This window comes from Trichomycterus rosablanca, chromosome 14, assembly GCF_030014385.1.
Source record: "Trichomycterus rosablanca isolate fTriRos1 chromosome 14, fTriRos1.hap1, whole genome shotgun sequence".
NCBI classification, from domain to species: Eukaryota; Metazoa; Chordata; class Actinopteri; order Siluriformes; family Trichomycteridae; genus Trichomycterus; species Trichomycterus rosablanca.
Window position 1 is genome coordinate 20898501 of NC_086001.1, and position 144179 is coordinate 21042679.

The 144179-nt window shown below is 38.4% G+C and overlaps 3 protein-coding genes, 6 non-coding genes and 1 pseudogene across 9 annotated transcripts; 3 read left to right on the plus strand and 7 right to left on the minus strand.

The window, feature by feature from the left end:
• Positions 1-1613: 1613 nt before the first annotated feature.
• On the minus strand, positions 1614-75301 carry LOC134326190 (zinc finger protein 271-like; the record flags this gene model as incomplete). The annotated part of the gene is made up of 4 exons (XM_063008382.1): positions 1614-1744; positions 3624-4360; positions 51144-51147; positions 74815-75301. Coding segments are annotated over 4 exons (1359 nt in total), but the record flags the coding sequence as incomplete, so codon positions are not given.
• On the plus strand, positions 29601-46518 carry LOC134326914 (tripartite motif-containing protein 16-like). Its single transcript, XM_063009022.1, has 6 exons — positions 29601-30191; positions 30309-30404; positions 31237-31470; positions 31658-31817; positions 32129-32188; positions 45845-46518. The coding sequence occupies exons 1-6, from the start codon at positions 29601-29603 to the stop codon at positions 46378-46380; spliced, it is 1677 nt and encodes a 558-aa protein (XP_062865092.1). The 3' UTR covers positions 46381-46518.
• On the plus strand, positions 48066-48174 carry LOC134327175 (5S ribosomal RNA; annotated as a pseudogene).
• A 15069-nt stretch (positions 75302-90370) lies between the features above and the next one.
• LOC134326191 (maternal embryonic leucine zipper kinase-like) lies at positions 90371-122482 on the minus strand. The gene is made up of 17 exons (XM_063008383.1): positions 122380-122482; positions 122085-122275; positions 94566-94666; positions 94014-94126; positions 93888-93935; positions 93647-93804; positions 93017-93137; positions 92827-92912; positions 92593-92709; positions 92360-92503; positions 92205-92273; positions 91864-91956; positions 91572-91670; positions 91328-91396; positions 91137-91235; positions 90930-91016; positions 90371-90666 (listed from the first exon to the last, which is right to left on the minus strand). Exons 1-17 carry the CDS (start codon positions 122480-122482, stop codon positions 90646-90648), a joined length of 1719 nt encoding a protein of 572 aa, XP_062864453.1. The 3' UTR covers positions 90371-90645.
• Positions 99456-99527, minus strand: trnaq-cug (transfer RNA glutamine (anticodon CUG)). Its single transcript has one exon. It is a non-coding gene; the product is annotated as a tRNA-Gln (tRNA).
• trnak-cuu (transfer RNA lysine (anticodon CUU)) lies at positions 118209-118281 on the plus strand. The gene has a single exon. It is a non-coding gene; the product is annotated as a tRNA-Lys (tRNA).
• trnai-aau (transfer RNA isoleucine (anticodon AAU)) lies at positions 118766-118839 on the minus strand. Its single transcript has one exon. It is a non-coding gene; the product is annotated as a tRNA-Ile (tRNA).
• An 8543-nt stretch (positions 122483-131025) lies between the features above and the next one.
• Positions 131026-131097, minus strand: trnaq-cug (transfer RNA glutamine (anticodon CUG)). Its single transcript has one exon. It is a non-coding gene; the product is annotated as a tRNA-Gln (tRNA).
• Positions 131098-131456: 359 nt separating this feature from the next.
• On the minus strand, positions 131457-131528 carry trnaq-cug (transfer RNA glutamine (anticodon CUG)). Its single transcript has one exon. It is a non-coding gene; the product is annotated as a tRNA-Gln (tRNA).
• Positions 131529-133735: 2207 nt separating this feature from the next.
• trnaq-cug (transfer RNA glutamine (anticodon CUG)) lies at positions 133736-133807 on the minus strand. Its single transcript has one exon. It is a non-coding gene; the product is annotated as a tRNA-Gln (tRNA).
• Between the last annotated feature and the right edge of the window lie 10372 nt (positions 133808-144179).

Below are 144179 nucleotides of genomic sequence, written 5' to 3' on the forward strand. Positions count from 1 at the left end.
GTACAGAAGATGATTAAGTGAAGCAAATTTACCAGCAAGAACTCCTTGCAAAGTCCCGTTGTTAAGAAAAAGACGTGTCCTCAGTGGGTTCAAATCTGCCAAGGAACGCATTGACTGTTCCAAAGAGAAATGGCTCAACATTTTGTGGACTGGTAAAAGCAAAATTGTTCTTTCTGAGTCTAGTGGCCGTAGACAGTATGTCAGATGACCCCCGATCACTGAATTCAAGCCAAAGTTCACTGTGAAGACAGTAAAGCATGGTGGTACAAAATGATGATATGGGGATGTTTTTCATACCATGGTGTTACGTCTATTTATCACATACGAGGGATCATGGCTCAGTTTAAATATATCAGAATACTTGAGGAGATCATGTTGCCTATTTATCACATACGAGGGATCATGGATCAGTTTAAATATATCAGAATACTTGAGGAGATCATGTTGCCCTATGTCAAAGAAGAAATGTCCTTAAAATGGGTGTTTCAACATGACAATGACCCAAAACATCTTGGTTACAGACAAACAAGATTGAGGTAATTGAGTGGCCAGCCCAATCCCCTGACTTCAATCTCATAGAGAACCTGTGGGCTGACGTCTGAAGAGTTTTTAAAGAAAAATGCTGGCACTGCTATTTTTTTGAACAGCCTAATATTCATTTTTCTTAACTTTCTGTAAAGGATGAACACAAACTGGCTAAATTTTGTTAATGTTTTGAATTAGAATTGAAAGTGGAGTATTTTCAGTGCGTTTGCATTTATAGAAATAAAAGTTATCATAATGATTTTGTGCTTTATTCACTTTTTTAAAACCACTGCTATTTTTTTGAACACTACTGTAAAATGTCAATTCGGTTGAGTTTACACTATATTTAAAGTACAATAAAATAAATAAATAAAATTGTTCTCAAATGCCATTCATACAGTCATGAAGAACATTTACTCTAGTACTCATGGTGTGATTTGGACACATGTTTACTGTAGGAATTTGAAATAATGGCATACCAAACTTATGTAAAATGTCAAATTGGTTGTGTTTACACTATATTTAAAGTCCAATAAAATTAACAAATCAAATTGTTATAAAGTGCCACCCATACAGTCATGAAGAAGACTTACTCTAGTACTTATGGTGAGAGTTTGGGACATTTTTACTGTAGAAATTTAAAATAATGGCATACCAAACTTGAGTGAAGTGTCTATTTGGTAGTGTACAGACCATTTTTTGAAGATCAATATGGAGCTCAAACGCTGCCATAAGTATTTGAATCTGAATTTTATACATTTGAAATATTTCAATCTGAATTTTATACATTTGAAATATTTCAATCTGAATTTTATAAATTTGAAATATTTAATGGCGTAATTTATAAATTTGAATTTTAACAATGCTTTTTTTGTGATTTGAACTTGTGAGGTGGTGAAATTTGCTGTTGAAAAATTTTCATTTCAAAATTACAACTTGCAATTTTCAGATTTTAAAAATTCAGATAAAAAAAATTCAGATCTCACAGATTCAAATCTCAGAAATACGAATTCAAGTTTGAGGTGAAACATCCGGGTTTCCCAGGAAAAGTAAACTTTCCAGAGCGATCGAACGCAGCATTTAACCAATCACAGCGCTGCCTCACCTGCGTTCATGTCTGTGGAGGAGAAATGAATCCCAATGAGGTAAGTGCCACCCCTACATTCATAAAGAAAATTTACTTTTGTATTCTCACAAAGAGGTGGAGAAGAGGTCTCAACTGATAAACATATCAGTTTCATATATCATACATATCAAACATAACTGATCAACCTGCAATTATAGAAATGCCTGATCATTGTGGTGGCAATGTGAACATGTAGCCTAGCAGTTAAGGTACTGGACTAGTAAACCCACTGCAACGTTGCCACTGTTGGACCTTTGAGCATGACCCGTAACCCTCAGTTGCTTAGACTGTATACTGTAAGTTGTCTGAATAAAAGTGTCTGCATATTGCTGAAAATGTAAAATGTATGTGCGGCCATCAACAGCAGTGGGGTACTACTAACATTTCTGGATGGTCTACAAGATGCTTTGATTGGACTTCAGCAGGGGATCCTGAGCTGAGAGAGCACCACCCTGTGTATGTTGTTTGACCAATGTGAGCTTTCACCTTCGTCTAAACGGTAGTGGTTTATCAATATCCTCTGTTTCATAAATGTAAGCCTTCAACCATACTCTCTCTTCCTAAAATCATTTGAGGAATTCTACTCGGCGTACCCAGAAAAATCTGCTCCAGTCAGTGGATGCAGTATGTGATGACATTAAAGTGGATTCTCAAGCCTGGAATCTGCATGGATTTTTTTTTTTTGCATTGTCTAGATAGGGAGAATATTGCCTGTGTTGTAGATGAAGTCCTGTGGCCTGACCGAGCCCAGAGACATGATCCTGTGTCAGAATAAATGATTGACTTTGCAAACTGTATATACAATAAATAAATATCTTGCAGTTTATATACTGTATTTCTTTGTTTGTTATCTAGTATTTAAATATGTAAACACTTTAGTAAATATGTTTTTATGTAAACAAAAAACATTTCAGAATTCCATAAAGATATTTGGTTTTGCTATGATAAAAGCACAGTGTTTTGTATTGTTTTATGTCGTGTGTAATAACTGCTGTGTAGTGTTCATGCATTAGCTGGATTTGTGTGTATTTTGACGACAGTGTTTGGTTTTGAGCAAAGATAAAATAGTTTTGAGTCGATAGTTTGATTTTGCAAGACAAGTCAGAGGTTTTGTAAAAGTAGCTTACATTTTGGGTTTAGTGTTTACTGTTTTGAGAAAAGGAGAGGAGCTTTCAGGAAATGTGTTTTGGCAACTCAGAAAAACTGTAACAGCACAAACTCTGTTGATTAAAATCTAGTACAGACTCTGTTACTATCTGATTCCAGATGCAGATAATGTTTCTCTCCAGTGTGAATGCGCTGGTGTGTTTTAAGTTCACTCATTATTAGAGATGCATGAGTACCGATACTGGTATCGGGTATTAGCCCAATACCACGCTCATTAACTTGTACTCACAAACGAGCCTCCGATACTAAACATCCGATACCGTGTGCCTAGTGCACGTTGCTGCATTCAGTGTGAACTACCTAACAATTCGATCCGTCCGACCGGCTCGCTGAGCGCTCGGCGACCAGATTAGTTTATATTAGAATACACTGGCACACACACGTTATACAGTATTTCTGACCTGATCGTTCTCTACAAAACATAACAACAAAACACCAACATTACAAAAATATTTATTAACCTCCAACTCACTACAGAACAATCCATGCTTTTTGTGTTGCCAAATCCACTCAGATTCATTTATTTTTCCTCTTTGATTTCATCACATCAGCACACAAACACTCTGATCTCTCGCTACTTGTTGACGTGCATTTCTGGACGTGGTATCATTAAACTTCTCAACACTTCTCACGTGTGTTTTTGTTTAAAAAAAAAAAAAACGTTTTTGTGAGACCATTGGTTTCTTTTCAGTGTGACTACTCAAAATAACAAATCAACTGTTCCATTGCACTATTTTACACTAAAAACTACACTATTCCATAATGCTCCAGATTGCATCATTCTAAATTGGTATCAGTATCGGCAAGTACAAAAATACATGTACTTGTTCTTGTACTCGGTTGGAAAAAAATGGTATTGATGCATCCCTACTCATTATATTAAAACTCTTTCCACACTGTGAGCACTGATACGGTTTCTCTCCAGTGTAAATGCGCTGGTGTGTTATGAGTTTACTCTGTATAATAAAACTCTTTCCACACTGTGGGCACTGATATGGTTTCTCTCCAGTGTGAATGCGCTGGTGTAATTTGAGATGACTCTGTCTATTAAAACTCTTCTCACACTGTGAGCACTGATATGGCTTCTCTCCACTGTGAATGCGCTGGTGTATTTTAAGCTCACTCTTTGTATTAAAAGTCGTTCCACACTGTGAGCACTGATACGGTTTCGCTCCACTGTGAATGTGCTGGTGTATTTTAAGCTCACTCTTTCTATTAAAACTCTTTCCACACTGTGAGCACTGATATGGTTTCTCTCCAGTGTGAATGTGCTGGTGTATTTTAAGCTCACTCTTTCTATTAAAACTCTTTCCACACTGTGAGCACTGATACGGTTTCTCTCCAGTGTGAATGCGCTGGTGGACTTTAAGATTACCCTGTGTAATAAAACTCTTTCCACACTGTGAGCACTGATATGGCTTCTCTCCAGTGTGAATGCGCTGGTGTATTTTGAGATCACTCTTTCTATTAAAACTCTTTCCACACTGTGAGCACTGATACGGTTTCTCTCCAGTGTGAATGCGCTGGTGTATTTTCAGATGACTCAGGAACTTGAAGCTCTTCCCACACTGTGAGCAGACGTTTCCTTCTTCCTGTGTGGGACTGAGAGAGGTGTTAATGCTGACAGTACCAGAGGACGTTTGCTGATTACTGGAGCTTCTGGTGGGTGTCAGATCCTCATGTTCAGTCTTAATCTTCACCAGAGTCTCATATTTATCATGGTTGCAGCTCTTGATGTGATTGTGGAGGTGATTTTGGGTTGTAGAGGAACGTGGACACGAGGAGCAGCAGAAATCCTTGTTCAGTTCTGAAGCAGAAAATAATCAAATACATTTATAACATTATAAATAATCAAATACATTTATAACATTATAAATAATCAAATACATTTATAGCATTATAAATAATCAAATACATTTATAACATTATAAATAATCAAATACATTTATAACATTATAAATAATCAAATACATTTATAACATTATAAATAATCAAATGCATTTATAACATTATAAATAATCAAATACATTTATAGCATTATAAATAATCAAATACATTTATAACATTATAAATAATCAAATACATTTATAACATTATAAATAATCAAATACATTTATAACATTATAAATAATCAAATACATTTATAACATTATAAATAATCAAATACATTTATAACATTATAAATAATCAAATACATTTATAACATTATAAATAATCAAATACATTTATAACATTATAAATAATCAAATGCATTTATAACATTATAAATAATCAAATACATTTATAACATTATAAATAATCAAATACATTTATAACATTATAAATAATCAAATACATTTATAACATTATAAATAATCAAATACATTTATAACATTATAAATAATCAAATACATTTATAACATTATCAATAATCAAATACATTTATAACATTATAAATAATCAAATACATTTATAACATTATAAATAATCAAATACATTTATAACATTATAAATAATCAAATACATTTATAACATTATAAATAATCAAATACATTTATAACATTATAAATAATCAAATACATTTATAACATTATAAATAATCAAATACATTTATAACATTATCAATAATCAAATACATTTATAACATTATCAATAATCAAATACATTTATAACATTATCAATAATCAAATACATTTATAACATTATAAATAATCAAATACATTTATAACATTATAAATAATCAAATACATTTATAACATTATAAATAATCAAATACATTTATAACATTATCAATAATGAAATACATTTATAACATTATAAATAATCATATACATTCATAACATTATAAATAATCAAATACATTTATAACATTATAAATAATCAAATACATTTATAACATTATAAATAATCATATACATTTATAACATTATAAATAATAAATACATTTATAACATTATAAATAATAAATACATTTATAACATTATAAATAATAAATACATTTATAACATTATAAATAATCAAATACATTTATAACATTATAAATAATCAAATACATTTATAACATTATAAATAATAAATACATTTATAACATTATAAATAATCAAATACATTTATAACATTATAAATAATCATATACATTTATAACATTATAAATAATCAAATACATTTATAACATTATAAATAATCAAATACATTTATAACATTATAAATCATCAAATACATTTATAACATTATAAATAATCAAATACATTTATAACATTATAAATAATCAAATACACTTATAACATTATAAATAATCAAATACATTTATAACATTATAAATAATCAAATACATTTATAACATTATAAATAATCAAATACATTAATAACATTATAAATAATCAAATACATTTATAACATTATAAATAATCATATACATTTACAACATTACAAATAATCAAATACATTTATAACATTATAAATAATCATATACATTTATAACATTATAAATAATCAAATACATTTATAACATTATAAATAATCATATTCATTTATAACATTATAAATAATCAAATACATTTATAACATTATAAATAATCATATACATTTACAACATTACAAATAATCAAATACATTTATAACATTATAAATAATCAAATACATTTATAACATTATAAATAATCAAATTCATTTATAACATTATAAATAATCATATACATTTATAACATTATAAATAATCATATACATTTATAACATTATAAATAATCAAATACATTTATAACATTATAAATAATCTAATACATTTATAACATTATAAATAATCAAATTCATTTATACCATTATAAATAATCATATACATTTATAACATTATAAATAATCATATACATTTATAACATTATAAATAATCATATACATTTATAACATTATAAATAATCATATACATTTATAACATTATAAATAATCAAATACATTTATAACATTATAAATAATCAAATACATTTATAACATTATAAATAATCATATACATTTATAACATTACAAATAATCAAATACATTTATAACATTATAAATAATCATATACATTTATAACATTATAAATAATCATATACATTTATAACATTACAAATAATCAAATAAATTTATAACATTATAAATAATCAAATACATTTATAATATTATAAATAATCAAATATACAGTGTATCACAAAAGTGAGTACACCCCTCACATTTCTGCAGATATTTAAGTATATCTTTTCATGGGACAACACTGACAAAATGACACTTTGACACAATGAAAAGTAGTCTGTGTGCAGCTTATATAACAGTGTAAATTTATTCTTCTCTCAAAATAACTCAATATACAGCCATTAATGTCTAAACCACCGGCAACAAAAGTGAGTACACCCCTAAGAGACTACACACTACGTTAGTGTTACTAGGTCTCAGGTGTGCATAGGGAGCAGGTGTGTTCAATTTAGTAGTACAGCTCTCACACTCTCTCATACTGGTCACTGAAAGTTCCAACATGGCACCTCATGGCAAAGAACTTTCTGAGGATCTTAAAAGACGAATTGTTGCGCTACATGAAGATGGCCAAGGCTACAAGAAGATTGCCAACACCCTGAAACTGAGCTGCAGCACAGTGGCCAAGATCATCCAGCGTTTTAAAAGAGCAGGGTCCACTCAGAACAGACCTCGCGTTGGTCGTCCAAAGAAGCTGAGTGCACGTGCTCAGCGTCACATCCAACTGCTGTCTTTGAAAGATAGGCGCAGGAGTGCTGTCAGCATTGCTGCAGAGATTGAAAAGGTGGGGGGTCAGCCTGTCAGTGCTCAGACCATACACCGCACACTACATCAAATTGGTCTGCATGGCTGTCACCCCAGAAGGAAGCCTCTTCTGAAGTCTCTACACAAGAAAGCCCGCAAACAGTTTGCTGAAGACATGTCAACAAAGGACATGGATTACTGGAACCATGTCCTATGGTCTGATGAGACCAAGATTAATTTGTTTGGTTCAGATGGTCTCAAGCATGTGTGGCGCAATCAGGTGAGGAGTACAAAGATAAGTGTGTCATGCCTACAGTCAAGCATGGTGGTGGGAATGCCATGGTCTGGGGCTGCATGAGTGCAGCAGGTGTTGGGGAGTTACATTTCATTGAGGGACACATGAACTCCAATATGTACTGTGAAATACTGAAGCAGAGCATGATCCCCTCCCTCCGGAAACTGGGTCGCAGGGCAGTGTTCCAGCATGATAATGACCCCAAACACACCTCTAAGACGACCACTGATTTATTGAAGAGGCTGAGGGTAAAGGTGATGGACTGGCCAAGCATGTCTCCAGACCTAAACCCAATAGAACATCTTTGGGGCATCCTCAAGCGGAAGGTGGAGGAGCGCAAAGTCTCGAATATCCGCCAGCTCCGTGATGTCGTCATGGAGGAGTGGAAAAGCATTCCAGTGGCAACCTGTGAAGCTCTGGTAAACTCCATGCCCAGGAGAGTTAAGGCAGTTCTGGGAAATAATGGTGGCCACACAAAATATTGACACTTCAGGAACTTTCACTAAGGGGTGTACTCACTTTTGTTGCCGGTGGTTTAGACATTAATGGCTGTATATTGAGTTATTTTGAGGGAAGAATAAATTTACACTGTTATATTACACTTTTGTGATACACTGTATTTATAACATTATAAATATTCAAATACATTTATAACATTATAAATAATAAATACATTTATAACATTATAAATAATCAAATACATTTATAACATTATAAATAATAAATACATTTATAACATTATAAATAATAAAGATTGTTAGTAAATGTTAAACTGAGATCTGATGATAAAGTCCTGTACCATGATGCATCATGAATGATTAATTTCTTTAGGTTGTCCACTATGGGAGGCACTCTAGAACTCTCTGCTGGATCTCTTCTCTCTGTGAATTTCTCTATACACAATACTTTCATTTTTCTTCTTGAATTCTATGTGTAATCGATCCCTTCTGTTATGTTTGTTTTGTCATTGTACATCGACCTTGAGTTTGCTGAAAGACGCTATATAAGTTAAACTTATTACTATTATTATTATTGTAGTTTGTGTGGTTCTTAACACCAGATCAGCTGCTGTCTCTATTATCATGGCTGAACAGATTCTCACAAGTTGGGCTCGACATTTTTGTTTATTTGTGTAAATAGAGATTAGAGTCGTTTGCGTGACTGTGAGGGTTTAGTGGTGCTGTTAGTGTTAGTATTAGTGATAGACACAAATAAATTCAATAATAAATGTTATTTTTACTTACTGAGTTCATCTTCATCTTCAGGTTCTTCCTTCTTCACAGGCTTCATCTGGAAACCTCCACACTGTTGGTCCTCTGGGGTGAGGTGTTCCTCAGAGGTGACGTGTTCCACAGGGATTAAAGATCCTTCACCTGAAGTTCATCAATATGTGAAGAAGAAACTCAACAACTGGTGGAAACTGAAGGTTGTGGGTTTAGTTACCACAAATTAATACGACTTAGATTTAATCCAGACTGGAAGTATCAGCACTTCTCCACAGGACAGTACGGTACAGTACAGGTTCTAATCCCACTATCCACATTTTCTTATTATTTCTACTATACTAACCAAACTGTACTGTACTAACATGGCAAATTGCTCCATATTTACTTACAGAAGTAACTTCCATCTTCTTCCTCCTCCTTTTTTATTAGTTTCTCTTGGAATCCTTCATTTTGTAGATCTATGGGGGTGACGTGTCCCTCTTCTGCTGACTGCATTATTAAAAGATCTGACAGACAGACAGACAGATAGACAAATGTACTTTATTCCTTATTAAAGAGAAATCCAGGAAAATTCTTTCAGACTGTTTTAACTGTTAATTTTTTATGCTGTGAGGCTGTAAACAGAGTGAAAATGTTGAAACTATTGTGGGACTGAGCAGCATCAGACAGAAAATACTTCTAATAGAACTTTTTGGGTTGGTTTCACAGACAGGGATTAAGCCTAGTCCTAGACTACACAGCATTTTGAATAGAGATTCTCTATTTAAAGCTACATGTAGTCCTGGACTATAAGCCTTAATCCCTGTCTGGGAAACAACCCTTTGAGTTTGGTGGAAGTGGTTTTGTGGCCCAAAGTGAAATGATGAAGTCTGATGTTCTTTACATCTAGTTTCTCATCCACTCCCAATAACAGTGCTGTACTAATACTTTTAACTTTTACTATAAACCTGTAAAACAACCTGGAAACAAAGCTACAAGAACTCGCTGTTTCTATCAAACATTACAAACTGTAAACAAAGCTGAAAATGTGACGCGTTTATATCAAAATGTTACATTTAATAATGAATAAACTCTGAATCCGTTACAATCGACTGATTCATCGGTTCAATGAATCGGTTCATCAGTACTGAATCATGTGTGATGCTAACAGTTAGCGGAGCAGCTAATAGTTTGTTTAAATAAAACTGGAGTTAAAGCTCCTCAAATCCTCACAGTGATGTTTGATTATGAACTCTAGTTTTATTATGAATTAGAATGTGGTTATAATTAAATACATATTTTACTTACAGATGAGGTTCTACAGTACAAATACAGCAGCTTCTTGTTCTTCTTATGATGTTTAATGGCGGTTGGCAGAACAACTTAAGACGCACCAGCGTCACCAACTGGACTGGAGTTGAACAGCAGCTTAGCAGTAAAACATCTCCATTAGCCCTGTATCTCTCAGCTACAGTGTTGGGGGGAACGCGGTACAGTCACGTGATTACTTTTTATCTGTAACGAAGTCATGTAACGCGTTACAGTTACATATTTGTAATGACATTACAGTTACTGTGATGAGGGATGAGTCGTTCCCGAACGAAAAGATTCTATTGAACGACTCTTTGAAATGAACTAAAAGAATCGAGTCGCTGCTCTAGTATAAGGACAAATATTTAAGGATTAAAATTGTTTAATGATGTTAAATCACACATTCACACCTGTAGAAGCTTAAAAATAACTCTACAAACCAACTACCCTGATAGCACATCTACATCTCAGAGACGCTTATGAGAGCTATCCGAGACCATGTAATAGAGCGCTTATTCATCTGTAATACATCTCCTAAATATCAGGCTTGGATGCTGAAATGGCGTTCAGACGCTGCATTCCAGACTTATGTGTACAGTATAGCTAAAATACAGCGTCTGAATGTAATTGAACGTGTGTGTGTGTGTGTGCACTCCCATCTCATGTACTGCTTTAATAATAATAATAATAATTATAATTATAATAATAGATAATACAGATAATATATCTATAAACAACAGACATTATAATCAGTGGTAGTAACATTCTTATTTATTATTGTTCCTTGACACTCATTGAATTCATGAATCAAATTTTTTATATATGATAAATAAACATTAGAATAATAATCACGATGAACACAAATAACAAAATAAAATTAGCAATTAACTACTAAATAAAATAGAAATGAATGTCTCCTTCCTGGTGCCAAGGCAAGGCAAGGCAAGGCAAGTTTATTTGTATAGCACCTTTCATACACAGTGGCAATTCAAAGTGCTTTACATAAGGAAAAAAAAATTTAATTAAAAGCATTAAAACATTCCTGAGATCTAAAACCTCAGAAAGACTTCTTGCAAACATTTAGTTACAATTAAGACAACATGAAATTTAAACAAGAGAGATAAAAAAAAATTAAGGACATGAAAAATTATAAGAAAATATTGTAAAGTATAACCTACAATTTAGGAAATATGAAATTAAAACAAGAGAGATAAAAAATTAAGAACATGAAAACTAAAAGAAAATATTGTAAAATATACACTACAATTTAGAAGAGCATGAAAAACTAAAGGAAATATGGTAAAATGAGGGTAATAGCAAAAATTTCGAGCTCAATCATAGGCACAAGAAAAAAGAAAAGTTTTTAACCTGGATTTAAAGATTTCTACATTTAAGGAACATCTAATATCTCCTGGCAGTCTGTTCCAGTTATATGCAGCCCAACAGCTAAATGCTGCTTCACCGTGTTTAGTTTGGACTCTGGGTTCAACTAGCTGACCTGAGTCCATGGATCTAAGAGATCTACTGTGTTTATATTCTCTAAACATTTCTGAGATGTATTCTGGGCCGAACCCGTTCAGTGATTTATAGACCAGTAGCAGCACTTTAAATTCTATTCTGTAACTAACCGGAAGCCAGTGTAGAGATTTTAGAACTGGGGTGATGTGCTCAGTTCTCTTCGTCTTAGTTAAAACTCTAGCAGCAGCGTTCTGAATGAGCTGTAACTGTTTAATGGTCTTTTTGGGAAGTCCAGTTAAGAGACCATTACAATAGTCCACCCTACTGGAGATAAAAGCATGGATCAGCTTCTCTAGGTCTTGTTGGCACACTAGACCCTTGATTTTGGCTATATTTCTAAGATGGTAGAAGGCTGTTTTGGTGATGGTTTTAATATGGCTGGTGAATGTGAGATCTGAGTCTATTAGAACGCCAAGATTTCGGACTTGCTCTTTGGTTTTTAGAGCCCGGGAACTGAGGTGTTCACTGACACTGGTCCTCTTTTCTTTGCTGCCAAACACAACAATCTCTGTTTTGTCCTTATTTAACTGTAAAAAAATTTGGCTCATCCAGTTATTGATGTCCTCCAGACACTGACACAGTGAATCTATTGGGCTGTAATCATCTGGTGAGAGAGCCAGATATATCTGTGTGTCATCTGCATAACTATGGTAATCAATGTTGTTAGCCTGTAGCATTTGGCCTAATGGCAGCATATAAAGATTGAACAGAAGAGGTCCGAGAACTGATCCCTGGGGGATTCCACATGTCATAGCCACCCTGTCAGATTCACAGCTGCCAATAGTGACGAAGTAACTCCGGTCTTCTAAATAAGACCTGAACCAATTAAGGACTGTTCCGGAAAGTCCAACACAGTTTTCCAACCTATCCAGCAGTATTCTGTGATCTACAGTGTCAAAGGCAGCACTAAGATCCAGTAAAACCAGAACTGATATTTTACCAGAGTCAGTATTCAGCCGTAGATCATTTAACACTTTTATGAGAGCCGTTTCAGTGCTGTGGTGAGCTCGAAAGCCTGACTGAAATTTGTCAAAATTACCACTGGAATTAAAAAAACTGCTGACTTGATTGTAAACAACTTTCTCAATGATCTTAGCTATGAAAGGAAGATTTGAGATCGGCCTGTAGTTGTTTAACACAGACGCATCCAGAGTTCTCTTTTTTAGGAGTGGCTTAATGGCAGCTGTTTTCAGTGACTTTGGGAAAACGCCTGATGCTAGTGAGCCATTAACTATTTGTTGCAAATCAGTTTTTACAGAGTTAAAAATAGTTTTAAAAAATTCAGATGGCAGCATGTCGAGACAACATGTCGATGATTTAAGATGCTGAACTGTTTGCTCCAGAGTTTTTTGGTCTATTGTATTAAATTGTGACATAATAGTCATGTTATTTTTAGGTGTCTGTAGGGGCAGCATGGTTTCATCGTTTGACTGAGTGGCGTTGATGGTCAGTCTAATAGTTTTGATTTTTTCACAGAAGAAATGAGCAAATTCATTACATTTCTCTGTGGACAGAAGTTCTGGTGTGATCTGTTTTGGAGGATTTGTAAGCTTGTCGACCACGTTGAATAGAGTGCGGGTGTTGTTGATGTTCCTGTTAATAATCTTAGAGAAGTGCAGCTGTCTAGCCCTGCATAACTCCGAGTTAAAACTACAAAGGCTTTGCTTATAGAGATCATAGTGGATTTGAAGTTTAGTTTTCCTCCACTTACGTTCAGCTCTCCTGCATTCTCTTTTCAGAGCTATTACCATCATTGTGTTACGCCATGGTGCTTTCTGTTTGCTCAACGTTTTCATGACTTTTACCGGGACAACCACATCCATGACAGTCAATATTTTCATGTTAAAGTTATCCAGGAGTTCATCAACTGACTCTGCAATTAAAGTTGGTGATATACTGTAGCTATGGCCTCCATAAACCGAGAACTAGTACTTTCATTTATGCACCTTTTCTGAACAGAAACAGAGCTAGTTTGAGCATCTGGAGTGATCAGCATTTCAAAGAAGACACAACAATGATCAGAGAGGGCCAAGTCCTTGACCATAACAGAGGAAATGTTAAGACCTTTAGAAATAACTAGATCCAGAGTGTGCCCTCGAGTATGTGTAGGCCCTTTCACATGTTGCAATAGACCAAACGTGTCAAAAAGTCCAAAAAGTTCTTTGGTGTTATTGTCCTTGTTATTATCTAAGTGGATGTTAAAATCCCCAGTTATGATGAAGAAGCTGTACTCAGTGGAGATAACTGACAGTAGTTCAGTAAATTCATCTATAAAATGTGCAGAGTATCTTGGAGGTTTACAAATGGTTAAAAATAACATTTTGGGAGTACCCTTCAAAATAAAACAGAGGTATTCAAAAGACATAAAATTGCCAAGCACAGTCTCTTTGCACTGGAATACATCTTTAAATAAAGCAGCTACTCCTCCACCTTTCCTACCACTTCGACACACATTCATAGAACTGAAGTTTGCTGGTGCTGTTTCATTAAGAACAGTAGCACTGCTGCCTTCTGCTAACCATGTTTCAGTTAGAAACAGAAAATCTAAACTGTAGGATAGAATTATGTCATTCACTAAAAATGATTTGTTGGCTAGAGATCTAATATTAAGCAGAGCTAGCTTTAAAGGAACCACAGGAGCCCCTGGGGCAGCCCAAGGTTGTCGTGGTACAGGTAAGAGGTTAGACTGGTTGACTTGATATGCTGAATGCGTTCTATTCTTTCTATTTCTAATCAACACAGGAATAGAAAGCATTTCAGGCATACTGGGTCCAAGCTTACTCTCCAAACTGTTGTCAGTATCATATCTGCTATAGCAAGGACCCTGAACACATCACAACGTGTTATCATTGTTTTGTATTCTGAAGCCGCTATCAGTAGCACTCGCTGAACATTCTGAACTCTGTACAGCCAGAAGAGATGAAGTACAAGGCTGCTGCTGACGGTGCTGAAGTGGCCTCAGAGCACGGAGGGAAGGGGGGGAAGGGGAAGGGGTGCCCTGGGCTTTTTGGGTGAAACCTGTGGACTGGCTAAGATGGAGTGTGAGAATTTAGTCCCAACACACACCAGTTTCTCCATTTTCTCTGTGAAATCCATATGTGGAGGTGATGTTGTTGAGAGAGAGAAATTGGAGGATGACTGTGATGTCTCTGCTGTTGACTGCTGTGTCACTGCCTGATGATGAAATTCGTAATAGCTTTCATCAAGAGTCAGAAACTCAGCCTGAGATGTGTTCTCCAGTGATGGGGATTGTATGTTTGATGGTCCTTCATGGTTGAAGGCAGGTGAGGGAGGTTGAGGATGCACGTATTGTGTCGAGTCAGTCCAAGACGCAGATGGGTGGCGAAGAGCAAAATGGAGGTTGTCCTTTAGTGCCTTCACTCCAGTCTTGCTTAGGTGGGTGCCATCTGGGTAAAAAAATTCTCTGCGCCCCCAGAATAGATTAAAATTGTCAATATAATCCACACCTTTCAAACTGCAGGTTCTGCTTAGCCACGTGTTGAGGTTGAGTAGCCGTGAGAACATATTAGATCCTCGGGCTGGGAGAGGTTCACTGATGAACTTCTGAGCAGTCAGCTTCTCAAGTGTATTAAACAGTTCAGTGAAGTTGTTCTTTAAGATTTCTGACTCCTCTCTGCGAATGTCACTTCTGCCCACGTGCAGAATAATTCGGTCGATCGCTCCATGCTGGGAGAGAATGTTGGGAAGTTCCTCATTTAATTCCGAGACAGTCACATTCGGGAGACAGCATGTTAGCATTGATCTGCTGCCTATATTCTTGATGGCAGAGTCACCGACGATCAGAGTTTTCAGCGCGTTCTCTGCGTCAGGCGAGGGCCTCTGCTTAATCAGCCTCGTGTTTTTGCTAGCCCGCTTTGAGACCCCTTTTATAGTTAGCTTCGCTGGTTTTGATTCGTTACCATTACCGCTGGGGGTAACCTCGATCAGATTTCTGAGCGGTTCAAAACGATTCAGCAAAGGGATCGGTTTTTGTTGCGACCCTGCTATTTTCCCACGGGGTGCAATTGTGCTAGCTTTTGGAATAGTTTTAGCTTTCCGAGCCCATGATGAGCAGTCTGGCGTGGAAGACATTAAGACAGCCACCTGCTGCTTTAGTGCTTTTGTTTTTGCTCCAAGTTTGTGCCACCGACTTATTCTCTCACATCGTTCTTTCTGTTCCCCTGTTTTGACTGACTTCTGTCAAGCTTCGAGAAGTCTGTTAAGCTGTCTAGCCTTAGCTTAGCTGGTTGTTCTGTGTTAGATTTTGACTCACCCTCGAGTGATCTGGAACCATTTCTCCTATCCGTTCCAGGTAGGATCGTGAGCATTTTTGTCTCCAGCACAGCGATTTTCCGTAGGAGTCTGTAGCAGTTGGAGCAGCACGAAGAACCCGCTGTAGTGATAGGAGCCATGGTAGTCCTGATAACTGTGCCCGAGTTTAGTCTGACGGCTAGTGGGGTCAGACAGCTTAATTTTGATGAATTAGTGGATGACTTTGCAAGAAAGAAGAGTAGAAAGAAACTTATATAAAATAGATTCTTGTGTTAGGGTTAGTTATTGACAGGTTGTTTAATGTATTAATTTATTTATGTTTTCGGAGGGGGGGTGGGGGGCACGGGGTGGGGCGTGAGGTGGGGGGTCCCTGGGCAACTCTTTGCCCAGGGGCCCAGACTATCCTTAATCCGTCCTTGATTATTATTATTATTATTATTAGTAGTAGTAGTATTTTTAAAGCAGTACATGAGAGGGGAGAGCACACACACACACACACACACACACGTTCAATTACATTCAGACGCTGTATTTTAGCTATACTGTACACATAAATCTGGAATACAGCGTCTGAACGCCATTTCAGCATCCAAGCCTGATATTTAGGAGATGTATTACAGATGAATAAGCGCTCTATTAGATGGTCTCGGATAGCTCTCATAAGCGTCTCTGAGACGCAGGCATGATGACGACAGAGTAAGATTGATCTGGAACGCAGCAGCTGAAGATCTTCCACGATCCACCAGCGACGTATCAGAGACGTATTGCAGATGAGCAAACGCTCTATTAAATACGTATTCCAGACGAACTGGGTTACATCCAACAGACGTCTCTGAGATGTATATGTGCTATCAGGGTAGTCTCGAAAGAGTAGATTCACTAAGTTAATAGTACTCAGCAGTGAGCAGTTTGAAGCTGAAGGAGTCGATTCTTTTTTATAAAGTCAACATTTTATATTTTACACAAAATAATTAAAAGAGTCGGATCACTATCGTTAGCTGTCATTTAAAAATGAATCGCGGGTCAATACAGAGACAAACCATCTCATTTAATACAAAATAGAATCAAATAATGTATAACAGTTTAATGATGCACCATATATACAGTAAAGCAAAACACAAAACCCCTAAACTTGTAAAAAGCTTCACTTAAATAATAATAAAATGTAAAAATACATCAAATCACCTAAATATTATCTACATAACACATACAGCAAAAACATGTGAATGTGGAAGCATGTGTGTGTATTGTGTATGTGTGTGTGTGTGTGCGCATGCTTATGTGATCCATACAGCTGTATGAGAAGTGTATAACATGGATGACCAGGATCAACAAGCCTTAAAATCTTATAACATTAAATAAACAATAAATAAACTCACTGAATATATGAAGTTACATGGATGTTCATTTTCACAATAGCTGATTGCTACAACTTACAATTTCTTAAATAATAATTATTGCAGTAATCTGTCTTTTTCATCATTTTGTTTTTAATATTCTGTGTATAAAGTCAATTTTATGTTCGTCTAGTGGGTCATTCCTAGCATTCGGTGCCATTTGAGTCCCATTGACATAATATGGTATATTTTGTGTAAAAATGGGCTAATACTTATTTCTAAAAGCTTGTTTTACACGATTAACCCCCCTCTACCATAGAAAACAACTATGTGTTCCCAGGATTATTTAATTTGAAATAATCACTCTAATTTTAGCTCAAGTTGGCTAAACTGCCATGTCCCCAATCATGTTTTCTTAAATTCATTCACAAACAAAAGTAATAAAAAATCTAACAAATTCTACATTTTTCATTATTGTTGTATAGCCTTATTTATAATATACCTCACCAAATGTTATTTTTTGTTATTAAAACATGTTTAATACTTAAAGTCTTTAAAATAAGTTGTGTCCCTAAGTCAATTGTCCCCCCTGTTACTGTCATGGAAAATCTGTCTGAACATGCCCCATGACTCTTCCTCTAGTCACATGACTCAGGAAGTAGCATACATTTTTGGAGGAAAATCATCTACAAGAAACAGAGTACGTGTCATTCTTTAATCAATCTTTTTTCAATGTTTTAGAAAGGATCACTAATGTGGTAAATCATAACATGTCCACTATGTTATGCTTATTAATAGTGGAAACTAATAATTTTTTGTGATTTTGAAAATATGGTTAATAAACATATTGAAAATATTTATCTGTGGTCACCATGAACTAGCCTGTTGTTCATCACATGAGCAGTAATGCTGACATTAAGCATAAAATGTCCCTCCTGTTACTGTCCACCCTGTTACTTTTTTGCACAGTAACAGGGTGGACACATAGTAATAAATGTGTAAGATGAATAGGTGTTTCCAGCAAGTATTGGTATTTATTACAAATTTAATATTAATGTATTTGTTATATACTATAGACTAAAGATTAGTTAAATGGGATGCATATATTTGCCAGGGAATGGCACCGCTGTCTGCTGCAGAAAAGCAGAGGCGCTACAGGGAATGCCGTGATGCAGACCCTGAAAAAAGACCCTGTACAGCCAAGCTAGCTTGCTGGGCCCACCTCAGCCCTGTGTTAGACATGGTGAGGGAGAGATACCCTCTGATCAGTCATCTCCATGTCTTCAGTAATGGCCCAGCTACTCAATACAAACAGATAGGCAACTTTTTCCTACTATCAAAAGAGCCTTTCAAGACAGGCTTCAAAGACATCAGCTGGAACTTCTTTGAGGCCAGCCATGGAAATGGGGCTCCATGGTGTTGGGGCTACCCTTAAAAGATCAGCTGACAAAATTACCATAGAGGAGACAGAGACCATGTTTTTCCAGTTCCAAGGAACATGGGCACTTTGCTGGAACTATTCCTGGGAGAAGGAGATGTTGATAGCCTGTGAGAAGGGGTAAGCCCACATTCCATTGAAGAACTATCACAGCCTGAGGTCATCATGAAAGAAAATATTGGGCAGTGGTGCATTGCAACTACAGCAATGAACCCTACCCAGGAATCATCCTAGAAGTTGAAGAAGATGCAGGAGTGAAATGCATGCACAAGAATGGGACAAACAAGTTCTATTGGCCAAGTCCATGAGATGACCAGATTGTATGCCTGATGAAAGAGCAACAACCTTTAATTAAGAGGTCCGTCCAGTTAGAGAAGACGTGTGGAATTTCCTAAAAAATACACCTGAGCTGCTGGGTTGTTACATAACTTACTGTAGCTGAAACATCTATGATATCACTAGACTTAAAAATGTTCCTGATAATTACTTTAGGTGTTCAGAACATTTGATGATTAAAGGCTGGGGGTGAGGGTGGGGGACATGAGTTGCCTTTTTTTAATGAAATGTACTGTTGTTCACTGATATGATGTCCACCCTGTTTCTCCTCTGTCCACCCTGTTACCTTTGTGCTTTTTTAAATATTATTTAAATAAAATCAACAATGAGTATTCATCTTTGTGGTTACATGCAGGGAATGAATCAGTAAAATGAAATCATTTAAAAATTGAGCCAAATTTCTTTAAAATTATTTTTATTCTAAAAGAAATGTATTAAAATTACATTGTGCCTTAAAATACAACATATCTTTTTTTAGATAATGCTTGTTTATTAATACGTTCTTAAAATAAATTTGCAGGATAAATTGAGGGACATTTTAGCTCTTAGAAAATGTAAATATTAAAATAACTGTGCATTTAAAACACTTATTAATAGAGAAGAGAATGTCCTGTAACAGGGGGGACATGCAAAGAATTTGGTCAAAATTATTAGAGTATAATATCCTGAGCTGGACCAATATATATTTCTTATAGTTTAACAAGCCCTCCTTCAGATAAAATAATAAAATCATGAAAAGTTTTGCATTTTTTGATAAGAAGTTACCAAGCTGAAATGGCACCAAATAGTAGGAATGACTCTACTATAAACTAAATGTGGCTATATTAGACTTTTACTGTAACATTTACATGTATAACTTAACAAAAATATATAATGTATTAGGCTAATCAACTTTCAAAACTGTATAAAAGTCCAGAATTTGGCTTAAAAGTCTTAAAATTTCCAGTTTTCCAGAAGTGTATAGAAAGAAAGAAAAAGAAAGATATCCTTTATTTGTCATATATACATATACAGATGTACAGTACAATGAAATTCTTTCTTCGCATATCCCAGCTGGTGTTGGAAGCTGGGGTCAGAGCGCAGGGTCAGCCAACTTACGGCGCCCCTGGAGCAGACAGGGTTAAGGGCCTTGCTCAAGGACCCAACAGTGGCTACATAGCAGAGCCTGGATTTGAACCGCCAATCTTCCGGTTGATAGCCCAAAGCCCTACCCACTAGGCTACCACAGGCCCTATAGCATCTCTACTAGGAAAAAATATCGATTTGAATTAAAGAGCATTGAAAACAATTGCAGGATAAGGCATGACAATAATATGTGTTTGTGTTTTATTTAAAACCAAAATGAATTATCAATGATTTCCTCCGGTAAATCACCGCGGTCACGCCATCTGCACTTTCAAAAAGCTCGGTCGCGCTATCTGCACTTAAAGTTTTACTGCGCGTTTAAACAGTATTTTACGGTAGCCGAAGCGTTAATGAGAGTAGAGCTGCTGTTTACAGATTAATAAACATAATCTACCGTATTCTGATACACGAAATCCACTACATTAAACACAAGCATTTATTCTGTTATTAATGAAATACATTACATATGTTTTTACTGTGAGTAAAGTGTCTATTTGGTTGAATACAGACCCCATTTTGAAGATCAATACCATTACCAAATCAAATTGTTATCAAGTTCCACCCATACTGTCATGAAGAACACTTGATTTAGTACCTATGGTGTGATTTTGGGACATTTGTACAGTAGGAATTTGAAATAATGGCATGGCAAACTTATGTAAAATGTCAATTCGGTTGCGTTTACACTACTTTTAAAGTCAAATAAAATTAACAAATCAAATTGTTATCAAGTTCCACTCATACTGTCATAAAGAACACTTACTCTAGTACTCATGGTGTGATTGTGGGACATTTTTACTGTAGGAATTTGGTAGTGTACAGACCACTCTTTGAAGATCAATAACATTAACAAATCAAATTGTTATCAAGTGCCACCCATACTGTCATGAAGAACCCTTAGTCTAGTACTCATGGTGTGATTTTGGGACATTTTTACAGTGCAAATTTGAAATAATGGCATTGCAAACTTATGTAAAATTTCAATTCGGTTGAGTTTACACTATAATTAAAGTTCAATAAAATTAACAAATCAAATTGTTATCAAGTGCCACGTATAGTATCATGAAGAACACTTACTCTAGTACACATGGTGTAATTTTGGGACATTTTTACTGTAGGAATTTTAAATAATGGCATTGCAAACTTATGTAAAATGTCAATTCGGTTGTGTTTACAATACATTTAAAGTCCAATGAAATTAACAAATCGAATTGTTATCAAGGTCCACCCATACAGTCATGAAGAACACTTACTCTAGGACACATAGTGTGATTTTGGGACAATTTTACTGTAGAAATTTGGAGTAATGTGGTGATAAACTTGAGTAAAGTGTCTGTTTGGTTGTGTACAGACCACTATTTGAAGATCAATAAAATTAACAAATCAAATTATTATCAAGTGCCACCCATACTGTCATGAAGAACACTTACTCCAGTACTCATAGTGTCATTTTGGGAGAATTTTACTGTAGAAATTTGGAGTAATGTCATAACAAACTTGAGTAAAGTGTCTATTTGGTTGTGTACAGACCACTTTTTGAAGATTAATAAAATTAACAAATCAAATTGTTATCAAGTGCCACCTATACTTTCATGAAGAACACTTACTTTAGTACTCATGGTGTCATTTTGGGAGAATTTTACTGTAGAAATTTGGAGTAATGTCATAACAAACTTGAGTAAAGTGTCTATTTGGTTGTGTACAGACCACTTTTTGAAGATTAATAAAATTAACAAATCAAATTGTTATCAAGTGCCACCCATACAGTCATGAAGAACACTTAGTCTAGTACTCATAGTGTGATTTTGTGACATTTTTACTGTGGGAATTTGCAAAATGGCATGGCAAACTTATGTAAAATGTCAATTCGGTTGTGTTTACACTACATTTAAAGTCCAATAAAATTAACAAATCAAAATGTTATCAACTTCCATCCATAGTGTCATGAAGAACACTTACTCTAGTACTCATGGTGTGATTTTGGGACATTTTCACTGTAGAAACTTAAAATAATGGAATGGAAAACTTATGTAAAATGTCAATTCGGTTGTGTTTAGACAATTTTTAAAGTCCAATAAAATGTGCAAATTAAATTATTATTAAATGCAACCCATATAGCTATGAAGAACATATATTTTTGTACTCACCACGTTATTCTGGGACAATTTTACTGTAGAAATTTGCAGTAATGTGATGATAAACTTGTGTAAAGTGTTTATTCGGTATAAGTCCAATAAAATAATGTAATCAAATTGTTATCAAATGGCACTACTATGGTAATAAAGAGTAATTAATTACTCTAGTACACAGGTTGTAATTGTGAGACAATTTAACTGTAGGAATTTGGAGTAATGGAATGGCAAACTTGTAAATGTCTATTCAGTTGTGCTAAGACCATTATTTGAAGATCAATACATTTAGCAAATCAACTCTAATCATGAAGAACACTTACTCTTGTACTATTATTATATTTATGAGACAATTTTACTGTAGGAATTTGGAGTAATTGTCTATTTGGTTGTGTTCAGACCATATTTTAAAGTCTAATAAAATAAGCAAATCAAATTGTTATTGAATTCCACCCCAATGACCATGAAGAACACTTAGTCTAGTACTCATGGTGTGATTTTGGGACAATTTAACTATAGGAATTTAAAATAATGAAATGGCAAACTTATGTAATGTGTCTATTCGGTTGATTTTAAACCACTTTTTGAAGATCAATAAAAAAAGAAAATCAAATGTTTATCAAATGCGACCTCTAGATTCATGAACTACACTTAGTCCAGCACTTATATGTTTTGACTTTGGGATAATTTTACTGTAGAAATTTGATATAATGGGATGGCAAACTTGTAATTAGTAACTGACAATATTACATTAATCCTTGAATGTCAATGGCTTTTTTTTGTTACAAGAATAAATTATTTATTTATTATTTACACACATACTATTTTAAGTAATATATTATTAAAAGCATGTCGTATTAAAATTATTTCATTATTTGTTAATGCTTGATCACCATGTTCAGATAATTAACACTTTGGACCAATTATGCAAATTTGTGATGCCATTATCCAAATTTCAGCAGTAAAATTGTCTTAAAATCACAACATGAGTACTAGAGTAAGTGTTCTTGATGAATGTAAGGGTGGTATTTAATAACAATTTGATTTGCTTATTTTATTGATCTTACTAGAGTAAGTGCTCTTTATGATCATAGTGGTCTCATTTGATAACAATTTGATTTGCTTTTAATTGGATTTCAGAAGGTGGTTTTAACAACACCGAATATACACTTTATGTGGATTTGCCATCCTGTCACTCTAAATTCCTACAGTAAATTGTCTCAATATCACAACATGAATACAAGAGTAAATGTTCTTTATGAATGTAATGGTGGCTTTTAATAATAATTTGATTTGCTTATTTAATTGTACTTCAAAATGTGGTGTTAACACAAAAAGACACTTTACATAGGTTACATAGGTTTGCCATCCGATTTCTCTACAATAAGTGTTCATCGTGGTTCTTTTGGTGTAATTTTACACTTTACATAAGTTTGCCATCACATTAAACCAGATTCCTACAATAAAATAGTCCCAAAAATTTTATTGATCTTCAAAAAAATGGTCTGTACACAACCAAATAGACACTTTACTCAAGTTTGTTATTACATTACTCCAAATTCCTACAGTAAAATTGTCCACAAATCACACCATGAGTACTAGAGTAAGTGTTCTTCATGACTGTATGAGTGGTACTTGATAACAATTTGATTTGTTTATTTTATTGGACTTTAAATATAGTGTAAACACAACCAAATTGACATTTTACAAAAGTTTGTTATGCCATTATTTTAAATTCCTACAGTAAAAATGTCCCAAAATCACACTATGAGTACTAGCGTAAGTGTTCTTCATGACAGTATAGGTGGCACTTGAGAACAATTTGATTTGTTAATGTTATTGATCTTCAAGAAGTGTTTTGTACACAACCAAATAGACACTTTACTCAAGTTCATCACCACACTACTCCAAATTTCTACAGTAAAATTGTCCCAAAATCACACTGTGTACTAGAGTAAGTGTTCTTCATGACAGTATGGGTGGCACTTGATAACAATTTGATTTGTTAATTTTATTGTACTTTAAATGTGGTGTAAACTGAACTGAATTGACATTTTACATAAGTTTGCGATGCCATTATTTCAAATTCCTACAGTAAAAATGTCCCCAAATTACACCATGAGTACTACAGTAAGGGTTCTTCATGATTGTATGGGTGGCACTTGATAACAATTTGATTTATTATTTTTATTGATATTCAAAACGTGGTCTGTACACTACCAAATAAACACTTTACTCAAGTTTGTTATGACATTACTCCAGATTTCTAATGTAAAAATGTCCCAAAATTACACCATGAGTACTAGAGTAAGTGTTCTTCATGACTGTATGGGTGGCACTTGATAACAATTTGATTTGTTATTTTATTGGACTTTAAATATTGTGTAAACTAAACTGAATTGACATTTTACATAAGTTTGCAATGCCATTATTTCAAATTCTTATAGTAAAAATGTCCCAAAATCACACCATGAGTACTAGAGTAAGTGTTCTTCATGAGTCTATTGGTGGCACTTGAGAATAATTTGATTTATTAATTTCATTGGACTTTAAATATTGTGTAAACACAACCGAATTGACACTTTACATAAGTTTGCCATGCCATTATTTCAAATTCCTACAGTAAAAATGTCCCAAAATTACACTGTGTGTACTAGAGTAAGTGTTTTTTATGACTGTATGGATGGAAGTTGATAACAATTTGTTTTGTTAATTTTATTGGACTTTAAATATTGTGTAAACACAACCGAATTGACATTTTAAATAAGTTTGCAATGCCATTATTTCAAATTCCTACAGTAAAAATTTCCCAAAATGACACCATGAGTACTAGAGTAAGTGTTCTTTATGACTGTATGGGTGGAATTTCATAACAATTTGATTTGTTAATTTTATTGATTTTTAAATAGTGGTCTAAACACAACCAAATTGACATTTTAAATAAGTTTGCAATGCCATTATTTCAAATTCCCACAGTAAAAATGTCCCCAAATCACACCATGAGTACTAGAGTAAGTGTTCTTTATGACTGTATGGGTGGCACTTGATAACAATTTGATTTTTTAATTTTATTGGACTTTAAATATTGTGTCAACTAAACTGAATTGACAATTTACATAAGTTTGCCATGCCATTATTTCAAATTCCCACAGTAAAAACGTCCCAAAATCACACTGTGTACTAGAGTAAGTGTTTTTTATGACTGTATGGGTGGCTCTTGATAACAATTTGAATTGTTAATTTTATTGGACTTTAAATATTGTGTAAACTAAACTGAATTGACAATTTACATAAGTTTGCAATGCCATTATTTCAAATTCCCACAGTAAAAATGTCCCCAAATCACACCATGAGTACTAGAGTAAGTGTTCTTTATGACTGTATGGGTGGCACTTGATAACAATTTGATTTTTTAATTTTATTGGACTTTAAATATTGTGTAAACTAAACTGAAGTGACAATTTACATAAGTTTGCCATGCCATTATTTCAAATTCCCACAGTAAAAACGTCCCAAAATCACACTGTGTGTACTAGAGTAAGTGTTTTTTATAACTGTATGGGTGGCTCTTGATAACAATTTGAATTGTTAATTTTATTGTACTTTAAATGTAAACACAACCAAATCGACATTTTTCTTAAGTTTGACATCCCATTATTTCAAATTCCTACAGTAAAATTGTCCCAAAATTACACCATGAGTACTAGAGTAAGTGTTCTTCATGACTGTATGGGTGGCACTTGATAACAATTTGATTTATTAATTTCATTGGACTTTAAATATTGTGTAAACACAACCGAATTGACACTTTACATAAGTTTGCCATGCCATTATTTCAAAATCCCACAGTAAAAATGTCCCCAAATCACACCATGAGTACTAGAGTAAGTGTTTTTTATGACTGTGTGGATGGAAGTTGATAACAATTTGTTTTGTTAATTTTATTGGACTTTAAATATTGTGTAAACACAACCGAATTGACATTTTAAATAAGTTTGCAATGCCATTATTTCAAATTCCTACAGTAAAAATGTCCCAAAATGACACCATGAGTACTAGAGTAAGTGTTTTTTATGACTGTATGGGTGGCTCTTGATAACAATTTGAATTGTTAATTTTATTGTACTTTAAATGTAAACACAACCAAATCGACATTTTTCTTAAGTTTGACATCCCATTATTTCAAATTCCTACAGTAAAAATGTCCCCAAATCACACCATGAGTACTAGAGTAAGTGTTCTTTATGACTGTATGGGTGGCACTTGATAACAATTTGATTTGTTAATTTTATTGGACTTTAAATATTGTGTAAACTAAACTGAATTGACACTTTACATAAGTTTGCAATGCCATTATTTCAAATTCCCACAGTAAAAATGTCCCCAAATCACACCATGAGTACTAGAGTAAGTGTTTTTTATGACTGTATGGGTGGCTCTTGATAACAATTTGAATTGTTAATTTTATTGTACTTTAAATGTAAACACAACCAAATCGACATTTTTCTTAAGTTTGACATCCCATTATTTCAAATTCCTACAGTAAAAATGTCCCCAAATCACACCATGAGTACTAGAGTAAGTGTTCTTTATGACTGTATGGGTGGCACTTGATAACAATTTGATTTGTTAATTTTATTGGACTTTAAATATTGTGTAAACTAAACTGAATTGACACTTTACATAAGTTTGCCATGCCATTATTTCAAATTCCCACTGTAAAAACGTCCCAAAATCACACTGTGTGTACTAGAGTAAGTGTTTTTTATGACTGTATGGGTGGCTCTTGATAACAATTTGAATTGTTAATTTTATTGTACTTTAAATGTAAACACAACCAAATCGACATTTTTCTTAAGTTTGACATCCCATTATTTCAAATTCCTACAGTAAAATTGTCCCAAAATCACACTATGTGTACTAGAGTAAGTGTACTTAATGGCAGTATGGGTGAAACCTGATAAAAATTTGATTAGTTAATTTTATTGATCTTTAAAGAGGGGTCTGTATTCAACCAAATAGACACTTGACTCAAGTTTGTTATCATATTACTGCAAATTCCTACAGTAAAATTGTCCCAAAATCACACCATGATTACTAGAGTAAGTGTTCTTCATGACAGTATGAGTGGAACTTGATAACAATTTAATTTGTTAATTTCATTGTATTTTAAATGTGGTGTAAATTGAACTGAATTGACATTTTACATAAGTTTGTCATGTCATTATTTCAAATTCCTACAGTAAAATTGTCCCAAACTCACACTATGTGTACTACAGTAAGTGTACTTAATGACAGTATGGGTGAAACCTGATAACAATTTGATTTGTTGATTTTATTGATCCTCAAATAGTGGTCTAATCACAACCGAATTGACATTTTACATATGTTTGTTATCCCATTATTTAAAATTATTACAGTAAAATTGTCCCAAAATCACACCATGGGTACTAGACTAAGTGTTCTTTATGACAGTATAGGTGGAACTTGATAACAATTTGATTTGTTAATTTCATTGTATTGATCTTAAAATAGCGGTCTGTACACAAAGAAATACACGCTTTTTTCATAAAAGAGGTCTGAATTTCTAACTTTTTAGATTGCTCTATACATAGATTGTAACACACTTTTGTTTCTGCTACACTTTATGTGCATCAGAGCTCGGTAGTAAAGAATATTAAGCTGTAAAGAGATTATTTCATCTTCGCAGCTGTATTACCGTATAATACGGTTTAGACGCGCAGTAAAAAGCGAAGTGCAGATAGCGTGACCGAGATTTTTTTAAGTGCAGATGCCGTGACCGCGGTAATAAATCAGCGCTCTGTCCAGCGTGTATTTCTGAATTACATTTAGTGTTACCAATTAAAGACGGACCCACCGTGACCCTGACCAGGTGATGAAAAGAAAAAACCTTACGCTGTCATTCCGCCTCTCTCTCTCTCTCTCTCTCTCTCTCTCTCTCTCTCTCTCTCTCTCCTTTAGTTCAGCAGAAGTGAAACTGATCTGATCCTGTTCTGTTCGAGTGCGGATCTGTTCCGTGTCTGTGTTTGTAGTTTTGTTGATAATTGAAGTTGATGAACGCAGGTGAGTTTATACATTTCCACACTTCTGTACATTACTGTGTATTGTTACTTTATGTAGTTCAGATTGTTGATTTGATGTAAACACACTTGTTTTGAACAGAACACTCACGAACTAAACCAGGAAGTCTTGGACATTCGCCTGACATTCGAGTTTCTTTCGGCTCGTTCTCGGCTAATAAACATCCAAAAATGAATGAAACTGCATTAACTGATTCTGCAGCAAACAAGGAACAAACTACAATCAAATATGTTTAAAACGTTTTTTCTGTACATTTTTATTTTTGTAATTTTTTATATTTGTAAATGTGAGCTTCATCTGCGTTGAAATGCTAAGGAAGTGCTAAGGGAGCGTCTAAAAAGTGCATGAAGCCGAGGTGTAGTTATTACCCAGTGGCATGTACCATTCAATACAACTGTATAAAGTCCTACAGTATGGGTACAGTAACAATATATAGTGCCAAAAATTCTAAAAACAATTATTTTAATATAATAAACAATGCAATAGCTACCTAGTGACATGTACCACCCACTACACTTAAATTACAGAAACAAACCCTACAGTATGGGTACAGTAATAAAGAATTAAAAGTACAAATTAACATAATTTTTTCATATAACCAAGGATGTAGTAGTTAACTAGTCACTTGTACTAGTTACTACAACCACATTATAAAAGTCCTACAGCATGGGTACAGTAACGAATCATAAAATGTACTACAGTAAAGGTACAGTAATAACAAAATAAAATATTAACAAAAATTGAAAAACACAAATTTTGATAAGACAAAGGTTGTAGTAGTTAACTAGTCACATGTACTACTTACTACAACAACATTGCAAATTAAAAGTCCCACAGCATGAGTACAGTAGGTCATCAAAAATGTTTAAAAATTAACAAAAATCAAGAAACGTAAACATGAACATAACGCTCACGAACTAAACCAGGAAGTCTGAGCTGCTGTAAATAACTTGCTGTGTTTACTGGTGTTTCTGTTTACTAGTAGAAAAATGTCAGAGTCAAAAAATGTTGTAGCCCAGGATGAGTTCAGCTGTTCAGTCTGTCTGGAAACACTGAAGGATCCAGTAACTACACACTGTGGACACAGTTTCTGTATGGTGTGTATTAATAACTGCTGGGATCAGGAGGATGATAAGGGAACATACAGCTGTCCACAGTGTAGACAAACCTTCACTCCAAGACCTGTTGTAAGGAGAAGCACAATTCTGGCTGGAGTTGTGGAGAAACTGAAGAAAACAGAACTTCAAGCTCCACATCCTGGTCACTGTTCTGCTGGACCTGAAGATGTGGATTGTGATTCCTGCACTGGGAAAAAATCCAAAGCTGTTAAATCCTGTCTGGTGTGTTTGGCCTCTTTCTGTGAAACTCACCTTCAGCCTCACTATGAATCTCCTGCTTATAAAAAGCACAAGGTGGTTAAAGCCTCCAGACGACTCCAGGATCAGATCTGCTCTCAGCATAGTAAACTGCTGGAGGTTTACTGTCGTACTGATCAGCAGTGTATCTGTGTGTTGTGTACCATGGATGATCATAAAGGACATGATACAGTATCAGCTGCAGCAGAAAGAACTGAGAAACAGGTAAAAATATTATACAGCTCTCTTTAACAAGTAACAAGTCATTAGCATTTACACTGACATTGTTTATGTGGTGCTCATACACAATACAAGTAAATTCTGAATTGTTATTCTGTGTAGAAGCAGCTGCTGGAGATCCAGAGAAAATTCCAGAAGAAAATCCAGAACAGAGAGAAGGAACTTTGTGAGCTGATAAACGCTGTGGAATCTCACAAGGTAAGTTTTATAAACAAAAAGCTCTCAGGATCAGTCCGACTCTCCTCCATTAAACCAATCTCCAATTAAAAGGGAGATATTTTATATCTCAGGTAACTTTGCAAGTGATGGAGCATTTTTGTTCATGAATTACAAACAATCTTTAAATTCTGCCTGGTTATTTGGTGATTTATGCTGTACAACAATTCTGAGGTTGTGCTAATAATTATAAGGGTGATAAGATCAGATTAGGACTTTGACTGGGCCGCCCAAGAAGATTTTGATGTTGCTTTGGATCAAGATGCTTAAACATAAATTACTATATAAGATTTCTGGTAAAGACTTGAGAAGATCACTACATTAAATTTCCCAGTCCTGGCCAGGCTGCTGTTTCCTGATACTCAAAAGAATTTCTGTAACAGTATGCTACCACCAGCACATTTTTCAGTATATATGGGGGTTTTAGGGTTTATTAGATTGAATCTACACATATCATTTTGAATTAAGGACATACAGGAGCAGGTGTGTTGTATCGAAAATCTGTGAGGAAATATAACATGCTGATAAATGTAGTAAAAACGAAAGTGTTGATGAACACTGAAGTAGTGTTGGTGGAAGGTAGAAGACTGGAACTTTTTCTTATATTTGGGAAGTAGAAGATCAAATACTGCATCATTTGGACATGTTGATGATGGTAACATTTGCAAGGATATGAAAAATTTTGAAGCCATTTAGCATAATCACCAATCTATGAGTGATTAAAGTCTTAGTCTGGCCAGTAGCTACATATGAATGTGAAGGATGGACAAATATCTGAGTGAGAACCATTTTCTCTTTCTGAATCTTCTAACAGTGTTCTGCACAGACAGCAGTGAAGAACATTGAGAGGATCTGTAATGAACTAATCAACTCAATTAACAGAAGAAGCTCTGAGCTAAAAGATCTGATCAGAGATCGAGAGACAGCAGAAGTAAGTCAAGCTGAAAAAGTCCTGAAACAGGTGGAGCAGCAGATTGTAGAGCTGAAGAGGAAAGATGCTGAACTGGAACAGCTTTCACACACAGAGGATCCCGTCCATTTCCTCCAGGTAACAGCACTAAAATAATTATATTATTGCTGCAGCAGTCAATAAATTACTGTACAGCGGTACCTTGTAAGTTGACGTCCCCTAAACTCAAAATCTTTAAAACTTGATGCTTCATGTCTATCATCCATCATTTGTGATTCATCATCATCTTGTTGTTTCTCTGTGAACATTATCTGTCTGGATGTAGAATTTTCAGTCTCTCTCGGCTCCTGCTGGATCTGCAGAATCAGCCGCCATCACAATTAGTCCTTTCCTCTCATTTGATGATGTTACAAAGTCTGTATCTCAGCTGAGAGAGAAAGTAGAAGAATTCTGGAAAGAGCAGTGTGAGAAGATACCAGATGAAGGTGAGTTCAAGCCCTCAGTGTTCCATTGTCTCCAAAATGCTTCAGTATTCAAACATCAAACAAAACAATCAAATCCACCAACAAGAACATTTTACATCTAATAACATCATTCATTTACTCATTAACCCAGTACTGATCATGGTCACAGTGAGTCCAGGGTTGAATGAAATACACTCACACTTGGTCAGATACTCAGATTTAAGGTCACTTTAGACAAACACTGGGAGAACATGTCAAACTTCTTACTGACAATTTCTAGTGTAAATATGTATTTACTGTGATTAGTGATTGTACTGTTACTCTTTCTGCAGTGAAGAAAGTCCGGATTACTTCACCTCCTGAACCTGAAATCAGAGAAGATTTTCTACAATGTAAGTTTCTCACAAGCACACAAACATACACAGTGCAGTGAAAAAGTATTTGCACCCCCCAGTTATCTGTATTTTTACAGATTTGTCACACTTCAGAGGTCATGAAGTTAAAACAAGTAAAACAATCATTTAAACTGCTGTCTGTATATTTCTGATCCAGGAGATTTTATGAGTCTCAAACAGTCAGTCACAGAAACCACTAAAACACACACACACACACACACCAACACACATTTACGCAGACACACCCTATGACACACATGCTTACACACTCACACACTCCTACACACATTCACACTTACACATACACATCAACAGATACACACACTCTCTTATACATGTGTACAAATGCACACACTGAAACAATTTAAAGAGCTTTATTAGCATGACTGTGTGTTTGTTGTTGGATTGTGTGTTGCTAGTGTGTGTCTGTGTACTGTTTGTGAATGTGTAGTGTTTGTGTACTGTTTATGTATGTCTGTATAGTGTTCATGCATTTGTGTGTGTTTGAGTCGTATTTGTGTGTATGTGTAGTGTATGTGTGTATTTGTGTAGTGTTTGTGTAATGTACAGGGCTCTAGAGTGTGACCAATTTGGTCGCACATGCGACCTAATTTCTCAATGGTGCAACAGAAAAAAATTTGAGGTCGCACCGGTGCGACCAGCCGTTCGAGGGGCAAAAAAATTCTCTGTGACTCTGAAAGTCTCCGGTGCAAAAACAGACACACATTAGGCCCATTTCTAATCATATCTATATGTCTAAACCAATCAGAGATAGTGAAGGGCGGGACCTGCGTCATCAACGGTGGGCGTTACACAGCGAAAGTTAAGAGTAGTAATATCATGGCGGAGTGTGTAGAATATGTGTGAGCATTTGTGCTGCTGTTACAGATGTTGGTTTTTATGTAAAAACATCAATCAAATATCGGTGATTAGAAGACGTGACGTGTTTGTCTCAGTTGTTGTTTTCATTAGTTTATTGACGTGAGAAGAGTTTTGCGCTTCGCTTTCACCGCGACTCTCGACGTAAATAACCGATTTGCTCAGCGCTCAACTCGATAGATAAAACATAATTAAAGTTCCACAACACAAACATCCATCTGTGTGAAATAACCATCAAATCCAGTCTAACAGCTCCACATGTATCTGTGTTTAGCTGGATTTACTTCACGTTAAACGTTGTTCGTTCTGTCCGGGTTACTTTTACCACGTCATATCACACAGTTAATCTTTTTTTTAAGGCACTTTAAAAATATCAGCGGCAAACTGACTCAAAATGTAATAATGTCATGTGATGTAGCCTATGTCAATAATATGCGTCTCGTTACTGCATTAACCATATGTAATATTCTTTTCATTAAATGAGATGTGCAGTTTGAAGCCCTTAAAACACTTGCACTTTTAATTTAGATTTTCTTTTTATTTAATTTATCTTGAGTTTAAATTTCAGCTCAGTGAAGCACTTTAAGCACCAACACTTTTTCAGTAAGTTACCTTTCTTGTAGAATTGTGCTTCAAATAAAGAACTTTATGTTGACCAGATTGTTAGTTAATCATTTACAAGTCAATATTGCCTATATGGACAGCGATAAAAAAAAAAGTGAACCTGTAAAACTGAGGTGTTAAATGCGATGCGGTCGAAAATGTGGGTGCACCTAACTTTTGTGCTGGTGCACCTAAGAAAAAAAGTTAGGCGCACCAGTGCAAAAAGTTAGTCTAGAGCCCTGATGTATGTTTGTTTGTGTGATTGTGTAGTGTCTGTGTTTGTGTAGCATTTGTGTGTGTTTGTGTAGTATTCATGTGTGCTTGAGTAGTTTTTGTGTGTGTAGTGTTTGTGTGATTGTGTAACATTTGTATGTTTGTGTAGTATGTGTGTATGTGTAGTGTCTGTGTGTATTTGTGCAGTGTTTTTTGTGTGTATTTTTGCAGTTTGTGTAATGTATGTATGTGTAGTGTTTGCGTGTGTTTATGCTTTTTGTGTGGTGTTTGTGTAGCGTTTGTGTGTGTATGCCTGTTCAGTTCCTGTGTGTATGTGTAGTGTTTGTATGTGTTTGTGTAGTATTTGTTTGTAGTGTTTGTGTGTGTTTGTGGGATTGTGCAGTGTCTATGCCTGTTCAGTGACTGTGTGTATGTGCAGTGTTTGTATGTGTTTGTGTAGTGTTTGTTTGTATGTGTAGTGTCTGTGTGTATTTGTGTAATGTTTGTGTAATGTATGTGTGTGTTTTGGTTGTCATGTGTGTTTGTGTAGTATTTGTGTGTGTTTGAGTAGTATTTGTGTGTGTGTGTAGTGTCTGTGCTTGTGCAGTGTTTGTGTGTGTTTGTGTAGTGTCACACTCTTACACGCACACACTTAGAAATACATTTAATTACACACACACAAACACACACACACACACACTGTTACGCGTACATAGTTAGCCTTAATAAAAAAAATAGCATAATCGCTGGTACATTAGTAAGTTGCCAGTGTGCTACATAACTTAGTGAAGTGTGAAAATGAGGAGGCAGAAAACCAGATTTATACTCAGCTAAATCAACTTTACTCAGCAGCTCTTTAAATATTAAACAAAGTGTTATAATTACACAACACAAATGTAGAAACTAGAACTTAAAATCCAACAAAACTCCCACTCACAAAGTGAACTGTAGACGGTGCCAAATAAAAGAAATAAGCAAAACAGCTAAACTGCCTAACCAGGCCTAAACTAACAAACACAAAAAAGACAAGGGGTGGCACCCGCCTCTTACCTAGTGGGCTAAACAGAATAATAATATAATACCTACGTGTATGAATGTATTTACTGTGATTAGTGATTGTACTGTTACTCTTTCTGCAGTTACTCTTTCCCAGTTATCTGTATTTTTACATATTTGTCACACGTTACTAGTTCAGATACTACAGCAGCTCAGTTTGGTTATTTCAACAAAGATCTGCTCTTGTTATTTGGAATTGTTGTGTTTTTGTTTTACACATGTGTTTAATCTTTAAATCATGAACTGATGACCAGACGTTCTTCTTTAGTCCTGAAACACTATCACACTACCACCATCATGACTGACTGTTAGTACGATGCTGTTTTAGCGTCATTGCAAGTATAAGAAGTTCATAGAACATTTTCACCACCCAACATTCTCTTGAGGGTCATTAAGGTTCTTATATTGGTAAATGAGAGGCGAGACTTTATGTTCCTCTTAGTTAACAGTGATTTTACCTTGTGACTCTCCCATGGATTAAATTTTTGCTCAGTTTCCTTCTAATACTGGAATCATTAAATCAGATCTAAATTGAGATCAGCAGGTCCTGCAGTTTCCTAAATGTTTGTCTGGGTTCTTGTATGTTTTCCTTGATGAGACATTGATGAGCTCTTGAAGCAATCTTAACAATTCCAAGTGTCATTTGGAGATCATGGCTCTTGCTGTGGTTCGCTGAAGTCCTAAAATCTTAGGATTGGCTTTTTAACTTTTTCCAGACTGATATATTGCAATTACTTTTTTGATCTATTTTGGAATTTGTTTGGACAGAGGTGAAGTGGTTCTGACAGTGATCATGCCTCGGATTAGGGACATTTTGGGTCCTTGCTAAAGACCACTGTTTCATGTACTTTTCTTCTATAGTTATTTAAAATCACCAAGAACTTAAGAGGTCATGAAGTTAAAACAAGTAAAACAATCATTTAAACTGCTGTCTGTATATTTTTGATCCAGGAGATTTTATGAGTCTCAATCATTCAGTCACAGAAACCCACATTTACACAGACACACCCACACACACATGCTTATACACTCTTACACACACTTACACATACACATTAACAGACACACAGTCTCATACATGCGCACACACGTACACACTGAAACACACAATTCAAAGAGCTTTATTAGCATGACTGTGTGTTTGTTGTTGGATTGTGTGTTGCTGGTGTGTGTCTGTGTACTGTTTGTGAATGTGCCATTTGTGGGGTGTCTCTGTATGTCTGTGTAGTGTTTGTGTGTTTGAGTGTTATCTGTGTATTTGTGCTTGTGTTTGTGTATGCCTGTTCAGTGACTGTGTGTATGTGTAGTGTTTGTGTAGCGTCTGTGTGTTTGTGCAGCATTTGTGTGTGTTTGAGTAGTATTTGTATGTGTTTGTGTAATGTTTGTGTAGCCTTTGTGTGTTTGTGTAGCCTTTGTGCGTGTTTGTGTAGCGTTCATGTGTGTGTGAGTAGTATTTGTGTGTATGTATAGTGTTGGTGTGTATTGTCTAGTGTATACTGTTTGTGTAATGTAGCATTTCTCAAAGTGTCCCCCTGTCATCCCAGTCCTTCTGACTGAAATTAAGCACGGAACCAATGTTTTAACGTCGGATTTTGTTTTACGGTGGACAATAAACAAACTGTGTTTTCAGGTCAGTATTCATTCTGACAGAGAGTCTAGAAATTTTAACCTACAATCTGACACTCATATAAATTCAAGGGCCTCTGCTGGACAATTTGGAACTTCCACATATTGTACTGCCACATATTGTACTGCCACAGCCATCAGCCTTTCCCCACATGAAAATATTGAAATCTAAATATGGGTCCAGACTTATTGATGAAAACCTGAAAAAACTGCTTGAGAATCAGCAGCGCCTGTCCAGACTACATAAACCTGACTGACACAATTTAGAGCAAATCATCAGAATAAAGTCATTGTGATTTTTCAGTCACTTGCCCTGTAAAGCTGAATATCAGTACAGGAACTGAAAGCTTTTTTTGAAAAATGATGAGGGGACCATAAAAAGTATATGGTGATCAGTGGTGTATAAAGTCCATACTTGAGTAAAAGTACAAGTATCTTACCAGAAATTTACTTTGATAGAAGTAAAAGTCACCTTTTAGAATATTACTTGAGTAGAAGTCTAAAAGTATCTGATGTTTAATGTACTTAAGTATCAAAAGTAATTTTATATTAAATGTACTTAAGTATTAAAAGTAGAAGTAAAAGTAAATGCTGTTAGTATAAACTGAAGCGGCCATTTTGAAAAATGGAGATTGTTCTTTTAAGCCTGTAAACCACCTTAACAACCTTTTTCTTCCTTCCATCTGAACATGATTTTTGCCAATTCATGATTATAATCATTTTACATTTTCTGCATTTAGCAGACGCTCTTATCCAGAGTGACTTACAGAAGTGCTTCCATAGTAAACATTTCATTTCTCAAGCTTTAGTAAACAACAGTCAAAGAACACAAATCTGCTGAAACCTGTTAAAACCAAAGTGTTTTTTAACCAGCTGTTCACATCACCTATTTGAAATCACATCATTATTTAGTTGTTTTTTTAACCTTATTACTAGCCCTAAATTGTCCTGTTCCAACTTTTTAAGAATGCGTTGTGGGCTTAAAATGCATGTTTATGTATGTTAAAAATTGTAATGAAGTTGACCAGACAAAACACGAAATATTTTGGGTCCATATAAGATGAAAAAAGAGTCGATGTAAATGTAACAAAACACTGCATCTATTTTATTAACTTTTTTAATACTGTCACATTTTTTTATTTAGGTTGTACATTCAAGTCATAGATACTGTATATATCCCAATGACCAAAAACAACAGAATTTTGGCAGAATTAATTTGAAGCAAAATTTTAACAAAACGTGGCACTTTTAGCACTTTAATGATCTGCTTAACCATCAGTTTAAATCGAAATATATGGGTAAAATAAGCTGTATTTAAATAATCTTTTTTGGGCTGTATCTACTCCCTGATTGGCATGTGTTAAACTCAAAAAATATTGGTATTCTTACGTTAAGAAAACACAATTTCTAACTTATGTGTCAACCTGAAGCAGCAGCTGAAAAATCATCCATAATAAGTTGAGTTCTTGTTGAGACTATTAAAGGGTTAAAGGTGTGCATTTTCCTCAGCACCATGAATCTTTCCTCTGTCTGCACTGAAGTAATTACGAACTAATTTAGTGAAACGTTATATTTGTGGTTCAAATGTAATCGAAAATGGTAGCTAGATATCTGAACAATGTTAATGCTAATAATAATAATAATAATAAACAATGATGCTCTGGATTTACTTTGTTAATCATTCTTAACTTACATCAGTGTGTTGGACAGGGAGATTCTGAAATGCCGATAGTTCCGAATCTTTAGGTGAACGATGAGCTTCACTCTGTTTGTTTACACATGCGCAATAATAATAATAATAATAATAATACATTTTATTTATATAGCGCTTTTCAAGATACTCAAAGACGCTTTACATAAGACAAATAATCAAAACAAATACGTACATACACCATACAAATCATAGTACAAAATCAAAATAGTACATCAACATCAAGAATAATTAAGATAAAAACAAAGAGAGCAGCATAAGACAGTTCATTAAAAATTAGCTAAATTATGAGAGAGAACAACAAATATAGAACAATTTCTTAAAATTAGACAGAAACAGGACAGATTTACATGCAATCAGGAAACTGAAAACTTTACAAGTTTTAGGATCTAGGACTTCACATTTCTGTCGTGATCTAAGTATAAAAACTATTAAAAAGAATAGCAAAAATAAAAGCATTTATTTCGTGTTGTTACAAGTTAAATGCCATATTGAATAGATGAGTTTTGAGAAGTGACTTGAATTTGGACAGGTCAGGACAATCTCGTAGGTGTTTGGGGAGAGCATTCCATAAAGATGGAGCAGCTATGGAAAAGGCCCTGTCACCCCAGGTCCGGTGCTTGGTCCTAGAGGGTATGGACAGTAGGTTAGCCTCAGAAGAGCGAAGGCTACGGGAGGGAATGTGCTGATGGAGCAGGTCGGTGAGGTAGGATGGGGCCTGATTATGGAGAGCTTTGTGAGTGAATAGAAGAATTTTGAATTGAATGCGTTGAGCAACGGGAAGCCAATGAAGTTTTTGTAGAACAGGTGTAATATGATCACGGGAGCGAGTATGAGTAAGGAGGCGAGCAGCTGAATTCTGGATATACTGAAGTTTTTTTAGGATTTTGTTAGATGTACCATAAAGGATGCTATTGCAATAATCAATTCTGGATGTAATAAAAGCATGAATCAAGGTTTCGGCGGCAGAAAAGGAGAGTGATGGACGTAGACGTGCTATGTTTTTTAGATGAAAGAAAGCAGTTTTGGTGATGTGATTTACATGGCGGTCAAAAGAGAGGTTGCTATCAAAAATTACACCAAGATTTCGGATGTTAGAAGACGGAGACAAAGTGTCATTATCAATGGTAATTTGAAAATTTTTTGTGGTTTTTGCCAGGGTTGTAGGACCTACGATGATCATATCTGATTTTTCACAGTTTAATTTGAGGAAATTAGCTTTCATCCACAATTTCATTTCAGTGATGCAATTTGTCAGAGTGGAGTGAAGTTCAGTATTAATGGATTTGGAGGAGATGTAAAGCTGAATATCATCAGCATAGCAGTGGAAATGTAAACCATGCCGACGTATGATGTCACCAAGGGGGAGCATATAAAGAATAAACAAAAGGGGACCTAACACTGAGCCTTGGGGAACGCCTTGGGACAGTGGAGCAATGGCAGAACTACAATTGTTGATATTAACAAACTGTTGTCTGTTTACGAGATATGACCTTAACCACAAAAGGGCAGTACCAGTGATGTTGACAGAGGATTCAAGGCGGGACAGAAGAATGGAGTGATTAATGGTGTCAAAAGCTGCAGTAAGATCAAGGAGGACGAGAATATTAATTTGTCCAGAGTCTGAGGAAAGAAGAAGGTCATTTGTGACTTTGAGGAGGGCTGACTCAGTGCTGTGCTGGGGGCGGAAACCAGACTGATGTGTTTAACCACCGATCTAATTTACAAGCGCAGATTCGCCAAACCTGCGTGCAGTCTGTCACACATCTCACATCATTTAGCTTAAAAATTCTTGTCGTTTTATTTTGTAGTAACGAGTAACGAATTTGCATACGGCAAATGTATCGGAGTAAAAGTACACAATTTCTTTAGAAAATGTAGTAAAGTAAAAGTGAAAGTTAACGATATTTTTTATACTCCAGTAAAGTACAGATACTCCAAAAAACTACTTAAGTACTGTAACGAAGTACTATTACTTCGTTACTATACACCACTGATGGTGATGACCTTTAGACTGAAACAGTAGATCTCAAGCCATGAAAGTGTGTAAACCCCTGGTCCAGATATATACAGTGTATCACAAAAGTGAGTACACCCCTCACATTTCTGCAGATATTTAAGTATATCTTTTCATGGGACAACACTGACAAAATGACACTTTGACACAATGAAAAGTAGTCTGTGTGCAGCTTATATAACAGTGTAAATTTATTCTTCCCTCAAAATAACTCAATATACAGCCATTAATGTCTAAACCACCGGCAACAAAAGTGAGTACACCCCTTAGTGAAAGTTCCTGAAGTGTCAATATTTTGTGTGGCCACCATTATTTCCCAGAACTGCCTTAACTCTCCTGGGCATGGAGTTTACCAGAGCTTCACAGGTTGCCACTGGAATGCTTTTCCACTCTTCCATGACGACATCACGGAGCTGGCGGATATTCGAGACTTTGCGCTCCTCCACCTTCCGCTTGAGGATGCCCCAAAGATGTTCTATTGGGTTTAGGTCTGGAGACATGCTTGGCCAGTCCATCACCTTTACCCTCAGCCTCTTCAATAAAGCAGTGGTCGTCTTAGAGGTGTGTTTGGGGTCATTATCATGCTGGAACACTGCCCTGCGACCCAGTTCACCCAGGGAGGGGATCATGTTCTGCTTCAGTATTTCACAGTACATATTGGAGTTCATGTGTCCCTCAATGAAATGTAACTCCCCAACACCTGCTGCACTCATGCAGCCCCAGACCATGGCATTCCCACCACCATGCTTGACTGTAGGCATGACACACTTATCTTTGTACTCCTCACCTGATTGCCGCCACACATGCTTGAGACCATCTGAACCAAACAAATTAATCTTGGTCTCATCAGACCATAGGACATGGTTCCAGTAATCCATGTCCTTTGTTGACATGTCTTCAGCAAACTGTTTGCGGGCTTTCTTGTGTAGAGACTTCAGAAGAGGCTTCCTTCTGGGGTGACAGCCATGCAGACCAATTTGATGTAGTGTGCGGCGTATGGTCTGAGCACTGACAGGCTGACCCCCCACCTTTTCAATCTCTGCAGCAATGCTGACAGCACTCCTGCGCCTATCTTTCAAAGACAGCAGTTGGATGTGACGCTGAGCACATGCACTCAGCTTCTTTGGACGACCAACGCGAGGTCTTTTCTGAGTGGACCCTGCTCTTTAAAAACGCTGGATGATCTTGGCCACTGTTCTGCAGCTCAGTTTCAGGGTGTTGGCAATCTTCTTGTAGCCTTGGCCATCTTCATGTAGCGCAACAATTCGTCTTTTAAGATCCTCAGAGAGTTCTTTGCCATGAGGTGCCATGTTGGAACTTTCAGTGACCAGTATGAGAGAGTGTGAGAGCTGTACTACTAAATTGAACACACCTGCTCCCTATGCACACCTGAGACCTAGTAACACTAACAAATCACATGACATTTTGGAGGGAAAATGACAAGCAGTGCTCAATTTGGACATTTAGGGGTGTAGTCTCTTAGGGGTGTACTCACTTTTGTTGCCGGTGGTTTAGACATTAATGGCTGTATATTGAGTTATTTTGAGGGAAGAATAAATTTACACTGTTATATAAGCTGCACACAGACTACTTTTCATTGTGTCAAAGTGTCATTTTGTCAGTGTTGTCCCATGAAAAGATATACTTAAATATCTGCAGAAATGTGAGGGGTGTACTCACTTTTGTGATACACTGTATATATGTGTGTGTGTGTGTGTGTTTGTGATTATGTAGTGTTTGTGTAGTGTTTCTGTGATTGTTTAGTGTCTGTAGTGTTTGTATGTTTTTGTAATGTATGTGTGTGTTTGTGTAGTGTTTCTGTGATTGTGTAGTGTCTGTTTGTAGTGTTTGTACGTTTTTGTAATGTATGTGTGTGTTTGTGTAGTTTTTCTGTGATTGTGTAGTTTCAGTTTGTAGTGTTTGTATGTTTTTGTAATGTATGTGTGTGTTTGTGTAGTGTTTCTGCGATTGTGTAGTGTCTGTAGTGTTTGTATGTTTTTGTAATGTATATGTGTGTTTGTGTAGTGTTTCTGTGATTGTGTAGTGCTGGAGTGTTTGTATGTTTTTGTAATGTACAGTGTATCACAAAAGTGAGTACACCCCTCACATTTCTGCAAATATTTTATTATATCTTTTCATGGGACAACACTATAGAAATAAAACTTGGATATAACTTAGAGTAGTCAGTGTACAGCTTGTATAGCAGTGTAGATTTACTGTCTTCTGAAAATAACTCAACACACAGCCATTAATGTCTAAATGGCTGGCAACATAAGTGAGTACACCCCACAGTGAACATGTCCAAATTGTGCCCAAAGTGTCAATATTTTGTGTGACCACCATTATTATCCAGCACTGCCTTAACCCTTCTGGGCATGGAATTCACCAGAGCTGCACAGGTTGCTACTGTAATCCTCTTCCACTCCTCCATGATGACATCACGGAGCTGGTGGATGTTAGACACCTTGAACTCCTCCACCTTCCACTTGAGGATGCGCCACAGGTGCTCAATTGGGTTTAGTCCATCACCTTTACCTTCAGCTTCCTCAGCAAGGCAGTTGTCATCTTGGAGGTTGTGTTTGGGGTCGTTATCCTGTTGGAAAACTGCCATGAGGCCCAGTTTTCGAAGGGAGGGGATCATGCTCTGTTTCAGAATGTCACAGTACATGTTGGAATTCATGTTTCCCTCAATGAACTGCAGCTCCCCAGTGCCAGCAACACTCATGCAGCCCAAGACCATGATGCTACCACCACCATGCTTGACTGTAGGCAAGATACAGTTGTCTTGGTACTTCTCACCAGGGCGCCGCCACACATGCTGGACACCATCTGAGCCAAACAAGTTTATCTTGGTCTCGTCAGACCACAGGGCATTCCAGTAATCCATGTTCTTGGACTGCTTGTCTTCAGCAAACTGTTTGCGGGCTTTCTTGTGCGTCAGCTTCCTTTTGGGATGACGACCATGCAGACCGAGTTGATGCAGTGTGCGGCATATGGTCTGAGCACTGACAGGCTGACCTCCCATGTCTTCAACCTCTGCACCAATGCTGGCAGCACTCATGTGTCTATTTTTTAAAGCCAACCTCTGGATATGACGCCGAACACGTGGACTCAACTTCTTTGGTCGATCCTGGCGAAGCCTGTTCCGAGTGGAACCTGTCCTGGAAAACCGCTGTATGACCTTGGCCACCATGCTGTAGCTCAGTTTCAGGGTGTTAGCAATCTTCTTATAGCCCAGGCCATCTTTGTGGAGAGCAACAATTCTATTTCTCACATCCTCAGAGAGTTTTTTGCCATGAGGTGCCATGTTGAATATCCAGTGGCCAGTATGAGAGAATTGTACCCAAAACACCAAATTTAACAGCCCTGCTCCCCATTTACACCTGGGACCTTGACACATGACCAGTGATGATATAGTTACTTTGAAAAAGTAATCTGATTACTGATTACTGATTACTCCTTTAAAAAGTAACTTAGTTACTTTATGGATTACTTGATTTTAAAAGTAACTAAGTTAGATTACAAGTTACTTTATTAGTTATATAATGCGGAATATTTCAAAGATATTCCTTTGCAATACTTTTATCATTTGGCTGCCAACTTGTGTGTACTGATGAGACTCAATTGAATCCCAGAACATGCTAGTGTGAATGCATGGAAAACAAATTTTAATTTTCTTTCAAGAATATGATACAGACTGACCAACACTATTACGCTAAATCAGCATTGAAAATTGACTTTACTTTTAATAGCCTTCTACAATGCTGGAGCTTCTTAAAACAAAAGATTTTCTTTTAAATAGAAGTGTTATTTACCTGCTATTAAATTGTTTTCCAACAAAATCTGCCCAATTTGGCGGATAATCGCCCAATCTGGCAACACTGGAATGCGCAGAGAAGCTGGCGCTTTTACTCGTAGCGCACCACGAATACTACTAAATAGTACTACTTCTGTAATGGTGTAGGTGGTTGACATTTATGTTGAGTGTATTACTGCACTGTTTTGGTGAAGAACTACTCATCTGAGGTGCGCTGCTCCTGCCTGCAGAAATGCTTCCGCAAAAAAATTGCCGGCAAAGCGGTGGTGGGGGGGCCAGAGGGGTGGCCGAAGATTACTTTATGGTGGTCATGGCAACCACTGGCCACCCCCTGGCTCCGCCCCTGCCAAGAAGAAAGCAAAAATATCTTTTCACTAAGGAAAATGACAAAAATAGTAACGCACAGTAACTTGGATAAGTAACTTTAATCTGATTACTGGATTGGAAATAGTAACGCGTTAGATTACTCGTTACTGAAAAATGTGGTCAGATTAGAGTAACGCGTTACTAAGTAACGCGTTACAGACCATCAGTGCACATGACACCAGGGAGGGACAACGACACATTTGGGCACAATTTGTACATGTTCACTGTGGGGTGTACTCACTTATGTTGCCAGCTATTTAGACATTAATGGCTGTGTGTTGAGTTATTTTCAGAAGACAGTAAATCTACACTGCTATACAAGCTGTACACTGACTACTCTAAGTTATATCCAAGTTTCATGTCTTTAGTGTTGTCCCATGAAAAGATATAATGAAATATTTGCAGAAATGTGAGGGGTGTACTCACTTTTGTGATACACTGTATGTGTGTGTTTGTGTAGTGTTTCTGTGATTGTATAGTGTCTGTAGTGTTTGTATGTTTTTGTAATGTATGTGTTTGTGTAGTGTTTCTGTGATTGTGTAGTGTCTGTTTGTAGTGTTTGTATGTTTTTGTAATGTATGTGTGTGTTTGTGTAGTGTTTCTGTGATTGTGTAGTGTCTGTAGTGTTTGTATGTGTTTTTGTAATGTATGTGTGTGTTTGTGTAGTGTTTCTGTGATTGTGTAGTGTCTGTAGTGTTTGTATGTTTTTGTAATGTATGTGTGTGTTTGTGTAGTGTTTCTGTGATTGTGTAGTGTCTGTAGTGTTTGTATGTTTTTGTAATGTATGTGTGTGTTTGTGTAGTGTTTCTGTGATTGTGTAGTGTTTGTATGTGTTTTTGTAATGTATGTGTGTGTTTGTGTAGTGTTTCTGTGATTGTGTAGTGTCTGTAGTGTTTGTATGTTTTTGTAATGTATGTGTGTGTTTGTGTAGTGTTTCTGTGATTGTGTAATGTCTGTAGTGTTTGTATGTTTTTGTAATGTATGTGTGTGTTTGTGTAGTTTTTCTGTGATTGTGTAGTGTCTGTAGTGTTTGTATGTTTTTGTAATGTATGTGTGTGTTTGTGTAGTGTCTGTAGTGTTTGTATGTTTTTGTAATGTATGTGTGTGTTTGTGTAGTGTTTGTTTGTAGTGTTTGTATGTTTTTATAATGTATGTGTGTTTGTGTAGTGTTTCTGTGATTGTGTAGTGTCTGTGCAGTGTCTGTGCAATAATTTTTCACGTGTGTAGTGTTCTTGTGTGTTTAGTGGTGTCTCTGAGTGTCTATATGTCTGTGCAGTGTTTGTGTAGTGTCAAATACTCACATACACACACACTCTCTCTCTTTCTCTTCTATGTTAATTGGTTTATTTTGTGTTTCCTCTCCAGATGTTTGTCGGTTCACACTGGATCCAAACACAGTAAATAAAAACCTCCGTCTGTCTGAGCAGAACAAAGTGGTGACCCGGAGTGAAACAGAACAGTCGTATCCTGATCATCCAGATAGATTTGATGGTTACTCTCAGGTTGTGTGTAGAGAGAGTGTGAGTGGACGCTGTTACTGGGAGGTTGAGTGGAGTGGGAATGATGGGGTTTATATAGCAGTGTCATATAAAAGCATCAGCAGGAAGGGACGTGGTTATGATTGTGGGTTTGGATGGAATGATCAGTCCTGGAGTTTGTTCTGTTCTCCATCCAGATTTTCAATCTGGCACAATAACAAAGAGACTAACATTCCCAGAATGCTGAGTTCCTCTAGAATAGGAGTGTATGTGGATTATGAAGCAGGAACTCTGTCCTTCTACAGCGTCTCTGATACAATGAAGCTCCTCCACAGAGTTCAGACCACGTTCACTCAGCTCCTCTACCCGGGGCTTAGAGTTCATTCAGGATCAAAAGTGAAACTGTCAGATTTAACAGATTAAATGTCAAATTTACATGAAAGTGTAACATTAAACTGTTTGAGTGATTTTAGAATCTGTGAGGCAGTGATACATTTATGAAGATTTTCTTTTTAATAAGGAAACATTTCAAGACATTTAAAAATATATAAAACACAATAAATACAGTGCTGTGAAAAAGTATTTACCCCCTTTCCTAATTTCTTCTTTTCTTAAATATTTATCATCTAAATGGATTCAGATATTAAAACTAAATTAAATAAAAGACAAACGGAATATTTAAAAACATAAAAGAGAACATTTGTGTACATTACAAAATGGTAAATGTGATCATTTTCACCTTTTTTTACAAGCCTATTACAATCCCAAATCAGAAAAATGGAAAATGCAAATAAAATAATGCAAATACTATTAAAAACAATAAAAAACATAACATTCAGTAAACAACAGTCCTACAAGCACAAATATCCACCTGATAAATCACCAGAGACCGGCTGTCCAAAGTGGAAGAACGTCCTCTTGGTTTCCGTAAATGAAGAAATTCGCCCTGAGATTAAGGGTCTCATGCTCTACTGACTGAGCTTGCCGGGCTTAAAGCAGCATGTCAGAACAGACAGCTCATCGGTCAGACCAGGGGGTATTCCAGAAAGCAGGTTAAATGATTAAACCGGGTAAGTTAACTCTTACTAACCTGAGTAATTTGATCTCTGAAAGTAAGAATATCACCCTGTTCTTCTGCCATCTTTAATTCTGGCTTCATTTCACCTAATGAACGTGGCATGACCTTTATAAATGCTTACAATTTTGTTAATGGAAAAAATAAGTAAATAAATAAAAAGAGAACTGCTGTGTAATTTAGTGAATTCTTGAACTGCACATGGCAGAAGACTAAAAGAAATTTAGACCGTGTAGAATAAAAGTATTAGGAAAGTATGAGGTTAAAAGCATCAGCTTTTATTTATTCTTAAAAGAAAAATACATGAACCTCAGTCATCTCACACGAAGATCTGTTCTGCTCAACAACAGTAAAGCTCTCCATCGTTTCTGTATGGCAGGCCCATAACTGAAGTGCTGTCAGTGTAGAATCTGGTATGTGGGTATATGCCCTGCTCATGGACATCGGCTGGTTAGCTCAGTTGGTTAGAGCATGATGCTAATAACGCCAAGGTTGTGGGTTAGATTCCTGTATGGTCCTTACCCACTTTTGGACTTAAACTAACACTAAACTAAGTGAGCCTTTTCTAACTACCAGGTCCTATTAACCTGAAACGTTGTCTCTGACAAGATCTGTGTACTTTGGTCAGTTGAAGTAGTTTTATAAACAATGTCTGAAATTTGAGGAGCTTGATTAGTTTCTAATATGTGTTAAGATAATGAATAAACCGAAACACTTTTTAAACTGTTAATTACTTATTTATCTATTCATAAAATAATAATAAGTAAGAGAGAGTTAAAGGTTCTTCTGTATGAAGTGTTTGTGTGGTTTTGTAGGCAGCAGTGAGCGACTTTTCTGGTACATGGTTAAGAAAAGGTGGATCAGCAGCAGCAGCTGAGTGGTGTGCGTGGTTCTCTGTGTGTTTTGTCACTGTTCCAGGATCTTTTATTTGAAAAGCTGTGTGTAGAACAGAGAAAGTAAAAGATGACACACAGCGGAGTGAAAGGCTGAACGACGGATGTCTATAAGAAGCAGCTTAAATATAGCTTCTCTCGCTTATGGCCACACCACCCTGAGAACACCCGATCTCGGAAGCTAAGCAGGGTCAGGCCTGGTTAGTACTTGGATGGGAGACCGCTTGGGAATACCAGGTGCTGGAAGCTTTTATCCACACACACTCACCTTCACTCCAAACCTCCTGTTACACACTGACCCAGCGGCTTTTTCTTCATCAAAGCAACACAATGAGACAAAGATCAGCTCATACTTTCATTCTTACTACAGTAAAACACATTCAACTGACTTTTAAAGTGAAGTTTAAAATGTTGTACAGACATCGTCGCCATCTAATGGTGCTTGAAATAAATTACAGCTTGTGGCTTGGACACATATTTGTCGTCATTATTATTATTATTTTGTTTTTATAATATATAAAAATTAGAGAGTATTTTTGGCTCTTCTGTCCCAAGTGTTTTTGTAACGTGTTGTAGACCTGCAATGGCGACTGTTTTTGGTAAACAGATAAGAAAAGGCTGAATACAGGTGAAAAGGTGTTATTTGGCAACCCAGCACTGTGTAAATATTGCACTGCAAAAAATGAAATCTTGACAAGGCAGAAAATCTTAAAAATAAACAATAGATCTTGTTTTTTTATTTTAAGATTAACTGACTTGACTAGATTTGCATGTGCAAGATTAATAATCTAGATTTAAGAAACTTTGTCTACAATTGTCTTAATTAGAAAAATTAGCTAATTATACAGACTTCTTACAATGAAACAAGAAACTTTTTCTAGAGAACTGAAAAGCATTGACCCTCTCCACTACGTAAAAAGAAATTCAAGACAATTTTACTTAATTTAAGAATACAATGTGTTCTGAATATTTCTATTTTAAGATTATAAAGCTAAACATCCCCACTCATGTTTCCCTTAATTTGATGACACATTTTTATGTGACTGACAAGAATTCTATTGGTATTTTCGATTTGCTGTTGGGTTTCTTTTAACCAAATGCTCATTACACAAAACACAAATTTCAAAAAATGTGAAGAATTTTTTTTGTTTTATAACACATTTTACAAAAAGTGCAAGTAAATTAAGTACAATAGTGCAAAAAAACAAAGACATATCATTTCTGTACAGTAGTGTTCAAAAAAATAGCAGTGGTTTTAAAAAAGTGAATAAAGCACAAAATCATTATGATAACTTTTATTTCCATAAATGCAAATGCACTGAAAATACTCCACTTTCTATTCTAAATCAAAACATTAACAAAATGTAGCCAGTTTGTGTTCATCCTTTACAGAAAGTTAAGAAAAATTAATATTAGGCTGTTTAAAAAAATAGCAGTGCCAGCATTTTTCTTTAAAAACTCAAAAAATGTATCTATAAACTGAAAAAAATGTTTGAGGTTTCACTTTACTTTAATATTTAACTAATAATAACTAATATTTAGTGGCATAACAATTGTTTCTGAGATCTGTGTTGCATGGAGTCGACCAACTTCTGGCTCCTCTGAACAGGTATTCCAGTCCAGGATGATTAGACTACATTCCACAGTTCTTCTGCAATTTTTGGGTTTTGCCTAAAAAAAAACGTGTTTCAGACGTCAGCCCACAAGTTCTCTATGGGATTGAAGTCAGGGGATTGGGCTGGCAACTCTATTACCTCAATCTTGTTTGTCTGTAACCAGGATGGTTTGGGTCATTGTCATGTTGAAACACCCATTTTAAGGATATTTCTTCTTCAACATAGGCCAACATGATCTCCTCAAGTATTCTGATATATTTAAACTGATCCATGATCCCTCGTATGTGATAAATAGGCGTAACACCATGGTATGATAAACATCCCCATATCATCATTTTGTACCACCGTGCTTTACTACCTTCACAGTGTACTGTGGCTTGAATTCAGTGATTGGGGGTCGTCTGACATACTGTCTACGGCCACTAGACCCAAAAAGAACAATTTTGCTTTCATCAGTCCACAAAATGTTGAGCCATTTCTCTTTGGACCAGTCAATGTGTTCCTTGGCAGATTTGAACCCATTCAGGACGTCTTTATCTTAACAACGGAACTTTGCAAGGAGTTCTTGCTGGTAAATTGGCTTCACTTAATCATCTTCTGTACTCACTGGGAACTTCAGATGTTCCTTGATCTTTCTGGAGGTGATCATTGAGTATTTGCTATTTTGGCTAATCTTCGATCCATTCGAACAGTAGTTCCACGCTTCCTTCTGCGTCTTTCAGGTTTTGGTTGTCACTTCAAGGCATTTGAGATCATTTTAGCTGAGCAGCCTAGAATTTGCTGCACTTCTCTGTATGTTTTTTCCTCCACAATCAACTTTTTAATAAAAGTACGCTGTTCATCAGAACAATGTCTGGAACAACCCATTTCACCCAGTATTTCAGAAGGAAATGCGCTATGACCAACCTGTGCGACATTTGCCCCCCTCCTACCTTAAATAAGTGCCAAAATTGACACCCGTTCCTCTGCAGAATGAATGACTTCACCAATTGAACTCCTCACTGCTATTATTTTGAACAACCCACTTTCAATCAATGCTTCAATTACTCAGAATGAGCAGCATGCATGTTCTAATTGTTGGGTTTGTTTTGTTTTCAATACTCTACTACACTTTCAAGTCAATTTTTTGCTATGTAGAAATATCACTTCTACTAAAAACAGTGATTTATCAGGTTAATGGTGTTGGACTGCTATTTTTTTGAACACCACTGTATATTCTTTTGTACATTATTTATACACATGCACTTTAAACTTTACAGCCATTCTGATTGTGGGTTCATACAGATGAAAAAACTGGGTCAAAAAAACAAAACAAAACAGGCAACAGTTTATCTTCTCTTTCTTTCAAACCTCCCTTGTTCTCTCTACCCAGTGTTTATTTGACTTAAGTGTTAAAGCTACAAATACAGATTACACAACGCCAAATCATTTTAAATAATTCAAATATACTATTAACAAGTAGATAACAAGCCACCGCTAGTGGTGGGTGGATTGATCTAAATATCAATATTATCGATACCAACGTTGGTATTGGTATTGGGTCGATACTAGTGTGATGGGATCGATACTTTAGTTTAACTTTTTCTCTGCAACATTCAGCACGTTTCTCCCGTTTCATCAGAAAGTAGAGACCATGTGTGTACAGACTCGCTCCTCTCACATCTTACAAGAAACAAGAAATCTGAGCTTTAAACAACTGAATTTATTTACAACCCTACTGAGAACAGCTCTTTACAAAAAAATTTATTACAATAATACAACTCATGAGAATTCAGATTAAGCAATTTGATGATGCATCTACCTTAATTATTAATAAGTATCGGATTGATATTAGCGATACTGGCGCTGTATTTACTTGGTATTGGAATCGGATCGAAACCAAATTTTGCAATATCGCACACCACTAGCCACGTCACATGGTAACAGCTTAAACAGTCACTGGTATTGTTGAGCTGTTTTTGTTTAATTATATTACTGTTTTAGAGCTGTAATAAATGCAACACATTTGATCAATTCAAACAGCTAACCAAAACCGTGCTGCCTAATGAAATGAATTGCTCCCTTGTACAACATGAGATGATTCCTCCTCAGTTCCCACCGGAACTTTCTTCCAATCGACATTTCAGTCTTTTTCTGCTGCTAAGTGCTAACCATAAACAACTGAAATGGAGAAACCCTGGATGATATTTCCACCGCAGCACTTACAGGTGAGCTAATAACTTATATTTTCTGTTTGGATGTTGATTTATGTGAGCCAGTATTGTGCTTGTTCAGAGTCTTATCTAGGTTTATTTGCGTTAGCATTGACCTAATTAACTTAGCTAGCTAGCTTAACTTTAAAGTCAGCATTTTTTTTCTTAATTGTTTTCAGGTTTGATAACCAAGTGTAGTTGGACCATAGAAGATACTTTTAAATTAAAATTGCGAGTGGTAACACTGGATTCTTGGATAATGCAATTTATTAGGTAACTGGGTAACAGATCTGCTCCTTACAGTAGGTCCGTGTGTAGTGTCTCAAATCACTCCGTGTTCCCTATATAGTGCACTACACTGTCTGTAGGGGGGGGGGGCGCTAATATGTCATGTCCTACCAAGTGCACTAAATACGGAAGGGGGAGTGATTTGGGACGAAGCCTCACAGAGTAAACATGAGTGCTGCTTTCTGTAAGAGGGAAAAACAACGAAGTTTCATTTAGACTTGAAAAAGATGAAACTTAAAATGAGAGTTTTTAAATGTCAGTGAAGTGAGTTTGAGCTTCTGAACTGTTTTGAAACTGTTCATGTACAAGCGGCTCCACAGAGGGTCACTTCAGCCTGGTAAACGTGGTGTTAGGGACAGGAGAAGAACATTGTGGAGAACAATCTGCTAAAAGTTTAAAGGTAAGGAAGAGGGTAAAAGTGTGGTGATTTATTAGATGCGTTTTGGAGGAATAACTTGTAACCAGAAGTAATAAATCAGGATAAATGAATGATTATTGCAGTAATAATAATACTGCAGTAGAATCATGTCATGGCTCATGTTGTGTTATTGTGGAGCCTGTAGTGATGAACACAAGTAATAATAAGTAGTTTTGTTTTGTTTTTCTGATTGTTTACTTTGCTGCTATAAAGAGCATTTTTAATCAGCTTATGTTTGTGAAATTGTCATTTGATGTATACGAAACAGTATTTTGAAAAACCATTGACTTATTGTAAAGAATACATTTGAATACACAGTTAATATCTGCTGTTTGAATTATTTTAGTCATTCTTGTAACTCATCTCTTAGTATTTTGTTTATTTGTAATGTTGTGTAAATTATACTTTGTTTCGTTTAGAAGGCAGTGTACATAAATGTATATTTATACTTTTTGTAAACTCTTTGTTTTAAATATCTCTTAAATCATATTTTTTTCTCCTTATGGCCCAAATAAATTGTGACAATAGTGATCTCAGTTTTAGATCAGAAATAGAGATTAAATAAAAATTGAGATGCTTCAGTTCTGGTTCTCTAAAATATGTTGTCATGGCTGTTTGTGCTTGTTTACAGGTGATGGATGAGTTGGATGGATGATTCTTTAATCTGGCAATCACAAGTACACCACAGAACTGATGGAAAGCATTCTGTTCAAAAGTTCAGTTCTTTGGAGTCATGAAAAATGTCATGAAGCCACCAGTGACTCTGGATGAAGGTAAATTCAATATAAGTCATTACTCAAAATGTATTCAGCAGTTTGTACCCCTAGAGGCACCAGCTGTCTAAAATATTTTAAAGCATCACTTTATTACTTATAATGAACTTCATTCATGAAAACACATCAATGTAATTTAATATTGTAGTTAGGTTTTTTTGTAATAACTCTTACAATTATATGTAAATACTGTAATATTGTGGCTCAGAATGCATTGTAACCAGCATGCATTGTAATGGGCATCATACACACATCAGTCGTAACATTAACACCACCTTAATCTACACTCATCGTCTATTTTATCAGCTCCACTTATCATACTGGAGTACTTTGTAGTTCTACCATTACAGTCTGTAGTCCATCAGTTTCTCTGCATGCTTTATCCCTCTTCCATCCTGTTCTTCAGGACCCCCAGAGTATCAACACCGAGCAGGTTTTCTTTGGGTGGTGGATTATTCTCAGCACTGCAGTGACACTGATGTGATGGTAGTGTGTTGGTGTGTGTTGCACTGATATGAGTGGATAAGACAGCAGTGCTAATTGAGTTTTTAAGCATCTCAGTTCCACTGCTGAGTCCACCAGCCAACAATGTTCTTTGGGCAGCATCCTGTGACCACTAATGAAGGACTAGTGCATGACCAACACAAACTGCAGCAAGAAATGAGCGAACGTCTCAGACTTTACATCTACAAGGTAGGAGTGTCTGTAGAGTGGACAATGAGTGGACACAATGTTTTAAAAACTCCAGCAGCACTGCTGTGTCTGATCCACTTGTACTAGTTCAACTCATACTAAAACACCACCACCATGTCAGTCACTGCAGTGCTGAGACAATCATTCAGTGAATTAATACCTGCTCTGTGTTGGTCCTGTGGGGGTCCTGACCATTGAAGAACAGGATGGAAGATGGCTAACAAAGTATGCAGAGAAACTGATGGACTACAGTCAGTAATTGTAGAACTAGAAAAGTACTCCAGTATGGTAAGTGGAGCTGATAAAATAGACAATGAGTGTAGATACAAGGAGGTGGTGTTAATGTTATGGTTAATCGATGTAAATAGCTAGCAAACAGTAATTATAAACAATTATTAACATTTATGGCTGAAAGAAGAATATCACAAACATATTTTTGGTTCCCTGGAGCTTAATTTAAGTTTTAAAATCACTAAATTGGCTAATCACTGAACACAAACATTAGATTGTTGTTTGTGAATTGTACTTAGAAGGTTAACCAGATTACAGAGAGACTCTAACAGGAAATGTTACTTAAATGTTTGTTAGAAACTTTGTCTGTTTAAGAGTGTTAAAAAACACAAACAGACAAAACTGTTAGCTTGATGCTACAATACATTCTCATTAAAGATAGAAATTTGCGTTATGCTCGCAGTAAAAACTTGATGAAATAAAAGTGATTTAAAATAATTTCTGGATGAAATACTGCTTTATTAGTGTATGATGTTTTATAGATGTTGAGTGTTAAGTCTTTATTTGCCACTCGACCCTGAAGCAAAACAGTTCATCAGTAATCAGTCAAATATCCCATGTGCTATTTTTATCATCCTCAACAAGCGGTAGTCTGAAGCCCCGTCTAAAGTCATGTCTGTTCATGAGAAATGTTGTGAGCTCTCAGGTTGGTCTAGAACTTTGTACACGTTTGGTGGTGTCTGTTTTATTCTGGGTAGATTTAAAGTCTGGTGGTTTTGGTGGCTGAAGGTAAAATAAATGTGTAATTATTGTAAATCCTGTGGTGTGGCCAGGCATAAATGAAGTGAATTAGATATGACATATTGTAAAAATTCTGGAAGGTGTTGGTTATTATTTAGTATTAAAGTTCTGTATTAATTATACTGGAATATAAATGTTTTATCTGTTTTGTTAAAAGGCCCTGTAAATGCTGAGTTACCATTTAAAATGTGTGTGTTAAAAAGGACCTGAACTTTAAGCAACCTAATCTTCTGAGAAATGAGCTGGAAAATAAGGAAGTACATCCAGGTGTTTCCTGCTCTGACTATGCAGAGAGTGTGAGAGACAGTTGAACAGGAAATCACTAGCCTTGCATCTCTGCTGTGTGTTAGACTCGGTCCTCTGAGCTTAGAGAAACTGAATGTATAGGTGAAGAGGGTTTTGAAATGGTTTTGCATGCAAGTGTTGTGTTCCAGACAGCAGTTGACAGTTGAGGAACACCAAGATGGAGTAACCACAGCACAGATGTTTCCCTGTTCCTCTTTATGAACTGTGAAGCCAACGGCATCAAGATATGACTTTGAGTGGTCAAGAAGAAGACACCACTCACTTCCTCTTTTTTTTAATAAAAAGGCTACACATGCCATAGATAGACACACTTCTGCATGCAGCTGTCTGTGTGCTTGTGTGTCCTGAGCTCAGTAATTACTTTTACCAATTTGTGTTTGAATTCTTAATAAATAGTCATTCTTAACTAATTAGTATTCGTCCTTCTTTCCTGGATAAAATAACAAAAAAAATCAGCAATTTTGGTGACCCTCGACGTGATCTGGGAAAAGGAACCAGGAGTTCTCAGACCTTGAGTTGGAGGAAATTGCACACTTACAAGGCCGGTCAATTAAAAAGGTAAGCAGAAAACCTATTAAAATTGAATTTCTGCATAGGATTATATAGGATAAAGTAGTTGTGAGTGTGTGAATTCTTCTGATTCAGTAAGTGTCTTTAAATTATTGCGTATCATTTTAAGTACAAAATTGTCCTATAGAAATTGGTAAAAGTATTGTAAGGGAATTGAGGATTGACTCTTCCCAAGTGACAATAGAGGATTGATTCCTGTTTTATTATTTCTTAGTATTATAAGGGAATTGAGGATTGACTCTTCCCGAATGGTATTAGAGGATTGACTCGTACCTTAATATTTGTTATTATTTCTGTAAGGGAATCGAGGATTGACTCTTCCCAAGTGGCAGTAGAAAATTGACTCCTGTCATAGACTTTCATCGATATTTTTGTGAGTTTGTCTTGTAGAAATACATGCGTTTTATTTTTTCATTTATTGATTGAAGCAATTAGAATGTGGATTATTGTAATTATTATTCTTTCATTGATTGTTTTTCAAGTGGGAATTTGCTGTGAATGTTTTTAGAATATATGCATATTTTCTGGTGTCTCTGTCTCTAATGATATAGAAGGGTTAATAGAACTGGCCAGAAAATTAGGAATATAAGGGTGGTATAGTATTGTGAACCTAATAGAAGGGTCTCCTTGATTGGACCATTTAAATCTCAATAACTGCCCGCCCTAGTGGTAGAAGCTTGGCCGTTTGGGAGGTAAATTAAGGTCTAACAAGGAGGGACTTGGGTTCTGTTTTCTGGACGGGGTGGTATTAAATTGTATTTGTAATATATTGTTTGAAACTACTGACAAACTTAAATTATGGCAAATTCTACTGAAAAAGAAGTAGATACAGCTGGAAAACTGAAGGCACGTATCCTCAGTAGAATTGAAACTACTAGTATTGCAAAGGTTAGAAAATCCAAAATCAAAAAGGCTGAAAAATTGCTCCTCGAGTGGCAGGATAAAAATTTGTATCCGGCAGACTCAAATCCCGCCCCTACTGGGGAAGACAGAAAGCGTATACTTTCTGTGGAAAAAGGAAATCAAAGCCTCGCTTTAGCTCAGTGGCAAAGGGGAGGAGAACATAGATTTGGTTTATTAAAAAGTGCACTGGACAAAGCCAATGATCGTTTGGCAAGTGCCACTGATTTACTACTACACATGAAGGCCGTCACTGTAAAAATGAATGGCCCCCCTGAGGAGAACATAGACACTGAATCTCCGAAAGTACCATCAATCACACCTACTGTCAGGGCAGAGGATATGCCTACTCCTGAAAAAACAAAGGAAGAAACCTGCCCTGGAAATAATGTTTTTGATCCCTTACTCCCAATAATTCGTAAAATCTATCCAATATTGGCTGAACAAGCGAGACCTCCCGCTTATAACGAAGCAGTTCACTGTTTTGATCAACTACTACCAGGCTTACCGGCCCCCATCTCTCCTATTGTAACTGCTCCTGAGCTAAGCGTACAAGCCCCAGTTTTACAAGTAAATAGTGGTGTATTGGGCGTAGAAGTGGGTGAATTGGATGTAACGTTTAAGGGAGAGACTGATCAACAACGCCAAATTGATGGACTGACCCTGTTGGTTACAGAACAAGCTGCAAACATAGACCGTCTAAAACACATAGTTTTGACTGAGATAGACAGGTCTGGAAGACCAGGCCACCCTGAGTGCAATTACCAATCACCAAATGCAAAATCCACCCCAATATCTGCCATCCATGGCACTAGGCCTGATCCTTTCCCCCAAGACATGCGTCATAGCCCTACAGGCATGCCCGAACACCAAAATATAGACAGAGGACAGCTTAAAAGTTGCACCAGCGACACTGATGACGAAAGTAGCATGTCAAGTGGTGGTAGTGAAGTACCTAACAGACCAGAAGCTCTGGCCTCCCATCATGGTATTCATGAGCGCACTCAAAGTGTAACAATAACAGGAATGGACCTTGTAGTTAAAGGACCTGTTTCCAATTTTGACCATGCCACTGGACCATTGATCGAGCTGGAATTTGACCCTCCAGCTGCGAACACTCGGTCTAAGGCCCAGTCAAATATGAGTGGATAAGACAGCAGTGCTAATTGAGTTTTTAAGCATCTCAGTTCCACTGCTGAGTCCACCAGCCAACAATGTTCTTTGGGCAGCATCCTGTGACCACTAATGAAGGACTAGTGCATGACCAACACAAACTGCAGCAAGAAATGAGCGAACGTCTCAGACTTTACATCTACAAGGTAGGAGTGTCTGTAGAGTGGACAATGAGTGGACACAATGTTTTAAAAACTCCAGCAGCACTGCTGTGTCTGATCCACTTGTACTAGTTCAACTCATACTAAAACACCACCACCATGTCAGTCACTGCAGTGCTGAGACAATCATTCAGTGAATTAATACCTGCTCTGTGTTGGTCCTGTGGGGGTCCTGACCATTGAAGAACAGGATGGAAGATGGCTAACAAAGTATGCAGAGAAACTGATGGACTACAGTCAGTAATTGTAGAACTAGAAAAGTACTCCAGTATGGTAAGTGGAGCTGATAAAATAGACAATGAGTGTAGATACAAGGAGGTGGTGTTAATGTTATGGTTAATCGATGTAAATAGCTAGCAAACAGTAATTATAAACAATTATTAACATTTATGGCTGAAAGAAGAATATCACAAACATATTTTTGGTTCCCTGGAGCTTAATTTAAGTTTTAAAATCACTAAATTGGCTAATCACTGAACACAAACATTAGATTGTTGTTTGTGAATTGTACTTAGAAGGTTAACCAGATTACAGAGAGACTCTAACAGGAAATGTTACTTAAATGTTTGTTAGAAACTTTGTCTGTTTAAGAGTGTTAAAAAACACAAACAGACAAAACTGTTAGCTTGATGCTACAATACATTCTCATTAAAGATAGAAATTTGCGTTATGCTCGCAGTAAAAACTTGATGAAATAAAAGTGATTTAAAATAATTTCTGGATGAAATACTGCTTTATTAGTGTATGATGTTTTATAGATGTTGAGTGTTAAGTCTTTATTTGCCACTCGACCCTGAAGCAAAACAGTTCATCAGTAATCAGTCAAATATCCCATGTGCTATTTTTATCATCCTCAACAAGCGGTAGTCTGAAGCCCCGTCTAAAGTCATGTCTGTTCATGAGAAATGTTGTGAGCTCTCAGGTTGGTCTAGAACTTTGTACACGTTTGGTGGTGTCTGTTTTATTCTGGGTAGATTTAAAGTCTGGTGGTTTTGGTGGCTGAAGGTAAAATAAATGTGTAATTATTGTAAATCCTGTGGTGTGGCCAGGCATAAATGAAGTGAATTAGATATGACATATTGTAAAAATTCTGGAAGGTGTTGGTTATTATTTAGTATTAAAGTTCTGTATTAATTATACTGGAATATAAATGTTTTATCTGTTTTGTTAAAAGGCCCTGTAAATGCTGAGTTACCATTTAAAATGTGTGTGTTAAAAAGGACCTGAACTTTAAGCAACCTAATCTTCTGAGAAATGAGCTGGAAAATAAGGAAGTACATCCAGTTGACAGTTGAGGAACACCAAGATGGAGTAACCACAGCACAGATGTTTCCCTGTTCCTCTTTATGAACTGTGAAGCCAACGGCATCAAGATATGACTTTGAGTGGTCAAGAAGAAGACACCACTCACTTCCTCTTTTTTTTAATAAAAAGGCTACACATGCCATAGATAGACACACTTCTGCATGCAGCTGTCTGTGTGCTTGTGTGTCCTGAGCTCAGTAATTACTTTTACCAATTTGTGTTTGAATTCTTAATAAATAGTCATTCTTAACTAATTAGTATTCGTCCTTCTTTCCTGGATAAAATAACAAAAAAAATCAGCAATTTTGGTGACCCTCGACGTGATCTGGGAAAAGGAACCAGGAGTTCTCAGACCTTGAGTTGGAGGAAATTGCACACTTACAAGGCCGGTCAATTAAAAAGGTAAGCAGAAAACCTATTAAAATTGAATTTCTGCATAGGATTATATAGGATAAAGTAGTTGTGAGTGTGTGAATTCTTCTGATTCAGTAAGTGTCTTTAAATTATTGCGTATCATTTTAAGTACAAAATTGTCCTATAGAAATTGGTAAAAGTATTGTAAGGGAATTGAGGATTGACTCTTCCCAAGTGACAATAGAGGATTGATTCCTGTTTTATTATTTCTTAGTATTATAAGGGAATTGAGGATTGACTCTTCCCGAATGGTATTAGAGGATTGACTCGTACCTTAATATTTGTTATTATTTCTGTAAGGGAATCGAGGATTGACTCTTCCCAAGTGGCAGTAGAAAATTGACTCCTGTCATAGACTTTCATCGATATTTTTGTGAGTTTGTCTTGTAGAAATACATGCGTTTTATTTTTTCATTTATTGATTGAAGCAATTAGAATGTGGATTATTGTAATTATTATTCTTTCATTGATTGTTTTTCAAGTGGGAATTTGCTGTGAATGTTTTTAGAATATATGCATATTTTCTGGTGTCTCTGTCTCTAATGATATAGAAGGGTTAATAGAACTGGCCAGAAAATTAGGAATATAAGGGTGGTATAGTATTGTGAACCTAATAGAAGGGTCTCCTTGATTGGACCATTTAAATCTCAATAACTGCCCGCCCTAGTGGTAGAAGCTTGGCCGTTTGGGAGGTAAATTAAGGTCTAACAAGGAGGGACTTGGGTTCTGTTTTCTGGACGGGGTGGTATTAAATTGTATTTGTAATATATTGTTTGAAACTACTGACAAACTTAAATTATGGCAAATTCTACTGAAAAAGAAGTAGATACAGCTGGAAAACTGAAGGCACGTATCCTCAGTAGAATTGAAACTACTAGTATTGCAAAGGTTAGAAAATCCAAAATCAAAAAGGCTGAAAAATTGCTCCTCGAGTGGCAGGATAAAAATTTGTATCCGGCAGACTCAAATCCCGCCCCTACTGGGGAAGACAGAAAGCGTATACTTTCTGTGGAAAAAGGAAATCAAAGCCTCGCTTTAGCTCAGTGGCAAAGGGGAGGAGAACATAGATTTGGTTTATTAAAAAGTGCACTGGACAAAGCCAATGATCGTTTGGCAAGTGCCACTGATTTACTACTACACATGAAGGCCGTCACTGTAAAAATGAATGGCCCCCCTGAGGAGAACATAGACACTGAATCTCCGAAAGTACCATCAATCACACCTACTGTCAGGGCAGAGGATATGCCTACTCCTGAAAAAACAAAGGAAGAAACCTGCCCTGGAAATAATGTTTTTGATCCCTTACTCCCAATAATTCGTAAAATCTATCCAATATTGGCTGAACAAGCGAGACCTCCCGCTTATAACGAAGCAGTTCACTGTTTTGATCAACTACTACCAGGCTTACCGGCCCCCATCTCTCCTATTGTAACTGCTCCTGAGCTAAGCGTACAAGCCCCAGTTTTACAAGTAAATAGTGGTGTATTGGGCGTAGAAGTGGGTGAATTGGATGTAACGTTTAAGGGAGAGACTGATCAACAACGCCAAATTGATGGACTGACCCTGTTGGTTACAGAACAAGCTGCAAACATAGACCGTCTAAAACACATAGTTTTGACTGAGATAGACAGGTCTGGAAGACCAGGCCACCCTGAGTGCAATTACCAATCACCAAATGCAAAATCCACCCCAATATCTGCCATCCATGGCACTAGGCCTGATCCTTTCCCCCAAGACATGCGTCATAGCCCTACAGGCATGCCCGAACACCAAAATATAGACAGAGGACAGCTTAAAAGTTGCACCAGCGACACTGATGACGAAAGTAGCATGTCAAGTGGTGGTAGTGAAGTACCTAACAGACCAGAAGCTCTGGCCTCCCATCATGGTATTCATGAGCGCACTCAAAGTGTAACAATAACAGGAATGGACCTTGTAGTTAAAGGACCTGTTTCCAATTTTGACCATGCCACTGGACCATTGATCGAGCTGGAATTTGACCCTCCAGCTGCGAACACTCGGTCTAAGGCCCAGTCAAAAATTGGGCAGTTCCCATTGGTTACCACTCACTCCGGGGTTGAATATGTCCCCTGGAGTCACAGGGATATGGAGGGCCTAGTGAATAAATTGCCCCCTTTACATAAGGGTGGACAAAATTGGATTACACAACTTGAAAAGTTCACAGCTGGCGATGCTCTGTGTTTGGGTGATATCAGAGCTCTTCTAGTACGTATTGAAGGAAAACATAAGCTGGCTCAAGTTGAACATTTGTCCAATACTGATAAATTGACATCTGACCAGTCCCTTAATGGCATTAGGAACTCCATGTGGGATTCCATACGTTCCTTGTATCCAACTACTCGAAACTTGACAAATTTATCATCCCTGAAATTAGAGGACTAAGGAGTGCAGAGCAGTGGTTAGAGAACACAGGTGAAAGACATGACAGGACTGACACTACCACATTGTTATACAGGGCACAAGTATTAAGGGGGCTACCTAAAGAATTACAGTCCAAATTAGAGGATGTCATTGACTTGGCTGACATGGAGGATGGAAAATGGACAGCTACTCTGGCCCATTATGTGCGTCGATATAGGGAAGCCCAACAGCAACAAAAGGATGAGTTGGACGTCCTCTCAAGACGTCTGCTTAAACTTGAAGTCGCTGAAAAAGATAAACTTGCTACCCAGGATAAACGAGATAAAAAACAGTTGGTTGCTTTGCAACCCCAAAACCCACCTCCCCAGTATGCCCCTCAATCTCAGCTACAGGCGATAATTCCAGTACAGCCCAGACCTCCGCCTGCAGTAGCTTATCCAACAGCATATCTAACAGGTGCATACCAGCCCACTTACCCGAGTGATCAAAACCAGGGGTATAGGGCCCAACCCAACCGTGGGCGAGGGAGATTTAATGGAAGGCAGCCTAGAAGGGAAAATTATTGTTATACCTGTGGTCAACCAGGCCATTTCTCCAAAAGCTGCCCGATCCAGTACACCCAAATACAACCAGGAATGATGGCTGTTCCCCAGCCAGCACTAGGACGCCAGCAGGCTGCAGGCTTTCCCAATGATCAGCTGCAGGGTGCCCCGACATACGCTGTAACTCAGCCTATTGCTCAAGGTCATGTCCCAAATCCTGGTTTAGCACCTGGAGTGACCTACCAGGCCCCAGTCCTGTCAGAACAGGGTGGGGTCTATGGTGATTCATATTGATGGGGCCCAGGGTATCCAACAGCAGGTGTAAAAGCTTTTGAAAAAGAACCATTGGTCACCTGCCAAGTGGAGGGTCGCCTTGTTCAGTTGTTGGTGGACACTGGTGCCACTGCATCCTGTCTTACGGGTGCAGGGGGCTGGCAACCACCACTGACAGACAAGACTCTTAACACAATCGGATATTCAGGGAAAATTGAAACTCAAAATTACACAAAGCCATTGGTTACTGCTGTTGGGAATCAGACCCTAACTCACTCTTTCCTATTTGCTCCAAAATGCCCTGTCAATTTGTTGGGCCGTGATTTGTTGACTAAAATAGGTGCCACTATTTACTGTACAGATCAAGGCCTGAAATTGTGCTTAGCAGGACATCGTCCTCCCAATACTGCCCAGATTTTGTTCATGTCTAACACCCCGACACCAGACAACCCGATACCTAATGCTACTGTCTATTGGTCCAGACTGTTGACCGATGGGCCGGACACACCACGTCTTTTGCGTACTTATCAGTTTTGGAAGCCTTGGATCCTGTCCATTGGGGCCTACTCCCCTCCCATTGATCCATTACATTGTACCTACAATTATTTACGCTCCCCTGACGAACAATATCAGCAAGCATGGGAGGAGGAAAAGGAGGGTCGCGTAGAACAATTGAAAATAACAGACCTGTATGTAGGAGCAGCTGGAGTGGCCGCATTTGTCTCTTTCAACCCAGACCAACTGATCTGGTTTGTGGAAACTACTGGCCACCCAACTGTTCCCCACATTACACTAGCCATAGGAAAAGGATATGAGGCTAGGTCGTTGGGCCCAATGGTCAAGGAAGCCATGACCACTACATATGTTCCCACTGAAGTAGGTCATTGGACGGCTTTTACTGGAAAATTGACAATCAATCCATTGACAAAGCGGTGTTGGAGGAACAATTGCTGTCCAGACACCATGGTAGAGAACACACCAACCATGAACTGACTGAAAATTACCTAATTAAAGTTCCAGCTCACATTTGGACCATTGAACCATTTGATGTAGGTCTCGTCACTCATCACTCCATTACAGTACGACTAAAACCTGAAGTGTTCCCTGTGTGGAAACCTCAGTATCCTTTGAAACCAGAACAATCTTTAGGTATAAAAGACACCATAGCTGGATTATTGATAGCCGGTGTTCTCAGACATTCTAATTCTGATTGGAACAGCCCGATCCTACCTATCTCCAAAGGAGAAGGAAAAGGATGGCGTATGGTGCATGATTTAAGGGAAATTAATAAAGCTACTGTCACGGAAAATATCCCTGTCCCAGACCCTTACCTGGCTTTGCAAAATCTGACCCCTGAACATTGTTATTTCACTGTTATCGATTTGGCAAATGCATTTTTCTGCCTCCCATTGGCCAGTTCCAGTCAAGACATCTTCTCTTTCAGATATGAGGGGCAGAAGTATACATATAACAGATTGCCACAAGGTTACAAGGACAGTCCAGGTCTGTTCAATAGTGCCCTTAAAGCTGATTTGTCCAGCTTAATTTTACCTGATAATACGGTGTTAGTCCAGTATGTTGACGACTTACTGATAGCAGCCCCTGACGCAGACACCTGTCTAGCAGCCACAGTTTCCTTGCTCACGCTGCTGGCTAACCTTGGATACAAGGTGAAACAGGACAAATTGCAAGTTGCTAGACCAGTGGTGACTTTCTTGGGACGTCAAATTTCGGCCACTGGTCACACTTTGACCGCCACACAACGTCAGTCCATCCTGCATCATGGTAAACCCAGTACAGTTCAGGATCTACTGGCATTCCTAGGGTTAACAGGCTACAGCCGTCATTTCATTTTTGATTATGTGGGTTTGACGCAACCCCTCAGGGATTGCTTGGCCATGGTGGGCCACAGGAACCTTAAAGCAAAACTAATCTGGACCATTGACGCTGAAAGAGCCTTCATTGACTTAAAGCAAGCCTTGGCGCATGCTGAACATTTACAGGCCCCGGACTATGAAAAACCCTTTTTCCTGGATGTTTCTGAAAGGAATGGTATTGTAAATGCCGTTCTCTTTCAGAAAGGGGGGAGGGAAAGTAATAGACAGATTCTCATGTACTACAGCTCAAAACTAGATGTAATGGAACAGGGCCAAACACATTGCACTAGACAAATTGCGGCCTTAGCCAAGGCTGTTGACAAAACTGCTCATTTAGTTATGTGTCACCCTCTAGTGATCAACACAAACCATGGTGTTATTGCCTTTCTTACTTCTACAGCATTCACTCTTTCGCCAACTAGGAAAATGAGGATCAGCGATACGCTGACACAACCACACATTACATTCACACACAAAGATACGGTGAATATGGCAAAACAATTACCGCACACTGATTTGGAACCACATGACTGTGAGTTTGTGGCCCAGAGGGACCTGAGACTCAGGGAAGACCTGGGTAGTGACCCCTTAGAAAATCCTGAAGTGGTACTTTTTTGTGATGGTTGATGTTATAGAGGAGAAGAGGGAAATGTGGCCTCATTTGCTGTAGTCGAACAACAGGGGAAAGGATTTGTCACTAGAATAGCAGAAATCATACCCCAGCCAGCGTCAGCCCAACTTGCCGAAATAGTAGCACTTACAAAAGCTCTAGAAATAGGAAAGGACAAGGTCCTAAACATTTATACAGACTCTGCTTATGCCCACTGCGCAGTCCATGTGGATGGACCGCAGTGGATGAGGAGAGGATTTGTGACCTCTCAAAACACTCCTGTGAAACATGCAGAGGCCCTAAAAGCTTTATTAAGTGCTGCTCTGTTGCCCAAACTAGTAGCGGTAATTAAGTGCAAAGGGCACTCTAAGATAAGTGACTTGGAGGGACTGGGAAACAACGCAGCAGACGCTGCAGCTAAAAAGGCAGGAGGTTACACTGTACAAATGACTGTAAGGGCTGACATAAGAGTACCTGACTTATCACTTGATAACGTGCATGAGATGCAACAGAACAGTGGTGCCTATGAGAAAAACCAGTGGTTAGCAAGGGGAGCAGTAGAAAGGGATGGAATCTGGAGATCATTAGATGGGAGGCTTGTGGCTCCAGCGGAGCTATGCACCCTGCTAATTAGACAAGCTCATGGACCCACCCACGTGGGAGCCAGGCGTACCATGAAAGAAGTGGCATTACACTGGTGGCACCCATATTTGATGGCAATGGTGGAAAACTATGTGGAAGAATGCCCCACTTGTTCAGAATTTAACATCAAGCGACCCTATAAGAGGCCCATGGGACATTTTCCAGTACCAGACGCCCCTTTTAAGGAGATTTGCATTGATTACACAGACATGGGACCTGATAAGGTAGTAAGGGGGTTTAGGTACATTCTGGTAATGGTTGACAGATACACCAGATGGGTGGAAGCAATACCCTCCAGACGAGAGGATGCTAAAACAGTGGTGAAATGGCTCAAGAATGAGCTCATTCCACGCTATGGAGTACCTAAACTGATCAGGTCTGATAATGGCACACATTTCACAAGCAAGCACTTGAGGGAAGTGGAGGAACACTTGGGAATTGTGCACAAGTTTGGAGCTGTTTATCACCCCAGCTCCCAGGGACTAGTGGAAAGGGCAAACCAGACATTAAAAAACAAGATCGCAAAGATCTGTCATGGGGGAAAACTAACATGGGTAGATGCACTACCGCTTGCCCTTATGTCCATGAGATCAGCTGAACGGGAGAAAACGCATTTGTCCCCACATGAGTTGTTAACAGGGAGACGAATGCCAGGGCCCTCTAGGGATAATATTACAGGGCCAGCTTTGGACCTCTGGCAAACAGAGGAAGATGAGTACATGCGGGCTCTAACCAATCTTACTCGAGTTTTGTCTACACAGGTCCAGCGGAGTGAGCCCCCTCCGAAACCACCAGCAGATGACAGCGAGGGTTTGAAATTCAAAACTATCAAGCCTGGCGACTGGGTACGGGTGAAAGTCCACAAGAGAAAGTGGTCTGAGCCCAGGTGGTCGGGTCCGTGGGAAGTCACTGAGGTAACAACCCACACCGTCAAAGTAAAAGGTAAAAAAGGGGCAGTTTGGCACCACCTAACACATTGTGTACCCGCTACAGCACCTTCCCGCTCATTGCAGGAAGTTAGAAAAGATTTGGCAGACAGTGGGACCAAAACTGTAGAATCTGATTCATAAAATGCATAAGTGCATTCCCACTGTCCATTAGAGGGTAGAAGACTGATACCTACCCAGTAATATACACTTCAAACCTGCCGAAGGTACAACTTCTTGAAAAAAAAATGCCTTTTAACCCTCCGTCTGATGTGACCGTCCAAGCTTTTAAGAGACTGGGATGCGCATCCATGAAAATAACAATATGTTTACTGTCCATAATAATTGTTGTTATTCTGTCTATTATTTTCATAGCCACAGCAGAGTACCACAGAAACCAGACTACTCATAGAGCCTATCGCAGTGTGAAAAAAGGTCTCCCAACCATTACATGTACCGAGGGTGTTGATTGTGTCACCCAGTTTGATTTGTGTGCGATCTCAGATTGTTCAGGTTATGTTGAAAATCAGTTAGGATGGCCAGAAAAGTACATATGTAACACTAAGTGTTTGAAGAAGAAAGGGAATGCGGAAGTGAATGTATTGTCGTGCAGTAGTTGGTCTGCAGTGTTGACTAACATAGGTAAAGATTGGGGATACAAAGGTTGGGTAGATATGCAGGAAAAGTCAGGGGATCGAACAGGCGGAAAAGAACTTAGCTCTAGGTTGTCCTTAATGAAAGGCAGCACCCCGCATCCCTGCAGTAAGGGTGCATGTAACCCTTTAACGATGACCCTGAAAAATCCAAAGAAAGGGGACAGCAGGTATTTAATGTTAGGTTCCTATCAGTCGGGTTCGGATAACCTGGGGGTGTTTAAGCTGACAGTGATCCCGAAGCCAAAACCTAAGCGAACCACTGTCATCCCAGACAACAGTAGCGTTGTGACTGGACCTCCCACGGAAACGCCTGTACTGATAAAGACCATAAACATAACTACTATAAAGGACACGTTTGCATTAGAAACTGGATTTGAGGATGAAAATCAGTGGCTAAATTGGATCATGTATACTGCGCGTGCTGCCAATAAATCAAACTGTTATGCTTGCTCCTCAGCTAGGCCACACCTGGGTACTGCACCTTTCCCATTAAATCGACATAATGATCTAGAAGGTCTAAAATGTGTGGTCTCCTTGTTCAGTGGCTCTCCAGGCTATGGGAACTGCACCACTGTGCACTACCTGTTCCCAGAAGTGAAGCAGAGGGTGGTACCCCCAGCATACATGCCCTACAAAGGGAACTATACCTGTTTCGCTAGGAACTCGGGGACCGTTGAGGTGGGTCGGCTGAAGTGGTGTGGAGACACTGTGGACGCCGAAAACAACTCAGACGGGTTCAAGTCCGAGTGGTTCAGCGATCAGAGCGTCTCCCGTGCGGATGTATGGTGGCTGTGTGATCTTAAAGTCTTAAGATCTAAGCTTCCTAAGAAATGGAGGGGGATTTGTGCTTTAGTACAACTAGTGATGTCACTATATGTGCTTCCGCTGGGTGGGGAGCCAGTGGGGAAGGACACGAACACACATGGCCGAGTTAAGCGAACAGTAGCGGGCCCATCAGGCTCTTTTGATCCAAAAGTTTATGTCGATTATATCGGAGTACCCCGGGGGGTCCCTGATGAGTTTAAAGCAAGGGACCAAATTGCAGCTGGATTTGAAAGTTTGTTATTTTGGTGGTCCACTGTTAATAAAAATGTAGATTGGATAAATTACATTTACTATAACCAGCAACGTTTTGTCAATTATACAAGGGATGCAGTCAAAGGAATTCATGAACAACTGGATAAAACTAGCCTAATGGCATGGCAAAATAGGATAGCATTAGATTTCTTATTAGCTGAAAAGGGCGGTGTATGTAAGATGTTTGGGGAACAGTGTTGCACATTTATTCCTAACAATACAGCCCCTGATGGGACAATAACTAGGGCTCTTGAAGGACTGACCTCCTTAAGTAATGAATTAGCTGAAAATAGTGGAATTGAGAATCCGTTTAACACTTGGATGACCAAAATGTTTGGTCAGTACAAAGCCTTATTTTTAAGCATAATGACCTCAATTTGCTGTGCTTTAGCTCTGCTCGTGATGTGTGGCTGTTGTTGTATTCCCTGTATAAGAACTCTCCTCACTAGGTTAATTGAGACCACTCTCTCCAAGGGGGGTGACCCGAGGTCCCAGTTTTTCCAACAATATACTCCCCTGTTAGGACCACAGGATATTGAAGAAGTTGAATTGGGGGAAGTTTGAAGTGGAAGTTTGAAAAATAAAAATAATAATTTTCAGTGTTTTTCCTTATTATTTATCCTAGTGTACTGTTTTGTTGTTTTTTTGTTAACCCTTCTCACTATGTCCAGAATGGTGAGAATAGCAGTTCTGTCTCAACAGCTCAGGTTGCAGGACCTGACCATTTCAAATCAGCTAATGCTCTTCCTTCTCCCGTTCTGTTTTATGTTTCATTCTTATAATTATCCACATATATTATTCTAGCTTAGGTTGTTTTTATTCGGGCTTTTGTTTCATAGTCACTAGGTGCTTCTCAGCCCGGTCTCCGTATAACGGGGAGCTGATAGCACTTTTATTTAGCTTAATCTTTTAATTTTCATTCTGTGTCAGGAAATGTGTGATTCTGTTTATTTGTTTGATTTGTAATTGTCCTAAAGGACAATTAAGGGGGGCTTGTTGGTTATTATTGAGTATTAAAGTTCTGTATTAATTATACTGGAATATAAATGTTTTATCTGTTTTGTTAAAAGGCCCTGTAAATGCTGAGTTACCATTTAAAATGTGTGTGTTAAAAAGGAACTGAACTTTAAGCAACCTAATCTTCTGAGAAATGAGCTGGAAAATAAGGAAGTACATCCAGGTGTTTCCTGCTCTGACTATGCAGAGAGTGTGAGAGACAGTTGAACAGGAAATCACTAGCCTTGCATCTCTGCTGTGTGTTAGACTCGGTCCTCTGAGCTTAGAGAAACTGAATGTATAGGTGAAGAGGGTTTTGAAATGGTTTTGCATGCAAGTGTTGTGTTCCAGACAGCAGTTGACAGTTGAGGAACACCAAGATGGAGTAACCACAGCACAGATGTTTCCCTGTTCCTCTTTATGAACTGTGAAGCCAACGGCATCAAGATATGACTTTGAGTGGTCAAGAAGAAGACACCACTCACTTCCTCTTTTTCTTAATAAAAAGGCTACACATGCCATAGATAGACACACTTCTGCATGCAGCTGTCTGTGTGCTTGTGTGTCCTGAGCTCAGTAATTACTTTTACCAATTTGTGTTTGAATTCTTAATACAGTGTATCACAAAAGTGAGTACACCCCTCACATTTCTGCAGATATTTAAGTATATCTTTTCATGGGACAACACTGACAAAATGACACTTTGACACAATGAAAAGTAGTCTGTGTGCAGCTTATATAACAGTGTAAATTTACTCTTCCCTCAAAATAACTCAATATACAGCCATTAATGTCTAAACCACCGGCAACAAAAGTGAGTACACCCCTAAGAGACTACACCCCTAAATGTCCAAATTGAGCACTGCTTGTCATTTTCCCTCCAAAATGTCATGTGACTCGTTAGTGTTACTAGGTCTCAGGTGTGCATAGGGAGCAGGTGTGTTCAATTTAGTAGTACAGCTCTCACACTCTCTCATACTGGTCACTGAAAGTTCCAACATGGCACCTCATGGCAAAGAACTGTCTGAGGATCTTAAAAGACGAATTGTTGCGCTACATGAAGATGGCCAAGGCTACAAGAAGATTGCCAACACCCTGAAACTGAGCTGCAGCACAGTGGCCATAATCATCAAGCGTTTTAAAAGAGCAGGGTCCACTCAGAACAGACCTCGCGTTGGTCGTCCAAAGAAGCTGAGTGCACGTGTTCAGCGTCACATCCAACTGCTGTCTTTGAAAGATAGGCGCAGGAGTGCTGTCAGCATTGCTGCAGAGATTGAAAAGGTGGGGGGTCAGCCTGTCAGTGCTCAGACCATACGCCGCACACTACATCAAATTGGTCTGCATGGCTGTCACCCCAGAAGGAAGCCTCTTCTGAAGTCTCTACACAAGAAAGCCCGCAAACAGTTTGCTGAAGACATGTCAACAAAGGACATGGATTACTGGAACCATGTCCTATGGTCTGATGAGACCAAGATTAATTTGTTTGGTTCAGATAGTCTCAAGCATGTGTGGTGGCAATCAGGTGAGGAGTACAAAGATAAGTGTGTCATGCCTACAGTCAAGCATGGTGGTGGGAATGCCATGGTCTGGGGCTGCATGAGTGCAGCAGGTGTTGGGGAGTTACATTTCATTGAGGGACACATGAACTCCAATATGTACTGTGAAATACTGAAGCAGAGCATGATCCCCTTCCTCCGGAAACTGGGTCGCAGGGCAGTGTTCCAGCATGATAATGACCCCAAACACACCTCTAAGACGACCACTGCTTTATTGAAGAGGCTGAGGGTAAAGGTGATGGACTGGCCAAGCATGTCTCCAGACCTAAACCCAATAGAACATCGTTGGGGCATCCTCAAGCGGAAGGTGGAGGAGCGCAAAGTCTCGAATATCCGCCAGCTCCGTGATGTCGTCATGGAGGAGTGGAAAAGCATTCCAGTGGCAACCTGTGAAGCTCTGGTAAACTCCATGCCCAGGAGAGTTAAGGCAGTTCTGGGAAATAATGGTGGCCACACAAAATATTGACACTTCAGGAACTTTCACTAAGGGGTGTACTCACTTTTGTTGCCGGTGGTTTAGACATTAATGGCTGTATATTGAGTTATTTTGAGGGAAGAATAAATTTACACTGTTATATAAGCTGCACACAGACTACTTTTCATTGTGTCAAAGTGTCATTTTGTCAGTGTTGTCCCATGAAAAGATATACTTAAATATCTGCAGAAATGTGAGGGGTGTACTCACTTTTGTGATACACTGTAAATAGTCATTCTTAACTAATTAGTATTCGTCCTTCTTTCCTGGATAAAAGAACAAAAAAAATCAGCAAAGGGAAAAAATTGATTTTAAAAGTGATTTCAATTTCAGTAAGACATTGCTTTTCTTTAAATAGTGCTACAGTCCATTGAGATTTTGAACGGCCTTCCAGCACTCTACCCATCAGGAGTTGCACCACCACAGAAACTGGGACAGCCAAGTGAGCCTCTGTTTCATATTCTCATGGTAAGTATTGTCAACTGTTATTTATTTGTTGTTTAGATAGTTCACTAAACTGCTTGCAAAGAAACTTTAAGTTGTCATTTAAATGCTGAATAAAGTTTGTTCTGTTCATGTCTGTGGCGTATAGTGCCTTTGGTTTTTGGTTTTTCAGCCCTCTGAAAACGCTGGTGCTGTTCTTAGTAGATGCCGTCTATCAAGCCCCCTGCTTCTAACTGACCAGGATAACTGCATGATCAGTGTTGGGAAGAACCCAGTGACAACATTCCCCGAAGGCCTGCTGCACGAAGGTGTTCTGTATGTCATGGCGTACTATTACGCGCTGCAAGTCAGGTCCAGATTGAAGACCCTTTTTATTATTTTTTTTTTATGTTTAAAAATAGTATATGAAGACCAAGCAATGTTGTTAATGTTGTAGACGTAGGGACATTGTTATTGGAAAGCCTCTAAGATTGACATGTTTTAATAGAATTCTCAGAAGCGGCCTGAACATGCTTGTTGTGTATTTGGATAAAGCTGCCTTGTTTGCACACTTGTAATGTATTCACATCAAGCTGCCATGATGGCACACTTATTAAAGTTAATAAAATTGATAGCAAAATTCAGATTTTCTGTTGTATTTTTTTCAATAAACGGACTTGGTGTATGATGTTTTAATTTAAGTATAAGGTACATTCCTCTCAGATTGCTAGCAATGCAGTCTTACCAATAGACTTATATGAGAGAAATAGACTAGTATTGAGTCTCTATATTTTTTGTGCATGGAAACTGAATTTTTAATGCTTATGTTATAATTAAAATGCTCTAATTTTCATATTTTCTGACTGGTTTTAAGGCATTTAGTGTGGTGCCAAAACCTATGTATTATTGCTTATTTTTAAGAAGTCTTACTAAGTAACATTTGCGTACCCCATTGGCAGATTTTTTTTTTTGCTTAATATAAGCATTTACATCTCATTTCAATATTTCTTTTGCTGTTTTTATAGATAGTTTTTTAGTGTGTTAATTATAATAATGTGAGGGTTTTTAATTGTTCATTTCTTATTTTGAGAACTATTTTCTGGAGTTGATCTTAATTTAAGCTTTAAAGTGTTAATTTAAGAACATTTTAAAGCCATTTTAGCTAAAAATATGTCCAAGCATTCTAATTTCAAGAATTTTTTTACCAAATAAGGTTTTATGAAAATGCTTAAAACAAGATTAATATGCTAGTTTAGCTGATTATGCTAGTTTTTGAATTATTAATATGAAATTAGAGCAAATGAGTTTTACTCAGATCTAGCCATAATACCTTAAATCAAGTCATTTCTTACTAATTTTAAGATTATACGATAATTGATAGCACAAGATCTTTTTTCTTATTTTAAGAAATCTTGCTGAGATAAATTTTCTCACTATACTGGCAGATAATTTTGCTTGATTTAAGCACCTTTTGTCTTGATTTGTTTTTATTTTTCTTGTTTTCTGAAGGTGATTTTTTGCAGTGTAGCAGCAGTGTGCACATTAAACCATTCACAAAGGGGTCATTAAGTTTGGCAAATTGAAATAATGGCATGTTTGGAGTTGACCAGCAGATAAGAGAGGACTACAGTCAGTCCTAGACGTTCTTCCAAGCAGTTCCTCTAATGTCATGTTTAGTTCTCCAACATGCTTCTCTAACTCTGTTCTTTCTTTCTTAGACCTTTTACAATCTGATCATCTGAGTTTGATTCCTGTGTGTTAGTGTTTACAGAGTCCAGATACAATTTCTCTCCAGTGTGAATGCGCTGGTGTAATTTGAGATGACAATGTTGATTAAAACTCTGAGATCCACACTAAGATCACTGATACGGTTTCTCTCCAGTGTGAGTGCGCTGGTGTATTTTATGGTCACTTTGTATATTAAAGCTTTCCTTACACAAAGCATCGATACGGTTTCTCTACAGTCTGAATGCGCTGGTGTATTAACTCTATTCTGCCACCTTTATACATCCTGCATAAACTGGCAGATAGATAACTCCTCCACCAATCACCACGCTGTAGAAGATGTTTAGTTCAACTCTGTTTAATGGCAAACTGGAAGTAGGTTAAAACTACAAGAAGTAAAAACAACACATTTATAAACTTCAGCACATCAAGACATGAATATCAAATAATATTTAAGTTTAAAGTCCATATGCATATTATTCCAAGTTATGCATTTCAATACTAATAATCCAACATGTGCAAATTCATTTAACTTAATGCATCATGAGCTAACCTGATTCAAGCATGTAATACAAAATCAACTAATACTCTTAATAAACATCAATTAAAACGTCTTAACAAATAAACATACCCACAATGCATCCACAGGCATGAAATGAACTTCACGAGGCTCCACTACATTCTCGTGCACGAATCGCTTCACTTAGCGAACCGCTACTATGAATCATCATCAGTTACCAAACGACTCTTAAACAAACAGTAAACATTTACCACATGAACTGTATTAACAGCACAAACTCTGTTGATTAAAATCTAGTACAGTATCTGATTCCGGATGCAGATAATGTTTTTCTCCAGTGTGAATGTGCTGGTGTATTTTCAGATGACTTTCTCTATTAAAACTCTTTCCACACTGTGAGCACTGATACGGTTTCTCTCCATTGTGAATGCGCTGGTGTGTTTTGAGATGACTCTGTTGATTAAAACTCTTCCCACACTGTGAGCACTGATACGGTTTCTCTCCAGTGTGAATGTGCTGGTGTGTTTTGAGATGACACTGTTGATTAAAACCCTTCCCACACTGTGAGCACTGATACGGTTTCTCTCCAGTGTGAATGCGCTGGTGTATTTTAAGATCACTCTGTTGATTAAAACTCTTTCCACACTGTGAGCACTGATATGGTTTCTCTCCAGCGTGAATGCGCTGGTGACTTTTGAGAGTACTCTGTATATAAAAACTCTTTCCACACTGTGAGCACTGATATGGTTTCTCTCCAGTGTGAATGCGCTGGTGTATTTTAAGAGCACTCGGTCCATTAAAACTCTTTCCACACTGTAAACACTGATACGGTTTCACTCCAGTGTGAATGCGCTGGTGTATTTTGAGATTACCCTGTGTAATAAAACTCTTTCCACACTGTGAGCACTGATACGGTTTCTCTCCAGTGTGAATGTGCTGGTGTTTTTTGAGATTACTCTGTGTATTAAAACTCTTCTCACACTGTGAGCACTGATACGGTTTCTCTCCAGTGTGAATGCGCTGGTGTATTTTGAGTTTACTCTGTGTATTAAAACTCTTCTCACACTGTGAGCACTGATACGGTTTCTCTCCAGTGTGAATGCGCTGGTGTATTTTGAGCACACTCTGGAACCTGAAGCTCTTCCCACACTGTGAGCAGACGTTTCCTTCTTCCTGTGTGGGACTGAGAGAGGTGTTAATGCTGACAGTACCAGAGGACGTTTGCTGATTACTGGAGCTTCTGGTGGGCGTCAGATCCTCATGTTCAGTCTTAATCTTCACCAGAGTCTCATATTTATCATGGTTGCAGCTCTTGATGTGATTGTGGAGCTGATTTTGGGTTGTAGAGGAACGTGGACACGAGGAGCAGCAGAAATCCTTGTTCAGTTCTGAAGCAGAAAATAATCAAATACATTTATAACATTATAACTAATCAAATACATTTATAACATTATAAATAATCAAATACATTTATAACATTATAAATAATAATATACATTTATAACATTATAACTAATCAAATACATTTATAACATTATAAATAATCAAATACATTTATAACATTATAAATAATAATATACATTTATAACATTATAAATAATCAAATACATTTATAACATTATAAATAATCAAATACATTTATAACATTATAAACAATCAAATACATTTATAACATTATAAATAATCAAATACGTTTATAACATTATAAATAATCAAATACATTTATAACATTATAAATAATCAAATACATTTATAACATTATAAATAATCAAATACATTTATAACATTATAAATAATCAAATATATTTATAACATTATAAATAATCAAATACATTTATAACATTATAAATAATCAAATACATTTATAACATTATAAATAATCAAATACATTTATAACATTATAAATAATCAAATACATTTATAACATTATAAATAATCAAATACATTTATAACATTATAAATAATCAAATATATTTATAACATTATAAATAATCAAATACATTTATAACATTATAAATAATCAAATACATTTATAACATTATAAATAATCAAATACATTTATAACATTATAAATAATAAATACATTTATAACATTATAAATAATAAATACATTTATAACATTATAAATAATAAATACTGTTAGTAATTGTTAAACTGAGATCTGATGCTAAAGTCCTGTAACGTGATTCATCCTGCATTCATCATTTCCTGCTCACACTGATCTGCATGAGCACAATACAAGCTTTCACTGTATGATGCTTCATCCCAGGTTCCTCTGATTCTATTCAATCCAAATCTTATTTTACTCAAGATAAAAAATATCTTACTGAGTTCATCTTTATCTTCAGGTTCTTCCTTCTTCACAGGCTTCATCTGGAAACCTCCACACTGTTGGTCCTCTGGGGTGAGGTGTTCCTCAGAGGTGACGTGTTCCACAGGGATTAAAGATCCTTCACCTGAAATTCATCAATATGTGAAGAAGAAACTCAACAACTGCAGGAAACTGAAGGTTGTGGGTTTAGTTACCACAAATAAATACTACTTAGATTTAATCCAGACTGGAAGTATCAGCACTTCTCCACAGGACAGTACGGTACAGTACAGGTTCTAATCCCACTATCCACATTCTCTTATTATTTCTACTATACTAACCACACTGTACTGTACTAACATGGCAAATTGCTCCACATTTACTTACAGAAGTAACTTCCATCTTCTTCCTCCTCCTTTTTTATTAGTTTCTCTTGGAATCCTTCATTTTGTAGATCTATGGGGGTGACGTGTCCCTCTTCTGCTGACTGCATTATTAAAAGATCTGACAGGCAGACAGACAGATAGACAGATGTACTTTATTCCCTATTAAAGAGAAATCCAGGAATACTCTTTCAGAATCTTTAACTGTTTATTTTTAATGCTGTGAGGCTGTAAACAGAGTGAAAATGTTGAAACTATTGTGGGACTGAGCAGCATCAGACAGAAAAGACTTCTAATAGAACTTTTTGGGTTGGTTTCACAGACAGGGATTAAGCCTAGTCCTAGACTACACAGCATTTTGAATGGAGATTCTCTATTTAAAGCAACATGTAGTCCTGGATTATAAACCTTAATCCCTGTCTGGGAAACAACCCTTTGAGTTTGGTGGAAGTGGTTTTGTGGCCCAAAGTGAAATGATTAAGTCTGATGTTCTTTACATCTAGTTTCTCATCCACTCCCAATAACAGTGCTGTACTAATACTTTTAACTTTTACTATAAACCTGTAAAACAACCTGTAAACAAAGCTACAAGAACTCGCTGTTTCTATCTGTTAGGTTTTTAACATATCATTATTAAACATAAATTACATCCAGACCACATGGTCTATTGTTCAAAATGACGCCGTGACCCGGATCCCCCCCCCCTGACTCATACCGAAGGGGGGAGGCGGAGCCCGGGGCTTTTTAGCACATTTCATTGGCTCCAACAGCAGCGGCGTAGGAGGAGCCTAGACTAGTTTTAAAAAAGGGATGGCGGGCTCAGATCGGCCTCTTTCTTACGTGGTGTGTCTAGACTGCAGGAGAAAAGGAGCGCCGGCCGGCTTAGCTCTGATATATATTCACAGATTATTTTTACACTTAATAAAGTGTTTTAAAGAGTACTTTCTGGACTTCCTTCGACTGCTTTCTTCAGGACTTTTTGAACCAAAAGATTCATCCTAACAAATGGTAGCCAGAGGATGGTTCAAGAGGTCTGAGGATTGCATCAGAATTAATTCAGCTGACTGAGGTAAGACCAGGAATTCTGAAAAAATCTTTTGTACTCAGTACGAGGCGCGCCTGCTTAAAGTAAACAGACGTTCTCTGTATATATATTAGATGCATTTATTATTTAGTGTACTGAGTGTGAAAGTGAATCACAGATTCCGTAAGTGTCTGATTAAATTACTAAAGTATCATTAGATAGTTTAAAACTGTGAATATATGTTGGAGCTAAAAAATGTGTGTTTCCTGATATCTGAATTTGAACCAAACCGGTTAAAATAAATGTTAAGGGCGCCATTGTGTATGGAACACTATTGGAGGGAAAGGGGAGTCTGTCGGCTATGGGAGCGAGACTCGTCTAATTCGAATTGTTCTACATTTTAATTAGCCTGACTGTTATGGGAGCGGGGTTTAATTAATTTGATAGTTCTAAATTATAACGAATTTGTCGGTTATGGGAGCGGAATTCGTAAATTCGTGTGGGAAATCTTGAAAGAATCTGCCGGTGCTGGAAACGGGATTCGATCTATAAGATTGTCCTATATACGGGCTTGTCTGTTACGGTAACGGAGCGCCGTTTAATCTTGAAAGAATCTTTTGGTGCTGGAAACTAGATTTGATCATTAAGATTATTCTAAATTCGGACCTGACTGTTATGGGAGCGGGGTTCGGTTAATTAGACTACTTTAAATTCTAAATCAGGTTCGAAAAACAGTACATCAGGAGTTTTGTTCGTCAGTAAGTCTCTGTGTATGTTTGTCTGTGAAACCGTGTGCTGGATGTGCAACGTGGTTTCTTTTGTTGTCGGCGCCATTTTGTTTCTTGAGAACGCAGCGTGGCTTTCTGTCTGTACGCCATTTTGTCTTGGGAATGCAACGTGGTCTCCCGTCTATCCGCCATTTTGTTTCTTGAGAACGCAGCGTGGCTTTCTGTCTGTACGCCATTTTGTCTTGGGAATGCAACGTGGTCTCCCGTCTATCCGCCATTTTGTTTCTTGAGAACGCAGCGTGGCTTTCTGTCTGTCCGCCATTTTGGCTCTGTCTGTCCGCCATTTTGGCACTGGGCAGCGTGGTTTCTTTTGTTCGGCGGCCATTTTGGACCAGAGAGCTGAGCGTGGTTTTTTGTCTGTCCACCATTTTTGGCTCTGGGAGAGCTGAGCGTGGTTTTCTGTGTATCCGCCTTTTTGGCTCTATGTGAGCAGCTTGCCGTATCTTTGTCCATCGGCTATCTTTGTCTTTGTACGCCTGGATTGGGTAAGTGCTGCAGTTAATTTTATAATCAACTTTATTTTTATAATCTTAAGATAACTGAGTTAAGATGAAGTATGTATGGTACCTTATTAAGTGTGTTTTAAGGTAGATAGCGCTCTTGAACTTTAAGGTTCTTAAACCAGGAAAGAGTGGAATTCATCCATGTGTGACATAGGACATTTTCACACAAATAGTTAAGGAAAATCTCCTTAATCAGAGTTGTTATAGTGAATAAGATTAAAAAATTTTTGACTAACCCAACGCTTGTTAATCGTGTTAGGAGCTTTGCATGTATTGTTGAGAGATTGTTATATTGTTTTTTGTTTTAATGTGTGGGGTAATGCTGGGCAATAATTCGACATCAATATGTCGCAAGTGGGGAATGTTTCAATAGCGGGGATATGATTTTAAACAAATTCGATCAATACACATACATACACGAATCCAGTGCTTAGTGTTACCGCTCTGATCGCACTGGTTACTGTAACACAGTAGTTTTTAAAGCACATTTCACAGACTGTAATTTTGCTTTTGCTTAAGTATGTTTTGTATTAGTAATTGTTACATTTTGAATAGCATCTGTTACCGAGCAAAATAAAAATAAAAAACGCTAAAGAAATCGCGAATTCAGTGAGTTGCGACAGGGAGTCGAGTCTTTTGTCTCGGTTCCTTTTGAAGAGCCGCGTGTTTACATGGCGACTGCCGGAAGAGTCGGTTCCTTTGTTTCGGTTAGAAGAGCCGATTCATGGATTCGAATCATTTTACGACACATCGCTAGTGAGTGTCTTTGAAAAAGTTTTATGTCATTTGAAATGACACATTACATATCCCTAACTGTTTTAATTGTTGTATCATCATGTTTCTTCTATTGCTTTTGAGTTAAGGACAACATTTCTTCTATTACATTTGAATTAAAAACTACTGTTGAGGTTTGTATCCACTCCCGTTCACATTACACAGAGGAGACCCCCTGCTGTTTACTCGGTGAGTACATTTTAAATGAGTTACTTTCTACTTTTTGCTTGAGTGGATTTTCAGAGTAGTAACTTTACTTGTAATTAAGTAAAGATTAATTAAAGTAATAGTACTTTTACTTGAATACACTTTTTGGTACTCTTTCCACCTCTGATTAGGACATATGGTAATATATTAGATTATATATTGTCAAAGCTTATGTTTATTTGAGAGTGAGGTCGTGTTTTTCTCTGTGTACAAATGCTGAATACAAGTTAAAAGGTAAAAGCTAATATGTTACTGTTTCTAAAATATTGTGTAGTTGTAAAGAGTGAGATTTCATAGCCCTATAAATCTTATGAGGTGTGATCATTTGTTTGCCTCTTGAATTAAATTGGAAATAATGCCTGAAGGTACCACTATTTCTGTACAGGACAGGGACTCTGATCCCTTCTGGATTTGTGCAGAATTTTCTTTCTGTCTTTGTCTGATACAGAAATATCCGTAGTTATAATAGGTGATCTTGAGGGTTATACTTATCTAACTCGGTTAGTGCCAAATTATGTTCTATAACTGAAAGGAAAACATCTCACGTATCAAGATAATGATTGTATAAATACTACAGTGTACTTCTAAAATTTAACATTATTATCAAATGCTGTAATGTACTTAATCCTACCACTTTTTACTAATTGCAGGAGATGGTGAACATCATGACTGTATTACTCTATCTATTTTTTCTGGGCCTGATAGGAATCCTGAATTGGAAATGTTTGTGAAAGGATTTGCATCCAGAGATGCTGCAACAGACAGGAAACAAGTGGGCTTAGTTAAAATTTTAGCAAATGATACTTTGTGTCATTGTCCCTCCTATTCAATTTAAGTGGAACTATTTAAGTAAAGTTTTGTTCCAATTTTACAGGACAATGCCAGAGGTGACACTGCCGACAAAGCTGTTGCACACCTTCCACTGCTCACTAACGACATTATTTGTTTACAGGTCCAGCTAACACCAGACTTTGATTGAACTAACTTTAAAATTCTGTGCTTTCCAACAGGATAAACACATTTAGAAGGTTTATTTAATATTTTATTTTCAAGATTTGATTGTAAAATTTGAAAAAGGGGGGAGTATTATGGCAGGAATAAGAATTTATGTTTAATATGCCGCTTTGTGTATGAAATCCTGTGATACATTGTGCTGGGGCAGCTGGACTGGCAGACCTACGGATATGCATGCAGATTCAGGTACGTATATGCATGCAGATTTAGGGACGCCTGGTGAAGGTAATCTTCAGTCTTACCTCACATATGAGGACATTAAATTTTGGTTTTGTTATGCCTTATTCCTTGACCTGCTAAACTTCGATCGATTGTCCCCATTAGTGGACACTTTTGTCTGCCAGCTAGTGGTAGCAAAAGTACTAGAACACTAATAAAGTTTGTTTGCTTCTTTATTGAGATTTTGACGTTATGTTTTGCACTTTGGTTGCATTTATGACAGGAAACGGTGGTTGCTCATTGCACGGGATTCAGGTTATATCGGGCACAGACATGGACAGTTCAGTGTCTCTGGTTCGCCTCGCTGGCATGTCTTTGGACTGTGGGAGGAAACCGGAGCACCCGGGGAAAGCCGACAACATGCGGGCTCCGCGGAGGGGGGACCTTCTTGCTGTGACAGTGTGCGACGGTACTACCCACTGAGCCACTGTGTCGCCCAACTAATAAGGTTAAAAACAAAAGGAATAGGAAAAATGCATTGAAAAAATCAAAGCTCGGGTCTCAGGAGATTAAATATAATTGCTTACACGGACTCCGGTAAGATTCAATTTAATTGGTAATATTTTTTGGAAATTGTTAATTGGCAATTGGTAATATTTGATGCTTGTGTTGTATCCGATGAATCTTTTCTAGCTAATTGATCAGGTCAACTCACTCATTTTATACTATATAGTTTATTGAAGAAGTTAGATTGGTTCAATGTGGTGCAGTAAACCTTGTGGCAATACTATGCATGATCATAGATGAGTGGCAGACGAGTGCAATTTAAAGATTGAGGGAATAGTGAGAAGAAAATAACTTGTTAGGAGAGAAGTACATGAAGGGGGGTGACTGGAGACCCAGGTCATAGGTTTCACAGACACATAGCAACCCAGCGGGAGGTTGAGGCCATAAACTGCAGGCCCTGCATGAGTAAAGAGAAGTCTGATATTTAATCTACTGTGTATTGGCTGAGGATGGTGGACACTTATGCAGTACCAAAGATGATGTAAAAATTATGAATACCAGATCTTGCAGATGTGTGTCATGGCTGTTGTTGCATTCTGATGTTTGAGTAAAGCAGTGTTCAAGAGGCATATGGGGTGCTGAGGTACAGAATGCCAAAGTAATGACATCATCAGACAATAGGAAGGGAAAGCTGATGTGAGACTGGATGGAGACGTTATGCAGTGAAATCTCAAGACCGTGTGGGACAGTAGTGTGTTTTAATAGACATCCACCTGAAGATCTGGGTTCCATAATAAAAAGTGAGGGGTTCGGTAACATCTTATAGAGGTTTTGGATGTATTTTACAGTAAGGTATTAGAATAACAATAATTCGTGTAGAAAAAGTTTTGGTTACAAGAGTAAATTAGAAAGAGCTACAAGTGCTTGTGTTTTAGTGAGAGTAGGGATGCAGGTACCATAGTGATGTGGGGTTAATGACATTTGTAGGGAGATGTAACAATAATACAATAGAGATAGTATAGGTTGGTAGTACTTTGCAGTGAGTTAACTAAATGGAACTGTTTAAGTAGAGTTTAATGTGATTCAAGAAAGCCAAAGTGGATCAAAGCGCTGGTGATGATGAGCATGAGGGATTGGCTGACTAGGAGCAGGAGATGGTCATGTGAGAGTCTGTTGGATTGTGGGAAATGTAGTCTGTATTGTTAGAAGCAGGAGGTGTGTTAGTACCAGTGACCAAAAGTTGGGGTAAAAATCTGAATGAATAAATAATATAAGTCAGGGGTTTGTAGGACTGATGGAAGTTGATATAGCAGAGCTGTTGTTATTTTAAGTATGGCAGAGTAAATAATAAATAGTGGATTGGTGATTTGTATTGGAAAAAATGTGATTTAGAAAATTTGAAGGCTCTCTAGCATGCGACGATGATGAAGTAGAATAAGTGTAGAAAATGTTAGATGTAATGTGTATGCACCTTCTGCTCTGATCAGTTTGAAGTGGAATTTTATATAGCAGGAAGGGTTGTGAAGTAATTGTTTGTTTCCAGGGGATCACTGTCGATTACCCTGAAGTATATGTTTGTTTCCATAGGGCCATTGTCGGTCGCGGTGAACTATACGTTTGTTTCCATAGGGCTATTGTCGGTCGCGGTGAAGTAATTGTTTGTTTCCAGTAGACACTGTTGTTGTACTGAGGTTTACGTTCTTTTGTCTGAGTTGTGTTTGGACAACCGAGTGAGTTGTGCCAGTGAATGTTAAAAGAATACTCGTATTCTTCGACTAGGCAGGAATCTTCTGTTCTAGGGTGTGTCTCGTTAAAACCAGTTTATCTTTGTCTTAATACGTGTTACAGATTTTGCTCGAAAGGTTGTTTAAAGCGGTCTAAAATGTCTAATTTAACACATAGAGAATTTATCCATGTCTCACCCACTAACTCAGGAACCAACCCCAACCAACATCAAAGCTTATAAAGACAATTACACCTGTTTCAGGAGCAACAAACCAGAACCGATAAACAGGGGACATTTTTCAGAAGGGATGTGTGTATGAATGGGTGTCTGTCGCTAAAACACTGAATGAACTGCCAAAGGCAGCTCACTTGCGGCCCTGACGCTAACCTTCCTTACTCGCCGGCGCCACATTGGTGTCAGAAGTGGGATCGTGGTGTTTGGGTGGCTCTGATGGTTTGGTGAGCCAATATGCCCAGTCTGTCGGAGTGCGCTAGCCCAGGTGGCTGTAGGGGCAGGGTGCCCGGTCCAGCAGTGGGTGGAAGAGCGACTCGGCAGTGTAATGGGGTGCGGTCCAGACACAGAGCCACCCAGTGGACGCTGGTGAGTGGGTCACCGGGACGGTTGACCATTAGGGAGGAGGCAGTGTAGCGTTGCCACTGGGTCTGGCACGGGCTTTACCCAGAAAGCCTTGCGGCAGTGGTGTCTAAGCTCACCGTGGCCGTGTATCCCGATGTTGGGAGTGGGGTGGCTGCGGTGAGGGCTGGGTAAGTAGCTTATATGTTTGTCTGTTGTATGATTGTATGTGTGTATGAATGGGTTAAGTGGCTAGAAGGGATGTTTGGGCCCTGGAAGGAAGTTATTACGAGTTTAGTGATGTCAGTATGAGAGTGTGGGATTGGCAATTTTAGTGGTATGTTGAGAATTCTCTTGTAGATAATTAGAAATAATTACTGATAAATGTTAAGGTGTGGTTCCTCTTTCACTGACAAAGGTATGGTGGGCATGCCTTGACTCCTGGTGAGTCCAAAGGATCCGGTGTGGTTAGAGTCCATGCCAGTTTGGTTAGAGTCCAAACTCAAAGCCTGGTACCAGGTCAGTTGGTCCGAGTCCAACTGTAAAAGCCTGAACGGGTTCAGGTCGGTTGGTTAAAGTCCAACCGTTTGTGTGGTAAGTTATTTTCTGGTCCGTGTCGAGCAGTCGGCCCTGAAAACCAATATAGCAATTGCTTTGTGGAATAATCAGTGGAATTGATTAAGTTTCCTATTGCATGGTTAGCAATTGGTTAGTAAAGTCAGTGAGGCTAGAACTGGTCAGGGAAACTACTTACTTGGTGAGGTCAGTATGTGTAGGATTGGTAATTTTAGTGATATGTTGTTGTTGTGGTATCCCGTGCATCAGGGTAGTAATAGAAAAATTTGTGATAGAAGTAGTGTGTAGAGGAAGCAAAGGGGGGCAGGATCCACCAGTAATCCAGATGGTGTTGGCTGATTTGTCGAGATATCATGTAGATGATGATGAGGAGGATACCCTTGAAGGTGGGCCGGAAGACCCACTTCGAGCGGCATAAGTGCTACTAACTCTGCTTAATTAAAGGTAAAACCGACCAGACAAGATGAGGAGAGAGGACCAGCACTACTGATCACACACCGTGATGAAGGAAGGAGACTTGGAAGGACTGGCAGAGGCAGACACTGAGGGGACTGGAAGACCCACTCCAAGGGACAGAAGTGGCACTAACTGGACCTGCCTACAGGGAACAACCCACAGCAGAAAAGCCCGACAAAACCGACTATGTGGAAGAAGAGTCCAGCGGAATCAACGGAGCGGAACAAGACGAGGGGGGAGAATTTAGTTAGACTAGGAGAAAAAAAACATAAACATATAGTTCGCAGACACATAGACCATCTTTGAAAACACTAGTTAAGTGCAACACACATAGTTTAGCTGCAAAACGCAAGGGGTTAGTTCAGGATTGTTTACAATGTATATATGTTTGGTACTCTGCTATTTTTAGGAAATGTTTGTGCTGCTGTGGAAACAGGTAAGGCCGACAGGGGAGAATCCATAAGACATTAGGAGTCATGCAGAGACACAGGAGCTATGGGCCCCTTCTGAATATCTGCAGCTCTGTCTGGTGGAGGACAACCTGAACGGACTTCCTGTAGAAGCCACGCACCCATTGTTTTTATTTTATTTTTCTCGTGTTTGATTTCCTATTTTTTAAATTACTTTATTTTGATTTCCTGTTTTTATTATTTTTTGTTTGTTTGTTTGTTTCAGGGTTAGGAGCTGTTGCGATAGGTACGGTTCCTTTAGTTTAACTGGTAGCCTTTTTATTTTTAGAAACGTTTTATTGTATAAAATTCAGCCCAGTGGCCATGTAGTCAGAAGGGGTTAAATTGGGGGGTTGCTGACAGCTATCCTTATCTCCTGGGATCTAGAAACACCTAACCTATAGTTAAAAGTTATTGTGAAAGCATTAAGATGCTTTCAAGGGGGGATTGTTAGGTTTTTAACATATCATTATTAAACATAAATTACATCCAGACCACATGGTCTATTGTTCAAAATGACGCCGTGACCCGGATCCCCCCCCCCTGACTCATACCGAAGGGGGGAGGCGGAGCCCGGGGCTTTTTAGCACATTTCATTGGCTCCAACAGCAGCGGCGTAGGAGGAGCCTAGACTAGTTTTAAAAAAGGGATGGCGGGCTCAGATCGGCCTCTTTCTTACGTGGTGTGTCTAGACTGCAGGAGAAAAGGAGCGCCGGCCGGCTTAGCTCTGATATATATTCACAGATTATTTTTACACTTAATAAAGTGTTTTAAAGAGTACTTTCTGGACTTCCTTCGACTGCTTTCTTCAGGACTTTTTGAACCAAAAGATTCATCCTAACATATCAAACATTACAAACTGTAAACAAAGCTGAAAATGTGACGCGTTTATATCAAAATGTTAGATTTAATAATGAATTAACTCTGAATCCGTTACAATCTACTGATTCATCGGTTCAATGAATCGGTTCATCAGTACTGAATCATGCTAACAGTTAGCGGAGCAGCTAATAGTTTGTTCATTTAAATGAAACTGGAGTTAAAGCTCCTCAAATCCTCACAGTGATGTTTTATTATGAACTCTAGTTTTATTATTAATTGGAATGTGGTTATAATTAAATATAAGGGTTATAATTAAATACATATTTTACTTACAGATGAGGCTCTACAGTACAAACACAGCAGCTTCTTGTTCTTCTTATGATGTTTAATGGCGGTTGGCAGAACAACTTAAGACGCACCAGCGCCACCAACTGGACTGGAGTTGAACAGCAGCTTAGCAGTAAAACATCTCCATTAGCCCTGTATCTCTCAGCTACAGTGTTGGGGGGAACGGGGTACAGTCACGTGATTACTTTTTATCTGTAACGAAGTCATGTAACGCGTTACAGTTACATATTTGTAATGACATTACAGTTACTGTGATGAGGGATGAGTTGTTCGTGAACGAACCGATTTTATTGAATGAAACTAAACTCTTTTGAAATGAACTAAAAGAACCGAGTCGCTCCTCTAGTATAAGGACAAATAATTAAGGAATAAACTCGTTTAATGATGTTAAATCTGATCGGTTCATGGCGTTTGTGTTTTAAAGCAGAAACAAACACAAGCACATCTCTGTACAAGAGAGGATTTTTCTGAAACTAAATAAATAAAGTAAATAAATAGAATTTGTTTGTAGATGTGATTCCAGTATACAGTATTTGTTTGGGTTTAGAATGTAATGTGAAAGTAAAGTAATGAGGAACGAGATTATATTTTCCAGGATGTAATGAGTAAAGTAATCCCATTACAATTGTAGTTAAGTAGTAAGTAATGAGTAATGGATTACTTTTTTGAGTAACTACCCCAACACTGCTCAGGTAGCTTTAGAGAGGACTACAGTCAGTCCTAGACGTTCTTCCAAGCAGTTTCTCTAATGTCATGTTTTGTTTTCCAACTCACACATTCACACCAGTAGAAGCTTAAAAATAACACTACAAACCAACTAGTCTATAAGCACAAGAGGATTCATCTTTATAGACGGTGCTGTTTATGGTTTTACACTTTAAAACATGCTTTTCTTCACTAGGATTCATATGAACTGGGTTTTATGCACTAGGAGATGGTGGGATAATTAAATGTAAATATGAGTATTTCTTTTAACAAAGGAGTTTAGCTACCACTAATTTGATCTACGTATAGATAAACACAAAGAACAAAGACTCATGATGATAGAACAATGCAACACTGTTCAGTCCACAGCCCTCCATTCACACCTTCTCATGTACATTCTGGTGGAGGACGGTTCATTATTTGATAAGTGGAAATCATCTAAAGACTAGAATTTTGGAGTGTAGACCTAGAAGTGTTAAAGTAAGAGGCTATTCATTTATGAAAACTTTGCAAACACCATAAAGACCAGGGTAAAATTCTTCCACTTGAAAGTAAAAGTTGTTCTGTGTTTATTAAAGTAGATTAAAACTAAACTCCTTTGTTAAAAGAAATACTCATATTTACATTTAATTATCCCACCATCTTCTAGTGCATAAAACCCAGTTCATATAAATCCTAATACAGACTGCACTGAAATTACATTCAAAAATAAATAAATACTATTGTGGTAGTTCAGGTGTTTTCTTATCATGGAGGTGATCAATTGACCAAGACCAGTTGAGAGGTCGGGAGACAAGTGTTTCTTTATTGATGAATAAATGTATTTGTTAAACTGTAAATTCCATCTGAGTCCTCTGTGTGATGAGAGTTTGGTTTTGAATCTGATGTCAGCAAATGTGTCCATGGTTGTTAAATGTGACTAAACTGACGGTCCATGTATTTGTATGTAGGCTTGAGCTGGAGCGACAATAGAAAGTGGATGTAAAGGACTGGGTGGGTAATAATTCAAAATAGTTCTTCATGTAACCTAAAATTCTATTCATAAATCATAAGAGAATGAAAAGACTAAATTGTTAATAAAGAAGATTGGAGAGGAGAAGAAAACAGGAGAGGAAAGAACAGAAAAGAGTAGAAGTGAAATTTAGAGCTTTTAGTATTTAAAGTGTTACTATTAAATGTTCTTTAATGAGATCTAAAAGGATTATAAAAAATTAATAAAACGACTAATGGTTTAATGATAAAATATTACTAGCTGTAATACCAATGTAAACAAAATACATCACAAAAAAGTATCAATCGGAATGTAAAATGAAAGTATATTATTATTAATAATAAAAGATTCACTAGTAGTACTGATCGATCATTTGCCATTTCACCAATATCTGTGACACCCTGGATTCTGGGCTAGTTTCAGCTTCAGGGTTGATTTTAGACCAGACATTAGGCTGGATAATTCTGCTGAACCTGGCAACTCTCACGATTTTCCCGCCAAATTGGGCTTGTTTAAAAAATTCAGTCATGGTTGAAAATTGGGCTACTTTCAAAATGTGTCATGGCTGTCTAAAAGCTTTCATTGCAAACCGTACAAAATGTTTTTAATGAGGATTTGGGCTCACATACCTATGAACAAGGTCTGCTAGTTTTAGCATGTGAAGGGTGGGTTTAGACAGACTTATGCCTTGTTCACACTACACGACTTTTGTCCTGATTTGCCGGCTCGGTAGCAACTCAGTGTTTGCTCGGAGATCGAAACTCTCACAATCGCTATGTGTGAACACTAAGCGGCTCCAAATCGGCTCCGGACCGAATCGAGATTTCTAGCATGTCAGATATCTGCATCTGAGTTGGCCGACTGGCAATGACTGCTATATCGAACAGTGAGGGGAGGGGAGGAGTGTGAGGGGAAATGCAGGGGAGGAGTGTAAAAAGATGGGACAGGGGCGTAATATAGTTTATATCAGAATACATCAGCACACACACAAGTTTTAAAGTATTTCTGACCTGATCGTTTTCTACAAAACACCCACGCTGCACTGCAAAAAATATTTATTAACCTCCAACTTACTATAGAACAATCCAAGCCAAATCCACTCAGATTCATTTATTTTTCCTCTTTTATTTTACGCTGCACATCAGCGCACAAACTTTGATCGCTCACTACTTGTTTACGTGCATTTTTGGACATTTTCGTAACAAAACGTAGTTTGGGATACCACAGAAGCTCGCCCGCGATTCCAGTTGGTGATAGATTGTGTAGTGTGTGACCCCCTATGGCCGATCAGTCGTGTAGTGTGAACTTGGCATTAGTCTCCAGATTGGAAGCACGTTTGAAAAAAGCGGACGAGATCTTTTGACCTTGTTGAAATAAACAATCCTTGTGATGTCCCCCTCTTGTGGCCCTTTTGTAGAATTGTAATGAAATAATATGAGTTGAGAGACATGAGTTTATAAAGTTTTAGGGTAACGATCTCAGGCTGCTCTGAGTGAGCTGACAGTAGGTCTGTATCTTCACTGCTGAGTTTAATGTTCTGTAACATGTCAGGAAACGTTGTGTTGCTATTGTAAAAATGAACATCCATGCACCTTCATATATTCAGTGAGTTTATTTATTTATTATTTAATGTAATAAGATTTTGATGCTTGTTGATCCTGGTCATCCATGTTCTACACTTCTCATACAGCTGTGTGAATCAACAAGGGCGGCACCTCAGTGGAGTTCATCTAACCAGTCACACACAGATACCCAAAATGCATCGTTCTGGTAAAAAAAGAGAGAGAGGATGGGTTAGAGAGAAACATCTGCAACAATCATTGAAATGTGGAATTGAGATGTAACGTTTCCTGATTGGATGGTGCCACCATCGTCCCTCCTTGTCACACCGACGGTGTCTCCTGCTAAATAAAACAAGAAGAGGTGTAAGAACATTCCAGAAGCTGTAGTGTTTGGACAGATGAGCATGTAGAGCAGCGTTTATCAGGTAAAATACACTGATTGTGGAAATGTTACTATTTCTTACACGTCCGCTCAGCTACACACTGGACTACTGCGCTGCTTCCTTCTCAAGAGCAAAAGATACGTAGCTGTGGTCTGATCACTAATAAATATGTGTCTACATTTTAGCATCTGTGTTGATGCAGATACAAGTACTGAAATGTACCTCAGACACCAGCTGCTTCATGCTTTGGTTGGACTGTCTGAACATCACAGCCATCTCAGTGATGCTTTCTTCATCTAGATGATCCAGCTGAGACACAAAAACACACACAGACACAAATATATGAGTATGTAGGATAATAAAGATACAATCTTCTGTACGGTGGATCTCCATCATGTCACTGTACTACGTCTAGGGTGGATGTTGTACCGGACATGTGCTGTGCCATTCCACAGGGCTGCTGTACCCCTTCATTACCCACTCATGATCCAGCAGATGCTCCACCTTTATGCGCCGCTCTGGAACCACCTACAGGACAAGATACAAGAACTTCAGGTGATGAAGCCCACAGAGAAACACACACCCACTTTGCTCACATTAAACACACCATAAACACACACCTGCAGCATTTCCTTAATCAGCAGTACAGAACCAGGAGATAGCCAGTCAGGAGTGTCAAAATGTCCTTTCTGAGGAAACACAGAGCAAAACAATCACATCTGATCAAAGGACATCGCCACAAGCCGTTACTGTTACTTTTACTGTATGTTTAACATGCTGCTGATCATTAAATAATGGATTCAATTTCATAATCGTAACAAGACGTGTATGCCAATGGTGTTTCATTGTAGTTCCAAGACTTACAGTGATTTGTTCATGGAGCTCCACAAAGTTGTCACCATCGAACGGGAGGTAGCCACACAGCATGTCATATAGGACAACACCCAAGCTCCAAACATCTGCCTAAAACACACACACACACACACATATTCATTGTCTTTTTTAACCATGCTTTACCCTGGTCAGTCCCCTCATCCAGACCTCATAGAATAACTCATGAATGGGGCTACAGAGGGGACTGAACACCTTGGATTTGGAGACTTTTCAATTGAAGTTTATCAGGAATAACCTGGGGACACACCCCACACAAACCTACCTCTGCACCAAGATAGGGTTGCGCATCAATGATTTCTGGTGCCAAGTAGGGAGGGGTTCCACAGCCCTCAATCAGAGCAGTACCCAATCCACCCTACAACAAAACAGATTTCTATCAACCAAAGGTCCAACTGTTGACTCGCATCTGCAACACAGCACACAAACTGAACCAGCATGGCTCTGTGATGTCCTGTTCATCTAACTGATCACTGAAACTAATTGTGGACACCATGTGTGCAAGGCTTTAGCATGATGGATGGGGGTAAGCACACCACCTTACTAGACTCTCTGAATGGCACGCTTGATTTAAGTATACACTACAGTCTTAGGAGAGACACGAACCTCTGGTTTGGCACAGAGACCAAAGTCGATGAGCTTGATGTTGTTCTTCTCATCCAGCATCATGTTTTCCTGAGAGTCAAAATAAAACACGTCATGTCCAAGCACTAACAAAGAAAGAGCACAAAGTATAAGTGGAAATCGTTTGGCTGACGCACTGGCTTAAGGTCACGGTGGGCGTATCCCTGGCTGTGGACGTAGGCCAGCGCCGAGACGATCTGACGGAAGATCCTGCGCGTCTCCTCCTCCGACAACCTGTCGTTATTATCGATGTGGTCGAACAGATCTCCACCCGGACAAAACTGGAGGAGAGAGCGAGTCAAGTGAGCAGCAAATCATCGTAAATCCAGAGATTAAATCAAATCTGATAGTTTTCAACCACTGATGGTACCTCAAGCACCAGGTAGATCTGGTCAGCAGTCTCCATGACTTGGTACAAGCGGCACACGTGCTGATGATTGAGGTTCTTCAGGGCTTTAATCTCTATCCTCAAATCGGACAACTCATCCTGCAATAGGGATGAAACCGGAACAGTTTTATGACTTTTCAAATCAGAATTAGGAGAACCAAACGTTTGGAAACTGAGACACGTCTGTCTTTAACAGACGGTTTTGCTGAAACTAACCCCGAGCTCTTTCTTCTCCAGGATCTTTATGGCCACTGGCTCTTGAGTCTGAATGTGCCTGCCGAGCTTGACCGTCGCATAACCACCTGAAGAACGATTGAATAAAAAAAAAAATATTAAGTCAGGTTTTAAAAGATGCACATCTGTGTTACACAAAGGCAGAGAGACGACTGAAAGTGGTACCAGTTACCTGATCCAATGGTTTTGTAAACCTCATAGCACTTGTGCAGCTCAGAGACGTCCTCAACCACACGTGACGTTCCCTCTGTGGTGTCGTCTGTCTCGGGTACAGCGCATGGTACCTCTACCTGCTGCCCACAAGAGACATGTTATTATTATTACTGATTTGGCCTCTTCTTGTTTCATCCTACATGTATCTCATTCATGAGCAGAGGAACCCAAACAGCTACATCTGACTCTTCAGAAGGTCGTCACAGGTATCTGGAGCCAAGGGAGGATCCAGGGGAGGATCCGTAAAGCCAACATGACAATCGAGGTGGGTTCAAGTCTGGGGAATCAGGGGGTCAGGGTAGTACTCGGAAGTGTTGGTCATGCTCTTCCAACCAATGTTTCTAGCCTTGCTGGAAGATCCCATACGCCACAGTGACCCAATAAAGTCCTGGTAGGTGGTTACAGGTATCTGGAGCCATGATGCTGCTTGAGGTGGTCCCACAGACGCTCAACTGGGTTTAAGTCTGGGGAATTAGAGGGCCATGGTAGTACTCTGAAGTCTTGGTCATGCTCTTCTAGCCATGCTGGAAGAGCCCATCCGCCACAGTGACCCAATAAAGTCCTGGTTGGTCGTCAAACTGATACTCACCTGGTTCCCATCCGCTTTACAGTCGCCTTCGTAGACGGAACCGCAGCCTCCCTTTCCCAGCAGCTCTCCGACAGTGTGTCCGCTCTCAAAGCTGTCCGGGTTCGTGTTGGTCGTCTTCTCCTCTTGATGTCCTCCGTCGGTGGTTTCTCTTTCAGCATCTTCAACACAAGTATCATCAATGATGCTCCATGTGTCATGTGGACCAAAAATAAGGGTCTACATAAAGGTTCGGTGTACTCACCCTTGTTCTCGAGAGCATCACAGACGACTTCTCCAGAACTGATCCCACCTACGAAGCCCAAGGGTTAAATATATAGTCACTAGAGTTCAATAGTGTGGAACTCTAACGTGGTGGTGTTAGGGTTACCTGGAGCTTCAGAAGACACTCGTGGTCCCTGTGAGTCTGTCTGCTTGCTTGAGGAATCTGATTCCGAATCGTTCTTGTACCCGTCTGATTCCTCCTGATTCAGACGCATTAAACTGGTGTTACAAAATCGAGAACCGAACCCCTCCCCTCCCGGAGTATAGTGGTAATGATAATTCACCTTGCTCTCGACTGTTTCTTCTTCTCTCTCAGTCAGGTTCTGAATGGCGCTGATCCACGCCCGTCTACCTGCCTCACAGTCGGCCTGGAACGTACAGCTCCTGTACACACACGGTGATAGATACAGATTATATAGGATGCAGACAGATAGACAGATTGAGTAGATAGATAAACAGATAGATAGACAGACATTCAGATGGATAAATAGTCTGTCTATCTACCTGTCTGTCTTTCTATCCATCATCTTGTCTAGATAGACAGATGATCAATAGACAGACAGTAGATAGATATCTACTGTCTGTCTATTGATCATCTGTCTGTCTGTCTATTGATCATCTGTCTGTCTATTTCTGATGATTATAGATCTGGACTTACCTTGTGGGCGTGACCACCCGGAAGCAGAAGCGTCGCCCGGTGTCCTCGCAGCTCTGGACCGAACAGCGCTGCAGGTCTTCAGCCAGCACCGTGAAGTCACGCTGGGGGAATAGAACATAAAACCTTCTTATTTATACAGTCGATGATATAAACGCCGGTGAAATCATCCCAGACGTAAACATGACGGGGGCGGTTTGGGACACAGCCCAGCACAGAAGTTGACTTCTGCTGTGATGCGCCCGAATGATGAGGGGCGTAAGACTGCGGTGCATTATGGGTATTTCACAGAGTCCAGGAGAGAGCTGATTTAGATCATGTAAAGTCATGTGACCTACCTTAAACCTCTTCTTGTAGAGAAGCTGATCGTTTTGTATGATGAACCACCGCCTGCACAGATCAAACACATCGTAAATATATATATAATATTGAGTGTGTATATATATATAATATTAAGTGTATATATATATATATATATATATATATATATATATATATATACAGTGTATCACAAAAGTGAGTACACCCCTCACATTTCTGCAGATATTTAAGTATATCTTTTCATGGGACAACACTGACAAAATGACACTTTGACACAATGAAAAGTAGTCTGTGTGCAGCTTATATAACAGTGTAAATTTATTCTTCCCTCAAAATAACTCAATATACAGCCATTAATGTCTAAACCACCGGCAACAAAAGTGAGTACACCCCTTAGTGAAAGTTCCTGAAGTGTCAATATTTTGTGTGGCCACCATTATTTCCCAGAACTGCCTTAACTCTCCTGGGCATGGAGTTTACCAGAGCTTCACAGGTTGCCACTGGAATGCTTTTCCACTCCTCCATGACGACATCACGGAGCTGGCGGATATTCGAGACTTTGCGCTCCTCCACCTTCCGCTTGAGGATGCCCCAAAGATGTTCTATTGGGTTTAGGTCTGGAGACATGCTTGGCCAGTCCATCACCTTTACCCTCAGCCTCTTCAATAAAGCAGTGGTCGTCTTAGAGGTGTGTTTGGGGTCATTATCATGCTGGAACACTGCCCTGCGACCCAGTTTCCGGAGGGAGGGTTCATGCTCTGCTTCAGTATTTCACAGTACATATTGGAGTTCATGTGTCCCTCAATGAAATGTAACTCCCCAACACCTGCTGCACTCATGCAGCCCCAGACCATGGCATTCCCACCACCATGCTTGACTGTAGGCATGACACACTTATCTTTGTACTCCTCACCTGATTGCCGCCACACATGCTTGAGACCATCTGAACCAAACAAATTAATCTTGGTCTCATCAGACCATAGGACATGGTTCCAGTAATCCATGTCCTTTGTTGACATGTCTTCAGCAAACTGTTTGCGGGCTTTCTTGTGTAGAGACTTCAGAAGAGGCTTCCTTCTGGGGTGACAGCCATGCAGACCAATTTGATGTAGTGTGCGGCGTATGGTCTGAGCACTGACAGGCTGACCCCCCACCTTTTCAATCTCTGCAGCAATGCTGACAGCACTCCTGCGCCTATCTTTCAAAGACAGCAGTTTGTCAGGATGTGACGCTGAGCACGTGCACTCAGCTTCTTTGGACGACCAACGGTCTGTTCTGAGTGGACCCTGCTCTTTTAAAACGCTGGATGATCTTGGCCACTGTGCTGCAGCTCAGTTTCAGGGTGTTGGCAATCTTCTTGTAGCCTTGGCCATCTTCATGTAGTGCAACAATTCGTCTTTTAAGATCCTCAGAGAGTTCTTTGCCATGAGGTGCCATGTTGGAATTTTCAGTGACCAGTATGAGAGAGTGTGAGAGCTGTACTACTAAATTGAACACACCTGCTCCCTATGCACACCTGAGACCTAGTAACACTAACAAATCACATGACATTTTGGAGGGAAAATGACAAGCAGTGCTCAATTTGGACATTTAGGGGTGTAGTCTCTTAGGGGTGTACTCACTTTTGTTGCCGGTGGTTTAGACATTAATGGCTGTATATTGAGTTATTTTGAGGGAAGAATAAATTTACACTGTTATATAAGCTGCACACAGACTACTTTTCATTGTGTCAAAGTGTCATTTTGTCAGTGTTGTCCCATGAAAAGATATACTTAAATATCTGCAGAAATGTGAGGGGTGTACTCACTTTTGTGATACACTGTATATATATTATTGAGTGTATATATATAATATTGAGTGTATATATATATATATATATATATATTATTGAGTGTATATATATAATATTGAGTGTAAATATATAATATTGAGTGTATATATATATATATATATATATATATATAATATTGAGTGTATATATATAATATTGAGTGTATATATATATATAATATTGAGTGTATATATATATATATATAATTTTGAGTGTATATATATAATTTTGAGTGTATATATATAATATTGAGTGTATATATAGAGAGAATTCCTGATATATACACTAAGCATCAGTGTACAGACCTGTTCCAGGTTTTAAACACACTCCTGGTCCTCTTAAACAGAAACCCCTCCATCAGGAGTGCTTCCTCTGCCGCCGCACCTCCCCCGTGACCCGGGTCGCCGCTGGAGGACGCCCGGGGAGGCGCCCCGCAACACAGCACACGCAGAAACCTCTGTCTCAGAGAAGCAGCCATCGTAAATGAGGAGAAAATCTAAATGCTGCTGCTGAAGAGCACAGGTCCACATTGTGATGTCACAGCGTTCCGAGGGAGCAGAGTGAATTTACCTTTACCATATATGGGCATGACTGGATTCATGTGACTGCACATTTACTGACTTGATTTCCACTGTGGGACGGCTTCTGGAGGGTCCTGGGTTCAATTATCGAGTGAAATTAGCATGTTCTCCCCATGTCCTGGGGGTAACAGGGGACCCTAGGTATAAGTGTGTGTGACACACTCTGGTACTGACACACCCCCATACCATGACACACCCTGGTACTGGTACTGACACAAGCCCATACCATGACACACCCTGGTACTGACACACCCCCATACCATGACACACCCTGGTACTGACACACCCTATACCATGACACACCCTGGTACTGGTACTGACACACCCCCATACCATGACATACCCTGGTACTGATACTGACACACCCCCATACCATGACACACCCTGGTACTGATACTGACACACCCCCATACCATGACACACCCTGGTACTGGTACTGACACCCCCCATACCATGACACACCCTGGTACTGGTACTGACACCCCCCATACCATGACACACCCTGGTACTGGTCTTTCTTTTACAGATTGAGTGTTTTGGTTTGTGTGGAGGTACGACTGGAAAGGAAACTGTAAAAAACAACCTGGTAAATCATCATGGGTAAGCTTTTTAAATTAATATTTAAACTGAATTCTTTCATTAAGTCTCCTCTCCTACAGCCGAGACGAACTTGAGACCAACAGTAAAGCTCTCCATCGTTTCTGTGTGGCAGCTCCATAACTGAAGGGCTGTCAGTGTAGAATCAGGTATGTGGGTATATGCCCTGCACTTGGACATAGGCCAGTTAGCTCAGTTGGTTAGAGCGTGGTGCTAATAACGCCATGGTCGCGGTCGATCCCTGTACTGGCCACTGTCTCTTTTGGGATGTAGTCCCACAGAATAGTGGAAATAAGTAACTGAAAAACATCCAGTAAACAACAGTCCTAAAAGCACAAATATCCACCTGATAAGTCACCGGAGACCGACGGTACAAAGTGGAAGAACGTCCTTTTGGTTTCTGTAGATGTTAAATGAAGATTCTCGCCCAACGTGGGGCTCAAACCCACGACCCTGAGATTAAAAGTCTCATGCTCTACTGACTGAGCTAGCCAGGCTTAAGCAGCATGTCAGAACAGACAGCTCATCGGTCAGACCATCAGAGAGATGTAGGTTTAATTCACTAACATCACGACCAGATTAAGAACTAATTCACAGTTTACAAACAAACACAATTCAGAATAAGTAACAGAAACAGACACAGACTTACTGTCGCTGTATTGTATTGTATTATAATTGAAATGATCTTTTCTTTCCTGTATACCAAAAACAGTCACCATTGCGGGTCTACAACACGTTACAAAAACACTTGGGACACTTTATTTTTGCTTTCTTAATCTTGCCGGTGTCACGTTGTATTAAAACTTAAAATTTGAAAGCAAGTGTTTAAGTTCATTCATCATCTTAACACATATTACAAACTAGTCAAGCTCATCAAATTTCAGACATTGTTCACGTAAACAAAAATCTCAGTTGGAAGCACAATATTCATTTATTTATAGACGGTGCTGTTTATGGTTTTACACTTAAAAACATGAACAGTTAAAAAATAACAACAAACACAACAACAACAATTTAATAATAATGTCACAAATCTGTACCCAAGCAACAAGCTGTAATATATCTAGCACCACTAGATGGGAACGTACTCTGTACAACATTTCGTACTTCACTTTAAAAGTCAGTTCAGTGTGTTTTACTGTAGTAAGAACAGCTCCACATGTTTTGTACGTAGTGTTTATGGTATTTAAGCTGGATGGATAGATGAAAGTTAACATGTAATCTAAGGTGACTCTTAAGTTTATTCGCTGCTGTTGGCTTATAAAGTTGTACTGAACAAACTGGCTCGTATTTTGGCAGTGATATACCTTCCTGAATGGTGATCTGCTTGGTCGACACAAATAGCACAAGTAATCGTGGTCTACACCCCACAAGCGCTCTGTTGTACTTGCACATGCGCTGAATGCTACCATCCTGGAACTGCTAACGTTTCTAAACCTTTAGGTAGTTGGCGCTGTAAACAATAATTTGTTTTTTGGTGTTACAATTCGGCATAGAGCAGTCACATGTGGAACACTATTCTCTACTCAGCACTGATAACAGTGTTTTTACCTAAATAAAACCAGGTTCCACTGAGATTTGAAGTCAGATCTCTGGATTCAGAGTCCAGAGTGCTAACCATTACACCATGGAACCACAAAAGAAGAATTGAACACAAAGGTTAATAATTACACCATTAGCTCCACATGTTTTTATGTAGCGTTTATGGTATTTTAGCTGGATGGATAGATGGAGGTGAACATGTCAGACATCCCAAGTTGCAAAAACTCATTTCAGGGAAAAAAAAAAGCTAAAAACCTCTCGCACACAGCAAAGGATATGGGGGTGATAACAGAACTTTTAGGAGCTGCTAACTGAGCTACTAAACTAACTGTTTACATCACAAAGACATCAATGTGTACTACATAGTGCACCAGATAGTGTGCAAGATAATGGATTTATGTTTCCCTACATAGTGCACTAGATTGTATATTAAAAAAGAATTAGTGAATAGATAGTGAATTAGACAATTGGTTTATGTTCCCTACACAGTGCACTAGAGAGTGTATTAGTTAACACATTCATGTTCACTACATAGTGCACTAGAAAGTATAACTAGATGATGATTTATGTTCCCTACTTAGTGCACTAGACAGTAAATTATACAATTGATTTATGTTCCCTACACAGTGCGCTAGATTGTATATCAGATAACGGATTTAATACACGATCGTATTAAAAAAGTCTGTGTCACCTTCGTGTCGTCTGTGTGTGTGTGTGTGTGCGCGCTCTTGGCCGCTCGTTCTAGATTCCGGGAGATTTTATCTGACTTGTGGGAATCAGGAAGCTGCTATGTATATGCGGGAGATTCCCGGAACTTTTTCTGTACTTTATTTTACAAAAAGCCAGAGTGTACAATGAGAGGGGGAATTATGTTTCTTATTATATAATTGTTTCTCAACAAAAACCTCAGACTTCATTAGTTTATTACAATAATAAAATTACTTTTTAGTCAAAAGCAAAGTGATGATACATTCATCAATCATGATACACTGCTCTTCCCTACAAGTAAGTACAAAGTATCGGTATCGGATCGATATCGGCGATACTGGCCCTGTATTTACTTGGTATCGGATCGATATCAAATTTTGCAGTATCGCACACCACTAATACAGATGTGCTAATGGAGATGTTTTACTGCTAAGCTGCTGTTCAACTCCAGTCCAGTTGGTGGCGCTGGTGCGTCTTAAGTTGTTCTGCCAACCGCCATTAAACATCATAAGAAGAACAAGAAGCTGCTGTGTTTGTACTGTAGAGCCTCATCTGTAAGTAAAATATGTATTTAATTATAACCCTTATATTTCATTATAACCACATTCTAATTAATAATAAAACTAGAGTTCATAATAAAACATCACTGTGAGGATTTGAGGAGCTTTAACTCCAGTTTTATTTAAACAAACAAACTATTAGCTGCTCCGCTAACTGTTAGCATCACACATGATTCAGTACTGATGAACCGATTCATTGAACCGACGAATCAGTGGATTGTAACGGATTCAGAGTTTATTCATTATTAAATCTAACATTTTGATATAAACGCGTCACATTTTCAGCTTTGTTTACAGTTTGTAATGTTTGATAGAAACAGCGAGTTCTTGTAGCTTTGTTTCCAGGTTGTTTTACAGGTTTATAGTAAAAGTTAAAAGTATTAGTACAGCACTGTTATTGGGAGTGGATGAGAAACTAGATGTAAAGAACATCAGAAAGTTTTGATCTAAACTTCTGTAAACAGATTCTGTCATTTATCATTAATCCAAACGTAAGAATCTGTGATTTCTTCCAAGTTACAAAAACACATTTCTTATGTTTAGGCTGATTCATGTATTTTGGAAATGTTTTAAGGCCGACTTAATCATTTCACTTTGGGCCACAAAACCACTTCCACCTAGTGCTGGACAATAATTCGATATATATATATATACAGGGGTTGGACAATGAAACTGAAACACCTGGTTTTAGACCACAATAATTTATTAGTATGGTGTAGGGCCTCCTTTTGCGACCAATACAGCGTCAATTCGTCTTGGAAATGACATATACAAGTCCTGCACAGTGGTCAGAGGGATTTTAAGCCATTCTTCTTGCAGGATAGTGGCCAGGTCACTACGTGATGCTGGTGGAGGAAAACGTTTCCTGACTCGCTTCTCCAAAACACCCCAAAGTGGCTCAATAATATTTAGATCTGGTGACTGTGCAGGCCATGGGAGATGTTCAACTTCACTTTCATGTTCATCAAACCAATCTTTCACCAGTCTTGCTGTGTGTATTGGTGCATTGTCATCCTGATACACGGCACCGCCATTGGATGCACATGGTCCTCCAGAATGGTTCGGTAGTCCTTGGCAGTGACGCGCCCATCTAGCACAAGTATTGGGCCAAGGGAATGCCATGATATGGCAGCCCAAACCATCACTGATCCACCCCCATGCTTCACTCTGGGCATGCAACAGTCTGGGTGGTACGCTTCTTTGGGGCTTCTCCACACCGTAACTCTCCCGGATGTGGGGAAAACAGTAAAGGTGGACTCATCAGAGAACAATACATGTTTCACATTGTCCACAGCCCAAGATTTGCGCCCCTTGCACCATTGAAACCGACGTTTGGCATCGGCACGAGTGACCAAAGGTTTGGCTATAGCAGCCCGGCCGTGTATATCGACCCTGTGGAGCTCCCGACGGACAGTTCTGGTGGAAACAGGAGAGTTGAGGTGCACATGTAATTCTGCCGTGATTTGGGCAGCCGTGGTTTTATGTTTTTTGGATACAATCCGGGTTAGCACCCGAACATCCCTTTCAGACAGCTTCCTCTTGCGTCCACAGTTAATCCTGTTGGATGTGGTTTGTCCTTCTTGGTGGTATGCTGACATTACCCTGGATACCGTGGCTCTTGATACATCACAAAGACTTGCTGTCTCGGTCACAGATGCGCCAGCAAGACGTGCACCAACAATTTGTCCTCTTTTGAACTCTGGTATGTCACCCATAATGTTGTGTGCATTGCAATATTTTGAGCAAAACTGTGCTCTTACCCTGCTAATTGAACCTTCACACTCTGCTCTTACTGGTGCAATGTGCAATTAATGAAGATTGGCCACCAGACTGGTCCAATTTAGCCATGAAACCTCCCACACTAAAATGACAGGTGTTTCAGTTTCATTGTCCAACCCCTGTATATCGTGATAGAAAATGTTTCAATAACGGTGATATGATTTTTAAACAAATTCGATCGATATGCTTACGTCAGTGCGTGATGACGTACACCACAGGCACGAAGCCGGTGCTCAGCGTTACCGCTGATTACACTCCGGTACAACACGGTGGATATTAGCGGCTAAATGAGTTCAACAGCTGTGAGTGAACGAGCATCCACAGTCAGGGGCGTGGCCGCTTTGCCGGTGTTACTTTTTTGCGGAAGCATTTTTGCACGCAGGTGTTCCCACAGGGACGCAATTCAACAGCGCACTCAACATAAATGTCAACCACCAACACTATTACAGAAGAAGTACAACTACTGAGTACTAATACTAATGAGTACTAATACTACAGAGTACTAATACCAGTTATTAATATTACTTCTTATTAATTGTGGCGCGCTACGAGTAAAGGCACAAACGGGATATTCGCATTCCACTGTTGCCAGATTGGGCGGTTTTCCTCCTAATTGGGCGTTTTTTTTTTTTTCAAAAACAATTTAATAGCATTTAAATAACACTTCTACTGAAAATAGAATATTCAGTTTTAAGAAGCCCCAGCATTGTAGAAGGCTATTAAAAGTAAAGTCAATTTTCAATGCTGATTTAGCTTAATAGTGTTGGTCAGAATGTATCATATGTATGTATCATAGCCAACATACAACATGATACATACATATGATACATATGATACATACATGATCATAGCCAACATGACCAGAGCGTGTCGGTTCCTCCTGTACAACATCAGGAAGATTCGTCCATTTCTCTCCAGGGAAGCTACCCAGATTCTGGTGCAATCACTTGTAATCTCACGGGTGGACTACTGCAACTCCCTTCTGGCAGGAGCTCCCATGTCCACTATTAAACCCTTACAGCTCATTCAAAATGCAGCTGCACGTCTGGTTTTTAACCAACCCAAACACTGCCACATCACCCCACTGCTGCGTTCTCTTCACTGGCTTCCTGTAGCTGCACGCATTCAGTTTAAAACACTGACGCTCGCCTACAAAGCCAAAAATGGACCAGCCCCAAGCTACCTTCGTGGTCTAATCAAACCCCGCTCTGTACCACGCAACCTCCGAGCCTCTAGTCTCGCTCGACTTGAGCCCCCATCCAGGACTAAAGGAAGACAAGCATCAAGGCTGTTCTCTGTTCCAAGTGGTGGAATGAACTTCCTCTGTCTGTCCGAACATCTGAGTATCTTGCTGTCTTTAAAAAACGATTAAAAACCCACCTTTTTAATAAAAACTTAAGCTGACTTGTACTTATTTACTAACATTTTGTTCCATTCTTTTCCATTTCAAAAAAAAAAAAAAAAAAAAGCCTTTTAACAGGTTTTAGCAGATTTGTGTTCTTTGACTGTTGTTTACCTAAACTTGAGAAATGAAATGTTCACTATAGAAGCACTTCTGTAAGTCGCTCTGGATAAGAGCGTCTGCTAAATGCTGAAAATGTAAATGTAAATCATATTCTTGAAAGAAAATTAAAATTTGTTTTCCATGCATTCACACTAGCATGTTCTGGGGTTTAAATGAGTCTCATCAGTACACACAAGTTTGCAGTCAAATGATTAAGTATTGCAAAGGAATATCTTTGAAATTCTGTTAAGGTTCTAGGCTATATTTTAGTTTTTCACAGGGAAAATGAGAAAAAATAAAAAGCTTATTATACTGGGCTTGATGAAATTCTACATGGCACTCACTGCCTGTATAGGTAAAGGAGTGAGTGACCAAAACACTACTAGATCAACAGCTACTATCCACATACAAAAAATAAGGTATCAGACAGTTTCTGTGCCACCCCTGTGTGAGCAATGGTCTCAGTCTGGCCACCCATATGGAAATTGTCTGGCTCCGCCACTGTCCACAGTTGAAAAAGAAGCAGATTAAATAGCTGATAAGAAAGGAAGGACTAATTCAGTCGTGTATTCAGCTTGTATTTCTTGCCAGAAAACAGAAAAGAGGTTTGCAGGTACAGCCTTCCAATTTTGGTGTTTTTGGCAGTTTTTCTGACATTTATATTATTCATATCGATATCGGAATTATATCGTATCGACCGAAATTAGAAGTTATATCGTGATATAAATTTTAGCCATATCATCCAGCCCTACTTCCACCAAACTCAAAGGGTTGTTTCCCAGACAGGGATTAAGGCTTATAGTCCAGGACTACATTTTGCTTTAAACAGAGAATCTCCATTCAAAATGCTGTGTAGTCTAGGACTAGGCTTAATCCCTGTCTGTGAAACCAACCCAAAAAGTTCTATTAGAAGTCTTTTCTGTCTGATGCTGCTCAGTCCCACAATAGTTTCAACATTTTCACTCTGTTTACAGCCTCACAGCATTAAAGAATAGGCAGTTAAAACAGTCTGAAAGAGTATTCCTGGATTTCTCTTTATTAGCTAATAAAGTTCATATATATGTCTGTCTGTCTGTCTATATGTTTACATGTCTGTCTGTCTATCAGATCTATAATAATGAATTTAGCAGAAGAGGAACACATAACCCCCATGGATCCACAAAATGAAGGATTCCAGAAACTAATAAAAAAGGAGGAAAAAGATGAAGATGGAGGTTACTTCTGTAAGTAAATATGGAGATGATGCCACTTTCCTACCAGACAGTGTGGTACAGTACAGTGTGGTACAGTACAGTATGGTACAGTACAATGTGGTACAGTACAGTATGGTACAGTACAGTGTGGTATAGTACAGTATGGTTCAGTACAGTGTGATACAGTACAGTATGGTACAGTACAGTATAGTACAGTGTGACAGTACAGTGTGGTACAGTACAGTGTGGTACAGTATGGTACAGTACAGTGTGGTACAGTACAGTATGGTACAGTACAGAGTAGTACAGTACAGTGTGATACAGTACAGTGTGGTACAGTACAGTATGGTTCAGTACAGTATGGTACAGTACAGTGTGGTACAGTACAGTATAGTACAGTGTGGTACAGTGCAGTATGGTACAGTACAGAGTAGTACAGTACAGTGTGGTACAGTACAGAGTAGTACAGTACAGAGTGGTACAGTACAGTGTGGTACAGTACAGTGTGGTACAGTACAGTATAGTACAGTGTGGTACAGTACAGTACAGAGTGGTACAGTACAGTATGGTACAGTACAGTGTGGTACAGTATGGTACAGTACAGAGTGGTACAGTACAGTATAGTACAGTGTGATACAGTACAGTGTGGTACAGTATGGTACAGTACAGTGTGGTACAGTACAGTGTGGTACAGTACAGAGTAGTACAGTGTGATACAGTACAGAGTGGTAAAGTACAGTGTGGTACAGTACAGTATGGTACAGTACAGTATGGTTCAGTACAGTGTGGTACAGTACAGTGTGGTACAGTACAGTATAGTACAGTGTGGTACAGTACAGTACAGAGTGGTACAGTACAGTATGGTACAGTACAGTGTGGTACAGTATGGTACAGTATAGTACAGTATGGTACAGTACAGAGTGGTACAGTACAGTATAGTACAGTGTGATACAGTACAGTGTGGTACAGTATGGTACAGTACAGTGTAGTACAGTGTGGTACAGTACAGAGTAGTACAGTGTGATACAGTACAGAGTGGTACAGTACAGTATGGTACAGTACAGTATGGTACAGTACAGTGTGGTACAGTACAGTGAGGTACAGTACAGTGTGGTACAGTACAGTGTGGTACAGTACAGAGTGGTACAGTACAGTACAGAGTGGTACAGTACAGTATGGTACAGTACAGTGTGGTACAGTATAGTACAGTATGGTACAGTACAGAGTGGTACAGTACAGTATAGTACAGTGTGGTACAGTACAGTATAGTACAGTATGGTACAGTACAGTGTGGTACAGTATAGTACAGTATGGTACAGTACAGAGTGGTACAGTACGGTACAGTACAGTGTGGTACAGTGCAGTATGGTTCAGTACAGTGAGGTACAGTGTGGTACAGTACAGTGTGGTACAGTACAGTGTGATACAGTACAGAGTGGTACAGTACAGAGTGGTACAGTACAGTGTGGTAAGTACAGTATAGTGCAGTATGGTACAGTACAGTGTGGTACAGCACAGTGTGGTACAGTACAGTATGGTATAGTACAGAGTGGTACAGTGCAGTATGGTTCAGTACAGTGAGGTACAGTGTGGTACAGTATGGTACAGTACAGTGTGGTACAGTACAGTGTGGTACAGTACAGTATGGTTCAGTACAGTGAGGTACAGTGTGGTACAGTACAGTGTGGTACAGTATGGTACAGTACAGTGTGGTACAGTGCAGTATGGTTCAGTACAGTGAGGTACAGTGTGGTACAGTGCAGTATGGTTCAGTACAGTGAGGTACAGTGTGGTACAGTGCAGTATGGTTCAGTACAGTGTGGTACAGTACAGTATGGTACAGTACACTGGTTAGTATTGGAGTCACTAATCATTAGAACTAATAAGAGAATGTGGATAGTGGGATTAGAACCTGTACTGTACCGTACTGTCCTGTGGAGAAGTGCTGATACTTCCAGTCTGGATTAAATCTAAGTAGTATTTATTTGTGGTAACTAAACCCACAACCTTCAGGTTCCTCCAGTTGTTGAGTTTCTTCTTCACATATTGATGAATTTCAGGTGAAGGATCTTTAATCCCTGTGGAACACGTCACCTCTGAGGAACACCTCACCCCAGAGGTCCAACAGTGTGGAGGTTTCCAGATGAAGCCTGTGAAGAAGGAAGAACCTGAAGATAAAGATGAACTCAGTAAGATATTTTTTATCTTGAGTAAAATAAGATTTGGATTGAATAGAATCAGAGGAACCTGGGATGAAGCATCATACAGTGAAAGCTTGTATTGTGCTCATGCAGATCAGTGTGAGCAGGAAATGATGAATGCAGGATGAATCACGTTACAGGACTTTAGCATCAGATCTCCGTTTAACAATTACTAACAGTATTTATTATTTATAATGTTATAAATGTATTTATTATTTATAATGTTATAAATGTATTTGATTATTTACAATGTTATAAATGTAGTATTTGATTATTTATAATGTTATAAGTGTATTTTATTATTTATAATGTTATAAATGTATTTGATTGTTTATAATGTTATAAATGTATTTGATTATTTATAATGTTATAAATGTATTTGATTATTTATAATGTTATAAATGTATTTGATTATTTATAATGTTATAAATGTATATGATTATTTATAATGTTATAAATGTATTTATTATTTATAATGTTATAAATGTATTTGATTATTTATAATGTTATAAATGTATTTGATTATTTATAATGTTATAAATGTATTTGATTATTTATAATGTTATAAATGTATTTGATTATTTATAATGTTATAAATGTATTTGATTATTTGTAATGTTATAAATGTATTTGATTATTTATAATGTTATAAATGTGTTTGATTATTTATAATGTTATAAATGTATTTGATTATTTTCTGCTTCAGAACTGAACAAGGATTTCTGCTGCTCCTCGTGTCCACGTTCCTCTACAACCCAAAATCATCTCCACAATCACATCAAGAGCTGCAACCATGATAAATATGAGACTCTGGTGAAGATTAAGACTGAACATGAGGATCTGACGCCCACCAGAAGCTCCAGTAATCAGCAAACGTCCTCTGGTACTGTCAGCATTAACACCTCTCTCAGTCCCACACAGGAAGAAGGAAACGTCTGCTCACAGTGTGGGAAGAGCTTCAGTACCCGGGGTGCTCTCAAAATACACCAGCGCATTCACACTGGAGAGAAACCGTATCAGTGCTCACAGTGTGGAAAGAGTTTTAATATACAGAGTAATCTAAAAAAACACCAGCGCATTCACACTGGAGAGAAACCATATCATTGTTTACAGTGTGGGAAGAGTTTTAATCAACAGAGTGCTTTCAAAATACACCAGCACATTCATACTGGAGAGAAACCGTATCAGTGCTCACAGTGTGGAAAGAGTTTTAATATAAAGAGTAAGCTTAAAATACACCAGCACATTCACAGTGGGGAGAAACCGTATCAGTGCTCACAGTGTGGAAAGAGTTTTTATACACAGAGTAAACTTATAATTCACCAGCGCATTCACACTGGAGAGAAACCGTATCAGTTCTCACAGTGTGTGAAGAGTTTTAATCAACAGAGTCATCTCAAATTACACCAGCGCATTCACACTGGAGAGAAACCATATCAGTGCTCACAGTGTGGGAAGAGTTTTATTACACAGAGTAATCTCAAAACCCACCAGCGCATTCACACTGGAGAGAAACCGTATCAGTGCTCACAGTGTGGAAAGAGTTTTAATCAACAGAGTGCTCTCAAAACACACAAGCGCATTCATACTGGAGAGAAACAGTATCAGTGCTCACAGTGTGGAAAGAGTTTTAATATACAGAGTAGTCTCAAAAAACACCAGCACATTCACATTTTACAGAAATGATGCTCACAGTGTTGGAACTGCTTTGCTCATTTATCAGCACAAGTGTGACTCATCAGATTGTACCCAGGGTGTCCGCGGATCTTTAAAGAGTCTTAAAAAGTCTTAAATTCGTTTATCTTAAAAAAGGCCTTAATTTGTCTTAAAAAGTCTTAAATTCATCTGCCACTGGTCTTAAAAATGCCACAGAGTGTAAATATAATTTAGGTTTTATTTTCGCGAATTGTATCTCGTAATTTCCAGATTTCGTATGCAAATTGTTTAACTGTTTAAACGGCGGACTGAACTAAGCGGAACCAACGGCAATCTTAATGGTTCCGAGGGGCGCTAATTTGAGGTAACCTTACGCTCGTAACTTGCTAAACGCCACTGCTGGCATGGGGAAGTTTAAATTAATTACAGGGTTCGTACGGGTGCTTGAAATCCTTGAATTTTAATGTCGTATTTTCCAGGTTTGAAAAGTGCTGGATTTTTGGGTAAAGTGCTTGAAAATGCTTGAAATCGTAACAGTATTTCTTTCACTACAAATATCTATCTGACCGAATAGTTCGCTTATTAGAGAAATAAAAAAGTCACAGAGCCTGAAATGAAAACTGCTCCGCCTGCACCTTGCTTGCGCCCGTGTGTAAGAGTGATGTGAATTCCGGCTCTTTTTGGTGAGCTCACCGAGAAGAGCCGACTCTTTTTGCTCCAAAACGGCTCTTCAATTTTAGAGTGGCTGCCCGTGTCGCGGAGAAAATAGTTTTTCCCCAGCGGAGAAATCAAGTGAAGTCAGAGAACTTGTTTTTTGAATGCAAACTTGCCCTAAATGCTGCAATTTAATTATTTTTGTGTTTCTAATTGGGTTTTTTTAATGTAAATGTAAGAAATGTAAGCCCAGTTTGGCTACAAGTTAAACAGCAGAGCGTTCGAGACTTTTATGCAGTCGCCTCAGCACTTGGCGACCCCGCTCTGTAACTTTACGTGGTCTACCACTTCGGGGCCCCGAGTTGTTCCCAATCCCACTTTGTTATACCACTGACAGCTGACTGTGGAATATTTAGTAGTGAGGAAATTTCATGACTGGACTTGTTGCACAGGTGGCATCCTATCACGGTACCACGCTGGAATTCACTGAGCTCCTGAGAGCGACCCATTCTTTCACAAATATTTGTAAAAGCAGTCTGCATACCGAGGTGCTTGGTTTTATACACCTGTGGCCATGGAAGTGATTGGAACACCTGAATTCAATGATTTGGATGGGTGAGTGAATACTTTTGGCAATATAGTGTATGTATTTAAAAAATTAGAGAAAACTGACTCCCCGTTTTCAGTGTACAGACGGTTCTGGTTTATACAAAACTGTTCATTTAAGTTTAAATAATTAAATATTGGTTAAACAGAAAATACAGCACGTGCATGCTTACAATAAATCTGTAAACATAATGTTGATGTGTGCTTTTTGCTGCTTTACATTAAAACAGTGTTCTGTTAGAAATTATATTAAGAGGTTCATTTGGAGATTCACACAAATTAATTCTACATAATCTTAACTCATTAAAATTAAATTGTGTTTTAGCAAAAGTGTTTTTTTTTTTTATATCTTTGACTCCTAAGTCTGGGAATAATCTGCTCCAGTGTGTGTTAGCTTTAGGTTGTACCTTCACTTTTCATAGTAAAAGTTTATAGAAAGTTTGCATTGTTCAAATTCTATTGTTTTCTTTTTTATTTCTACTTTTATTTCAGGTTCATCATTTTCTTCCTGTTTTATTTTCCTCTATTTCTTTTAACCATTCAAAGTGCATTGCTTGTTTTATTGTTTGATATTGTTTTTTAATTCAATTTGATTGATGTTTACTTCTTTTTCTTTAATTAAGTCAGTGCCTGTGTGAACAATGGTCACAAGATCTCCATATCATATATTTTTTTTTAACAATTATCAAATAGTGCCACAAGAGAACGCCAAACAATAATACAAGTCAAGTCACATTTATTTATATAGCGCTTTATACACTGAACATTGTCTCAAAGCAACTTTACAGAATCCACGACCAACAGACCAAAAACCCCTGTTGAGCAAACCGAGGGCGACAGTGAGAAGGTAAAACTCCCTTAAAATTACAGGAGAAACCTTGAGAGGAACCAGACTCAGCAGGAACCTTCATCCTCCTTGTGTGGCCTAGAGGAGAATTTAAATGAATAAAATGTACACAAATCATACATACACAAACCTAACCTAAACAATTTTAAGCTTTTAATTATTTATTTATTGTAGTTTCAACACAACACGAAGCTGGCAAGAAAAATAAAAAATAAAATAAAAGTAAGAGAGAGTTATCAATACCAGGTGCTGGAAGCTTTTATCCACACACACCCACCTTCACTCCAAACCTCCTGTTACACACTGACCCAGCGGCTTTTTCTTCATCAAAGCTACACAATGAGACAAAGATCAGCTCATACCTTCATTCTTACTACAGTAAAACACATTCAACTGACTCTTAAAGTGAAGTTCAAAATGTTGTACAGACATCGTCGCCATCTAGTGGTGCTAGAAATAAATTACAGCTTGTTGCTTGGGTACAGATTTGTGACATTATTATTTTTACTATTATTTTATTTCTGTAATATATAAAAATGAGAGAGTGTTTTTGGCTCTTCTGTCCCAAGTGTTTTTGTAACGTGTTGTAGACCTGCAATGGCGACTGTTTTTGGTACACAGAAAGAAAAGGCCGAATGCAGGTGAAAGAGTGTTATTTGGCAACCCAGCACTGTGTAAATACTGAACAGAACACATGATGGGTTATTTTAACTTGTTGGGTTGTGCAGTTTAACCATTGTGCTGAGCTGTGAGGTTCTTTTTTACCATGGTTCAACTATGGAACTTTACTGCAGCTTGTATTTAAATGAAAGGTTTACATTGCTGTCTTCAGGATTTCCTCTTTAGTGATATTTAATGTTAATAGCTGTTCTGATCTAATAGATGCTGCTGCCTTTGAGATAATTAAAATAGGTGAAATGTTTATTTTGTACTTTGGTTTTATATTATTTGTGCAAACATTTGTTTTATGCAACTTTAAACCTGTAGTAAAAGATTACCATTTTAAATGTGTCTTTATTTGCTTTAACTAAGCGAAAGTTTTTAACAGGGACAAAAATGACAGTTTGTGTAGCAGGGCTGGACACGTAAGTAAAATGTTTTTATAAAGCTATAAAACTACTTTCACTGACCAAAGTACACAGATCTCACACTTGTCAGAGACAAAGTGTGAAGCCCAGGTCAATAGGAACTGCTAGTTAGAGAAGGATCACTTGTTTGTTAGTTTAAGTCCAAAAGCAGTTGTGGCCTGTACGGGGATCGAACCCGTGTCCTTGGCGTTTATTAGCACCACGGTCTAACCAACTGAGCTAACCGGCCAATTCAAGTATTCTCTGTTGATCTTTGTACATAATTCTACACTAACTCCATTCAACCAGCTGCACGGCAGCACAAAATCCATTTGAGATTCTGCACACTTTCAGTGAAGATCTGTAGAAATGAGCGGCTCCTAAACTGAATTTGGTTATTATTGCACCAGAAATGCAGCAGTTTCATGTTATTTTAATTATCTGAGATCTCAGTCCTGCTTCAGACATCACTGTCTAGTCATTTCTTATGTTCAGACTTTCTTAATACACAGCTAAGAGGTTTTGTGGGTTCTTATATGTGTGAACTATCTAAACTATATATTTCTTAAAGTTCCTGACTGAGCTTAATGCCGCCCACCAGTGACTGGAGCAGATACGACTCAGGTTCTGTACGCAGTAAGTAGTGCTGAGGGAATCATATGAACTCTTATATGAATGGAAACATTGTAGAAATTAAAAAACATCGACATCATTGACTACGTCGACCAACAGAATAACTGAACATGGCACACTCAACACAGGGGTACAGAACACCAAGAGGAGCCATAATAACAGAGAAAATGGACTTAGCTTTAAATGAAGCATTGAAGTGCTTTTTAAGTTGGATTCACCGGTGCTTCTGCAGGCAGTCACAGAAAACAGCTGTAATTCTGGACAAAAATGTGTTAATGAAGCCGCCCAGGTGGTGCAGTGGTAAGGTAAGCTATTGCACTAGAGTTGGGGTTTCAAATACATCATATCGAATCTCAGCTCTGCCTTTCAGACTGGGTTGGGCAGCAGCATGAACACTGATTGGTTGTTGTTCAGGGTTAGAGGGTAAAATAGATGGACCATAGGTCCTTGCAACTGTGGCCCCTGCTGGCTCAGCTTTAGTGAATTTAACAATTATTCAATAACTAACTTGTCTATGTCACTGATTCAGCCCCTCTGTGCTCCTGGAGCATGTTCAGTGTTTAGCTGCCACACCCCTTTTGTCATTGGTCTTCAGCTAATTAGACACAGCTGTACCTGGTCTGAGTTGAGGGTATTTAAGAAGGCAGCTGGGGAACAGTCAGTGAAGACTATGTTGAATTGGCTCTCTCACAGCGGTTTGGTTTGTCAGGTTGGTCCAGTTTGCTCATGTTCTTGTTTGTTCATTCCTAGAAGTCTAGTTCATGCTTAGATTAGCATTAACATTTCGTTTAGCCTTTAGCTTATTTCATGTGTGTTTAGTTTAGTAGTTAGCTTAGCAGTTAGCTTAGCAGTTGTTACTATTAAGTATCTTTTTGTTAAACATCTCTGCATGTGTGTCCGCCCCCTCTTGTCCAGTCTAGCCCTAAAAGCGTTAAACCGTTTTGCTACCTAGCTAACCATCAAAAATTAAGTTTTCCTTTAGCTTAACTTTTTACTTAACAAACTATATTTATGTACATAAATGCCATATAGATGTTAGAGGTGTTAATAACGTCAGATAATAGATATGTAATATCTTACCGTGTTTTTTATTGTAAGGTGATGAAGTATCTCAGATATTCAAATTCTCCTCAGAGATAAAGTGTAGAAAACTGCTGCTGGGAAAAGTTGTTCGTGCACATGTGCAGTTTTGACCATATGACCCAACATAATAATTTCTATTACACTTTAAGCAGTTTACTTTGGTGTTTTTCACTATTATGTACAATTTACTAAGTTCATTTTTTCAGTATAGTGTGTAAAACATGCTGCTAACAATAATATAAATAATAATAACTGTTAATATTATAATAATAACTGTTTTTGTCCATCTGTCTGTTGTCTGTCTTATTCACATTAGAATGATGCCAAAGTCTTACAAAGGAAATGGAGCTGCAAGAGCAGAACTACAGTTCTGATATATGGTCTGAAGATTGAGTGTGGACATCTTTGGAAATAACGAACAAGGTAAATATAGAATCCATTAAAGACCTAGAAGAACCATCTGAAGATTTAACCTCAAACAGAGAGACACATTATGGATTTGTTCGAGCCAAACCAGTTTAAAAAGTTAAATCCCTCATGTGCACCAACATACTGTATATGTCTTACAGGCAGCAGAATAAAGCATACCCCCTACCTGAGAGGAGAGGACATACCATTTGCAAATGTTCATGCTTCAAAGCTCAGTATTTACTTACAATACAAAATAAGCCCAACCCACTTCAGACACATATCACAGTGACTGTTCGCCATTATGGACCAATTTGTCATCTAAAAACAGAGACACAGTTTAGTCCAGCAAGCAACATATGCAGAGGGAAAATTGGGAGAGCATGAAGTTCAGGAGTACCACAGACAACCAAGAACACCACCAATACAAGAGCTGGTGTAAATAAAAACATCATGAAAACAATTGCCACAGAATTAAGAAAATCCATCCAGATACATGACAACATTCTGATGGAATTGTACTTCACACAGCAAGTTATGAATGAGTGAGACCAGTTTGTTCAGTACACTGGGTTACACAGAAACAGGGATCAGCATCTTGTACACCTGTATTACTGTACTTAGATGCAACAGGAGGTGTGGTGTCTAAAATACCTAAACAAAATTGAAGAATCCTGTATTAATCCCTTACCTTACCTGGAAAAGGTCAAGTTGCTTCTCCTCTCCTCCTCTGTCAATTCCCCCATTAACATTTTGGTTAATGCAGTTGGTGCTTAAATTGTCCAGGTATACCAGCCTCAGAGTTCATAATGTAGAGACTGATTACAGCTGAGCTTTGATGCCAGCTGTTATTTTGGTATTTAACAGAGCGCACATTGATGTGTACCTGAACAGAACATATGCAATCGCCAAGAAGTGCGAGACACGGCCAGAAATAAAGTCATTTACAATTTTGCATCTTCGCTCTGCTCATATTATCAAGGCAGTTTTTTTCTGTTATTGCACAGTAGACTGATGACCGTGAAGATTTCTTCACCTTTATTTTTTTTTTACAGACTGCAGAACACTGTTACTTTGGAGGAAGACTGTGAGGTTTTCAGGCACTTCAGTACTGTTTTGTTGGCAAATAGTCTTGAAATTCTCAAGGATCTTACACTCAAGGAAAGATCACATTTCCTTGAGTATTACACAGATGATGCCAAGCCAGAGGTCTGGGATTATGCAAAGAAGAAGTTAAAACCACAGTGGATATAAAAGACAATAAAGAAGACAATGCCTGTCATTGTCCTGAAAGTTTTTTTGGACAATAATTTTGGAATCTTTCCTCTGTGAAGTGGGACAATGCTAGGGGATAAAAGAACAGATGATGACCTTACTTCAGGTCAAACAAGAGACACAAACTGTCATGTTGAGAAGTGGTTTGGCATAGTAAAAACTTCTATTCTTCAAAAGTAAAGAAAAGTTAGACCTGTAGAATTTATTAGAATGATGTTGTCCTCACTAAAAGGAATATACATTGAACATGTAATATCGGACATCCTTCCAGAAGACCTTGTTAAATCCATGTAGAAAGTGGCTTTACAGAAGAGCAGTGGGTTAGAAGGGTAGAACCAGCATCCAAACATGTTAGTCAAAATTCTATGTTGCTCCAAAAAGAGATCCAATCCCAAACCAAAATTAAGACGAACGTCAAGGAATGTCCACAGCCGTATATCCAAGAATAGAGAAACACAAACCACAGATCTTTTAAAAATGGTTTTCCATTAAAATATATATAATTTCAGTCATACTAACTTGTAAATAGTGAAGAAATCTACAAATATATGTAAATACCTCTTATGTCAGGTGAAGAACCTATAGAAAACTGCCAACACATAAACTGTTATTTAAGTCATAAAATCCCCTGATGGAAAGTTGACCTACACTTTGTGACACACAGACTTTGTGACACTGCGGTTCCATGAGCTGTTAAATGGCAAAGTCAGTTCATTATTAAGGATTTTATAAATATGAAAAATTTGATCAATATTAACCAACTTAATAAAATTTTTAATTAGAACTTACCAGAGCGGTAGAGAGAACAGAGCGGCAACACTCCCATAGGGAACCGTTGGAAAGGGGGCGGGACATTTTTTCTGTGCAGCTTCCGGGTTGTGGAGCTCTGTATAGTTCCAAACATCCCATAGAGCCCCATTCATTTCCACTACTTATCAAGCATTTTTAGCTGTTTGTTGCTTTGTTTTAAAAAAAATAATGAATTTTATGTCATTAATATACTTAATACTGTTATTGTTTAGCATTTGCTCAGCACTAAATGTTACATGTTTATCTTAATTAATAGGTATAACTGAATTTAGCTTAGTCAGCTAAGCTAAATTATTGACACGAGTCTTTTCACCTAAAATTTATTAATTAAAAGTTGATTAATCAAGAGTCTTGTTACAGAAATGATAATAAAACATCAGAGCCATAATAAATCATGCTACTTTTACTTTCATACTTAAGTACATTTGAAGGTAAATTTAGTTTAGTACTTTAGTGGAGGTAAAGAGTATTTTTACTTTTACTTCTACTTTTACTGGAGTAATATTTCACCTTGGATATCTCTACTTCAACTCAGCTACATGGTTTGTGTACCTTGTCCACCACTTACATTAGACAAAATGAACTAGTGCATATTAATTATGAATTAATTCATGTATTACATGTAGGAATAAATTATTACTTACTCATGAAATAAGAGATGAATGAATGCTATTTCATGTACCTGCAATATAATGTTAAAGGTGCGGTAGTGTGTTTATAAATCTGTTCATTCAGTGCAGGTAAACCTTATGAATCCAGCCACATGGCTCAGTGTTTAACCAAAATGATTATTATTATGAATCCTCAGGAAAGTGAAGGGAGGTTAGTTTATGTAAAAAAACAAAATATAAAAAAACTTTAATCTCTGTACTGTATATTGTCTCTACTACTTAATGATATGGCATTATGTAATGTATGCTAATATAATGTACTGTGTGTTAACAAGAACAACCTATTAAGTCATTATAAACATCAATCTTCCACTTCATATACCAAATTGACATTAAAGCAGATGCAGTAAATGTAAAGGCAGGTGAAAATACCCAGAAATTGTACAAATGTTTATTATTTACTGTTTAATATTTCATTCACTGCTGCCGGTCCCATAGGAGAACATGGCAGCGCCGGGTTTGTTTGGAACTATTTGAGGGTTACATGAACCACGTGACCGCGTGGCGGCGAGATCAAGGAGTGTCGCAACTCTCTCTATCTACGGCTCTGGTGTAGACAATGTGAGCAGTACCGTAAAACAGGGTTTAAATGTGCAGTAAAATAGCGCGACCGAGCATGTCCAGAAGATCTAAAACAAATGCAGCTCCCAGTTTCACCCTCAAAAAGCTTCATAAATCTCTTTTCTAGCAAGAAAACTCAATAAAAAACAAGAACACAACAAGAACTCGAAGAAGCACGTTTTCTCCACTTAAATGATCCACATGTGAGTTTAATAACAAGCAGCAGAAACAGCGTCCTGTAATAAGAGTCCCAATACCGCTAGATCCCACTGTCACTCTGTTCATTGTAGTGCTGCTGGGTCCTAGTGCCCTATAGTTCACCTACCATACTGCGCTCCATGTGTCTCCTACATGCAGTAATACCACAGTAATACTCAGTATGAGCAGAAAGACGCGACTAACTTACACTTTTACATTTAGTTCTTATTGTTATATTCTGAATTGTGTTTGTTTGTAAACTGTGAATTAGTTCTTAATCTGGTCGTGATGTTAGTGAATTAAACCTACATCTCTCTGATGATCTGACCGATGAGCTGTCTGTTCTGACACGCTGCTTAAGCCTGGCTAGCTCAGTCGGTAGAGCATGAGACTCTTAATCTCAGGGTCGTGGGTTCGAGCCCCACGTTGGGCGAGTATCTTCATTTAACATCTACTGAAATCAAGAGAACATTCTTCCACTTCAGACAGTCGGTCTCCGGTGACTTATCAGGTGGATGTTTGTGCTTGTAGGACTGTTGTTTACTGGATGTTTTCAGTTACTTATTTCCACTATTCTGTGGGACTACACACTGTTGTTGTGTCTCATATTCCTTTGATCATCAGGCAGGTTGTGCAATAAAAGGCCTTTCGGTTAACAGCCGAACGCGCTAACCGATTGAGCCACAGAGACATGCACACAGCTTTTTCATTGGACACACGAGTCACATGACTTGCTAACATTTACAGAAGGGCAGTTAAGTTTGGCAGATTGAAATAATGGCATGTTTCTGACTTGAATGAGAGGGGCATTAAAAAGATCTCACACTTTTCAGAGATAATGTTTGAAGCCCAGGTCAATAGGACCTGCTAGTTAGAGAAGGCTCACTTGTTTGTTAGCTTAAGTCCAAACGTGATAGTGGCCCGTACGGGGATCGAACCCACGACCTTGGCGTTATTAGCACCACGCTCTAACCAACTGAGCTAACCGGCCTATGTGCAAGTGTAGGGCATATACAGTGTATCACAAAAGTGAGTACACCCCTCACATTTCTGCAGATATTTAAGTATATCTTTTCATGGGACAACACTGACAAAATGACACTTTGACACAATGAAAAGTAGTCTGTGTGCAGCTTATATAACAGCATAAATTTATTCTTCCCTCAAAATAACTCAATATACAGCCATTAATGTCTAAACCACCGGCAACAAAAGTGAGTACACCCCTAAGAGACTACACCCCTAAATGTCCAAATTGAGCACTGCTTGTCATTTTCCCTCCAAAATGTCATGTGATTTGTTAGTGTTACTAGGTCTCAGGTGTGCATAGGGAGCAGGTGTGTTCAATTTAGTAGTACAGCTCTCACACTCTCTCATACTGGTCCAACATGGCACCTCATGGCAAAGAACTCTCTGAGGATCTTAAAAGACGAATTGTTGCGCTACATGAAGATGGCCATGGCTACAAGAAGATTGCCAACACCCTGAAACTGAGCTGCAGCACAGTGGCCAAGATCATCCAGCGTTTTAAAAGAGCAGGGTCCACTCAGAACAGACCTCGCGTTGGTCGTCCAAAGAAGCTGAGTGCACGTGCTCAGCGTCACATCCAACTGCTGTCTTTGAAAGATAGGCGCAGGAGTGCTGTCAGCATTGCTGCAGAGATTGAAAAGGTGGGGGGTCAGCCTGTCAGTGCTCAGACCATACGCCGCACACTACATCAAATTGGTCTGCATGGCTGTCACCCCAGAAGGAAGCCTCTTCTGAAGTCTCTACACAAGAAAGCCCGCAAACAGTTTGCTGAAGACATGTCAACAAAGGACATGGATTACTGGAACCATGTCCTATGGTCTGATGAGACCAAGATTAATTTGTTTGGTTCAGATGGTCTCAAGCATGTGTGGCGGCAATCAGGTGAGGAGTACAAAGATAAGTGTGTCATGCCTACAGTCAAGCATGGTGGTGGGAATGCCATGGTCTGGGGCTGCATGAGTGCAGCAGGTGTTGGGGAGTTACATTTCATTGAGGGACACATGAACTCCAATATGTACTGTGAAATACTGAAGCAGAGCATGATCCCCTCCCTCCGGAAACTGAGTCGCAGGGCAGTGTTACAGCATGATAATGACCCCAAACACACCTCTAAGACGACCACTGCTTTATTGAAGAGGCTGAGGGTAAAGGTGATGGACTGGCCAAGCATGTCTCCAGACCTAAACCCAATAGAACATCTTTGGGGCATCCTCAAGCGGAAGGTGGAGGAGCGCAAAGTCTCGAATATCCGCCAGCTCCGTGATGTCGTCATGGAGGAGTGGAAAAGCATTCCAGTGGCAACCTGTGAAGCTCTGGTAAACTCCATGCCCAGGAGAGTTAAGGAAGTTCTGGGAAATAGTGGTGGCCACACAAAATATTGACACTTCAAGAACTTTCACTAAGGGGTGTACTCACTTTTGTTGCCGGTGGTTTAGACATTAATGGCTGTATATTGAGTTATTTTGAGGGAAGAATAAATTTACACTGTTATATAAGCTGCACACAGACTACTTTTCATTGTGTCAAAGTGTCATTTTGTCAGTGTTGTCCCATGAAAAGATATACTTAAATATCTGCAGAAATGTGAGGGGTGTACTCACTTTTGTGATACACTGTACCCACATACCCGATTCTACACTGACAGCCCTTCAGTTATGGAGCTGCCACACAGAAAGGATGGAGAGCTTTACTGTTGTTGAGCAGAACAGATCTTCGTGTGAGATGACTGAGATTCATGTATTTTTCTTTTAAGAATAAATAAAAGCTGATGCTTTTAACCTCATACTTTCCTAATACTTTTATTCTACCCGGTCTAAATTTCTTTTAGTCTTCTGCCATGTGCAGTGCAAGAATTCACTAAATTACACAGCAGTTCTCTTTTTATTTATTTATTTATTTATTTATTTTTGCTATTGATAAAATTGATTGTAAGCATTTATTAAGATGATGCCACGTTCATTAGGTGAAATGAAGCCAGAATTAAAGATGGCAGAAGAACAGGGTGGTATTCTTACTTTCAGAGATCAAATTACTCAGGTTAGAAAGTCCTGATACACAGCACATGCTCACCTGACTCTCTCTCAACCACGCTAGCTTTAATCATTAAAGTGGATGTGGCTCATATGGGGATCGAACCCGCGACCTTGGTGTTATTAGCACCACGCTCTAACCAACTGAGCTAACCGGCCAGTTCACCTAGTCGCTTTAGATCTTTGTACATAATTCTACTCTAAACTTTAATTAAATGTATTTTTTTAGCAGGAGAAATAACTCACATCAGCATTTAATAAAGGCTTTCACAAAGCATTAACACATTGAGACGCATCCTAAATCAGCTGAGGTAAACGGTACAGACTTCTCTATACTACCTGATTACAGTTTTACCTCACTCACTTTTAATTACTTCATTTTCTTTATTCTTTTACACCACTGTAAATTGTTCCACACTAACACACCACCACCATGTCAGTGTCACTGCAGTGCTGAGAATGATTCACCACCTAAATAATACCTGCTCTGTGGTGGTCCTGTGGGGGTCCTGACCACTGAAAAACAGAGTAAAAGCAGGTAGAGAAATAGATTGGCTACAATCAGTAATTGTAGAACTACTACAAGTGCTCCGATATGGTAAGCGGAGCTGATAAAATGGACTACACTGATCAGCCATAACATTAAAACCACCTCCTTGTTTCTACACACTGTCCACTGTGTAGTGTTAACTGAACAGAGATCTGAACACAGTCGTGTTGTGTAAACTATAAGTGGTTAAGGTACTGGGCTAGCAATCAAAAGGTTGCCAGTTCAAACCACACCATTGGCGAGTTGTGACTGTTGGGTCCCTGAGCGAAGCCCTTAACCCTCAATTACTAGAACTGTGATAGTAGTGTAAGTATAAAATAGGAGTAGTAAATTGGTTCCTTTGCCACGTAGAGCCTCTTTTCCTCAAATATCCGGACACCTTTACCTCCTCTGTATTGTGTCCACATTCCAGTTCCCATTTTGTTCCCACATCTCACAACTCAAATTCCCTCAAAATAAAGAGCAGCATGGAGAGCAACTGTAACTGTAATCTTCTATAAACCTTCCACTTTTATTCTGCCTCCGTCCCAACTTTTTATAGCAATCAGTAAAATCATTGGAAATCTTTTCTTTTAGAGAATAAAGACGCCAGAGAATGAACGAATCACAGTTTCTTCTTTTTATTACATTTTCACAGAACATCAGCTTTTTACACATCTGGATCTGGTCCACAAAGTCGTCCAGCATTGTTTTGATGTAAAGACGTCGTCTTAATGGCAGCACATCTATCAGAAATCCCAATACATGCTTCCACATCGGTGGTATCTTCACACGCAGCCCATGTCGTGTGTCCTGACGCACCTCCACAGGTACACAAACTGTGAACAAACAATAAAAACATGTCAACCACCAGACCTGCATCCCTGACAGTTAAATAAAGGTTCTAATCAAGGTTGGCCTTTGGATATCTTCTGTTTCCAACCTTTCATAAAACTGTCGGAGGCTCCGCCATAAAAGTGTCTCCAGTGCAGCAGCCAGGGCTTCAGGTTCTGCATACAAAGACTCGTCCAGAGTGAAGATTTCATCCAGGAAGCTCAGCATCTCAGTCTGAGAGAGAAAAAGAATAAATAACATTACTTGGCATAACATTATGACCACCTTCCTGATAATGTGGCCTCCATGGACTTGTTTGTCCAGCACATCTCACGGACGCTCGGTTGAATCGAGATCTGGAGAATCCATGGAAGGGTGGATGTGGTCCTCAAATGCTTAGGTAGGAGCTACGTGTCAGAGTGACCCAACCCAAAGTTTCCCAGCAGAATGTTGGCAGAACTTCTTCCCATAGTGCATCCTGGTGCCATGTGTTCCCCCAGGTGAGCGACGTGGACAGGGGTCACCATGGGCATCCTGACTGGTCTGCTGCTACCTTTGAGCTACAGGAGCTCTTCTGCCGGATCGGGGGCCACAGATGCATCAGCGAGCCTTGGCTGCCCATGACCCTGTCACTGGTTTACCACTCTACCCTCCCTGGACCACCCCACAAGAGCTGCAGATTTGGAGATGCTCTGACCCAGTCATCTATCCATCACGATTCACTCCTTGAGTCACTTCACCTGTCAGTGGTCATAATGTTATGCCTGGTCAGCGTATGTGCAGGTCTTAATGTATATATTTCCTTACCATGAGACACACCAGGTTTGAACACTAGATGCCCTTTGGTGATCTCCTTCTTAGACCGAAATGGCAGGCGTCCACAAACCAAGAAAAACAGCAGTACGCCCAGACTCCAGACTGTCGCAGGGCAGCCATAGTACTTCTTCTTGGTTATCCACTCGGGTGGCGAGTATACCCACGTGCCTACATGAACAAAGAAGACAAACTCGTACCCAAAGTACAAACCAAAGTACCCAAAGTTGGTGCACAGTTACCTGAATACGTGTAGTACGGAGTATCCTTCAACAGGTCGCCGCATCCGAAGTCTATCAGCTTCACCTCCAGCGTCTCTGTGTTCAGAAGGATGTTCTGGAGCTTAATGTCCCTGTGCAGGACCCCGCGGTCGCGGCAGTGGAGCACCGCCAGGACAACCCGCCGCATGACGTGCCGGGCGAATGGCATCCTCAGCCTGCCCTTCTCGAGCATCAGCTGGTAGAGGTCTACGCAGGGGACGGGGCGCTCCAGAATCAGGACGCAGCGCTCGGGCGTGTCGAACCACTCCAGGAGCTTCAGCACGTACGGGCTGATGGGTGGCCTGGACACCATGCGCATCAGGGCCACCTCGACGGGGAGCAACTCTGTCTCGCCGGGCTGATGGTAGAAGAGACAAGGTCAAATGATTTAATGTGTATCCAGTCTATACGGTATTTACTTCATCTGAAAGGTAAAGTCACTTACAATCCTGGTAAATCTGAGGTGCTCATCCTTCACCACGTATTTGATGGCAACCTAAACACACAAGTAAATGATCATTAGTAGATTTTTAATACAAGGGTTGGGAGAGACTTGATAAGGTCCTGGTAGGTCTCCACGGGTGTCTGGAGCCGTGCTGACTGCACTTGCTCGAGGCGCTCCACAGGGTTCAAGTCTGGGAAGCCAGATCACAAAACAAGACCTTCTTCAGGAGTAACTCGGACCGCCGACACGTGGACTCCACGAGACATCCGAAGGCATCCTGTGGTATCCGGTATCACCAGGGACTCAGACCTTCTTAGTGTGCATCCCGGGTTTGTCTCAATAATGTCCCGGTAGGTTGTAGGGAGGATCCTGGGGAGGATCCATAGATTGGGAACAAAGGGAATTCAGGGGGCCAGGGTGTTACTCGGAAGTCTCCGTGAACCTATAAGGTCCTGGAAGGTCATCACAGGTATCTGGAGCCATAGGAGGACCCAGGGGAGGATCAACACAACAAACTGACACTCACCTGGTTCCCGTCCACCTTACGGACGCCTTCGTAAACCGAACCGCAGCCTCCCTTTCCCAGCAGCTCTCCGACGGTGTATCGGCTCTCAAAGCTGTCCGGGTTCGTGTCGGTCGTCTTCTCCTCTTCACGTCCTCCATCGGCGGTTTCTCCTTTAGCGGTTTCTCCTTCACCGGGTTCTCTTTCAGTGGGTTCTCCTTCAGCGGGTTGTCCTTTAGCAGTTTCTTCTTTAGCGGGGTCTCCTTCCGTGGGTTCTCCTTTAGCAGTTTCTTCTTTAGCGGGTTCTCCTTCAGTGGGTTCTCCTTTAGCAGTTTCTTCTTTAGTGGGGTCTCCTTCAGTGGGTTCTCCTTTAGCAGTTTCTTCTTTAGCGGGGTCTCCTTCAGTGGGTTCTCCTTTAGTGGTTTCTCCTTTATCAGTTTCTCCTTTACCGGGGTCTCCTTCAGTGGGTTCTTCTTCAGCATCTTTAACCCAAGTATCACCAATGATGCTTCATGTGTCATGTGGACCAAAAATAAGGGTCCAAGTAAAGGTTCGGCGTACTCACCCTTGTTATTGGGAGCATCACAGACGATTTCTCTAGAACTGATCCCACCTACGAACCCCAAGGGTTAAATATATAGTCACTAGAGTTCAATAGTGTGGGACTCGAATGTGGTGGTGTTAAGGTTACCTGGAGCTTCAGAAGACGCCCGCGGTTCCTGTGAGTCCTCCAACTGAATCTCCCTGTCCAATAACGTCTCACTGGAGCCTGATTTCGAATCGTCCTCGTACCCCTTCTGATTCAGACACATTAAACTGGTGTTACAGAGACGAGAACCGAACCCCTCCCCTCCCGGAGTATAGTGGTAATGATAATTCACCTCGCTCTCGACTGTTCCTTCTTCTCTCTCAGTCAGGTTCTGAATGGCGCTGATCCACGCCCGTCTACCTGCCTCACAGTCGGCCTGGAACGTACAGCTCCTGTACACACACGGTGATTGATACAGATTATATAGGATGCAGACAGATAGACAGATTGAGTAGATAGATAAACAGATAGATAGACAGACATTCAGACAGACAGATGGATAGACACATAAATAAATAGTATGTCTATTGATCTGTCTATTGATCATCTATCTGTCTGTCTATCAGTTATCTATTTATCTATAATCTATCTTTTTGTCTATCTGTCTATCTAGCATCTATCTGTCTGTCTGCTTATTGATCATCTGTCTGTATGTCTATTGATCATCTATCTTGCAGTCTGTCTATCTATTTTTCTTTCAATCATCCTGTCTATCAATTGTCTGTCTATTGATTATCTATTCATCTATAATCTGTCTTCTTGTCTATCTGTCTATCTAGCATCTGTCTGTCTGTTTATTGATAATCTGTATGTCTGTCTATTGATCATCTATCTTTCTGTCTGGCTATCCATTTGTCTGTCTAATATTTGTTTGTCTATCCATATGTCTATCTAGCATGTCTGTCTGCTTCGTGATCATCTGTCTATCTGTCTATTGATCATCTATCTGTCTGTCTATCAATAATCTTGTCTATCTATCTATTGTCTGTCTATTGATCATCTATCTATCTGCCTGTCTGTCTTTCTATCTGTCTGTCTGACTATCTATTTGTCTAATATGTGTGTCTGTCTACTGATCATCTATCTGTCTGTCTATCTGTCCGTCTGCCTATCTATCTGTCTATTGACCATGTCTGTCTGTCTATTGATCATCTGTCTGTCTGTCTGTCTGTCTATCTCTGATGATTATAGATCTGGACTTACCTTGTGGGCGTGACCACCCGGAAGCAGAAGCGTCGCCCGGCGTCCTTGCAGCTCTGGACCGAACAGAGCTGCAGGTCTTCCGCCAGCACCGTGAAGTCACGCTGGGGGAATAGAACATAAAACCTTCTTATTTATACAGTCGATGATATAAACGCCGGTGAAATCATCCCAGACTTAAACACGACGGGGGCGATTAGGGGCGCATCCCGGCACAGAAGTCGACCTCTGCTGTGATGCACCTCAATTATGAGGGGCGTAAGACTGCGGTGCATTATGGGTATTTCACAGAGTCCAGGAGAGAGCTGATTTAGATCATGTAAAGTCATGTGACCTACCTTAAACCTCTTCTTGTATAGAAGCTGATCGTTTTGTATGATGAACCACCGCCTGCAGAGATCAAACACATCATATATATATATATATAATATTGAGTGTATATATATAATATTGAGTGTATATATATATATAACATTGTGTATACATAATATTGATAATTATTCCTTATATATATATAGAATTCCTAATAGATACATAAGCATCAGTGTACAGACCTGTTCCAGGTTTTAAACACACTCCTGGTCCTCTTAAACAGAAACCCCTCCATCAGGAGCGCTTCCTCGGCCTCCCCACCGCCCCCGTGACCCGGGTTGCCCCCGGAGGACGCCATATATTGGTATAAGTGTGTGTGTGACACACCCTGGTACTGACACACCTCATACCATGACACCCCCTGGTACTGGTACTGACACCCCCATACCATGACACACCCTCGTATTGACACACCCCCATACCATGACACACCCTGGTACTGACACACCCCCATACGATGACACACCCTGGTACTGGTACTGACACACACCCATACCATGACACACCCTCGTATTGACACACCCCCATACCATGACACACCCTGGTACTGACACACCCCCATTCCATAACACACCCTGGAACTGACACACCCCCATACCATGATACACCCTGGTACTGACACACCCCCATACCATGACACACCCTCGTATTGACACACCCCCATACCATGACACACCCTCGTATTGACACACCACCATACCATGACACACCCTGGGACTGGCACACCCCCATACCATGACACACCCTGGTACTGACACACCCCCATACCATGATACACCCTGGTACTGACACACCCCCATACCATGACACACCCTGGTACTGGTACTGACACACCCCATACCATGACACACCCTGGTACTGGTACTGACACACCCTCATACCATGACACACCCTGGTACTGGTACTGACACACCCCATACCATGACACACCCTGGTACTGGTACTGACACACCCTCATACCATGACACACCCTGGTACTGTTACTGACACACCCCCATACCATGACACACCCTGGTACTGGTACTGACACACCCCATACCATGACACACCCTGGTACTGGTACTGACACACCCCCATACCATTACACACCCTGGTACTTGTACTGACACACCCCATACCATGACACACCCTGGTACTGGTACTGACACACCCCATACCATGACACACCCTGGTACTGGTACTGACACACCCCATACCATGACACACCCTGGTACTGACATACCCCATACCATGACACACCCTGGTACTGACACACCCCATACCATGACACACCCTGGTACTTGTACTGACACACCCCATTCCATGACACACCCTGGTACTGGTACTGACACACCCCATACCATGACACACCCTAGTACTGGTACACCCCAATACTTTTAACTTTTAATAGTGAGCGCAACATTAGAAAATTTTAGAACCTCATCACTTTCATGCACGTATCTTTCTTTTACAGATTGAGTGTTTTGGTTTGTGTGGAGGTACGACTGGTTTCGATTCCCGGGTGAAGTTTGCATGTTCTCCCCATGTCCTGGGGATAATGGGGTACCCTAGGTATAAGTGTGTGTGTGACACACCCTGGTACTGACACACCTCATACCATGACACACCCTGGTACTGGTGCTGACACACCCCATACCATGACACTCCCTGGTACTGACACACCCCCATACCATGACACACCCTGGTACTGACACACCCCCATACCATGATACACCCTGGTACTGACACACCCCCATACCATGATACACCCTGGTACTGACACACCCCCATACCATGACACACCCTGGTACTGTTACTGACACACCCCATACCATGACACACCCTGGTACTGGTACTGACACACCCCCATTCCATGACACACCCTGGTACTTGTACTGACACACCCCATACCATGACACACCCTGGTACTGGTACTGACACACCCCATACCATGACACACCCTGGTACTGGTACTGACACACCCCATACCATGACACACCCTGGTACTGGTACTGACACACCCCATACCATGACACACCCTGGTATTGGTACTGACATACCCCATACCATGACACACCCTGGTACTGGTACTGACACACCCCATACCATGACACACCCTGGTACTTGTACTGACACACCCCATTCCATGACACACCCTGGTACTGGTACTGACACACCCCATACCATGACACACCCTGGTACTGACACACCCCCGTACCATGACACACCCTGGTACTTGTACTGACACACCCCATTCCATGACACACCCTGGTACTGGTACTGACACACCCCATACCATGACACACCCTGGTACTGGTACTGACATACCCCATACCATGACACACCCTGGTACTGGTACTGACACACCCCATACCATGACACACCCTGGTACTTGTACTGACACACCCCATTCCATGACACACCCTGGTACTGGTACTGACACACCCCATACCATGGCACACCCTGGTACTGACACACCCCCGTACCATGACACACCCTGGTACTTGTACTGACACACCCCATTCCATGACACACCCTGGTACTGGTACTGACACACCCCATACCATGACACACCCTAGTACTGGTACACCCCAATACTTTTTTACTTTTAATAGTGAGCGCAACATTAGAAAATTTTAGAACCTCATCACTTTCATGCACGTATCTTTCTTTTACAGATTGAGTGTTTTGGTTAGTGTGGAGGTACGACTGGAAAGGTTTTTTTAAATTAATATTTAAACTGAATTCATTCATTAAGTCTCCTCTACTACAGCCGAGACGAACTTGAGAACAACAGTAAAGCTCTCCATCGTTTCTGTGTGGCAGGTGCTTAACTAAAGGGCTGTCAGTGTAGAATCGGGTATGTGGGTATATGCCCTGCCGTTGTGCATAGGCCAGTTAGCTCAGTTGGTTAGAGTGTGGTGCTAATAACACCAAGGTCGCAGGTTCGGTCCCTGTACTGGCCACACCCACCATTGTATTTAAACTAACAAACAAGGGAGCCTTCTCTAACTAGCAGGTCCTATTGACCTGGGATCTTTTTAATGCCCCTTTCATTCAGGTCAGACACATGTGATTATTTTAATTTGCCAAACTTAAATGCCCTGCTGTAAAAGTTAGCAAGTCATGTGACTTGTGTGTACCATCCAATGAAATGTCTCTTTTTGTGTGTCTCTGTGGCGCAATCGGTTAGCACGTTTGGCTGTTTTCCTGAAAAGGTTGGTGGTTCGAGCCAACCCAAAGACAAGTGTCTTTTATTGCACAACCTGCCTGTTGATCAAACGGATATGAGACACAACAACAATGTGTAGTCCCACAGAATAGTGGAAATAAGTAACTGAAAACATCCAGTAAACAACAGTCCTACAAGCACAAACATCCACCTGATAAGATTGGGACACTTTATTTTTACTTTTTTTTAATCTTGTCGGTGTCACGTTGTATTGAAACTAAAATAAATAATTAAAAACTTAAAATTTAAAAGCAAGTGTTTAGGTTCATTCATCATCTTAAATATTACAAACTAATCAGGCTCGTCAGATTTCAGACATTGTTCACGTAAACAAAAATCTCAAGTGGAAGCACAAGGTGATTCATTTTTAACATGAACAGTTAAAAAATAACAACAAACACAACAATAACAACAATTTAATAATAATGTCACAAATCTGTACCCAAGTAACAAGCTGTAATTTATCTAGCACCACTAGATGGGAACGATCTCTGTACAACATTTAGAACTTCACTTTAAAAGTCAGTTCAGTGTGTTTTACTGTAGTAAGAACAGCTCCACATGTTTTGTACGTAGTGTTTATGGTATTTAAGCTGGATGGATAGATGAAAGTTAACATGTAATCTAAGGTGACTCTTAAGTTTATTCGCTGCTGTTGGCTTATAAAGTTTTACTGAACAAACTGGCTCGTATTTTGGCACTGATATACCGTCCTGAATGGTGATCTGCTTGGTTGACACAACTAGCACAAGTAATCGCGGTCTACACCCCACAAGCGCTCTGTTGTACTTGCACATGCGCTGAACGCTACCATCCTGAAACTGCTAACGTTTCTAAACCTTTAGGTAGATGGCGCTGTAAACAATGATTTGCCCTTTGGTGTTACAATTTGGCATAGAGCAGTCATATGTGGAACACTATTCTCTACTCAGCATTGATAACAGTGTTTTTACCTAAATAAAATCAGGTTCCACCTTGATTTAAACTCCGATCACTGGATTCCAAGTCCAGAGTGCTAACCATTACACCAGGGAACCACAAAGTGAGGTCTTACTTAAGCCCAAAAGTTAATAATTAGTCATTTAAGAGCAAGTTGGCTGTTAGATGACGCTGTAAACAATGATTAGCGATTATATTTTGGGATGGAGCAGTCACATGTGGAACACTATAACACTACTAGTGCTATTATGATATTCAAGCTGGATGAATGGATGGAAATTAACATGTCATTTAAGGTGACTCTAAACTAGCACAAGCAATTGTGATGCTCTGTTGTACTGCACATGTGCTGAATGCTACTATCCTGAAACTGCTACTGTTTCTCAATCTTGGACCTCACACCGGGCCCCAAATAAAAGCAGTAAGGTCCCACCGAGATTTGAACTCAGATCACTGGATTCAGAGTCCAGAGTGCTAACCTTTACACCATGGAACCCTAACACCACAGATACTAAACGTAATGATTCACCATTTGCTAAGTAAATACAGCAAAAATACACAACTTCAGACTTTACATGTGATTGACATAATTGACTGAAATCAATTAAAAAAACTGAGGTAATTAAGAAGTTTTAAACACTAAATAAAAGTAATTGTAGTTAAACATTGCCACCCAAGTATCAAAATCACAACAAAACGTTCCATTGTTGGAAAACTGCACTAAGGTCAGGACGCAGTTGGCCGGTAGATGGCGCGGTAAACAATGACTTGCTGCTTTGTGTTCGTTCTAATTTCATATGTGGAACACTATTCTCTACTCAGCATTGATAACAGTGTTTTTACCTAAACCAAGGCAGGTTCCACCGAGATTTGAACTCAGATCACTGGATTCAGAGTCCAGAGTGCTAACCATTACACCATGGAACCACAGAAGACATGGTTTTTTTTTAAAGAATTGAGCACAAAGGTTAATAATTACACCAATAACTCCACATGTTTTTATGTAGTGTTTATGGAATTTAAGCTGGATGAATAGATGAAAGTTAACATGTTAGATATCCCAAGTTGCAAAAACTCATTTCAGGGAAAAAAAAAAGCTAAAAACCTCTCGCACACAGCAAAGGATATGGGTGATAACAACATTTTTTGAAGCTGCTAACTGACCTGTGTACTACAATAAATTTAGACAGTGTAGAATAAAAGTATTAGGAATGTATGAGGTTAAAAGCATCAGCTTTTATTTATTCTTAAAAGAAAAATACATGAACCTCAGTCATCTCACACAAAGATCTGTTCTGCTCAACACCAGTAAAGCTCTCCATCGTTTCTGTGTGGCAGCTCCATAACTGAAGGGCTGTCAGTGTAGAATCGGGTATGTGGGTATATGCCCTGTCTTTGCACATCGGCCGGTTAGCTCAGTTGTTTAGAGCGTGGAGCTAATAACGCCAAGGTCGTTGGTTAAACTCCTGTATGAGCCAAACCCACTTTAGGACTTAAGCTAACAAACAAGTGATCCTTCTCTAACTAACAGGTCCTATTGACCTGGGCTTCAAACGTTGTCTCTGACAAGTGTGAGATATTTTTAATGCTGCTCTCATTCAGGTCAGAAACATGCCATTATTTCAATCTGCCAAACTTAATTGCCCTTCTGTAAAAGTTAGCAAGTCATGTGACCCGTGTGTACCGTCCAATAAAACAACTGTAACTCTGTCTCTGTGACGCAATTGCAGCATGTCAGAACAGACAGCTCATCGGTCAGACCATCAGAGAGATGTAGGTTTAATTCACTAACATCACGACCAGATTAAGAACTAATTCACAGTTTACAAACAAACACAATTCAGAATAAGTAACAGAAACAGACACAGACTTACTGTCGCTGTATTGTATTGTATTATAGGGTTAAATTGTAGCGTATTTTAATGAGATTATGCTTTAATGCTGTATTTTCTTACATGTATTTAATCCAGCACAATGGTTAAACTGCACAACCCAACAAGTTAAAATAACCCATCATGTGTTCTGTCTAATATTTACACAGTGCTGGTTGCCAAATAACACATTTTCACCTGCATTCGGCCTTTTCTTTCCCGTATACCAAAACAGTCGCCATTGCAGGTCTACAACATGTTACAAAAACACTTGGGACACTTTATTTTTGCTTTCTTTATCTTGCCGGTGTCACGTTGTATTGAAACTAAAATAAATAAATAAAAACTTAAAATTTCAGACATTGTTCACGTAAACGAAAATCTCAAGTGGAAGCACAAGATTCATTTATTTATAGACGGTGCTGTTTATGGTTTTACATTTAAAAACATGAACAGTTAAAAAATAACAACAAACACAACAACCACAATGTAATAATAATGACCCAAGCAACAAGCTGTAATTTATCTAGCACCACTAGATGGGAACGATCTCTGTACAACATTTTGAACTTCACTTTAAAAGTCAGTTCAGTGTGTTTTACTGTAGTAAGAATAGCTCCACATGTTTTGTATGTAGTGTTTATGGTATTTACTGTAAGCTGGATGGATAGATGGAAGTTAACATGTAATCTAAGGTGACTCTTGAGTTTATTCGCTGCTGTTGGCTTATAAAGTTTTACTGAACAAGCTGGCTCGTATTTTGGCACTGATATACCTTCCTGAATGGTGATCTGTTTGGTCGACACAACTAGCACAAGTAATCGTGGTCTACACCCCACAAGCGCTCTGTTGTACTTGCACATGCGCTGAACGCTACCATCCTGAAACTGCTAAAGTTTCTAAACCTTGGAACTCACACCGGCTCCCAAATGAAACTTGCCATTTGCTGAGTAAATAAAGCCAAAAAGTTAATAATTAGTCATTTAAGAGCAAGTTGGCTGTTAGATGGTGCTGTAAACAATGATTTGCGATTATATTTTGGGATGGAGCAGTCACATGTGGAACACTATATCACTACTAGTGGTATTATGATATTCAAGCTGGATGAATGGATGGAAATTAACATGTCATTTTAGGTGACTCTAAACTAGCACAAGCAATTGTGATGCTCTGTTGTACTGCACATGCGCTGAATGCTACTATCCTGAAACTGCTAATGTTTCTCAATCTTGGACCTCACACCGGCCCCAAATAAAAGCAGCAAGGTCCCACCGAGATTTGAACTCAGATCACTGGATTCAGAGTCCAGAGTGCTAACCATTACACCATGGAACCCTGACACCACAAAAACTAAATGTAATGATTCGCCATTTGCTGAGTAAATAAAGCAAAAATATTCAATTTCAGACTTTACTTTTACATCTCAAGTGATTTAAACTTACGTGATTGATATAATTGACTGAAATCAATTGACAAAACTGAGGTAATTTAGAAGTTTTAAACACTAAATAAAAGTAATTTTAGTTAAACATTGCCACCCAAGTATCAAAATCACAACAAAACGTTCCACTGTTGGAAAATTGCACTAAGTTCAGGATGCAGTTGGCCCGTCCCTCCTTGTCGCTCTGAAGCAGATGATTTGATGTTTGTGCACCTGTTCAGCAGATCACAAGTCACTAATGATCACACAGAAGTCACTTGATTTTAATACTGTTTGTTTTTGAAATGAGATCCAACAAGCTCATGGTAAGGTGTCCAAATAATTTTGGCCACATAGTGTATCATTATTATTGCTGAGGAGTTATGTGTGTCTACATCACTTCACGTATCTACACTGTAAAACATTTCAGCGTCAATAAGTTATGTGAACTCATTACTTCTTTTCAACTCCAATTGTCATGACAAGTTTTGGATATTGAACTCAGGTTAATACGTTTTAAGAAAATCTAACGTAAAATAATCAGTTGTCTTGACTACTTGTGAGTTTTTCTATGTTGTCAATGTTCATTTAACTTAAGTCTGTAAGTTATCAGTTAAAAAAAGAAAAGGGGAAAGAGTGGGCGATTCCTATAGGTGGGCACCATTTTTGAGTTAGACAGAACAATAATATTTTTTGAAATGTTAAAACCATGGGAGCATGGGGCTAACCAATATTTTTCACAGACGGAAAGCCATTAATATTAAGACTGATAAAAAACAAGAATAACACACGTTATGCAATAGTGGACTACTTTCAGCGGCAGAGGGATACACCTGACTCTGGACTACAGTTTGAGGCGGATTGATACACCGAGTGGAGTTTGGCAAGTTGGAGCGTTTACTACTGAAAGCGTCAATGGCGGGAAGCAGGTGAGTTTATCAAAGTTTAAAACCTGTGTGATAAAAAGTGAAATTGTGTACGCCGATCATTGAATGTGACAGAACTGACGGATTTACTTGTTTCGATATGTTTGCCGAGGCCATGAACGCTTAACATTAGGTTAACGGTTAGCTACTACACCACTTGGGTCCATGGCAGATGTTTTGTTTTGTGCTGTAATGCGTTTAACGGAACGTTAACTGTGGCGAACTAAACTTTGGTTTGCCTTTGAACGAAACGTCTGCATGCGTGCTCAGGTAAGCTAATAGTGGTAAAGATTATGTTAACTAGCTAGCTAATTCGTTAGCCATCCACTTTCAAAGGTAAATAACGACTTATTTTGTGCGTTATTACACTGTGTTGATCTGCTGTGTTAAATAATTTGTATTTTCTTTTTAAAGTTGTAATTGAGTTAAATTGACCTATGTAGGGATGAATGAAGAGACCTAAATATCTCCCTATCCAGATAATAATTTTATTCACATACATTTTTGAGAACACAATTTAGCATTCTTGTTTTTTCTCTCTGCAGAGTTCTGAAGGCCCCTCTTATGAAGTGGAAATGGTCAAGGAAGAATACTACAGCACTACAAAGAGCAGATTTATTCCTAAACAACATTTATGGAACCTGTTTGCAATAAATGTGTTCAAAAGTGGCATTGTTTTTATTTTGGGTACACATTGCCTTTTTAAAAGATGTACCAAGAGCCAAGGTGAAAACATATGAAATATTTGTTGTTTAAATAAATGTTATTTAAAAACAAAAGTTGTAAGTTGATTCATTGTAAAGTTTAAAGAAACTGGGAAACATTTCTTAGTCAAGTCTAGAAATGATGAACATAAGCACTGTTAACTTTAGACAATAAGTTATGTGAATATAGCTGAAGTTTTATGAACTTAAAAGTGTGTGTTAAAATAGTGAGAAATTGTATGTTTATTTGACTAGATAGCTCATTTTCTGAAATGAATAAAATAAACATAGTAAGTTATTTTGACTCGGTGCATCAAGTTGAAACAATGAATAATCATTAGTTAAAAAACGTTTTAACTTAACTTCTTGAGTTGTTACAACGGTTTTCATCAAGTTGAGTTTACTCAGCTTTTTAAGGCAGCAGGTGAACTTAAGTTTCTGAGTTTAACCAACGTGAAATGTTTTACAGTGTATGCATGTCTAACATACGTATCAATTCTGTTAATATTCATAAACATGCACACACAATACACACACATACACAATACACACACATGATTCCACATTCACTCGTTTTTGCTGTATGTGTTATGTAGATAATATTTAGGTGATTTGATGTATTTTTGACATTTTATTATTATTTAAGTGAAGCTTTTTACAAGTTTAGAGATTTTGTGTTTTGCTTCACTGTATGTATGGTGCATCATTAAACTGTTATACATTATTTATTCTATTTTGTATTAGATGAGATGGTTTGTCTCTGTATTGACCTGCGATTAATTTTTAAATGACAGCTAACGATAGTGATCCGACTCTTTTAAGTATTTTGTATAACATATAAAATGTTGACTTCATCAAAAAGAATCGACTCCTTCAGCTTCTAACGGCTCATTACTGAGTACTATCAACTTAGTGAATCGACTCAAACTAAACTGCGTCTTTATGCACATGAGGAAGAAATCTATGTAGAGATCTCAAATAAAATGAACTTGAAGGTATGAACTTACATTGTAGAAAAGAAGAACAAGCCAGTAGCAGCAGTGAGCACATTAAACCATTTACAGAAGGGCAATTAAGTTTGGCAAAGTGAAATAATGGCATGTTTCTGACCTGAATGAGAGGGGCATTAAAAAGATCTCACACTTGTCAGAGACAACGTTTGAAGTCCAGGTTAATAGGACCTGCTAGTTAGAAAAGGATCACTTGTTTGTTAGTTTATGTCCAAAAGTGGGTGTGGTTCATACGGGGATCAAACCCATGACCTTGGCATTATTAGCACCACACTCTAACCAACTGAGCTAATCAACCAGTTCAACAGAGCTCTTTAGATCTTTGTATGTACATAAATCTACACTGTCCCATTTAAGCAGCTGAAACAGACTTTCTTAATACACATCTAAGAGGTTTTGTGGATTCTTATATGTGTGAACTATCTAAACTATATATTTCTTAAAGTTCTTGACTGAGCTAAATGCCGCCAACCAGTGACTGGAGCAGATACGACTCAGGTCCTGCACACAGTAAGTAGTGCTGATACACAGTACCAGTCTGCACACCAGAGAGGCTCCAAACATCAAGTTTTCACTCATTGAATCATGTTTGTGAACTTTGTGGAATGATTGTAGGATTTGTACGTGTTGAGCTACTGTTAATATTTTTCCCCAATTGAACTAAACCTGAATTGATGTTTTAACTGTTCATTAAGACTTCACTAAGAGTTATTGCCATGAAGCATATGTAAAGCATATTTCTATATGAGATAATATACACTAAGGTTTAATCGTCTGATCATCAGACATAGTTGTGCAATAAAAGACACTCGTCCCTGGGTGGGCTCGAACCACCAACCTTTCGGTTAACAGCCGAACGTGCTAACCGATTGCGCCACAGAGACACATGCACAGCTGTCAGGGTCACATGACTTGCTTAAGTCAGGCTAATAAACAGTATAATACTGTAACAGGCATGGTGGCTAACACCATAGAGTTACATTTGGTCAGTTCCCATGGTCTCCCTTAGGGGGCAATAGAAAGGGAATTACCCATGTTTTCTTTTGTGAAAAGAAGTAGACACAGCATTTTCCTGATGGAAGCAAAAGCGGTTTGCTACTTGGTGTGCTGCTTTGCATTTTTTATCTTTTTGAAGATTTAAAGACTCCTTTCTTAGGAAACTTTGATGTTTTATGCCTAGATGTAAGTACAGTAATCCCTCCTCGATCGCGGGGGTTGCGTTCCAGAACCCTCCGCGAAAGGTGAAAATCCGCGAAGTAAAAACCATGTGTTTATATGGTTATTTTTATAACCCGATTCCATCGGGTTTAGCATTTAGCATCTTGTCATTAAAACCAATGGATTGAGGTAGCACAGCATGCTAACATCAATATAACATCTCCCTTCATGTAATGATAACGGTTACATTTCCTGACAAGCCCAAACTTGCAAATAAAAACACTCGGTACAAGTTTATACAAGTTAAAAATCAGTAATATTTTATTTACGTTTGAAAAGAACTCCATTCGTTTGTCCGCACAGTCAGCCATGTTTATTTTTCTGTGAGAGAAGAGCGTCCGATCCGCAATGAATTTTGGGATTGCCTTGATCACTAAGGCAGCGTCGGATGCTCACTCATTCTTGAGTGAAAATAACGTTGAAATGTTAAGAAGTGAGGATATTAAGGCATCTAGGATTTGGAACAGCCTCCTAATCGGGAGCGCGCACAGGATGACGTAAAATGCGTCTATGTAGAGAGCTCACTAGCTTTTCGAACACACCCCTTGTCTGCAGAAATCCACAAACCAGCGAAGAATCCGTGATTTATATTTAGACATGCTTGAAAATAAAATCCGCGATAGAGTGAAGCCGCAAAAGTCGAAGCGCGATATAGCGAGGGATTACTGTACTGCAAACTGCGTTTTGATTATCATTATTCTTGGGATAATTTCTCTTTTTGGAAATATTATGGAAAGTAGATGCTAATGCTATATGCTAATTTCCTTTGTATATTTACATTGCTAATGCATTAATATTACTACTTCTGTAGAAAAGGAGTTTGTTCGTGAATCAACTACACATTATTAACTGATGGATTTTGAAAAAGGACATTCAACTTTAATAAGGACTAACTAAGGGTATGGATAAGGACTGCATTATACGGAATAACTCTGATTCAGTTGAAGTGGATGTATAAGCTTTGAACCCTACAAAGTCTACTTTGGTCAACTTTTTTTGGATTTATTTTGCATCATCTTGGGAAGAAGATATTTGTAAATATTTGGTTTATGGTGGATATATGACTTTATCTTTACTGTCTTGTTTTGTTTTCAATGCATTATTACAGTTTTTGTTCAGCAAAAAAAGTTGACCAAAGCAGACTTTGTTTATATTTTGACAACATAAGGACATAACATGGTAAAATAATGTAAAAACATGGTGTTGTAGAAAAGCATTGCGCACTTTAATCGGGAATGATTTGCACTTTACTTTTTTATGTTACTGTTATATTTGTTTCCTGTACAAATTATTATTATTTTTTTTTAAAGTAATTTGTTTATTTGCACGTTGTAATAAAATGTAATTTAAAAAATAAAATCTCTCTCTCTATACAGGCTCACTGTGGAGGCAAATTGGTGGTTAAGTAGGCGGGTCTAAACTGCTGTAGGCTGAATGAGCAGAGATAAACTGATGAAGGCTGAATGAATGTACCACAATACAGTATAGTTTAGATAGTTCACACATATAAGAACCCACAAAACCTCTTAGATGTGTATTAAGAAAGTCTGAACATAAGAAATGACTAGACAGAGATGTCTGCAGTAGGACTGAGATCTCAGATCATTAAAATAACATGAAACTGCTGTATTTCTGGTGCAATAACAACCAAATTCGGTTAAGGAGCCGCTCATTTCTGCAGATCTTCACTGAAAGTGTGCAGAATCTCAAATGTTTTTTGTGCTGCTGGTTAAATGGGGTTAGTGTAGAATTATGTACAAAGATCTAAACAGAGAATAGATGAACTGGCTGGTTAGCTCAGTTGGTTAGAGCGTGGTGCTAATAATGCCAAGGTTGCGGGTTCGTTCCCCGTACGGGCCACACTCTCTTTAATGATTAAAGGTAGCATGGCTGAGAGAGAGTCAGGTGAGCATGTGCTGTGTATCAGGACTTTCTAACCTGAGTAATTTAATCACTGAAAGTAAGAATACCACCCTGTTCTTCTACCATCTTTAATTCTGGCTTCATTTCACATCTCACACGAAGATCTGTTCTGCTCAACAACAGTAAAGCTCTCCATCGTTTCTGTGTGGCAGCTCCATAACTGAAGGGCTGTCAGTGTAGAATCTATGTGGGTATGTGGGTATATGACCTGCCCTTTAGTGGTGCTAGAAATAAATTACAGCTTGTTGCTTGGGTACAGATTTGTGACATTATTATTATTACTATTTTATTTTTACAATTATTAATTGTTGCTGTTGTGTTTGTTGTAATAAAAGAAAAACTTTTAATGTTTTAAAGTGTAAAAGCATAAACAGCACCATCTATAAAGATGAATCCTCTAGTTGGTTTGTAGTGTTATTTTTAAGCTTCTACTGGTGTGAATGTGTAAGTTGGAAAACAAAACATGACATTAGAGAAACTGCTTGGAAGAACGTCTAGGACTGACTGTAGTCCTCTCTAAAGCTACCTGAGCAGTGTTGGGGTAGTTACTCAAAAAAATAATCCATTACTCATTACTTATTACTTAACTAAAATTGTAATGGGATTACTTTACTCATTACATCCTGGAAAATATAATCTCGTTCCTTATTACTTTACTTTCACGTTACATTCTAAACCCAAACAAATACTGTATACTGGAATCACATCTACAAACAAATTCCATTTATTTACTTTATTTATTTAGTTTCAGAAAAATCCTCTCTTGTGCAGAGATGTGCCTGTGTTTGTTTCTGCTTTAAAACATACACGCCATGAACCAATCAGATTTAACATCATTAAACAAGTTTATTCCTTAATTATTTGTCTTTATACTAGACGAGCGACTCGGTTCTTTTAGTTCATTTCAAAGAGTCGTTCAATAGAATCGGTTCGTTCGGGAACGACTCATCCCTCATCACAGTAACTGTAATGTCATTACAAATATGTAACTGTAACGCGTTACATGACTTCGTTACAGATAAAAAGTAATCACGTGACTGTACCGCGTTCCCCCCAACACTGTAGCTGAGAGATACAGGGCTAATGGAGATGTTTTACTGCTCAGCTGCTGTTCAACTCCAGTCCAGTTGGTGGCGCTGGTGCGTCTTAAGTTGTTCTGCCAACCGCCATTAAACATCATAAGAAGAACAAGAAGCTGCTGTGTTTGTACTGTAGAGCCTCATCTGTAAGTAAAATATGTATTTAATTATAACCCTTATATTTCATTATAACCACATTCTAATTAATAATAAAACTAGAGTTCATAATAAAACATCACTGTGAGGATTTGAGGAGCTTTAACTCCAGTTTTATTTAAACACACAAACTATTAGCTGCTCCGCTAACTGTTAGCATCACACATGATTCAGTACTGATGAACCGATTCATTGAACTGATGAATCAGTGGATTGTAACGGATTTAGAGTTTATTCATTATTAAATCTAACATTTTGATATAAACGCGTCACATTTTCAGCTTTGTTTACAGTTTGTAATGTTTGATATGTTAGGATGAATCTTTTGGTTCAAAAAGTCCTGAAGAAAGCAGTCGAAGGAAGTCCAGAAAGTACTCTTTAAAAGACTCTTGGCTCAGTAGCTTTTCTCTGACTTTGGGAGAGTTTGTGGCAAAAACAATACGGTCCCGGACCATTTCATCACTGTTAGCATAATCACAGTCTTTAACGAGTAGTTTCAGCTCTGTGACAAAATGCTCGAATGACTCACCGCTCCCCTGTATCTTCTCGTGGAACTTGTATCTGGCAAAGATAGGGTTAGCTTTCGGCGTGAGGTATGCTGTGAAGCCATCATAGTATGTTTTTAGCCGTTTAGCATCATCCTCTGTCACGGTCCATGTGTTGCTTATGTCCCGTCCTTTGTCCCCAATCCACAGTAGGAGAAAACTGCATTTCTGTTCCTCTGTTTTTTGGTTGAGCGGTCCTGAAAACATGAGCTCTGCATGTTGTTTAAAACGGCGCCATGCGTCGGGCAGGTTGGACGATTGCCAGTCCATCTGTGGGGTCGGAACACCGAAAGCCTCCATCTTTTTCTTTCTTTAACAGATTAAGCCTTTTAATGTTCTTTATGTGGGTCCGCGGGTTACTCTGACACCATGTTGTGCCTGTCTCTTTATTAATAATTCCAGTTCCACACGGTTATATTAACTTTATAACTTTATCTTTATTAACTCCCGCTACACTCATTCACTCATGCACGTAACATACACCGGTGCGAAGCCAACTAGCGGTAAACCACACACACACTGTTTCTCATGCAGGTATATCAAAATAAGAGTCCCATTCAAAGTATATAACCAAATATTACAGATGAGAAACTAGATGTAAAGAACATCAGACTTCATCATTTCACTTTGGGCCACAAAACCACTTCCACCAAACTCAAAGGCTTGTTTCCCAGACAGGGATTAAGGCTTATAGTCCAGGACTACATGTTGCTTTAAATAGAGAATCTCCATTCAAAATGCTGTGTAGTCTAGGACTAGGCTTAATCCCTGTCTGTGAAACCAACCCAAAAAGTTCTATTAGAAGCCCACAATAGTTTCAACATTTTCACTCTGTTTACAGCCTCACAGCATTAAAAATAAACAGTTAAAACAGTCTGAAAGAATTTTCAGTCAGCAGAAGAGGGAGACGTCACCCCCATAGATCTACAAAATGAAGGATTCCAAGAGAAACTAATAAAGAAGGAGGAGGAAGAAGATGGAAGTTACTTCTGTAAGTAAATGTGGAGCAATTTGCCATGTTAGTACAGTACAGTGTGGTTAGTATAGTAGAACTAATAAGAGAATGTGGATAGTGGGATTAGAACCTGTACTGTACCGTACTGTCCTGTGTAGAAGTGCTGATACTTCCAGTCTGGATTAAATCTAAGTAGTATTTATTTGTGGTAACTAAACCCACAACCTTCAGTTTCCTCCAGTTGTTGAGTTTCTTCTTCACATATTGATGAATTTCAGGTGAAGGATCTTTAATCCCTGTGGAACACGTCACCTCTGAGGAACACCTCACCCCAGAGGACCAACAGTGTGGAGGTTTCCAGATGAAGCCTGTGAAGAAGGAAGAACCTGAAGATAAAGATGAACTCAGTAAGTAAAAAAAACATTTATTATTGAATTTATTTGTGTCTCAGTTTAACATTTACTAACAATCTTTATTATTTATTATGTTATAAATGTATTTGATTATTAATAATGTTATAAATGTATTTGATTATTTATAATGTTATAAATGTATTTGATTATTTATAATGTTATAAATGTATTTGATTATTAATAATGTTATAAATGTATTTGATTATTTATAATGTTATAAATGTATTTGATTATTTATAATGTTATAAATGTATTTGATTATTTATAATGTTATAAATGTATTTATTATTTATAATGTTATAAATGTATTTATTATTTATAATGTTATAAATGTATTTGATTATTTATAATGTTGTAAATGTATTTGATTATTAATAATGTTATAAATGTATTTGATTATTTATAATGTTATGAATGTATTTGATTATTTATAATGTTATAAATGTATTTATTATTTATAATGTTATAAATGTATTTATTATTTATAATGTTATAAATGTATTTGATTATTTATAATGTTATAAATGTATTTGATTATTTATAATGTTATAAATGTATTTTATTATTTATAATGTTATCAATGTATTTATTATTTATAATGTTATCAATGTATTTATTATTTATAATGTTATAAATGTATTTGATTATTTATAATGTTATAAATGTATTTGATTATTTATAATGTTATAAATGTATTTGATTATTTATAATGTTATAAATGTATTTGATTATTTATAATGTTATAAATGTATTTGATTATTTATAATGTTATAAATGTATTTGATTATTTATAATGTTATGAATGTATTTGATTATTTATAATGTTATAAATGTATTTGGTTATTAATAATGTTATAAATGTATTTGATTATTTATAATGTTATGAATGTATTTGATTATTTATAATGTTATAAATGTATTTATTATTTATAATGTTATAAATGTATTTATTATTTATAATGTTATAAATGTATTTGATTATTTATAATGTTATAAATGTATTTTATTATTTATACTGTTATAAATGTATTTATTATTTATAATGTTATAAATGTATTTATTATTTATAATGTTATTAATGTTTTTGATTATTTATAATGTTATAAATGTATTTATTATTTATAATGTTATAAATGTATTTATTATTTATAATGTTATAAATGTATTTTATTATTTATAATGTTATAAATGTATTTTATTATTTATAATGTTATAAATGTATTTATTATTTATAATGTTATACATGTATTTTTTTTAATAATATTATGAATGTATTTGATTATTTATAATGTTATAAATGTATTTGATTATTTATAATGTTATGAATGTATTTATTATTTATAATGTTATAAATGTAT

Bases quoted from the DNA above. Each gene is read 5' to 3' on its own strand.
- LOC134326914 (XM_063009022.1), top strand. From the start codon at position 29,601: ATGTCAGAGTCAAAAAATGTTGTAGCCCAGGATGAGTTCAGCTGTTCA. The intron at 30,192-30,308 runs GTAAAAATATTA...TATTCTGTGTAG, and splicing joins CAGAAAGAACTGAGAAACAG to AAGCAGCTGCTGGAGATCCA. The intron at 32,189-45,844 runs GTAAGTTTCTCA...TTTCCTCTCCAG, and splicing joins CAGAGAAGATTTTCTACAAT to ATGTTTGTCGGTTCACACTG.
- LOC134326191 (XM_063008383.1), bottom strand. From the start codon at position 122,482: ATGAAATCTTCACTCTGGACGAGTCTTTGTATGCAGAACCTGAAGCCC. The intron at 91,671-91,863 runs GTAGGTTTGTGT...TGTGTGTTTTAG, and splicing joins AACCCTATCTTGGTGCAGAG to GCAGATGTTTGGAGCTTGGG. The intron at 91,236-91,327 runs GTGTGTGTTTAT...CTTGTCCTGTAG, and splicing joins TGATTAAGGAAATGCTGCAG to GTGGTTCCAGAGCGGCGCAT.